This window comes from Melospiza georgiana, chromosome 2 (genome assembly GCF_028018845.1).
Source record: "Melospiza georgiana isolate bMelGeo1 chromosome 2, bMelGeo1.pri, whole genome shotgun sequence".
Taxonomy (NCBI): domain Eukaryota; kingdom Metazoa; phylum Chordata; class Aves; order Passeriformes; family Passerellidae; genus Melospiza; species Melospiza georgiana.
The window spans coordinates 75371552-75515730 of NC_080431.1; positions in this window are offsets into that span (position 1 = coordinate 75371552).

Below are 144179 nucleotides of genomic sequence, written 5' to 3' on the forward strand. Positions count from 1 at the left end.
GAGTAGGAAATGCTGAGTTAACCTGCTGGGATGATACTCCTTGTGAAGTAATAGGGATAAGGGAAAAAAAGGCCCATTTATATACCTTCTTCTGAAAGAAAGAAAAGTGACCAGAGATTGCTTTTGAGTCCCTGGGTCACAGGCAGCTATGATTGCTGCTTTCCTGATCAATTCTCCTAGTTTTATTTGTTATATTTTCTTGGTGTCTGCTGTATCTGGGCCAGCAGGAGCTATCTGTGGCACTAGTGCCTGTTTTGTTGCTTTATCTGCATTATTCATAGTGCCAGATAGTCAGTGAATATAAGTGATGCTCTTGCCTGCTACCACATCACAGATAGTTACAATATTCTTATCAACACTACTCCTACTAGTCAGATGGAAGGCCATTTCTGCACTCCACAGCCTTCTATGGTCTGACAAAAATATTTCACATAGGGAAAAGTGATACTATATAGGAGTTCAGGCTTCAGTCAGCATTTCTCTTCACTTGCTTCTCCTTGTCCTGCTTTCTGTTCATTTTTTTTCAAGTTAAAGGCTCCTGTTGATCTTCTTGTGCCCCATTTCTGATTCTGTCACATGCTCCTTAATCCTTGCTCTCCATATTGTTGTTTTGTATTCTTGCTCCTAACTCCTGACTCTTTTCATTGCCTAAACAGCCCTGTCTCAAATATCCCCATAATTCCTGTACATAGAATCATTTAGGTAGGAAAAGATCTTTAAGATTGTTGAGTCCAAACTTTAACCCGGGAGAGCCAAGTCCACCGCTAAACCACGTCCCCAAGCGCTGTGTCTGCACACTTCCCTGAGCATGCTCTTCATACTTGAAAACCCTTCCTGTTAAGCATTTTTCCCTCATATCCAATATAAGTAACTTGAGACCTTTTTGTGTCATCCCATCACCTTTTACTGTGGAGAAGAAATCAACCTGGCTACAGCCTCCTTTCAGACAGGTGTGTAGAGCAATAAGGTCCCCCCTGAGACTCCCTTTCTCCTGGCTAAACTATCCCAGCTCCCTCTGCCACTCCTCATCAGACTTGTGTTTGGGACCCCTTCTCCTATGCCCTTTTCTGGTCATGCTTCACCACCGCAGCGTCTTTTTTTGTAGCAAAGGGCACAAAACTGAATGCAGGATTTGATATGTGTCTCTATTTGTCTCCTGCTGTCTCTATTTCATCATAGAACATAATTTGTTATTGTTGCATTTATTTTGACCTGTATTTAATTTGCTGTTATCTTGATCTAAATTAACCCCATATCAGAATACAGAACATTGTGGACTGCAATTACCACTCAAGTGTTATGTACAAGTGAATTAAGGAAGCTCCACAGAGGTGTAACCCTGGATCCTGGTTTCCTCCAGGGATAATAACGATAATAAGCAATGATTCAGAGCACATCAGGTTTCTGCCATAAGACTACTCATTCAGAAGCAGCTTTTTGGCCCCAAATCCATCTCCTGCGTAGGTCCACCATAGCAACTCCACTCCTTGTTCATACAGTGGGCTTGGTTGGGCAGGGAAGGCTCAAACTGACTTTTTGCCTATCCTCTTGCTCTCAAGATTTATATTAGCATGAGTTTTAGAGTGTGATCATAGACAAATGTGAGAAGAAGCTGTTACTTATGTGGTTATAAACTTTGAAAACCTGACTCGTTGGGATGTTTGGTTTGTTCAGTTATTCTTTGTGTGTAGTATGTAAGCATCATAACAACTGAAGAATTTGGGCAATTTACACAGCATATACATGAACATATTTTATCAACTGTAGCTGATCCGAAGAAACCATGAACACTCTGGGGTTTGGGGATCCCTTCTCCTTGCTCCATGGAGAGTCCACAGGTCAGTGTGTGCCTACAAACACCCCATTAACTGCATTTCCTGCAGCGTCTGTGTCACCCAACGGTGGGTTGGATCTTATGTGCAAAGGCTGGCACTTTCTAGGGGCTGAAAAAAGCTGACAGCATGATAAAAGAAATTATCTGGCTGCTGGAAGCATAATAGTGTGCAGAATATGCATCTACATATGTTGAATCTTTCTTGGTAATGACAACAGAAACATTTCAAGTTGGAAGAGTATGAAAGGCTGACACAGGGTGAACTCGTGCAGCCAATCCTTGTCAGCATTTCTAGAGGGCAATGTAATAACAGAGGAGAAAAAAACCCAGCATCTACAAATCACTGAATGGAGAACAGTCTTCAGGAAGCATTTAAATTGAAGGACAGTTAAAATTTATGACTGAGGCATTTAGGCTCAGGCTTTTCTGATCTTATGTGTCAGAACAAAGTCAGCTGTAAAGCGATACCACAAAATCACTGCTAATGAACGAGATGCAAGTGTCAGACAACAAAATTTCAAGTGGAGTTCAAGATAAAGAGAGAAATAAATTTATGGGCTGGGTACTTGGAGTTTTCTGGTTTTGTTTGCTAGGGGAAAAAAGGAATGTCATCTTCAGAACTGATGGATTGAAGTGGTTTTAAATGGAAGGGAAAAAAGGAAAGAAAAGCTGCCAAAAATAGTAAAGTGTAAAGCTTCCCATACATATTTTATTGTCTTTTCATAATGAGCATGTCTTTTTCCCTTTTTAATTTTTTTTCCTTGTGACCTCATAGGAATCTAAAACAAAAGAGTATTCTTCATTGTGATATACTGGAAGAAAATAGTTAAAAGCTTGTGAGAATTTTATGGAGGCCATGTATCAACATAACATATCTACCCTGATACTCATGCAACTGTTCTGTCCTAAAGTATTCCAGAAAAATTTTAACAAGCGAGTTGAAGAGAAACAACTTTCATGTAGTTACATATATTGACAATATTGCCATGTAGCCATGTCCAGTGCCTGCAAAATGGAAGATGAAATGAAAGTTCCTCAGTGTGGTAAAGCTGGTGAAAAGGCACATTTAAGGGGATGATGCACTGAAATCATTAAAGGCCAGGTGAGAGCTGCTTTGTTTTGTATTAGGTTGTGATTCAGTCCTTGCATTTCAGTGATCTTTCTGTAAAGTCTGGAAATTTTGGATGATAAATCTTGTGCTTCTAGGGCTCATTCTTGAAAATATGTATTGTTATATTACAAGATGAAAGACTGGATCAGAGGACTCACTGCTTAGGGGGGCGAGACACATTGTGTGGTGGTGGGGAGAACATTTCAGGATTACTAACTAGGGAATGCTTGTGAAATGAACCAGAAGTGGAAAATGAGGGACCAAGGTGTTTGGGAGAGGAACAAACATGGGAAAACAGATATGGGGATAAAGGGTGAGAGTTGTGTAGACAACTGGGCTGGTCATTGTGTGCATGTGGCTATGTCTTGTGCCTGTAAGTATAGTCTGTTCTGTATTCTCATTAAAATCCCTTTCTAACCCCTTTTCTGTGTAAAAAACTGCCTGTGTCACGGGCACAGGAGCAGATGGAGATCAAAGTGCCAGCACTTGGAGAGGGGGCCACAAAGGTGACTTCTCTCAGCTAAGTTCAGAGCAATTCATTTTGTAGTCAATACAGATTTAAAAATTGCCTTCTTTAGAATGTGAAAGTAATTATTTATTTCACACATGGAATATAAAGACTTTTAAGATAAATGTGCCAATTTCTCTACAATGACTGCCAAAGCAGCCCAGGATGATTTTCTCACTGATAGACATTTACAATGGATAATCTGATCCTACCCTGGAAGACAAATATTGTGTCCTATATTAAGGACAGATGATAGAGAAAGTCACAGATCATAATTTACCCTGCTTACAAGCAGGTAATAAAGCACTCATATAAGATTATGCCAGTTAGAAAAATTACTTTTGAACTTAATATTTAGATATTTTCCTTCTTATTCTTGGTATTGGTTCCCTGCTACTCTTCAACATCTTGAAGGTTAGTAATGTCTGGTGATTAACATTACTTTTAGGTCTGAACTTGTACTACATACTGAATTGTGCAAGCTTATCTGAAGGCAATAACAAAGGCAATAATATAAAGAATCTCTGCCTCCAGGGTAAGATATTCCATACCTTTTTCTCCTTGGATTTATATCAGCCTTTGCAATAGGGCATTAGAGAAGATGAGCTGGCTAAACTCCTGTTAATGAAATAGTTTGATGACAATATTACAGCTGAGCAGCCAGTGGAAATATTTTCACTAAGTTAACGTCATCGTCCACTTTTGTATGCTCTTTCTCTCTAACCATTAGATTTTATTTTTAATCAATCACAATGATTGAAAAAAAAGAATTTGTCTTGAGTTTTACTCCTAACCATGTAAAGGATATTCAGAACAGGTTTTTTTTCTTGTGTATGGCTTTGGATAGTGTAAACCCTAGAAGGAAGCAAGTGACCCTCTGGCAAAATGCATGGAAAACATAGTAAGCTACGCTGTCTTGCCTCTGTGTTTCATTAGGGAATAACACAGGGGCAAATCATACTTCTCAATTTAAACACCACATCTATTCACTCCAGAAGCCTGGTTAATTTGCTTTTTTCTCAGGTGCTTTCAGCTTTTTGTGCTTGTTTCCTTTATCAGAGATGCTTTTTAGCTGAACTTTCACATTTAAGATGCTTTCCAATAGCCTGTGCTTATTTGTACAATTGTTTCAAAGCCAATTATTGCTAACTTGTGGAAGAATAAGAAATTTGGTGTTCCAGAAAGAAGCCAAAAAAGGTTTCAGCATTCAGAAATCAACTTCAGGAACAATTAATTAAATAGTACGGTTTGATGGGGAATACTCAGGGTTAAATGAAAAAACTGCTTAATTTAGGGAAAACATATCTTTCTTGATGACCAGCTGGTCTCTGTGAAAAATCTCAGACCTCCACCTAATATTAACCTCCTAATTCCATGTCGTCATGAAAAATTTTCTTTATTTTTGACAGAGAACAACAATTAAGGCTTAGATCAATACGTGGTTCCTGCTTTACTTCTGTTATACTTACTTAATTATTATCCCTATTTACATAGAAAATGACTTAAATATCCATGTTAATTAGTTAACTACATTAAGGTAGACAAGGAATTTTAATTTGGCTTTTTGCTTTTCCTTTCCTCTTTCCTGTGACATTACTTGAAATGTAGATACTGTGCTATATGTGTCTGGTGTAGCAATATTAGAAATATATTGCATGTAGCAGCAATATATGTAGTAATTGTAGCAACAATTTTTAAAATTTGAACAGTGGTGTCCATAAAGCCTTTGCCTGGATTTGTCTATTGAGAATTTCTTAAGACTTTTCTGCAAATTACAAGTCTGCAAGTGAGAATGTGAAATATGAATTTATGCAAATGGCATTGCAAAACCTGCCCTGCTACCAAACAAACACTGTATAATAAAGCAAAAAATGTTGATGATCCTCCTGTAAATCCTTTGGGAAAATATAGGTGTCTGTTGTTAGATGTTAATTCAGCCTGCAAGAACCGGAGTCAGTAGAACTATTTTACTGTCAGTAAAGAAAAAAGGGAGCACTTTGCAGGATATGTTCTCACTTACCCAAACAGAAATGTGCAAAATTGTCCTCATGAACCATGTTTTTAAAACATTTTGATTTTCCTCCTCTGCTGAAGGAGCCCAGAGTGACTATCTCAAAAGTTACTGGGAAAATGTCCCTGAAAGAATGTGGCTTTGAGGCTCAGGTTGCTAGTGTGATAACGTGCTGGTGTGATAATGCACAAGCGTTCACCTTGAGTTTGGAAACATGGTTTAACTCCCTGCTGCCTGAGAGGCACCTTCCCTTATGAAGCAGAACAAACAATTTTGAGTGTAGGAGTACAATGTATTTTCACTTGCTGACCAGGACGTCTCCAAAATGATCATACATTTTATGTTAAGTAGGATAAACTTGAAAATTACTTGGTAATAATTCAGAAATAGATTTCCTTCCTGAGCATGAAAAGCAATTTTGTAGAAACCCTATTAGAAGCTGAGTTGTTTCTTCAGTCTGAAACTTTGCTGTCAAAATATCAATTCTGCTGAAATTTCATGTAAATATTCTTAAAGGGAAGTGTACCATTTGTAAACTTTCTGGGAGCAGAGACTCTTTGTGTCTGTAGGTTTTATATTAACATATCTCCATTGAGACAAAACTGAAAAAACCCCTAATATTTACCTATTGAAAGAATATGTCAGTTGTAAAAAAAAAAAAAAAATCACGTCTTTATCCAAGGGAAGTTTTGATCCTTCAACAGAGTCAGATCACATGCAATTTTTATCATATAATCTGCAAGACTATGCCTTCTCTGATAAAGGACACTCTAACCCTTTCTTAATGGAGGACATTCTTCACGTCAAAAGTTTGGAGAAGCTATTTAATAAACTTAATGATACTCCTAATAGAAGAAAGGATACCCTCAAAGAGATAGAGAGTATTTGATTTCCCTGATGGCTAATAATTTTTTTGGAAAACATCATAGCCTAGTTAGTGATGCCATGCTGATTGATGTATCTTTTTTAGATATGTTTCATAGAAAGCAATAGACCCTCAGGGATTTATAAAAAAAATTGAATTGTGCTACAGGTAAATTAAACACCATAGAACAATTTCTCAGATGTCACAACTAAAATAATCCAACTATGAAAGGCAGGAAGAATTACTTGCTTTTTCAAATTTAAAAAAAAATTAAGTTCCCTGAAAGAAAAATATGAAAATAAGAAATCAAAGAGATCTTGGTGCTTTGCCGTAGTTTAGTTGTCATACTTTTGGTGTTTTCTAGTAAAATCAAAGGTCTACAAAAGAAGTTAAGCAAAAATATAAATGAGGACCTGATGCCAGGTAGATAACTTTGTATTTTTGTACCTCACTACTGCCTGCTGACAAACTTACATATTGCCTTCCTTAAAAAGGGAAAATTCTTGCTTTAATGCTGTTTTAGATTTCAAGTTCAGTCATAGGTAACCAAAGACTTGGCTGAATGTAGACCAAAAAAATGCTGAGATTCCTAGCTAGCATGGTTTTCTCTAATCTGTTGCTTAGAGGGGGAGGAGAAAAGGACTGTTTTTCACTTCTACTTTTCATGTTAAATTTTGACCTTGCCTGGAGGTTTCAACAAAGCAATAATGCTTATCCATTACTCTTAATGACTCCAAGAGTTTTCATTTGGGTTGCAATAATGCCTTTGCATATTCTGTGAAATGCTAGACAAATAGAGGGATATTAGATAGCTTACTCGTTATTTAAGTCTGTCCCTTTAAATCTCTTGTACAAACATTGTCTAAGATTCTTGTTTTTCAGGCTAAATGCTTTTTTTCTTGTACTATAAGCATGATTTAAATTAACTAAACCAATCCAGACAAAAAGCCACCCTGGTAACACTAGGAAAGCTCTTAATCTTCTCTGCTGTATTAAACAATGAATGCCATAGAAGTAAAATAGTGAAAGGATGATCTTTAGTACTGGGGTAGAGGTATTTAGAACCATTGAATAGGAGCAATTGAAATATGGCCTTCCAAATAGCCTGGATGTTATTCTTCAACCCACTGCTGCTATACAGAAAGATAAGAAGGAAATCACTGTCTTTAACATTGCATTATACATTTAAATCTAAGTTCCTTGTGCCATGGTCACTCTCTTGGTGGAAATTGTGCAATGTCCTACAGAACGAGGCTTTTCTTAGAAAATTACTTGGCATTTGAACCTTCACATTTACCTACAGATACATTTCCTAAAATAAGACTCCTCTCCCTGAGAAGGAAGCAGTGGCAGAAGCAACATGAACTTACTGTAACCTGCTTCCCCTCTCTCCCTCCACTGCTGGGAGAGAGAAGGTAGAGAATAGGAAATAACGTTAAGCCTGAGAAAGAGAGAGGAGTGCAGAGAAGGCATCTTAAAGATCTTGTTTTCTTCTCTGATTTTGACTGGTAAAAAATTCCATTAACTTCTCCCAAATAGAGTTTTTATCCAGTATGGTAATCGGTGAGTGATCTCTCCCTTTTCTTATCCCAACCCATGAGCCTTTTGTTATATGCTCTGTTCCCTGTCCAGCTGAGGAGGGGCATACTAAAATGGCTTTTTTAGACACTGACTTCCAGCCAAGACCAAACTGCCATGGTGTGCAATGCTTTTTCCTCAAATATACTTAAAGAAGAATGTGACAAAGGTGGGAGGATGGTGGTATAGGGAGATAAATAGATAACTTAGATATACTAAGAAAGAATTTATCTACCAGATGTCTATTTGGACTTGCAGCAAGTGATTTGCATTCTGACTGTGACAAGTAGATTTAACAATCTGTGAAGTAAAAAGCTGTAATAAATTTCCCCCTTTTTTCTATGAAACGGTGCTTATTTCTTGATTGACTGAGTTCACTAAATCATGCTGAGTCACATACCTGAAAGAGGGTGCAGCCCTGAATTTGAAGTTCATATGAAGCTATTCTGAGAAGATAATTGATTCTAACAAAGGAATAATGTTTGCTCTTAATTTCAATTTGCTTCTAGTAGAGCAAGTTCATGTAAGACGTCCAACCATGGCCATTCTCTATGGAGCCAGAATTGAGCTCTTGTCAATAAAGTTTTGAATTTCTTGCTTTCCTTGTGCTAATGATGGAATGAGGTTATAATGTGATAAATTCATCAAAATTATGAACTGCCAAATCATGAATGCATGGGCAGGCTTAATCTGTATCACATTCATTATTGCAGAGAATTTTCCCAGATTCCCATTCGACACTTAGGCCCCACCTGAAGTCTGTGAGTTACTGAGATTCGTTGGATGTTAAAGTAGGTGCCTTTTATAGAACCTGTCTGGGAACAAGGCTCCAGTGACTGGAACTGGACTATAAAATATTTTTCTGATGATTTGCAAGCTATATGAATAATGTCTGAAGGAATACAAGTTTTTATCTTTGTGTTCATTAAGTTTACTTATTTTACACTTCTAAACTGGTTTTTTTACTTAGAATTATTTTTATTTCAACAGTTTGTTTCATTTTAAACACAACTTTGAGTGCTCATAGAGAGAATTGGGTTTTATTCTCCCCAAATTTAGAGTTTTCTTATGTAAAATAACACTTTGGTTTAGCAAGAAGCTAATGAAGAGCATATTTTTTAATGAGTTCTTGAAGTTCACAAATTATGTGTATTGGCTAAGGAGTCTTCATCCAGTTTCCTCTTTATTCAGCTCAGTTTTAAAAAAGACAGTTCTAGTTAGTGGCTCCACACTTTCTTGTAAATAATTTTTTTCTAATTTTCAAGATACTTTTTTATTCAGTCATTAATTATTAACACTGAAGTATTACATTACCTTTCCACTTTATCTAGAAAATAATTTTTTACCAATTTCTGAAATTAAATTAATTAAATAAATAAAATGAGTTTGCATACTTGAATTTTGAGTCTCAGAGAAATCATAGAAAATACCATATTATTCTCTTGGAAAGAGAGAATGTCCATAATGGGAAAATACATGACATTCTCTTTGGCTTGCTAATAAATACATAACTTCCCAAGATCTCATGAACCTCATAAAATGCATGCTGGTCTGTAACTGTAGAATTAGTACGATTCAGTTGACCAAAAGCGCTTTTATAAATTGATCTTTCACATTAGATCTTTGAAATCCAGGAAAAGATTTTATTGTCAATAGATGCTATTGTTTGAACATGAACCCTTCAGTGTTTACTCCCGTCCAGAGGAACATTTTAGCTCTCTCTCCTTTCTCAAATATGTCACAAGATCTTGTAAAAAGCCATCACTCAGGGTTGCATCAGGTTCCTGAAGTAAGACTTGAAAATCTCAGGGTAGAAATAACATTCTCCTGCAGATGAATCCATCCTGCTGTCTAAGGACAGACAACATGTGAGACAGATGTGGAACACTTATGATATTTGTTATGAAATATGAGAAGATTTTTTTTGGTGCCAAGGCAATGAAGGAGCTCTCTTGGCTGCCTAAGTGATAAAGTTTTGTCCAATATCACTAGACAATAAAACACTGGCAACTGCACAATAAATATCCTCTCCAGGTATCAGTTCTACTGAATTTAACCCTTGCAACTTTTCAACAACCCTATTGCTGCTGAGGAATGACACACAAATTGCATACAACCCAAGTCCCATCAGCAATCAATTGAAGTGAAAGAAAAGCAGTCTGCTATGGAGGGGATATATGTGTACAATTTGTGTGTCTGCACCATGTTCTTGTAGAGTATCTGTAGTTGTGACTGTTTTTCAAAACTGAAAGAGGGTCACTTTTCAAAATTTCTATGATTCTATGCTATGGTTTAATGAGATTTTTTCTGTTTTATAATTTACCCTTCAGTGTTTCAAAAGCCATGTGTTTTTCCTTGCAAAAATGCAGAAAATGCAGTATAAACTCCTCTTAACCAGCTCTCATAAATGATGCAGACATTCTTGGCCATAAATTATCAACATTTCAATGCAAATTTTTCTCCATTCTGATATGTCATTTAGAGTTTTATTATAGCTACCATCTTTCTTGGTATACATATGTTTCAGATTGTCATATTTTGGTAATACAAAAGCTTATGATCAGATTTAGCATCTTGCTTTCATTAGAGAGGACTGTTGAATGCTCCTGAATGAACTGGATGGTCTTGTGCGTCAGCTCTGCTTCTTATTGCCACCTCAATGAGTGAGCAAACCTTACAGATACGTGTCTAAGAGAAACCAGAGGTGCTCATGTACACACACAATGCGAATTCTTTGTCTTTAATCTGAAAACTCTTCAGTCTTACCCTTGGAATCTATAAATTATCAATAATATATTGATAGTTGTGCTTGTATTATATATCCATGGAGAGCCCTAGGGAATAACCAGGTCCTGTCCTGGACAGGTGACTGAAAAGCTCCTTTGCAATCCTGACAGAGAGTCATCAGACACTTGCATACTTGAGAATAGGAAACAAAGATAATCCTTTCACTAGCAGAAATAGTTTAAAATAATCTTTTGAAATTGCTAAAAGTTGTGTTCATAAACATGGCCCAAACATTTGCAACATATGTTAATTAAAATGGAGGTTCCTTTCAAAATATAGCTATCTAATATTTTCACGCATTTATAAAAATCTAATTTCAGTTTCTTAGAACCCTTTTTGGGGTGTGTTACATCAGAATCCTGTTACATCTTATTATTTCTTACTTATACTATGATAGCATGTTGTCAAAAGGTAGATCAGATCATATCGTGCGGTTTGGAAACACAATAACTCAGATAATGTCTTGCCAGACAGATGGTTCAGTTATCCACTGAATCCACTGTTCAACTCTATCTTGTTCATAGTTTTGCTTCCATTTCAAAATATATATGAAACAACTGGGAAAAAGTTAGAAAAGGACAAAGCAGAGATTTAATGAAGGTGCAGTGTCTTCCACTGGTAGGAGAGCGAAACATGTTGGATGGGCGTGCAGAGTTTCTTTCACCGAATAGAAAAGCTAAAAGTATCAGAAAAATATAGATGGAACAGAGATGCCTTTTTGAATATTTGGCCTCTGTGATATTGAGATTTTGATTCCTCACAAGAACTCTATCCCAAGTTACACTTAGGATGCTAATAGATGATGTGGGATCAAGAACTTGCTAGACAGATTCCTGGACGAAAACCCTGTGCAGGGTATAAAAACAAAGATATAAGTCACTGAGCTAGAATGGATTGGAAGGGGTGAGAATATATTTGGGAAATGTTGTTACAAGTAATTTCTATTATGTTGCTCTGTAGTAAGCACTTGTAAAGCTAAGATGCTAAGACAGATGGACTTTTGGTATGACCTGTTATGGGATCTTGTGTGTCTACTGATGATACTCGCAGACTTGTTTAAACAGAATGCCTAACTTAGATAAATAAAATTATTTTTAATGAATCTTTTTGCATTTCCTCACTCAACAAGACCTTAAACACAGCTTGATGTTAAAACTGTGATCAGTTATAAGAAAGAGAGAGATGTTCACCATCCTAGCTTTATTGCAGTGAAAGATGTTGTCTGAAATAAAATCAGTAGAAAAAAATTTAAAAAAAATTAAATTTTTCTTATTGTTTTGAATTATATGGCAATAACCAAGGTGCCATGGAGAAAGCCAGGGGATTTACTCCAGGACAGTGATTCTGAACAGGCTCTTACTTTATCTTCAGGACAAGTGATGATCCAGCTTATTGAAGGATAAAACTGTGCTTGCAGGAAACTGCTACTCACAGAGCAACTGCTGTACATAATAAATCCACACCCTACTTCATCTCATGATAGCACATGTATACAGTTCTAGATGAGAGAGATTTTCCCCAGAACTAGTGAGGAAAACAACGGATTTTTGTTACCCTGAAACCTTTTGAGGGAGCTTTATGAATTTGCTACCTGTTCTACAGTCTGACATATTTCATTCTCTACTAGAATCTATTACATGTATTTCCAAATTTGAAATGGTGAGGAAGCAATCTGAATTTATGTCCTGATCAAATTCACAGGTTGTGGGAAGTACCCTAAATAAACAGTGAGAGTTTTCCATATTACATTTTATGCTTGCCCAGCTACTGTAGTGTTTGATTGCTGTAATCACATTTCAGTTAGTATTCCTTAGAAGCTAAAGAAAGAAGAGCCATAAAAGTCTTTGGACCAGTATAATCTTTTTCCTACTCTGAAATAAAACTGTTAAAGCAATAACTAAACCAGTTAATATACCAGCATTTTTTAATAGGGCAATCAGTGAAACTAAACTACAAAGTGTAATTTTTTGTATCCAAGTAAAATACACTACATCCACTGCATGTCCCATAAAGTATTTTAGTTGACAAATCTCAATTTGACTGTGGGCAAAATAATTGTCTATTATTTTAGCTTGGGGCCCTTTTGCTTTAAAAATCAAATACAGATTCTGAAGAAATAGACCAAGTCATTTTCTCTGAGAACACAGAGTTCCCACTGACAGTGGCTATTAAAAAGATTTAATGAAATCATCAGGAGTTGTTGGAAGCTAGTCTAGGTATATTTTTGTACTCAATCTGCACATCAATATTAATTTTTTAACACAGATGGAGGTTTTATTGGTACCCAAAGAAGGAAGTAGAAAAAATAGTTTACTGGAACTTCAAATTACAAGCAGGTCACAAAGCTGATGGAAGCAAGTGTGAAATTAGACCTATGAAACACTGTGATAAATAGGACGCAGTAAATACAAATGCAAATAAAAAGGGTGCTGGAAAACAATTGTGACCAATTCCATCTTTTGAAAATGTATTTCAGTGACACCTGTCTTCATCATGTTTAAGGTCTGCCAGTTAAATCATTATAGATCTCTTTTTGAAGGTGTAATTATGTCTTGATTAAATCTGATCTCAAAATAAACTGCATAATTTCTGAGATTTGTAGGAAAAAATAGGGAAAAATAAAATCTCAGAAAGAGGCTTCAGGTCTGATCCATCTCCAGCTCAAGTCTTGTCTCTTTATCTTTTTTTTTTTTTCTTTCTCTCACTAGTGAGATTTCACTGTTTATCTTTCTGTTACAGAAAATTTCCCTGAAATCTCAGAGTAAAAAATAACTTTTGAAAATGTATAGTGCCTGTTTTGGTTCCAGGGAAGAGCCTTTTTTTTTGTATAAAGAAAGTAGTCTGAAAAGTACAAATGAGGAGCCAGATAACATACATAACTTGATTAGCAAACTGTAGGTTAGTGGCAATAAACAAGTCTAGGGCTTTGGTGGTAGGGGTACATACTCAAAGTCCATTCATAGGAGATGAAAGCTATTCCCAGGTTCACTTAAATTATCTGAAGCCTATTTAAATACTCCGTGTGAGTTTCACTGCTATTTATTTATTGAATGCTGTACCTGGGCATCTCAAAAACATTTTCTAGCTTAGCATATTATGATGCTGCAATACTATGCCCATTTTATAGATGGGTAAGTTAGAAACAGAGTTTAAACTCCAAGTTTTCAGAGGACTCTTAGCTACTTGTATCCCATTTAGACATCTCCATTCCTCTGGAAGAAGCATTGAAGGTTTTAAGAGTTGGTTAAACTAAAACTTCAAATTATCCTCAGTAGGCACAATTAGGAATAAACATCTTGGAAGATCTACATCTAAAGATCTAGCTATGTGTTTTCAGGAGAAGTGGGAGTATAAAATTTTCATCACATTAAGCTGTCTTCCCATGCTAATTCAAAAATTATTTAAATTAATGCCTTTCCAGAGATGGAAAGGAGGATCAAGAGTGATTGAATTGTTAACATGTGTTGAATCATTGATGTGGGAAGAATGACCTTCTAAATATAAATAAATTGAAGTATGCCTAGGCACCAGAAGACTGTGTCTGAATTGAATCTGGGTGATCTCATTTCCATCAAATTTCATTGGAGGCACCAAACCAAGGGTGGATGGTGTTTTCTCCTATGGACTAAAATTCAGTTGTACAGGTGTTTCAAAAATAAAAGTAAATTTATCCCCTCAAGGACAAGAAATACACAACTTATCACCAAAAGGACATTCTTGAGAATGACAAGAAAGATTGCTGATGGCAGGTATCAGTAGTACCATAGGACACCCTTTCCTCTGTCCTGAAAAAAGGAAAAAACTAAGGAGAAAGAATTCTAAAATAAATTAGAAAAAAGAATACTATGAAAGAAAAAAGCACAGGTGAGTACGAATTTTTATGTTTTGTGCAGTGGAATTTTCAAGCCAAATAAGAATTCATGATCCGAAAGCAATTTCCAAAATATTTTGTAGGAAAGGTATGCTTCCAGTAGTAGACAAACCAAAATAACAAAAGAGGTTTGTAAACTACTCATGAAGGACAGCCACAATACAAATTCTCATCTTCACCACCTACCCACCTCAAGATATCAGAGATATATCTATATCCCTGGAAGTGATCAAGGCCACTTGATTGCATGGGAATCTGAGAAACTTAATCTAAGGGAAGTTATCCCTGCCCATCTCAGGGAAAGTGTCTTGATGATTTTTAAGGTCCGTTCCAAACCAAACCTTTCTATGATTCTATGACCATACATAAACAAGTACTTAAAGCTCACACTTTTAAGATTTTGTCTACTCATGTAAGAAATCAAAGCTACCATCACTGGGAGCAAAAAAATGTCTGTTTGGGAAAAACTGTGAAGCAGCAGGTACCATTGTCCTTTTTTGGAAATGATCTTATATTTACAAAAGCTGAAGATTACAACTGATTACAGATCACAGAAGAATAGGTAATATAGGAAAAGGCAAAAAGGAAAGCAGGAGAAGGAGCTGTAACTAGACGTCATGTAGAGAGCAGGAGCTGACAGAAGCAGGAGCTTGCAGCAGATGGAAAGCCAGGCTGAGGGGCTAGGTGAAGTTATGTGGCATTTTTTTTTTCTCTACATTTCTTGTCTTCCCACTCCTCCAATATTGTATATGTAATTTGAGAAATTGCATTTCTTATTTTAATAAGACCCGGGGAGTAAGTTTTGTCTACAGAATGTTTTTTCTTGGGTTCATTGTGTCAGTGAGATCTGAGAATCTACTGTAGAGTAAAAAACTCTGTCACTTGACATGCAACTTTCAGTGTCTTCTCTCATGAGGGTTCTCAAATTAATATTATCTTTAAAAACAAATCACTTTAAAGTATTTAATTAACACAGAGTACTGACATTTTTAGTTTAAGCTGAACCGGTTTCATCAATAAATGCTTTCATCATTCTTTGTTCTTTCTCCCTTTTTTGCACTTATTCCTTGACAGTAAAATGGTTTACTTTTCCAATTTAACAAATAGGAAATGTAGCAAGTGATGCTTTGGGTGATCCTCTAAATATTTTTCTATTTAAGGGAAGCACATCACATTCTGGGTTCAGGTGTTTTATTTACTTTTCATTTTTCTTTAAGCATCTTTGCAAAACAGAAATAACTCTTCATAGGTTTTCCTGCTTTTTCAAACTTGCTCTTCCACTTATTCTATAGTTTTACAGAAAAAAAGCTTTTGGTCTAGCCTTTTAAATTCAGATACTACGACCCTTACTGATCATTAAGATTGCAAAGTAGAAAGATCAGCTTCTTTGTGTGAAAAGAAGATGAATAGGAATATTTCAATTGTTGTTCTTCAGATAACAATTGCAAATAAGCTTCTTCATCATCTTTTAAAAGAAAAAAGACTTTTTCTTTCTTCGTAGAAAACTTTTCATCAGGTTATTAGCATTGAGTCAGATTTCTCTTAACAAATATTTCTGCATGTCCACCTGTGATGCTGCTCTTGGTTCTAATATCTTCTGTGAGTCAGTCTCAGCATCCATCTCATCCCACCGAAGCAAGCTCTCCATACTGACCTTCCTTCTCTTTCCACAGAAACTTTTTATTTTGAACTGCAACATATTCTGCTTATTTTGTTTGTTCCATTCCATGGCTGCCCTTTTGTGAATACCTTCTTTCTGCCTTTGTATTTCATCCCTCTATACATAAACTGGGCATTGGTCCTCTTGGTCAGTCTGCTTTTGCTCATTACTTTGTCTTTGACCTTTTGTTTAACCGTATTTGTTCTGAACCATTGATTGTCATTGCTGGGAGCTTTTTCCCAGACAGTTTTGCTGTCCTTACTAACATTAAGATGCATTTCTGCAGGGTGAAAGCTTCCTCTCAGCAGTCTCTCCAGTCATGTAGGGTCAGACATCCCACATCCCATCCTGTCAATTAATAGAGAATTTCTAATGTTTTTGAATTTGCATGTAGATGCTGGAGTTTGAATTTCCTTCATTTGCATTGAGTTCTGGATCAGAAGAGACTCACAACTATCTCTTTGAAGTCTCATACTGCTATCCACAAGAGCCACCAGACACCCCCTCATCAGTCTTCTAGGAATTTTACCATTTTTGCAGATGCAACCAACCTATTCACTCCATTTACCTCATGTTCATTGCTATTGAGGATCCATTTTTTAAAAAAAGACTTGGTTGCAATGCTTGGGTTCTCTCTGTGTGAACTGTTTTTGCACTTGTTCATTTTTCTCATTTATTAATTTCGTAATGCTGCCTGGTGCCACTGCACTTTGTGAATTCTATGGCTGGATAATAAGAAGGCACTGTATTTTTGAACACATGCTGGTTATTTATTAAACAATGTATTATGACATTCAGTCTCTGTCCTGTGCATATCAGCAAACTCTCCTTTTACAATCTCTGGTCCAACCTCAGCTTTCATTCAGATGATTGCATTGAGATAAATGAGTGAAAAAATAAAGCATTTCACATAGAGGGTTAGTCCTGCATCCCAATAGTCTCGTTGTTACTAGGAAATTATTCAATTTAGAATTTCATTTTGGTCAGTGTCATCTCATTATAGTTAATCGCATCCCACATTGCTAGTAAATTATTCTGTCACTCTTAATTTCAAGGACATCTCAGTGCTGTTATTTAGGATTCATGTGCAGCAGTGTCACTGCTGTGGAGTTTTCTCAAGCTCGGACCAAGGTGTTGTCCAAATGCCTTAATACAACACTCTGACCCAAGTATCATCCACAATATATTCATGACACTCCCATGCAGGCAAAGCATTACAGAAATGCAACAATCAATATTTAGACTGTAAACCCAGCTGTTTTCATAGACTTTCAATTCTGTGATTTATCTTATTTCTACATAATTTTATCACGGGTGTGGGCTGAGACATTAGGAATAATGTGTAGTGGGAGGCTGATTTGGGGGGTTTGAGACCTTGGTTTCAATTTGAATTGGGAATGAGAAGAAGCTGGAAAGCTGCTGTGATATGTTAAGTCCAACAGTTCTAAAGGTGACAGGGAGAAGAAGTTTGTAGGCTCTGTCATCCCATGGTCTTTCTCAAGGAGTTCTGAATCTGAGTTCTATTTCTAGCTCAAACACTAACCTTTTACATCACTTGAACAACACCTTTCACCTATCACAGGATAATTATTCTCCTTTCCTTGGTCTGCCATATCCACTTAAAATGCTAGCTATCCATGTTATTATGAATATATATATAACCAATGACATTCTTTAAGCTAATAATACATCATCAAATCCAACCTACAAACAAACCAAACAATCAACCAACCAACCAAAACAAAATCCACCAAAACCCTCCCAAAAAATCCCAAACAAACAAAAAACCCTATACAAATCCAAAAAGCTTTCAAAAAACCTAGTCTTGGATTATATCAGAAGAAAAGAGCAGGATGTGAAAACAGCTCTGCTGTTTTTAATTCTTGCAAAAGAAAATTTTGCTAAGAAACGACTCAAGTCTCTATCAAGTTTGTCCCGATAATATAACTTTTCTGCTTTTGTTATTATAAAATTTGAGTCCTGAGAAAAACAAAGAACCAAAAATGGTTTGTGACTAAAGGAAGACAAGAGTGATACCTTTCAAATTATTTTTAAAATTACACCAAATAATAAAATCCATCACAGGGAAGATCACTATATAATGAAAAGAAGCATATAATTATTAACCAAACCATCTTCCAGCTTCGATACCAACTTAATAATATCACCACGTGTTGCAGTATAACTAAAAGAGGAGATGAGCATCTGAATTAATAGCTTCTGCATCTGGAAATGTTACTTTCCCTGTTAGAGCTACCTTGTCCTTATGACTCTGCCCTCTTGATTTCCTATATTTCCATAAGTGATTCATAAATGATTCACATGCAAACTTCTAGTGAGTGCTTATAGCGACTGTAAGTAATCTTTCCTCTGTTGTTTACTCTTTTTTGGCATCAGACTGTGGTATTGGACTGCACTAATCAGTAGTCTTGCCTCCTTCTGGAGCCAACCTGAGGACTCAAAACTTACTTTTTCCTCCATGTGTTAGATTCAGTTTTGGGAAATGAAGTGATTGGGAGAAGACAGCAGCAGTCCCTCAGCTCTGCAGATGGTTCTGTCATTGTCCCCCTGTTCTTTCCCCCTGTTCTGTGGTTGAGTTTATTGTCCCACAAATGTCTTGGTTTCTGTTGCTGGGTGCTGAATCTCCACAGACATTTTGCTTCAGTACCACTGCACTGTGAATAAAAGTGAAATGCCTGCAGCTGTCTTGGCATCCATTCCATGAATACTGATTCCAATACACATTGTCATTCTAGCAAAATGCCCAAGAAGTTACTCCATGATCCCTCTTAAGCCAGAAGTACTGTCCTTCATAGCATGATTCAGAGCACTTCATAGGGACTGTAACCTTCCTTGACAACTCTAGGAACCTGACATGACACAGTGAGAATACTCCCTGTTGTGTCTGCTTTCTGCTTGGCATTAAGGTTTTGAGTGAACTCTGTAGGCTCAGGGGCATTTGTCTGAGCTATAAGTGTGTTTTGGCATAAATATGGCTTTTCTTACTGCCATAAAAATTCTTACTGCATCCTGCCAAAGGGATGCTCTGAGGCTGTGTCCTCTGAAACTGATAACTTTTGTGAGGAAAGAATCTATTCCAGCATTGATCCATAAGTTTTCTTTTGCTGGCCTGTCTAGTTTTCCATCTTGTGGTTAGTTTCAATCTAGTATATTACAAATCTGGTTAGATGCTGATACTTCAGGGTATTGCAAGTCAGTCGGAGCATGCAGCATGAAAAATATATGTGTATGTCCTGGCATAGTATAACCATAAATGTGTGATGAACACTACTCAGCTGTGTTGGAGAAAAATGTTTGTTGCTTAAAACACAAATAGTGCTGAGTGCTCCACTTCTCTATCCAGGTAAAATTTGCAATTTCTCTGATGCTAAATCTTTTGCTCTTCCTCTGTCATTGACACTGGTTGACCTAATTTGATCATGACATGTTTTTGTCTTCCAGTCAATTCAATCCACCCAATGGCAGATCTTTCCAAGCTCACATTTCTTGCATAACTAAGTATCTTTGTTTAACTGCAGTTGGCAAGTAATCCCCATCCAGCTGCTCCCTCACTTCCCCCTCGTGGGACAGGGGAAAGAATTGGAAGAGTAAAAGTGAGAAAACTTGTGGGTTGAGATAGACTGTTTAATAGGGAAAGAAAAACTGTGTATGTAAAAAACTGTATAAAAACAAGGAATAAATCACCACTTCCCATGGGCAGAAAACTCTTCAGCCATTCCCAGGAAATCAGGGCTCCATCACATTATAACGGTGACTTGGGAGGACAAACACCATTACTCCGAATGTCTTCCCTCTCTCCCTTACTTCTTCTCTCCCCAGTTTTGTATACTGAGCATGATGTTGTATAGTCTGGAATAACTTTTGGGTCAGTCAGGGTCAGCTGTCCTGGCTGTGTCCCCTCCCAAGTCCTTGTGCAACCCCAGCCCCATCGCTGGCCGGGTGGGGTGAGGAGCAGAAAAGGCCTTAGCTCTGTTTTCAGTGTGAGCACTGCTCAGCAATAACAAACCCATCCTTGAGTGTATCAACACTGTTTCCAACAAAAATCCAAACTGCATGCCAGCTATTCTGGGGAAAATCAACTCTCTCCTAGGCAAAAATGTCATAAAAAGACACTATAAAAATTCACTACGGAGTTATCTAGTCTGGGAGGAAAAGCCTGGACTTGATTTCCATTAGAAAGAGTCTCTGCTAGTGAACAAAGAAATTAAACACTGCAAAATCATGAGATGCAGCTGTTGAAGGAAGATTTCTCCTTGTGCTGCTGGGAGAAATAGCTTCATTCTGATCATGAAAACAGAAAACAGTGACAAAAGCAGTGAAGGCAAAGGGAGCCAAAAGTGAAAATGCTAACAGTAATTGTCAAGTTTCTTCCACTTTTTATATAATCGTTGCTATCTGCTATGAAGTCTTCTGTGAACAAAATAATTTAATGTTATCTTTACAGACTAAAACAGAGGTGAAATTGAGGAGAAACTGAGGGGGGCTGAAATTACTGAAGGTCACCAAAGAAACTGGAAGCACAGAAGGAAATCTTATGGTTCTTTCAATTGCTGGAATTAAAAAAAAAAATATTAGCAATGTGTTGCACTCATACGTGGAAAGAAGCAGAACAGTCTTTTTCATCTCTCTTTTCATTGCCCTCACATGAGGTTTAGGATATATAATCCAATCTTTTGCATTTCATGGAATAAGAGGTAAGCCTCACGGAATTCCATATGTGACAGCAATACAGATATCTGCATGTATCTTGTATCATACCAATTTAAAGTTTAATTAAGCCTATTGTGTTAAGTCAAATGACCTTGTATTTGGTGTGGTCAAAGTGCTTATACAGTACATATGTAATACTGTGTAGCTCACAGGAAAGTTTCGATTATTTTTCTCAGGGCTACAAACCTGTGCAAAAAGTGATAGAGATAGACTAGGAGTGAACGGAATTGTTTCTGCCCTATGTACTATAGCTCTGGGTAGAATTGACCTAAAAACAGACATAGGAAGATAAGCTGGTTCACATTCAGCTGAGAGACAAGTATATAGGTTAAATGGTATTAATCACTGAACAATTGATTTCGGTTTGGATCCTTCCAGAAATGGCAGTCTCCTTGATGGCTCACTGGGGCTATCATATCTTATAATGGAGACAGTTTTCACACTTGATGGGATGATAATACCTTTTCCCACTGTGAATGGTTCTTTACATTGATGGATTTTGCATTTTATGTAAACTCCATGTGACAAACACAAATGACAGACACTGTAACCTAAAACTATAAACTAGACTTCACACATCCCAGTCCAGTAAGGACTTGAACTTTTTTTTTTATTATTGTTTTTTGGATATTTTTATCCTGTCCTGTAGAATATTTAGAGAAATAAATAAATAAACTGTAAAATTTTTGGAAGTAAAATTCATTATATGGCTTGTTCTCAAATAACCATAAATATACTTATTTTGAAGTCTCATTAGTGTATGAAACTTTGGTGGTTAATAGCTTAAGAGTCTTATGAAGAAAATATGGTTATTTTTATGATCATCCACTAAATTGCTAAATCTGTCAAATTTGATTATCTTTTATATGTATGTGCATTAGTTAGAAGACAGCTTTATTAGCATGTTCCTGATAGAGTCCCCATTTCAGTTCAACTGGACAAGCAAATGAGCACTAAAAACATAAACATATTGCATTAAACAAAACTGGTCCAGGGGAGTATGGCAAAACTAGTAAAGCTCATACTTAATTTCATTGTTTCCTCTAGCACTGTGGATGATTTCTTATTCCAACTAATCTATGTGTCATGTCTCTAATCCCCTTACTGCCAAGAAATCATCCTACAGCTGGTCCTCGAGGAGCAGTTGGCATTTCTTTTGTGAAATTTTCAACTTTATGGAAAGAAATTTTGCCTGTATTTTATACCCACTGACAAGTAATTATGTTTTTTCTTGCCTACAAAGTTGGTACAACAGAAGAGTTATTTCTAGTCTATGTGATTGTGTTTGTCTTTTGAAGGAGGAGGGCTAAAATAGGCATGAATGAAATCCAGCTTTTCCTAATATTTTTTTCCTTAAGGACGTTTTCCAGGGTTTGCATGGGAGCTGTATAACACATAGAGGTGATGAATGTCTCTCAGGGTTTCAGCTCAGCCTATAGCAAATTGCTGATTTGATATAAGAATTAAAAATTACATAGGGGATTAATCATTGTCCTCTCCTGGAAAGCATGCAAAACAATATGGAACTGCCTCAGAGGGGTTGTTATGGTACAGACATCTGCGACCAGGAATTCAGTCAGTCCTTACAAAAATAGTGCTGCTCCAGCTCCTGCTTTTGTCAGTGGTGGATTCCTATTGACATTTTGGTAAAAAATCTTGACCTAATCAAGGTTTTGTGCATTGTTATCTGAAATTATCACCATGTTTTCAGTTCTTCATCGGTTTTCAATTATTTGGTACATGCTTTGGCAGTGTAGGGTAGACACCCTGATGTCAGAAAAGGACTTCAAATTCATGTTTAAAGGCTTGTCCTAGAATGCAGACATAAACTTCCATCTGGACCTTATGAATTGTTTTATGCAAATTGTGCACAAAAATTCCCGTAGATTACTGGAAAGTGCCATTTTGAACCTTGATGGTCTGGACACCAGATCTGTGTCTCAAGACCTGAAAATCCCATTGAATCCCACTGAGAGACTGAGAGATTTTTTTTTTCTTGAATGACAGATGCAATTTCATCAAGAAGGTTTTAAAGGAGTAAGAGGTATTCTTCTACCGAGAAACATAAACCTAAGTAATGTCGATCTCCTTTCTGACTTGCTGAATTTAAGTTGCAGTGTTTCCCTTGTTCATGGGTATTAACTGCAGCCAGAAATGGGGAATATGACAAATATTATTGCACAAAGCTTCCAAGTAGAGTGTATGTGGAGGATAATATTGTCATACAAACTGAATTCATTCCAACCAATGTTATTACTCTGAGTGTCAAAGCAACAAATAGTGGCCGGTATCTTCTATAGCAGTGCCAATATCTTTGACACAAGCTGAATGGAAAGCTGTACTGGTTTTCTAGTTCCTTGATGAATGACAAAGGCAAAAATGATGCCTTGCCAAGACGACTTGGACAAGTTATTTACTATATATTTCTAGGGCAAAGTAATAATAAATAAGAAATACATGTCGTGGACAAGAAAGATTTGCAGGCTGTTTCCTTGCCAACAAATGAAATCTTTTGCAAAGCAATGCGACTATGAAAAAATGCTCTTATTATTTCTAAAATATTCCCAAAGCAAGAAAAGAGGATGACTTGGCTAAAGCAAACGTCTCATTCATACGATATCCAGAGATACTAACTGCGGTGGAAATAGAATTTTGTCCTTTACTGTTAAAAATAAAACTGAGCTCTCTAATTGCTACAAATGTTACAACTGTTACTAAAATGCATTGCAATTAGTTTGTTGGTGTATCAAAGCCTTAATCACTGATCAGGACTTCAGTATGTTAAGTTGATAAAAAAAAGAGATCAAACTTCACAACAAGTGGCTCAGAGTATCAGGCAGGAGAAAACAGACGAGTGTACAGAGATGGGTCTGCATATGAAAAGCATTGCAACTGTTCATTGTCATGGAATCACAGAACGGGTCGGGTTGGAAAGGACCTTAAAGGTCATCTAGTTCTACCCCCTTTCCATGGACTGGGGCACCTTCCACCAGACCAGTGGATCAGGGCCATACCCAACCTGGTCTTGAACTGTTTACAGAGTTGAAAATCATCATCTGGAAGGAGTCTGAAGGCATCAGGATTAAATTGTTCGAAGGATATGGAAGACAGTAAGAGAGGAAAATGGTAAAGACATGAAAAGCAAGTGGAAGAGGTGGGTGTCACCAGGCAGCATTTGATGAGAGACAGCACTGCTCTTAAAGAAATTTTGCCTGTAGGCTCCTATCTCCATTAGATAGGTTTACTGACATAGATCAATTGTGATGTTGGTAGCTTGAGCTAAGTGCCTCAACACGGGGATCCCAAGCAATGAATTCCCTGGGCAATTATACTTTTACAATTTTGCTGACTGATGTTGCTGATATTGCTGACTGATGGGGGAGGAGGCAAATGATGCTTTGTGTACTCTTTATCACTTATGCTGTGCAGAAATAATCTGCAAAACTCACGTATCACTGTCATATATCTACATACATGGATGTAAAGAACAAAGCAAAAAAGATAGAATAAAATGTCCCAGTTTGTAAGCTAGAGACTTATAAAAGGGTAGTAAATTCATTGTAACATTATTTGTTGCTCATGATTGTGGTAATAGGTTTTTACCTGGAATAATGTTTTTTCAAATGTATTTAAAGACTAACTCAAATTAATAATTTTACTGATAATTTGTTGAGTTTTCTTCTTTAAAGCCTTTGAGACCTGACTGAACAATAGAAATGCTATAGTTTTCCGGTATAACTATGTGCAATATAAATATATTAATATAGGTGCTGCAAACTTTAAGTGAAACATTGATGGAGAAGCAATGAGAATTATTTCTCAACACAATTTACACCTTACTGAAGACTGATTAATATATACAGAGCATAATACATATTCTCAAATTTTTTATTTACTTAATTCCTCTTATTACAGAGAAATTAATCTCTGATCTTGCATTTATACATTGTGCAATATTATTCACCAGAGTAACCCCACTTATTCCTATGAAAATGCTCTTTAACATAATAATGTGTATCCATAAAATGATTGAAGGACATATACATGCTAGATAGGGCTCTGATAGCATTGTAATAGATAGTTTTTTTCTCTGAAGTGGATATTCTTCATATCAGGATTATTTATTGGAGTACTTTTTATGATAAAAGTCAGAGAATTTATCTAGCACCCATGGTGGAGCTTATGGGTAGGTCTACTAAGAATCCAGCCTGAATCTCGCTACTTGTAGGTCAGGTTTTATGCTTGTTGATGCTTCTAATTGACAAGTTGCCGTCTGACTAGTTGATCATGCTTTTATTCATTGACAATTAAAAATTATTGTAATTGTAATTCACGTCTTTTCCCTGTGATGAAACTCAAAAGGTTAAATCATATCTTTGATGTGAGGGCTAAACCAGGTCTTTGATCTGTAAACAGGGGCAGTAAAACTGAAAAGGGCCTCACCTGTTTGTAAGTAATTACTGTATATTAATCTGAAGTCAAGTCTGAAATTATATTGCTCTATTAGCATATCAAAAGCTTTCAGAGCAGAATATTATTTGACTAGGAGTTAGCTGTTTAAGATAAGCTTGCAGGATGCCAGCAAAGTCATATTGCAAACACAAAAAAGAAAAGCTAAAAGGAATTCTAATCAAGAGAATAAATATCCAAACTCAAAAATATTTGTATACAAGATATGTGAATATAGAGAATTTTATTAGGCTCCATTTCTCACAGTGTAAGTCAAAAGAAAGTAAGGAATGTTGGAACTACATCTCAGTATTTGATGTATTACTGGAAGTTAGGATGATCTGCTTTTTGTAACATATTTCTAATTTTGGTCAGTCTTTTCAAATTCTGCTCCAGGTGATTACTATAGCTTTAGAAAGTCAAGAAGGATAGAAATTTCATTATCCCAGTAAGCTCTAACTGAGTGTGAATAAAAAACTTGTAACAAGAGAGGGTGTATAGTTCAAACCTCCTCTGGCTGCAGAGGGAACTGAATTTATGTTGCCAGTTGCAGGGTGGACTGAGCTGATGAGGATGACCTGAGTCAGTCATCTGTGCAAAAAGAAATGCCATAGGTTTTTGTGGGGCAATGGAATGATGTGGGTCTTTGTCTGAGCCACCAATTTGGGAGTGTTGTTGAGTGCCATGAAAAGCTTTCCTTTCAGTGCCTCCTGTTGGGCTTTGTGAGTTCAGTGTGTAGGGGGCTGTGAAACTAAGCACTGAACTCTATCTGACTGCTGTGTAATTGGAACTTAGGCCCCTACTTGAGATTATGAATTCCATTTCCAGAGCTGAGGGTGGCAATATGGAGTGTTATGGTACCTGAGTGAGCCTCTTGAAAAATCTGGATCTAAACTATGGCACTGTGAGCTATGAACATTAATCTTACAGTTTCATGAAAATAAATGTTCTGATGACTGAAAGCACAACGTCTACATGAATGCCTTGGATAGAAGAGGACAAACCTAAAAAAATTTTTAATAAAATCAGCTGGAGAAGAGTCTATTTCTTTCTGCCATGTATCTTGTCTTCTTTTGAGAATAAATGACTCCCTGTTATTGAATGTTACAAAGGAGCAGTAATGGACATATATAGTTCCCCAGGGGATGATGACTATATAGGAGACTAAAACACAATTTCCAAAAAAAGAAGAAAATTAAATGAAAAGAAAACAATTTGTACAATGTTTCATAATTCTGTATACCAGCCAAACTTAAATAAAAGTTAAATAATAAAAGCAAGAGAAGAGCCTGATTCATTGCTTAAAATGTAGACCATTGTCTTTGCCCTCTGTGAGTAACTACTTCTTGTGCAGGTTATTTGCACTTCTTTATAAGTCTTTGGATTAGACACTTCAAGCTCATTTTATCAGCTGTCTTCAGAGATTTTACTATGAAGACTCAGAGTTGAAAACCCTCCAGAACCCTGACACCTTTTTCTGGAAGAATAATCAATTTTTCACTAAGACAAAGTATGACTCCTATATACATTTTCCAGATGCCTGTTAAATAAAATTATTTGCCTTGGTTAGATAAAGCTTTGAGTAGTAATATATAGAAAATGTGCATGAAAATCCTATCCAAGCATAAAAACCTGCTTATTTATTATGTATAATAAAGGGAAACGGGCTAATTTTGCATGTTTGGCTCACACAAGTTTCAGTCTAGCAAAACATGTATTATCGGCCACTGCCTGATCTTCAGTTTCTAATTCTCTAGTATGCTACCCCAATTTTGTGTTCATATTTCTTTACAAAATTCAACACATGAGGGAATCTTTAAGAGGAAAGGAGGAAATACCTAATAAAAGTAAAAATTAAAGAAACTGACTTTATAAACGCTACACATAAATTATATATAGAGCCAAGAAAATTTCAAGACGCTCAACTGCACATAAAAGTGAATGATTCTGCCACTTTAGAAGCTCATTAGTTGAGATGCTAGGAGTCATTATGCAAGGCATCAAATTGTAATTTTTTCCCTAGAACTTGACTAAAATGGAGCTATGATGAATAGAGTAGCAGGTCTTTCACCTATTTATTTTTGCTTTTATTGCAGGAGTGATCATTAAATAATACAGAAGTCTGATTGAACATTATCATGGTGGTGTGGGAGACTTTCTCCCTTTGTATGGTTATCACAATTATCTTTATATGTAATGAAACTCGCTTGCAAGGTAAAATATATGAAATTTCTTTACCTCAGCAGCACAGTCTGTGGGAACATGTGCAGTAACAGAAGTTCATATGTCAAATCTAGAGTTAATAAATGATCATTTTTCAATTATTTTCTCCATAGTTTTATGTCTTTAGTTTGAAATATGCAAGAGATTTTTCCTTCTTTCCTTAGACAACATTCCCTATCTCACACCTGAAAAATCATCTAACCTCATTAAGTACAAAGAGGCCAATGTTTCAACATTGGTTCATGGGACAATCTCATAAAATATATCCAAAATCCTATAATTTTAATGATTTTCTTGAATTTTATATGTTATAGTTACAGCCAATATTAATATTTAAAGCAGATAATGTAACTGGATCATGTATGAAAGATGTGAGGGAATACCTTGAATTTTTTAGGGCATTTCCCATAAATTCACTTCTATAAAGTTTACCAGGATGGATAATGGATCTGGAGAGTGTGAGCAATTTGCATCCTTCTTGTCTAGACCAGTCCATGCGAATGCATATTTTTGGGCCAGTATCTTGACTGGCTGAACTCTGATACTCTGGCTCATAGTTGCAAGGATGCTAACGCACAGCTTAGCTTTGATCATGTGTGAAAGCATTCTGGTTTTGAGACTGTACTTTCATACCTTGAAGTGTATTTCAGAGACATGTCTCTAAAATGTTGTGTCAGCATTCTTCATAGAGTCACTGGGTTTTGAAAATGGAAAGTTCTATGTCTGCTTTTCACCTTTTTCATATAAACTTTTCTCGTCTGATTGCTATTGCAGAGAGATCTACTTTTATATGAATGTTCTCCCTCAATTTGTCTCATGCAATATTTGTTCCCACATTTTTTCAGTGCTGTGTATGTTTTTGTCATCATCACCACTCTCTACTGCATCTTTGCTCTTTGGCTTTAAAGACTGGTAGTCATCTACATCATCCCCACCTACTACCCTTTTTATATTAGGCTCAAATTTTATGTCTATAGCCTTTCTTCTATAATCTAGTACACTTTTTGTCCTCATTCCTCTGTTCTTCCTGCTATTTAGAGAGCTGTAGAGAAGAATTTCTAGTAAAAATCACTGAAAATATCTCTTTGTCTTTCAGCTAAACCTTCTTTTTATTTCATTCTCTGCAGCCTCTGTCATATACTATGGCTCCAAAAGTTATTGTAATTTTCCAAAGTTTCTTACCAGAATCACAGGATTGTTAAAGTTGGAAGTGACCTCTGAAAATCATCGAGTCCAACTGTCCTGCTAGGAGAGCAGGTGACACAGGAAGATGTCCAGGTGGGTTTTGAATGTCTCCAGAGAGGAAGACTCCATGATCCCTCTGGGCAGCCTGTTCCAGGGCTCTGCCACCCTCATTATAAAGAACTTCTTCCTCATGTTGGTTTGGATCGTGTATTTTACTTTGTGGTCATTGCTCCTTGTCCTGTTGCTGGGCACCATTATAAACATCCTGACACCCACCTTAGAGACATTTATATGTACTGATGAGATCACCTCTCAGCTTTTTCTTCTCTAGACTAAACATCTCTCCTCATAAGAGAGGTGCTGCAGACCCCTCATCAACCTGCTCCAGTAGTTCCTTGTCTTTCTTGAACTGTGGAGAACCAGAATTGAGCACAATACCCCACATGTGGCCTCCTAGGGCAGAGTAGAGGTCCCCTCTCTTGACCTGCTGGCCACATTCTTCCCAGCCCCAGGATATGATAGGCCCTCCTGGCAGGAGGTCTGGCACATGTTGGCACATGGTCCACTTGCCATCCACAAAAACTCCCCATTCCTTCTCTGCAGAGCTGCTTTCTTTTCTAGGTCAGGCCCAGACCTGCACTGATATTTAGGGTTATTTCTCCTCGGGTGCAGTACCCAACATCTGCCTTTGTTGTACTTTATAAGGTTTCTCTCCACTCAACTCTGCAGCCTATCAAGGTCCTGTTGAATGGCAGCACAGCCTTAGGTGTATCAGCCATTCCCCTCAGGTTTTATCATCAGCTGAACATTTTGCTACAGTTCTTTTCTTCTCTTTTTTTCTCTCTTACAGTTTGCCAAAAGATTATATATACTTGGTTTTGGTTCAGTGTCAATCTGAATTAGAATATATTTCAAATTTCTGATGAATTAAAAACTTCCTGGATCCTGCAACTCTTCAGAAAAACTGATTTTTTCATCACAAATTGCACAGCTTGAGCAACTGACAAGGATATCAACATGAAAGAATTTCAAAGTCAGAAAATGCTGGAACAGAGATACCAGGAAGGCAGAAAGAACTCTGTCCATGCCCTTTTTTGAGCTCAGAGGAAGGCTAAACCTAGACATGTCAACTGAAATTAAATGTTCCATGTTTCTCAAATAGGCATTTTCTTTTTTTAGGCTATTAAATTGAAAAAGTCAGAAAGCTGCACTCCTTAGTCAAAATGAAATTTACTAGTATTTTTATTTCTTGTATTTTTGGTCATCATTTGACATTCTGATTTCATATGATATTCTGATATTCTGGAATTAAAATTTGATAATGATTAACTATTGCGAATAGTGGAGAAATAAAGGATTAAAATTCACTGTTAGTATTATGAGATATCAATAAAGATATAGCCAATACAAACTTATTAAAATGCAGCTCATACATTATTAACTAAATACTTTGAAACATTCATCTACAAGTTTGATGATAAGTTAGGGGGAAAGAAAAACCTCACAACAACTTTCTTCATGATTAAGATACTTTCAGTGACAGGAAAAGAACCTGCATGGAAATGGCACTGTATAACACATATCAGATAAGAGATCTCACTGAAGCTTGGCACTAATGCTTGAAAAATGAATTATCTGTAAAATGCAGTGCTAGTGGAAGCATCTTATTTGTCTAATTACACTTGCAGCAAAATGCTATGTGTAGGAAAACAGCATGAGGTTAGGTTATTTAATCTCATTTAAGTAAACATTATTGCATATTTTTCCTTTTATAAGAGTTCTGATTTATGTGTATACATATTAATTAGCACATTAACTCCAAACTGGTTATGAAAAAGAAAATGGTGCTGTTATATTTAGCGTCATGTACCATTCAGCTTTATATACAAAGAAGTTTTAAAATGTATATGCAATGAGAAAAATGATATAAACTCTTTCAGTTATTTTCATCACTCATGACCTATAGATTTTTTAACTCTACCAACACAATTAATATTGAATTTCTAGCATCAGTTTTAGTGCTTGTGCAGACTTTATGCTAAAATTCTACTTAGTTACTTGCAATTATGCTGATTTTTTTACTAACCTGTGGCAGGGATTTCAGGAGGTGATTTGGGGTTAAGACTTGCAATTGTGTTAAGGCTGGTAATAAACTCCATTAAATTTATAAAGATGATATAATCTTATAGTTTTAGTAATAGTTAAAAATATCAACAACAGAGTTTTTTTTAATAAAAACTTAAAAGACCAGTTTTATAAAAAGACTACTGAACGTCAGCCATGTCTCATAGCTGTGTATTTAAAAAGCCATCTATTTAAAAGGAAAATTATTTAGTTAATACACAATACAACCAGACTGATACATTCACTGATTCACTCAAATATGGGTATTTTCATTGATTTAGCTTTTGAACAGTGTTTTTTCTGCTATCTACATTATTTTAATGCGGTCTCAATCCATGCTAATTTGATGTTAAAAATTGTGGATGGGCCAGGAGAGGGAGAATTTCAGTCTCAGAGCACATCCTCCATGACCAGATAGAACACTTCCAGAAGGTATCCATTTTATCTTATGTTTGAGAAGATTTGTTATCAGATGTTGTAAGTTAATGTCCTAACCCTATAAATAAGGAAATCTGACTAAATCTGCTCACAGCTATTATGCTCTTCACCTTTCCATCCACTATGTTCTTAATCACCCTAATTGTGGAGAGGTACTCTATCAAGATTTTCCTGGTTTTTCCACTCTTTCCAACCCAACTTTGCTATTTCCTGTCCAGTACCATCAACGAAGTCAGCTGTACCTCAGCCCTTCATTCTTAGGGTAGAAAAAGTGACTTTACCTGCCCCTCTTAGAAACTTTGAGCTAGCGGTGGTCCTCAGAAACATTTCTGCAAATGGGAGATGTTCACATCAAAGCACTTGTATTCATGATAGCAGTTATTTTCTGCTTGTAAAATGAGTTTAACCACTAGGAAGTGCCTTACTTCGTGCAGAATGCTGAAGCAGTCAACTTATGATTCAGAGCTCAGCATCATTTGAGCTGATTTCCTCATAACATGAATTCTTTTATTTGAAATTCTTTCAATAAGGCTACAGCGATACACACAAAATATTATTTTTAAATAAGAGAGGCAATATTTGAAGAAACTAACTAAAAAAACAAGTTAATACTGTATTGTGAAAGCAAAGATATGATGATCAAAGTACCTGCAGGACCCAATCCCTCTATCTTTGGGCTTTTATATGCACAAATATACCTGCAACTTCTTTAATTTCAGTCTGTAATCTATTTACTGGGAAAAATTACTGCAAAAGCACAGGCTGCTTTGAAAATATTCCACTGTGAAAACAGCAATGAGAAAGTCCACTGTCAATAATTTACATACCAAACACATTCTGTTCCCAAGTAAACAAATACGTGTTAGATTTCCATACACAGACATTGCCAGAAATCCTAAAAAATATACCACTAATCATCTCTATGGGATTTTTAGTTAGTTTCAAGGTTAGGACTGCTACACCTGACTTCAGCTCTATGTTTGCTACCTATATGTGTCCACAGACTAGTCCTTAGCCAATGGAAGTACTTGCACATCTGAATATCTATGTTAGCAAGGAGTGAAATATCCTTTAGAAGTGCCTCAGCCTTGCTACTGGGTTTTGGAAGCACTTAGCTTATTGTCTTAGTCTCAATACTGAACTTTAAATAGTTGAAATAAAGTGAAATTTCAGTCTTGGATAATTTATGTGCTCTGAGCCCTTCATGTGAATTTATAGAACATATTCCTGATGAATCAAAAGGTACCAGTTTTGAACAGAGACCTGTGGAGAAGAATTCCCTAAAGGGAAAAATGTTAATCATTATCGAGGCTTATTCAAACTGAGCCTCACTGCACAGATAGTCTCTTGCTGTTCTCTCTCAGGCAGTGTTTCATCCATGAGAGTAAATCTAAATTTACTAAAAATACCACACAAACTTTCTCTAGATTGCCAAATGTTGCTATTTAAATTATTGCACCATATTGGACAAAATACTGGTAAAAATACTTCAGATTTGTGAGTGCTAAAAAGGAAATTCTATAAACCACAGGGCCATTATTGATTTAATTGCTGTGCATGTATAACTGGCTAAGTCTAATGATATCAGTTCAAGAAAAATGAATGTAATCAAAAACATCTGACAAAGCACACCAACTAATTTCGTATGTCCAAAGGCTGTATTTATACTTCACAGATTTTATGGGACAATAGTTACGTTTTTTTCCTCAAATGATGTTTTTCCTCTCTCTCCTATTTTCAATAATTAGACATATCTCTGTTTCAGAATGAATTCTCCATTTATGACTGATGCTGTGTTCCTCAGGTGATATTTTTAATTCATTAATTTAATTTCAATATTTAATTAAACCCATGTGCATGTCTTTGGTGAGAAGTGCTGAATAAGCAAGTCAAATGCATGTTTGCCATGAGTTAGGTCAGGACAGACTTAAGCACAAGCATTAATTTCTGTGCAATAACAAGGTCCATATGAAGGATTTTTGAGCAGTTGCTGTCTCTGTGACAATAGAGAGTAGTTATTAATATGTAGAACAATGTATAGCTGCAGAAACAGGTTACTTTTAATTCCCCTTTCCTGCTTTGCTGGAGAGGTGGTTGTTGGTGTTCAGGAGAAGCAGCATGCTAAATTTGTTACCTCTGGCCATGTGAGCTTGGTCCCAGCTGTTCCTGGTGGTCAGGCATTGCCCGTGGGGACATAGTGGATGGGGTTTATGAATTGAAAACATCTTCCACTCAATTTTTTTTTTAATACTTGGCAAATGACTCTGAAAAGCAGCCCATTGATTGTTGCAATGTGTCAATTGGCAAGTGTTCCTGTATCATTTTAGTTTTCATACCTCTGCTATTTATGTGGTTGGGTTTGGGGTGCTTTCAGATTTTTTTTTTTTTTTAGGTTCAATAGGGTTTTTGTTTTCTTTTTGTTTGTTTGGGGTTTTTGTTTGTTTATTAGGTTTTAATAATGCTAACTGTCCTTTATTTAACAATATTTACACCCCTAAAATTACAATATTCTGAAAGTCACACTGCAACAAACCTACTTGTTGGTGTGGTGCTGGATCAGTTGGCCATGATGCCTCTCAAAATCTGTTTTCACATAGACTAACCAATGGTACATAAGCTTAAGCAGAGACAGGAGAAATAGAGATACACATAATTTTTAGGTTGGAAAGGATCTCCAAGACCATTAGGATAATGCATTTCTCAGGCTCAGGATCTAGATTCAGATCTAAGGTCTGGGATTCATCTCCCAGTTCTACCCTACATTCCCTGGATAAAATTAGCCCAATCATTTAGCCTCCTCATAGTTTTGTCTGAGACTTCTAAATATGTTGCTAAGAAACATTTAGTCTCCAAAGTTTTCTATTATCTATGTGCCTTCAGGTGAATCTATCACACTCTCTGGAATAATCACTTTTTGGGAGAACAATGATCACACTGTAATTAACACATAATTTCACATATCAAGACCTGTCTTTCATGGATCCCTGCTGGCTGTGTCTGATCCCCTGGCTGTTCTGCACATTTTTTATGGTGGTACTCAAGATAATCTGCTCCATGTCCCTCTCTAGTATTGAGGTCAGGCTGACAGGGCTGCAGTTCTCTACATCCTCCTTCCAACTCTTCTTGTAGATAGACTTGCTAACTTGCAGTCACCTGGGACCTCCATGGGTACCAGGGCTGCTGGTAAGTGATGGGGAGTGCCTCAGTGAGCATTCTGTTGGCCCCCTCACCCATTGAGTGCATCCCATCCAGTCCCAGAGACTTGTGCAGGTTTAAGTGACATAGCAGACCACTGTCCATTTCTCCTTGGATTATGTTGGCTTTGCTCTTTTCCTTGTCCCTGTCTTTCAGCTTAATGTACTGGGTACCTGGAGACCAACTACTAAAGACTAAAGCAAACAAGGCATTTAGTATCTCAGCCTTTTTCTCATCCTTTTGTCCTTATGTTTCCATCTGCATGCAATGAAGGATTGAGATTCTCCTTTGAACTTCTTTTGTTGTTAATGTATTTTTAGAAATGATTTTTACAGTCTTGTATGGCAGTAGACAGATGAAATTCTAGTTAAGCTCTGGCCCTTCTGATTTTTCACTTGCATGACCACACAACAAACATCCTTGCAGTCTTCCTGAGTTGCCTGCCCCTTCTTCCTTCAAAATTGAGCACAAATGATTCTTCACACAAATGAAATAAGGCATCAGCTGCAGAGGAAGAAGCAGGTTTGCTAGAGGATGTTACCTCAGAATGGGTGTCTATCCATAGCATTTCAGATATGGAGACTTTGTTCAGGATAAGCAAATATAGCAAGCTGGATTTGTACTCTTCTGCAAGAAATTCTATAAAAAATCATATAGTAAAGCTTGCTATAAATAATATACTCCTGTTATCAATCACCTTTCAGCATGACAAGTATGCTGCCAGTCTGCTCCACTGGCTCAATCAATGGCACATTGAGAATACACTTCTCGTTTGTGGCATCCAAGCCTGCATTCCATCATTTCAGCAGTTCATATTGTCCTTGTTATGATATTCTGATGCTTTCATGATGTAGTACTCTAAGGGGAAAAGATGACTTTTAGTTGATAAAAACCTACAGAGACTTATTTGTATCTGGGAGATAGGAAATTATTTGCAAATTTGCTTTCCTATTTTGTAAGTAAAGTATTTATTGTTTTTCTTATTATAAACTTGTTAAAAAGAACTGGAGATGCTGTTTGTGAATGCTAATATTCATTGCTGTCAATCACAGTTAAGGCCCAAATTTCTGAATAACATTTGCCTGCAGGAACTTGCTGCCTGCCTTATCCTTCACTTCCTCTCTCCCTGCCATCTCATATTTTTTCAGGTGCATACTTTTTTCCAGAAGTCCCTATTTCACTCATTTGGCATACAAACTTTAAAACTTCAAGGAAGACCTTAATATTTTTTTGAAGCTTGCTGGGGTCAGTTGAAAAGCTGGTGACACTGTAGGTTTCTTCTTGCTTCCATTATAACTGTGAATGTTTCATGCATATTCTTTCTTATGTCTGTACTACTTTCTTATTTGCTTATTTCTAAGAGTGTCCCTGAATTGCTAGAGTGAATGGTATTATAATGCGTTAGGAGGAAGTCCTTCACTGTGAAGGTCATGAGGCACAGGCACAAAATGCCCAAAGAAGCTGAGGATGCCCTATCCCTGGCAGTGTTCAAAGCCAGTATGGATGGAGCTTTGAGCAAACCAGTCTACTGGAAGATGTTCCTTCCCATGGCAGGAGGGCATCAGAACCAGATGATCTTTAAAGCCTCTTACGACCCAAACCACTCCATAATTATATAATTACATATATATAATATTATATATATATATTTATATATTTTCTTTTTTTTTGTGAGAATGCAGAATTTTTGTTTGCATCATGCCTTTATCCATTGCTGATGGGTCTTCTATGTTCCATGATTAATGAGAAATTGCACATATGCTATGTCGATGTGAAAAACAACCAGAAAGCGGTTACTTATCTCTGCTACTTCAGAATTTATTGCATTATTTCCTGTAATACATCCTCCAGCAGCAGAAAGAAAGAATAAAAAAAGCTTGATTTATTTAGAGATCCTGAAATCCACTCTCTGCATATAGATTCGTGCAGTATTGCGCCTGCTAGAATTATTCCAGACAGACAGCTGTTTCCAACACTTATCAGAAAGGAGCTCTGCATATGAGGTCCATCTAGCTGGGTTCTATAATGATAAAAAGATTTTATCTGGGTTATAACCTCTTCAACAGAAGCTATAACATGATCTTGGCAATAGCCTTGTGACCTCCATTGATTCTTTCCTGTAAAATAAGAGATATGGCTATGTACCACCGATGTTTCACAATCACACCCTAATACTTAAGCCAAAACTCACCTTTTGTGACCATGCACACAAAAAATAGCAAACAAACTCCAGGACAAAAGATGATTGAATCTCCCCGCAATGTGTTTTTGAGACAAAGATTTATTAGTGTTAACATAGTATTTAAGCCCAGTATCATCCCCAATACATAGAAGTAAAGAGGCTGTCTTTTTAAATTGTGAAAAAATTTATTTTCTTTCTGAAGTCCATGGGGAAATTTTAAATTTTCTATTCAGTTCAATATATCTCAATCACTACTTTTTTGACTTTCTTCACAGACTGACTGAGACCTTCCAGAGCTAATAGCTGATCTGCTCTATGCATGATATGTGTCCAGGTGTGAGTACTTCCATGTCCAAACCAGAAAAATACCCAATGTAAGATACCACTGGAGGTGACAGTGCAAATGTCCTGTATGACCAGACAAGACCTCTCCAATTGCAACCATCTGGTCAAATGCAGCCCCAGAACATGACTGTTTCTTTCCTTTCCTTTCCTCCCACCTGTCAGAGGTTAGTCTGCAGGTATTGTTGGTAGAACACAGTAAAAAACTTTGGTTCATTAAATCAATTGGTAACAGATAAACATGAGGAAAAACCTTTATTTTTCCTTTTTAACTGTTTTCAATATCATTATTCAAAACCTTAAGCTAACTTCACATTTGTTGTCATTATCCACGTGAATTTGCAGTGGTTTATGATGACAGATTTCCATTTTAATATCCTGGTCAATTTATTATAAGAATGAGGCATCTTTCTTGAGCCTGTTTCTGTGATGAGTGATTGTCCTTGATGACTAATGGGTTAGTAGGTGGAGGGAGTGGAAGGCAGCCCTTGAAACCCATGATCACACAGAGCAGCTATTAAGGAAACCTTTGCTTCCAGCTTCTGGTTTTACCTTATAAATTGTTGCAGCAACAAAGCTGTGATTATACTCAACAGAAATATTAAACTTAAAACTGAGAGACATTAAGGGAAAAAACATGTAATAGGAAATAATTTTGTGAAGGATATGAGGGTTAGGATTTTCTGTCTCTTTACATTCTTGTAATTTTTTTTTTCCTCTTCCCTTCCCACCCCCCTTGCACTCACTGATGGTGATATGGTACTGAGTTACCTTTGTTTAATCAACAGTCTGATGTGGGAACTCTCACCAGGCTGATTCTTCACATCTCAGACTGTCTGGAGCCTACTTCCATCAAGCAGTGTCTTTGTACTTAACACCTTAATGGTCCTGAGGCGAGAGAGAAATAGCAGTTCTTTGAAAGGAGAATAATTACACCCAGACACACAAATGCATTTGGTGCCAGATTTTGTTACCTCAAATAAGCAAAATTAAAACAAATGTCTTCTCTTCTACACTTACAGCACTTGCCTCCCTTCAGGAAGTTTAAGACAAATGGATTAGGAGACACCAATGACCTAATCCTGTGCCCTTTAAATCCTAGATAATTTTGCCATTGACTTCAGTGGGCAAAAAAAAAATCAGGCAAAATGGAAAGACCTCTTGAAGGAAATTATTCTCTTTGTTTGACATTGCTGATGTTTTACTGGTCAGCAGTTGCAGAGTGAGGTTTTTAGAAGGTGATGAGTCACCAAATTATGTGCCAATATTTAACATTAGTAAGCTCTATTTATTGTCTGACATTTTTGAAAGCAATTGGTGATTTTAGTGACCCAGCTCAGTCACATCCATGGGCATGAGCTTTTCAGGAATGTGCTTAAATGTTCCTGTACTTCTGGTACACACCGAGAAACTAACCCCAATCACTTGTCATAAAATTCTACCATTTCATATGAGCTGAAACAGTATTTTGTAGGCCATGACAGAGGCTGTAGGTTCATCCGTCCTAAATGCAGTTATGTGTATTTCAAAGCATGAAGATTTTCTTTGAAAACATAGACCATGTGTATATTTCACCTCTCAAAAAGAATTTGTGCTAACTAAACAGGTCTGTTCAAGACTATGTAATTATGGTCGCCTGAAGACCTGGGGTTTAAACTTCCTCAGTAAAGAGCTTATGCCCTCCTGCCTTTTCTCACTTCCCCAAACAAAGGAGAATCTGCATCTCCTGTGCTGGGAAGCCACCTGCATTCACATTCAGCTTTGTGCTCTCTTTGGGTCAGGAGTTGCTTGTTCATGTGACTGAAGCTTGTCACTCAGGTTCCTATCCCAACCCCTCTGACTAATTTCTCTATTAATTAATAACACACTGGCTGGGTGTGAGCTCTGGCCTGTGATTGTCCCATACGTTCCTATATTTTCCTGTACTCCCTGGCATGGTTTTAGCTGACCATGGCTAATGGTCTTTCACCACATTCAAGCACAATGGAGGGGCAATAACTTTTCCTGTGAGAGAGAAAAGAGGCCTTCCTGGTTTTAGAAAAATATACCCAAGGAATGCCACACCACATTAGGTCCAAGGATTGTCTGGAGCTTGCTTTATTTACTAGTCTATGTGTTGGCCCTGTGCAGGCATGGACCATTCCAGGGGGCATTTTCATATTAAGGACCATAAATTAAAGAGGGAGCTGAAAATAAAGAATTCAGCAATGGTTTCAGCCTTTACAACCTGTAAACAAACTTAGCTTCATGCTTGCTGGGTCTATGTCAATGAACACCAACAAATCTCTTCAGCTTCTTTTGTTAATTATCCTCTTGCAAGATTCTGATGTAGAAGAAATAAGGCATAGAATTTTACAGGAGGTAGAATCTTTACCCAATTTGAATGAGAGTTTCGGCACAATATGTTTTTGTGAAACCTCCAGTAGATTTAAGCAGCAATAAACAACTTTATGTGCAATTTATCCAAACATATTTTTATTTGCAATAAAAGAGAGAGTAACCAGCAGAAGAAAAATAGAACCATTACACATGAAAACAAGTATATAAAAATAATCTCTAAAGGATAAAAAAATGATGATGCTTATGAAATATTTTTACATACTGGTCTTTTAAAAGGAATAAATATCTCCGAGCACCTCATGTCTTGGTGTGAGATAAAAGACATTTTTCTTAAGAATGTCTCATTAGTTACTCTGTGTCTCTGACACATTGATTAATTATGAAGCTATGTAAAAAATATCTAAGAAGGGAGATTATGCCCTGGCCATTTTTTGTTAATTTATTTTCAAATAAAAAAAATATGATAGTGGTACCACGACAGAAGATGTGCGATACAACCAAAATGTCATGGTAACACAAAAGCAATGTATATATTTTGTGTCTTAGACTGCTGGTGAACCAAAAATAATTTAGGCATCATATCATGATCATTTTAATAATATAAACTAAAGAACAGGTGTTCACCAAGTAGTAAATTGTGTCTTTCAGAAAACTACTATTTTTTAAAATCTGCTGTATGACCAAGGGATAACATAGTCGCTTTTTACAGCTGGATAATGGCCTAATTATTTGCATTTACTTAACTTTATATAAAGGAATAATATTTCGAGAAGTACATTTCCTGGATTTACAGCATTAATAAAAGAAAGTTTCTTACAGCAATAGCTTTATAGCTTTCTCATTAAAGGATATATGAAGTCAGAAGGCAGGTTAGTAACAACTTCACATTTTTGCTCTTTTTTCCTTGCTTTTCTATTTAAGAATAAGGTTTTTAATAAGGACTTTCTTAATACAAAATTACTGTTCCCCCCTTAGAGAGTGATACCAATAATTTTTCTCCTAGTTGACTACTTGCAATTGTACATAAATCCAAAGTAATGAAATGCCTTCCTTTCATTTAAAGGAAGTCGGTTCGAGTGTATAAAGAAGATTGGAGTATCGTACATGTGTATTTTAACTGGAATGTGGAACCTGAATACAGTTTTTGCATACTAAGTAGCTCCAAGAAGAGTTCTCAGCTCCTTACTTCTCTTAAGTTCTGACTTCTGAAAAAAACCTATGAGTTTCCTTTATAAAGGAGTAATTGTACCGAGCTTTCAGCACTTCTTTTGAACAGTAGCTGGCAAGCTCATAAAATAATATTTATACAGCATGTAAATAGGCTGTGCAATTCACATCTATGAGTATTAAGCTTGTATGAATTGAAAAAGTTACTGGAAAAACTCATGGAAGAAAATCTCAGGACTTCATTGAGAAACAGTCTGTTGGGGTTGGAAAACCATTTTAGGGAAGGATTCTCTTTTTTTTTATTGTATCTTCTCCATTTTTATTGCATCTTCTCCATAACAACAGTTTCTTGTTTTGGGTGTTTTTGGAAGGATGCATTTTTGCATACTATGCCTTGTTTGCACAAACTAGAATTATTAACAGCCTGGTGGTCTAGATTGTCATCTGGTACAGAGGAACTTTAGACTATATAGATACTTCTGTAGTTTCAATGCAATAGAACTAAACTCAAACTCATCTATTTTGCAAAAGTTACAACTCTGCTTAACGTTAGAATTGACACATTACTGCTGCTGACGCATTAGTATCTGCTCTTCCTGACCTGTCCTTGAAAATATTTGCTTACCAGTGGAATGAAGTGTGGAGAAGTGTATCCAAGCTGAGAATGTTCCATCTTTTCTATTAAACTTTCAACTATGACTTGAGGTATTGTGTTATATGTTTTATTCATTCCTAACTCCACACTTCAAAATACTGGATTAAATACTTGGTCAGTAAAACTTATGCAGGACCAAGACTTCAAGACTTCCCTTCTATAAATTCTCACAACTAATAGCATCAACTAATTACAGCAGACTCCTACATGACCAAAACTCATGTCCCATAACAGGGGAATCACAGAATGATAGAATTGTTGGGTTGGAAAGGACGTCATCCAGTCCAGCCCCCCTGCAATGAGCAGAGAAATATTCTATTAGACAAGGTTGCTCAGGATCCTTTCCTACCTGATCTTGAATGTTTCCAGGGATGTGACTTCTCTCTGGGTAGCCTGTTCTTTCCAGTGTTTCACCATTGTTGTAAAAACTCTCCTGTATCTAGTCTAAAGCTACATTCTCTTTTTTTTAAAACTATTACCCCATGTCGTATCACTGCAGATCCTGCTAAAAGGTTTGTCCCTATCTTTCTTGGAGCCCACTGTTACATACTGGAACATGCCATAAGGTTCTGCCAGAGCCTTCTCTTCTCCAGGGTGAACGACCCCAACTCTCTCAGCCTGCCTTCACAGCAGAGGAAACAGCCCTCTGAGCATTTTAGTGGCCTTCTCTGGACCGTCTCCAACATGCCCATGTCCTTCTGGGGTTGGGGGCCCCAGAGGTGGACGCAATACTCCAGATAGGGTGTCACCAGTACAAAGGAAAGAGAGAAAGGATCATTTCCCTTGACCTGCTGGTTGTGTTTCTTGTGATGGACATGGTTGACTTTTTTGGCCGTGGGTGAATGTGAACTCACATTCATTCCATGTGACTTATGTGAAGCATTTCATTCACTAGCACCCTTAAGTCTTTCTCCTCAGGGTTACTTGCAATCCTTTTTTCCCCAGCTATTGATACTGGGGATTGCCCTGACCCATGTGCATGCCCTTCCAAGTGGCCTTATTGAACTGCATGAGGTTCTCACTTCTTGAGCTTGCCCAAGTCCATCTGAATGGCATCCAGGCGTGTTGACCACACTTGGCGTCATCTAGCATCCGTATTTAGAAAAAGTCTGTATTTAGAAAAACAAGCCAACACATTTCTCTGTTGTCTCCAGAAGATCTTTAAAACACTTAGTCAACCACAGATGATTTTAAAAAGTAATAGGAGTGATCATCTCATTACTTTCCAGAAAGTGCTGCTTTACATCATTGTTTTGAATATTTTTTGAATTGAAATAGCCAACAAATTTCATTTGGTCTATTAAACTACTTTCTTAAGGAGACAATAGATTAAAAAGTAATAAAACTTCTAATTAATTAGTCATGCCATATTTATAATTTCAAATTGGCAATATGGTAGCAAGGACAATCAATACCAGTGGAAGATTGAGCCATTCTCTCTTCAGACTAAAATGGGATTACTGTTTAACAGGATTGCAGATATAACTCTGCTCCTCTTTTGATCTCAAGCTTTATTGAACCCATATTCAGAGATACAACAAATGAATGTAATGGAAGTGGGTTAAATAAATACTCAGAAAGTGACTCATCATTTAGTCCTTCATGGATAAACAGAGATTTTGCTTGTCTTAAATAACCTTGGAGGAAGATTAGTCTGCATGTCAGGGTGATTGTGTTTGAATCTATATAATTATTAAAAAGATTGGTTTGGCCAGTATTTGGACAGATGGTGTTCACATCCCCAGTCCATGGTGTATTTGCAGGAGAGCTAAAGTTAAACTGCTTCTTTGCATTTACAATCACATTCTGCATTTTACTGACAGCAGCTTTAATTGGAAAAGCTTCAGCTTTTATCCTAGCTGATATTACTTTCCCTCTAAGATGGATACATTTTGCAATTAATTTTTCTCCGTGGACTGTATTATGGTGTAGGTAATAATTAAACAAACCTTAACAGCTCCTTCCCATATGCAAAGGCAGAAATCACCAGTGGTTGACTCTGAACTGAGCATTTGTATAGTTCTGTACAGAATATTTTCATTTCTGCTGTGAGTTCTTTAGTGAACAAAAATATCCCTGTGTATTTTGGCACTATAAGTGGAACAACTATGAACATAATTTTTTTTTTTTCAGCAGTTCTGTATAAGGTTTTTTCTGCACAGGTTTTAGGTATCCAAAGGCAAGAATGTAGCATACATGGAAAAACAATTTTTGGTTTCTGTGTTCTAAATACATCCAAAAATTAATTCTGTTGAAGGCAATGGACAAATGTCATCCCTTCATTTTTATGCACCAGAGGGGAAAGAATATTTCTCAATTTGTACCATGTTTGAATTTTAAACATATACACAAAGAGACCTTCAATTTATCTAAGGGTAGTAGTGACATGGAGCAAATAGAATGAAACAATTGCCTATGGTAGTCCAATTATAACTATCCCATATTAAGAAATGAACCCCTGCACACTAAGGATATCTTTAGCTTTTCTTATTCTAAAACTGTCCCAATGAAGTAATTTTTCTACAGTACCACACTTGTGGGGCAACATATGTTTAAAATACGTTCATCAATATACCATGGTAAAATAAAAAAATTAGTTTGGATAGCTGCGCCTTATGATGTTCTGTCTTTGAATGTGTGCTATTTCCCTGGTGGAGAACTCAGAATTGTGGCGCACATTCAGCAAAATATTTGTGCTTATATCCAACTTTGAGTCAGCAAATATTTGCATTGCTCTTGCATTTGAATTAAATTTGTGCTAAAAAAGTCTTGCTGGCAGGAATCCTACCAAGCTGCAATTCAGAAGAAGTCATAACATATCAAGACCTTTATTTTCAGAATCTCAAACTGGGCATATAAAAACAGAAGCTTAGGATATCACTATTTTCCCTCAAAATAATTTGTATTACACACGTAACAAATATATATATAACATATATTGCATAAGAAGTAATAATATATATTTTAAAAATATTAGATATTCTGTCATATGCTTATGGGCACCATTTAACAGTTACTTCCCAATTGTAGCCAACTAGACTCAAAATTCTGTAAATTTACATTTATGGGATTCTAAATCACTTTTCTTAAAGACCCTCATCATGCAACTAATAAAGGCTAATCAGAAAAGATTTTGAATAATTCCTCAGCACTGTGAAATATTAATAATCAGTGCCATGACAATGAACTGGGTGCCAGAGATGCAACCAATGTTTAATTAGAAGGAAAACAAGGACTTGTTCTGGCTCCACTGTTTCTGTAGACCCGCAAATTCATCATTACAGTGAGACTGAATTTTATGGCTGACTTGAGAGTGAAATTGGTGAATGAATAGGCTGTCTCACATTTCACTTGTCTTTTCAATCTAGGCCAAAAGAAGGAATCCCATTTCCTTTAATGAGCTTTCAGTCTTTGCTTTGCTATAGACATCTGCTCAATACCAAAGCACATAACTTTGAGATGGATGCTAGACCCTAAAATATCATAATTGTTCATTTTCTGTTCTCTGGTTTATCTTCATTTTGTCACGGAGAGGCAGCCATTATAAACGCTCTGCTTTTATGATGCATCCAGACAGTTTTCTGAATTTATTGATTTTGATCACTCTTAACTGTACTACTACCCCCATCTTACAATTATTGTGTTGACACTTACAATTTCATACTCCATAAAACATTTGACAGTGTAGCATTTTTACACACTCTTAGGATATATCCTTCCTGTTATTAATATACACAGAAACGTCAGCACACAGGGTGGGAATACCTTTGGCATGGCTTTCCATTCCCAAATACTGATTTCAAAAATTTATTTTTAGAGATTATTTTAAGCAAACTAGAGCTATCAGTTATGTATGAAAAGATGCATCAAATTTTTCAGCTTGTGCTGCCTTTAACATTGAAAATTCAAGTTACCAATGTGGAACAAATAGGGTGAGTGACTGAAAAATTACTTAAGATCATAAAAGAGTTCCTTGATGACTGGAAGAGAAAAATCATTCTCAAGGTGAAACATCATTCACTTTCTGGCACCCCTAACCACCTGACTCCTTGTTGATATTTTTCTGGACATTTGATGAGAAAAAGATTCAGACCAAACACTTTCTCAGTAACCTTAATATTTTCTCTTTCACTTTAATCCTAATCTTATTTTTTTTAAACCAATTTTCAAAGGCACCTCCCTGCAAACACAACACAGACAGCTAGAAAATATATATTTCCTAGGCAGATCATCATCTGAAATCATTAAACTGCATTGCCTGATGGAGATCCTTTTTTTCTCCACTCCCATAATTCTGGACTCATACCTTCCCAGTTCTCCCCTGAAAAACCTTTTCCAACAACACATCTCCACCAATTTCTAGCAAACCAAATAATATGGTTTAAACAAATGCTTCCAAAAACAACTTTTTATTTTTTAGTGGAGCATTCAGAGCAGTAATTGTCTGTTTCACTCTTCATGAGCCTCAACAGCCATTAGATTTATATTTTATTAACACCCCATTAGCTTCAATTGTAAATTATTTTCTCTTCTTTTTTTTTTAGAAATTATGTGCTTTGAGTACTAAGTGAATTCAAATAACTACCATAGAACAAAATGTAATTATAGAGTGGGATTTGCAGTAGTCAACAAATTGCACTGCTCATTCCCTCTCCCTTGCAACTTGTCTTGCTTTCACCCTTGATTAAAGTAGAGACAACCCAATTCCATTTTCAATAACTCTGTAGGAATAGCAAGGTATAAAGCGCTGCCAGAGTCAGCACATCATGTAGCTAAGCTTGCTCATATGTAGGCAGAGGATGCTGATGTCAAGTCTAAAGTGAGCTGTGAGGTCAAATACCAAATTCAAAATTTGGGATTGGGGTTCAGGTCCATCCTGTGGCCTAAGTGAAAATCAAATCCAGAAAAGCATTTCTGGCTTTTGGGTCATATGTTTAACTGGAGTTGACACGTGAACTTAATTAAATTGCATGCTGACATGCAAAATAGAATAAAAATAAGATGACAATGCTGCTGCTGCTGCTGCTGCTACTATTACTATTATTGCTTTTGTTATTATTATTACTTTGGTATCAATATTTAATGACTGACCTTTGCTTGTAGACTTTATGATGAGCTGAGGTTTACACACATAGGATTGATACTTTTATAGTCAGAGATTTTTATGCTTGACAGCTCCAAAATCCACTGAATACTTTTATTCTTGATTGGGTAGTTTCAGGAAATGTACAAAGTGATTTGATTAAAAAAAAACAAAAAGAGGTTATTTACTGACTTTTTCTCAGCACAAAATTGATTACTAGCCAAAGAATATTCAAACTGAATTAAAGTTATTTTGTTTATACAGTCATTACTTAGAAGTTACAGATTATGTGGGGCAATACAGCAGTAGGATCTTTTGAATCTCACTAGTCTACTTAGAGCATATCTTCTCTATATGAAGAATGAGATTGCACAGAGATTAGACACCTGAAAGTCTGAAAAAGAGTAAGAGGAGAAAAGTAAATAACAGATCAGTCTAAAGGCCAAATCTTCATCTTTCTTAGGTACCCAGTATTCCATTTCTATCTAACACCTCGGCATTCTTCAGCCAAATTTTAAAGAACATATATTTCTACCAAAGTCCATGATCCTCCGTGGGGGAAAAAAAAAAAAAAAAAAGGAGCAAAAAGAACAAAAGATGTTCCCACATAATTTTGTATTTCTTTTTGGCAGGCACCTTCCTGTTGTGACCTTGGGATATCCATTTGGCAAATCGATGAAAATCCAGCAAGAGATGACCACTGAAACATGGTTTTGCATTTAGACTAAAGAAACCTCGGGTTATTGTAGTTTGTTCCTTTTCCCAGCAGATTACGAAGACTATGCACATTATTGATGACTGGTATACTCATGGGTGTAATTAATTTGTATTTTATGTTTTGAACTAATATTTTCTGATTTTGTCTATCACCTACAAGTTTCCACTCTCTTTTTATCTCCATTTCTCTTATACAAAATGGCCATCAGAGTGATGCATAATATATGCAGCATATGGGTATTTGCAGCACATATTATGCTGTTCTGGAGGAACTTGTAAATGTTTCAGTTAGGAGAGCTATCAGTAGTTGCCTTCAGCAAGTAGCAGGAATGTGAAAATATGGATTGTTTTAATGACAAAAAAAGAAAAAATTAGACTTCCTACAGAGTTTAGTGTATCCTGGAATTGAGTAATTTCCACCCGACTTGCTGTCTTCTCCTAATAAGCTCCTTCGCAATCCTTTCCTGAGTCTGGTCTTTGGAAGGCCACTATAGCGTGAGGAATTTTTTCATTCTGATTGTTCAGAATAGCGTCCTTGGGAAGTATGTAGCCACCTGAGCAGGGAAGAGAAATATGTTGTCAAAAGTTTTATACTTAGGGCTCAGCTCATAAATAGGATTTTTATTTTGTGTGCATGTGGTGGCTGAAATAACTTGAAGTTTGTTTTCCCAGTATGGTATCTATTAATCTGAATGCAGGTGTATCTAGATGCAATCTGGAGGTGAAAAAGCTTTGCTTTCTTAGCATAGGTTTGCTTATTGACCAGAAACCAGAAAAAGTAAATGTCTCTGCCAGCCCATCAATTTTATTCCAAAGAGGTTTCCTTTACTTTTAGCTTGGTATTATATAGGGGAAGAGCATGAGTATGCACATTTTATAGAAAGATCAAGCTTTCCCTTACCAGTAACCCCACATACTTTGCATGAAATATTTCCTTTATCTAGGGAAAGTCTATTTTAAAATAATATTTCCATCTCCAGATATTTCATCTATTATTCTAAAGCTTCATAGCACACATAATATACCAAATAGCTATACTGGTACACTCTCAGTACACACTTAAGAATAATACACAATGCACACTTGAGCACCTCCATTGAATTTTTATGTATTATTTTTATATGGATTTCCAGTATAGCAAATTCAAGCCTGAAGCACGTTTCTATTGTTGATTGCAAGCATATTCTGTAAGTGGAAAAAATAATTCAAAATAAAATGTCATAGCTTTCTCATTACTGATAACCAAAACATCCTTGGGTCAAAGACAAATCTTGGATGTGTTTTCACCACTAACAATTGCTCTTTAGCACCAGAAGCAGTTGAACATATTGAATTTATAGTGCAACATTCACACTGTCTGCCTTCTTATCCCAGGCTCTTGTAATTTAAGGGGAAGTCATTATTCTCCAGTGAGTCCTCTGTCAGAGCACTGTGAAAGCTTTCAAAGGCGTCACTTAAACAGGGCATCCATCACACCCCGTCAGACTCCTTAGCCTGGTGAGGATTTTTACACTGTTGTGCCTAGGATGCAAACAAAGATAATGCATTTGATTTTTTTCTATTGATCCTCTTTGCCGTGAGAGCAGCTTTCCAAAGAGGGCCTTACAAATCTGAGCAGCCTGCCAGATTACTTCTGCATCTGTCAGGCAAGGGAGTCTCTTTCCTTCCAGACTTTTCTATCTGATTGCTAATATTTTTTTTGTGTATGTCTGGCTCTGTGATGATTAATGATAGGTCAGGGTTAGGCAGTAACTTGGTATTACTCAGCTCCAATACAGGAGAAAAGTTCTCTGGCTGGTGTGACTGTCAGGGAGTCACAGGAGTCTCCCTGAAAGGTCATTTATAACATTTATCCAAGCGGAGATGGAGTGATCTGAAAATTGTTAGCTTCATGAATCCTATGCTTTGACTTTTAATGAGTAATTCTATGCACAAAGGTGGCTTTCTCTTAGTTAAAATCTTCCCACCATATCAGACAGTTCATATGAGCACAGTTTAGTGAGCAGTAAAGATATTTGGTTTTTTTGGAAATGAGTTCTCTTGAGTTTTCTTTCATTGCTCTTGCAATGGCAATAGGAGTAGAAAACCTGAGCTGAATCCTCAGCAACTTGTAACTCAAACATATTGCATATCGTTTCAAACTCATGCTACTTAACAAATAAAGCTTGCTGAATTATTCTAAGCTTGTATGACTGTGAAATCAAATGAGAGCTGCATATTTATACACTGAAGTACAAGCACTGTTGTAGTATGGGGTGATAGTTTGACCACATATATATTTAGTGCTATTTTTTGGACTTATCATGTTGGTCCAGTTCCTCAGCTGATATAAGGCAGTCCAGTTGCACTTGTGTCAGTGAAGCTAGGCTGACTTACCATTCTTGAAAATATTTTCTATCAGCACATTAAAACAAGTTTCCTAATTGAGTGTATTTTAATGTATTTTCATTCATTTAATATGTATATTCTTATGATGAAAAGATGCTGATGTTCACTACCTTTCAACTTTGGAGAAAAAATTGAGCAAATATCTTAGATAAACATATCACAATTACAGCGCTGCTCCTCTTTCCCCTTCAAGTAGTGTTATTATAATCATTAGATGGGAGTAAAACTGGGCAAGGTTTTGGGCAGAATTTAGTGGGGAAAATGCAAAGCTTCTCCTAGTGACTCAGATGCCATGCAAACAGTGTTTCCAGACACAGGGAGAGGTTTTTTTTTCAAGCATATCAGTGTATCTGAAAGGCTAAAATTTATTTTTGCAACTCACAGCAAGAATGAAAACAAAGTAAAAAAATGGCAGAATACTTCACAAGTTAGAGAAACAGAGAAATAAAAGATATAAAAAATTGAAAAAAGAAAATGAATTTTTAATTATCTTACTGAGCTTCCTGTGAGTTGCAGCCAGGGTGTTTCACCCTACTCTCTGCAGGCCTTATTCTCAGATGGTATGTAGGCAATGACATTCTGCCTTCCCTTCCACTATTGACAGCTGAGCATTCTTTCTGTGTGGGAGTCTGGCCCTGGAGCTTCCTGAGAGGTTGTTTTAGGATAGAAGATATGAAAGAGAGCACCTGAAGCATAACACAAAGGTGTTCCAGCCTCTCCAGCCAGTGAGTGGGTTTCATCTGGGGCCCAACTTACATGCCTCTATGGAGATGCATTGCAGGGGGAATCAACAAGAAACTGTTTGGAATTGTGTGCACGTCTGCAGGGCTGTGATCTTATTGGCATCACAGAGATGTCTTGGAATTGTGCCTATGACTGGAGTTTTGGAATGGAAGGATACAGGCTCTTTAGGAAGAGCAGGAAGGGAAGATGAGGGAGAAGAGGGGGCGTCACCCTATGTCAGTGACCAGCTGTGATGCATGGAGCTCTTCCATGGATCTCTTGGGTGGTGAGCCAATTGAGAGTTTATAGGTCAGGATTGTAGGGAGAGCAGGGATAGGCCATATTACAGTGGGAGTCTGCTACAGGCTGCCTGAACAGGAAGAATGAGGAGATGACTCTTCCTATAGAGAGAGGAGCAGCCTCACGTTCACAAGTCCCGGTTCTCATGGGGGACTTCAGCAAACTAAAATCTGCTGGAGGGACAACACAGGGCACAAGCGAACCAGAAAAGTCCTGGAATGTGTTGTTGATGACTCCCTTCTCCAAATGATAGAGAACCCAATGATGAGAGGTGCTATGCCGTATGTTCTTGTTCTCACCAACAAGGAGGGTCTGGTGGGGAATGTGGAACTCAAGGGCAGCCTGGGCTGTAGTGGTCAGGAAATGGCCAAGTTTAAAACCCTTATGGCAGTGAGGAGGGTGCAGAGCATGAACTTCAGGAGAGCAGAATTGGACCTCTTCAGGGATCTGCTTGGTAGAGTATGCGGAATAAAGCCCTCGATGGAAAGCGCCAGAGCGATCTGGTTAATGTTCAAGGACAGCCTCCTCCCAGCTCAGGAGCAATGCCTATCAACAAAGAGGAAGTTGGACAAAAAATCTCTTAAAGACCTCTTCCAAATTTAATGATTCTATTCTATGATTCTAATGCCTGTTGATGCTAAGTCTAAAAGTACATGCAGGATTGTTCAACAAAAATTTGGGTGTCAGCTCGAGTTGCTTACATGACAAACTTTCACCACTCAACTCACTTTGTATAGTTACTGTGTATGGATAGGTATCTTTAGCAGGCAGTCATTATCCTAACAGATTTCATTGCCCTCTAGAGAAACTTGTTTTTATCAACTGCTAATGAATGGAACCCATAGCAATTAACCTCCTTAAATATGTAACTTAAAGCTAAGTAGATTGAATCTGTGCAAGCAAAAACTTTTGGAACTTTCAGGTACTGACTTTGCATAAATTAGATCAAGATACGTGTCCTCTTAGACTTGAGACTTATGTGGTAGCCCTCAAAGTCTGCTCCTACTTTTCCAGCTGAAAGAGGTCAGCCAAAATAATTTAGATGTGTTTCTAAATAGAAAGAAAACTGTTTGCATTGATACAGGTGAAATATATTTTTGTCTACATCTGCATTTTCACAGGGTTAAATTCTGAATTCAAAGGAACTTGGGATAGGGAAAAGCAGTGAAATAGATCTTTGAATAGGTGCTATCAAAGCCAAGGGAGGCTGAATTGGAACTTCAGAGAGCTTTGAATCAAGGTCTTTTGGTTACAGTGGCATCTTGTGTGTGATTGACTTGAGATGGAATCTTCTTTGCTTCACCACCTGATGGCCCGGCAGACAATTAAGATGGCTCCTCAGGAAGGTGCAAATAGAGAAGAGCTCCTTTTTCCAGGCTGTAAACCATCTCCAGTGCAAAAGCTATATGTTAGTATATTTCTGGGTCTGCATTAATAAGCCCTACTTCCACAGAGGAGTCTAAGCAGCTTGAACTCCAAACAATTTCAAAATACAAGAGGTAATACCGAGTGTGATGTCCGTGCAACTGACATTTATCTGGGATCTTCACCCTGGAGAAAGAGGGTGAAACCAATCTGTGGAAAGAGTTTGGTTTTTTTTTAACCAGGCTAAGAGAATAACTTGATTTATTTTAAATTTTATAGCAAGTACTCATGTAAAATATTTTGTTTACAGTTCCGCCCCATAAGGAGCAAGGTGACGAGATGTATGTTATCTCCAAACATTCATAAAGAAGTTATTATTACCCAGCAGTAAAAGGTTCACACATGACCAGCATCGAAATGCAGCTATTAACAGTCATATATTGTACTTACTGCTTTGTTCCTCCCTTGCCATAGGCATCAGTAAATAAATCTTAGAAATTATAGGTGGAAAAGATCTGCTGCAGGTTCAGAGATGGCTCAAGTTGATGTGGTGTGAAAGAGGGTGAAGAAATAGATTCTGTTATTAAAAAATGGTTTGATAGGAAAGAAGATGTACGGTCCACTCCCTCCTTACCATAAAAGTTAATCACATGTACAACACAAGCAGACACTTGCATGTCTTTGTTGCATCTAAACTTGTGGGCAATATCACTGGTTCAGTCTTAAAGATCAATGAAGAGGACTTCTGCTGTAAAAGTTAATATGAATATGGGTAAAAAGCCAGAGGGACTGGGGATTTAGCTGCTTTTGCTGAAAGGAAACAAGCAAATCTTAATGCTAGAGAGGTGATCTATAACATTTCATGCTACAGTATAGGATACTTTGCATGCTGCAGCCATCCAGAGCTAGGAAGGAGCTACATGCTCCCATTTAGTGGCATGATACACAACTAATATTTAATAAGGTATTCTTCATATGTGTTAATACTTTTTTCATTTGGGAATAATGCTTGACCTTTAATAAAGACTTGGGAAAGTGAAAGCAAGTGCAACAAAGGGAGGCAGGGGTAGCTGAGAAGTTGAGTAACACAGTATCTTTCCTGCAGCAGAAAATTGGAGCTGATGAGTATGCTGGAAAGGGGAGCAAGGGGAAAATGCACTCACCCTGTGAGGTTACCCACTTCACAGCTGGTAGAAAATTTGGGGTGGAGCTCAGCAGCAGAATTCCAGGATGGAAATAGAGCAAAGAGGAACAAGCCCAATGTAACTGAATCCTGAAGAAAAGCAACATAATTATAGGACCATAGTAGGTTTAGAGGAAAGCCTAAAATCTACCCATAGCTACATCCATGTGACACAACTGCAGAAACTGTGGAATGTCCTTTGCATAAAGAAATAACACTTCCACTGAATCTCTCTGCTGCCACTTCAAAGCATGAAGTACATAAGTACTGTCTCTCTAATATTCAATGAGACAAATTTTCTCTGCAGCTAAATATATTCTTGTCTGGAACAGCTGAATGTCTGAGCACAGGCAAGAATAAAAGAGAAATAAAAAGGTGGAGAACTACCCTGAGTAGGATTTATACATGCAGAATATGGATGTCTAAACTTAAGCTGCTTGTCTAGAAAATCTTCATAGTCATTAGAGAGAATTAGGCACCTTGGAGATATGACTCAGCTCTTTCTAAGATAAATGTAAAAAATAGCTCGAATGAACAATGATCCAAAAAATCCTGCTTTTCCGCTGCCAATATAAAGAATCTAGGGAAATAAATTTATGAAGACAAACACAGACATCTGCAGACATTTAAGTCTGTAATATACTGATTCTTGCTCAGTACAACTTTCCATCCAAGGATCTTTCCAGCTGTCATCATTCTCATTTATGCTTCCATTAAATATTATTATTCTAGGTTATGTAAAGTAAAAATGTAGAGAGGCAAAAAATGTTTAAATAATGATTTTAGACTGATGGACATGTAAAGGAAATTCAATTGAGAATTTTTTCATTTATATTTTTACCAATCTATGTTATTACTGGAACATTTTGCTCTATCAGACTTGGAAAATGGATTTTCTTTCTGACAAAGATGGAATATTTTCTAGGCTTTGGTACAAAATGAGTTGACCTCTGAATAACACTTTTTGTATTCATGTAACTCTGATCAATCTGGAAAAAGAAACCTAGAATAAAATTAATTTTTCTATCCTTTCCACCACTTCAGTACATTTCAGTACCAATTTAATTTATACTAATAAGGAGCCTATTTACTGCTTACAGAAATTAGCAATGGCTTCCTGGGCCTTTCATTGTAATTTGGATCCACTCTGTGGGTCCAATCCATCTTCTGTTAAACCAATTGGAATGACTCCTTTTGAGTGAGAATTGGATCAGACATAGAAGAGGAAGAATTAACACCTGTGTCATTATGTGCATTACTCTTCTGACACATCTTCTGGTGGTTCAATTAAACTCATGTTAATCTTGTGAAATATGATGAACTATGTTTCCTAGGCAAGATGTGCAACCTCCCAGAAAGATTCTGGTACATTTAATCCTTGAAATCTGGGACCCAGCACTGCAGTGCTTCAACTCCCCAAAATAAGAAGTATATGATCCTGAGCGGATGAAGTAATATTTTGATAAGAATGGAGAGGAGAATGAGGTAAATTCCAAAACCATTTTGTATGCTCATTTTTCCTTTATCCTACATTTGTTACTCAGTAACAAACCCATAGCCAGGGATGCAGTACAAGTTTCTGGAGAAACTTCAAGTTCCTGATTAGAAGTAGCACCTCTACTCATGCCAGAAGTTATTAATTATTTGCTGCCAATTCAACCTTGAAATATCCACAAGGGAGGTAGCCAAAATGTGTTGTGTTTTGTGGCTTCTGTTACAACAAGGGAAAGGCTGCAATTAAGGTTTTGTTGTTTTGTCTTTATTTTCTTTTTTTTTTTTCCTTATTTATGTTGATATTGGCCAAATCAAAAAAGGTAAGGAAAAACACCTAGTAAGTCAGACTTTAAAGGTTCTTGTGGGTGGAAAGTACTTCTTTCCACTCTGAAGTGGAGATCTGGGACATAAACTTTGATAATATTTATTAAAAGAAATGAATTATTTGACAGCACTTCTGCATTGTCTCAAAGGGGAATACCTCAATAATCCCACTGCAGACATATCTGGCTGTGCCATGCGTGGTTCTCTGCTCTTGCTCTGCCTCTACCCTTATTTGCTCTTCATTCTGTCACACAATGACAGGTCCAAGCTCCTCTTGGTGTCTGGAGAACCACGTTTTATCTCCAGGTCAGTACCAACTATGGAGGTCTTATAGGTCTGAGGATTCTAGACATATTTTTAAAGCAAATATGAGCCCTTTCTGCTTTTAGAGAAAAGCCTGTGACATATTTAACTCTCAGAAAACACTTTAAATATCAGTTCTTTAGTGACAAATAAATTATCTGCCTGGAACAAGCCTTAAACAGAGTGTCATAACTTCTCTGGTTTGAAGTGCACTTGAACTTCACTCAGCACTCGCAAAACACCTTTAAAGTGTTCTGTGGTTTCTCTGCTTATTTCTTGCCAGGGTATGCTGAAATTATCCAAATACCTAGTGGGCCATTTGCCTCTCACATTCTGCCAATGCTCCTAGACTCTTTTCTAGGAAGACGAAGGTGTGGGCCCTTCACAGTGAGGAGGATTTGGATGCAGAGCTCCAAAGAGAGTTTCCTAATCATAAGGTTTTATTTTAGAGAACTTTTATAACATTCTGCATTGCAGAAAAACAGCTAGGAGTGAGATACATTGGGATACAGAAAGACAGGAGATAACTCCAGTCTTAGAGTCTGAACGATTCTTTATGCAGGAACCAAAGTGTTCTGCTTCTGGCTTAGGTTTCTTCAGATCCAATCTTATGAATAATAAAAATGCATAGAGATTTGTAAATGAAAAGTGTGGAAAATGCTTTGAAAGTCTGTATTGCCCCATCTGTTCCCTCCTTAGGCCTTTCCAGGGGATGTTGGAAGGTTCAGGGCCAGACTCCCCTCCTTTCAGGGGTGGAGTGGCTAGCCTGCCACAAAAACTTCAAATTGATGCACTTAGGTGACCTGTGGTACCACTGAAGAGAGCAGTTCCTGAATTAAACCTTTAGAGGTGCTATGAAATCTGCCAGCAGAGGAATGAAGCTTAAAATATGGCTCAGAAACAATCTGAGGGCAAAAGTAGAGAATTATCAAGTACTAAGACAGACTGCCAGATCCCATTCTGCAACTGAGGTTTCAAACTAATCCTTCTAATTCTTTAGATCCTCTGCAGAGAGAATGGAGGACTGTACCTTGCTTAAGTCAGTTCTGCAAGTGCAATTCAATATCACAGCAGGAAAGATGCTCTGCTGCTCTTGCATGAGGGGTCAGCTAAGGTCCAGGAAGAGTGGTTGTTCTAACAATACCAACAAACTGCAGTAGTTGGAAGGTAATGTTTAGGTTTGTGATTCAGACCCCAGCTGGAACTTCATAACCAAAATTTATTGGAACTCAGAGCATACTGCAAAGACAATTTTTTCTCCCCTCATCTTTTCTTGAGGAAGGAGGGAAGCAGAGACTAGTGTATTTATGGTAAGCCCTTTGCTTATGTTGTGATTTATGGGATGAGTATTTGGACCCCAATAGTTGTCAATAGCATTATTTTGGAGTTTCCAAATATTCAAGGATATTCAGAATGTTCCAGAATATTCTAAATATTCTGAGGATACTCAGAATACTCATCTAAGATGAGTTAAAATTTGGGTGACAGGTCTTATTCAAATGCATAGTGAGAGCTAACCTGTTCTTGCAGGAGCATATTCTTTGTTGAAAAAAGGGAAATTGAGGGAGGAAGGAATAATGGGTTTTTTTCTGCCTTGGATAGAGCCAGGAGTAGATCTCGGTGTGCCTACAACCAGCCTAAAAGCTTTATTTAATATAATGCAATGTCTCCATGCCTTGATAAAAATAATTCTGGTATAAAATGTGGGCAGGTGTGAATGTAGTATGTCAATAGAGTGCAAAGGGCATCCAATTTCTCAATTGGTTGCTTAAATTAGTTTAAAGTGTCGCTTCAACACAAACACGGAGAGTGCCAAAGCAAAATGTTTCATTTAGAAGCTGGAAAAATAGCTTTTTTTTCTAGCAGCTACCCATTTCCACCAATAGTCCTATCCACCAATAGATAGGAGTACAAATAGACAACAATTGACAAAGAAATGTCAGCACACAGCAGATCAGAGCCATAATGCTCATTTATTTACATGTACATATACAACTATATGTGTCTACCTAAAGTGTTTTGCACGGGCCTAGGTTTGAGTCTGTTGGCATTTGTCCTGCTCAGTTTCTTTTGCTTTGATGCTGAAAGACCATGAGGAGATTAACTGGCTTTCTTGTTCCTTGCCTCTTCCCATAAGCTTCTGATACTCCAGAAAAGCAGGTGAAAATGGAGTGAAAAAGCCTTAACACAAATGCTAAGTGAGTTCCTTTGAGGGTAAGCAGTTAATTAGATTAAGCATTTCAACTCTGAAATTTATATGAGAATATATACATAAAAAGGCACATAATTTTATCATCTCTAAAATGCAAAGGGCCAGAAGCTGAGCTTTACAGTATTATTACCACTGTCATCCTCACTAACTTTCATGTTTTCTTTTAATGGGAAGACCTGTCTCTTTCTGTCAGTCAGGATCTGTCAGCACTATCTTACTATTCAGAAACTTCTTTTACAGTGTGAACTGCTTTTTACCAACCTCAGTTACTTAATGTAATTGTACTATAGCAGTGATGCAGTGCTTGAAGAGGGATGGTGTGGATGACTTATTTTTTCCTGCTATCTAGTCTTGTTTGCTCTGAGAGTTTAATAAAATTGGACTGTGGCATTGCTTAATTTCTCTTCACACATTAAAAACCCCAGAAAGAATGTGTGTGAGGAGACAGAAAAAGTAGGGAAAGGCATAAATCTGGAAGACATGTAGGAAAATAAGGAAAATAAAAAAGGGGGAGAGAACCTGGTGCTACACTTATATCAATACAAAATAAAATTTATTTTATTTTGCATTGATAAACACTGTCTTTTGTGTTTATTAGAAACAGAGACGGAAAACATATCAAAAATACTCAAACTGATTTTTAGTTGATCCCAAATGATTTTGTTTCCAGTTTGACTCATCAAAACACAAAGAATCTGTATTATTTTTTTACACTCTTTGCATCATTTAGAGTGAATATATTCAGTCTAAAAATAACATTTTCCCTTAAAAAAAGAAAAAATTCAAGTGTTCCATTTGCAAAATTTCACATTGCATCACTAAAATTTGTGATTTGTGACAAGTCTATTCAATCTTAAACTGCATTTTTTGAGGATGACAATACAGAAGATTTTTTTTTTGCTTTTACAGCATGACTTATTCTAGTCCATATTCAGGGATTTATAAAATGCTCCCTACTGCAAATCAGAGATCAAGGCGGGTATGGTTTTCAAAAGACCACTATTTCCTCAGCAGTGAAGTCTGCATCTTGAGATGCCTGAAGCTTTGATGATATTCTCCAATGCAGTGACTGCCAAAGTTGAGTTGGAGCTTAGGCAGGTGGATGAAATAATTTGTCACTACAATAAGTCATTAAAAGAGCCCTTATCCCTTTGTATATATGCATTATGATACATCCTTAAACCTCTTTTCCATGCATTGACCGAGTTTGAGTTTGCTGGCTGAGAAAGAGGTTACTGAGGTCTCTTTCAAAGAACAGACCAGTAACTTCTTTCCTTATTGCCTTGTGCTTCCCTTTTGAAGACATTCGCTAAATGCTACTGGCTGTGCTTGCATTTCTCAGATTCTCAGACTTCTTAGACTGCCAGTTCTTTCATTTAACAACATTTAAAAATGGGATTTTTCTTGTTCAACATGGTGCTTGAGAAGAAATGAATAAATTGAAACCAGAACCACATGAATAAGCAAGAAAGTCTGTAAGAAGATTTTACTTCAGAACTTGCCTGAATGCTCTTGTGGAAATTACCTTAAAGCACTGAAAATTCATATCATAAATAAAAATGCATTTTACAGACAAGTAGCCAACTTTTGGTAAAGTCATTGTAACAGAAAGAAGAAATAGTTAAATAAAAAACCAAAAGCAAGTACTTAAAAAGAAAACCCCATGAGTATGGCTGTGTTTTCAGAAAAGCCAGCTGCATAACAGTGTACATGCACTTAGTATGGTACGCCCATTGCTGTGTTCCTGCATCCTGGAGAAATTCAGAGAGCTCTTCTCTGGTGCCACAGCAGACAATGTGAAACAAAAATACATCAGGCACTGCACTTCAGGGTGTCTCCATTCAAAGTCTGCACTGGATTTGTTTTGCTGCAGCTTATCCCCAATGCTGTGGTACCAGTTATGTGAGCAATAACAGCAGCAGGAGCTGTAGAAAAGCCAGTGATGGCCATGAGCTTTTGAAGACCTGCTGGGAGATACCACGTGGGAACATGGAAACCAAAAGGCTCAAGGATGATCAGGACCCTTTATTAGACTTGCAGCATTGAAGAATAACAGGAAATGAGAGCATAACAGAACAAGTGCTGTTCTATTTGATGACTGAAATAGTTATTTTCTAGACAAGGAAAATAATTTTAAAAATATATTTACAAATAAATACGTAAAGCTTTTTCACTATAATCCCTCTCAGTTACACTTTTAGTTTATTTTAAAAGTTTTAAGTTTTTACCAAGCCAACACTTAGAAGCAAAATCAGGTCTAACATGACATTAAATATAAGTTGAACCTGAAAACACATTTTATTTTTAAAACAGCAAGAGCTTGAAGAGCAAAGTGTGTGCTCTGCCTTTGAACAATTCATTGAATTCTGTGTTCAGTCTAACAGCATGACACTCTGAATATTTATTTTTTTCCTTAGGAAAAAATAGAAATATGATGGTTAGGTTAACTGCTGTGATAGAGATTGATGATAGCAGAGCCCTGCCTGTGAGGCTGAGATTGCCACTTTCTTCAGCTTTGGCACAATACATCCTTTATAGACTTTAGTCAGGGCAGCTCTGGGACTGGTCCACAGTAGGCTGCCACATGAAAGAGCAATCACAGCATCTAGGTGCTGGGCAAGGCAGCATCTACTGTGCATTGTGGAAAAAATGCCATGTTTGCTGTGATGAGTAGACAGCGTGAGGCTGGGATTTAAGGGATAAAATATGTGCTGTACCAGAAGCTTCGTGTGTAATGCTAGGGGAGTGGTTTGCTTTTCAGGAGCCGTGTTTTCAGTAAACCAAAGACAATTCTGCTCTTCAGGAGCATGTGAAGAAAAATTAAAAGATAACTTAGATATGGTACCATGGCTCTTAGTGTTATTTTCCTGTAATTACAGTGAATGATATTGATGACAATTTTCTGCACAAAGAACAATGGATGCAAAATCAAGTGAAATCAGAATATTTTACTCTTCTTATGTATAGAAATGAGTCTTCTTTGTAAAACCAGGGCTCAGAAAACATTAATCTCTGAAGTTTTCTAGAAGATAGAGTAGAAGGATTGAGAGTTTGGAACAATTACAGTAGTGTTTTCAAAAACTTGAAAACAAGGCTCTGATTCTTCCAAAGACAGGTAGAAACATATAGATACAATTCATAGGGTAAAAGAGAGAGTTACATAAGAGTTACATAAAACTTATAAAATCAGGATAAAATAATTTATGTTCTAGAGGGAGATGAAATTGTTTCAAATCCTCTGGAATGTGATGGCATTTTTAATGGAAGTCATGTGATGTTCTCAGTAAAGAAGAAATCAACAGAGTATTGGAAAGTTTTGCCAAAATTTGGATATTCCAGGCCTGCTTGTGACTGGAGAAATTAACTCTGTCAAGGAAACCAGAGGGAACAAGAGGTTTTTGTAAGATCTTCTAGATATTCTTGTGTCCTTGTTTGACAGGCATGCCCAGCATCCTTACTTGCTTACTGCTTCCCTGAAATGAGGATAAAACAAAATATGACCAAAGTCCTGACTCTAGCTGGTTTGACAAAAGAGGTAAGAACTATAATAAAACTAGACCATCATTTTCTGAAAATTCAAGAAAAATCAAGTAAATTCAAGAAAATTCAAGAATAAATTATTATTGCCTTGTGGAACTAGGAAATAAAATTGAGGTGTAATAATTATAGGTTGTTTGTGATTCAAACCTCTGAAGATCTAGGCTGAGGTCTTTGCAGCACTGAACCAGCACCTGACCTCACTAAAATCTGTGTAAATGGAAGTGTGAAGAGGAGATTTTGGGTCTTGCAACTGGTAAGCACTTATAATTCCTGCTGGAACCACAGAAAGTACAATCTGTCCATGACTGGCACCTACGGTTGCCTCAATATTTTCAGTTTGTGGCCTAGACTCTGGAGGTAAAACTTGGCTTCAAATTTTCTCTGTAAGGTTTTTCATTTAGTACATCAATGAACTGAGAAAAAAATTTACATGCTCTCTATAGAGCAGATGCAATGCTCATTTCATTCAGTGATCAAACTCAGAGAAACAAAACAATACAAAATTTAAGGCTGAAACAAGAAACTCCCACTATGTTTAGGAAGTTGGAACTTCTAACAAGATAAAGGGTCAATAAACTACATGACTTGAAGCTGGAAAAATGGGCAGTGTCAGCTGGGAGATAGTGATTCACAGAAGATATTCCCAGTTTATTATTTGAGTTTAAGTAGAGGTGAAGGTAGTCAAAATAGTAGAATTCCCTACAAAATCTAGTTATTAGTGGGGGAAAAAATTCCCAATAGATACTATTCTGTGCAAGTTCACATTCTCCTCCTCAGTTTCTGCCTCTCATCAAGTAACAGTTTTAAGGTTATAAATAATTTAGCTAAAAAAAAAGAACTATAGGTTTGAAAAAAAATCATCATAGATTCATAGAATTGTGGAATAGTTTGATTTGAAAGGGACCTTAAAGACCATCTAGCTCCAGCACTCTTGCCATGGGCAGGGACATCTTCCACTGAACCAGACTGCTCAAAGCCCCATCCAACCAGACCTTGGACACTTCCAGGGATGGAACATCAATGGCCTTTATGGACAACCTGTGCCAGTGGAGAAACATCCTCACATTAAAGAAATTCTTCCTAATATCCAATCTAAACCTGCTTTATTTCAGTTTACAGCCATCTTTTTTAAAAAATATTTACCATATATACTTGAGATAAAGGGGCAAACGTGTTATTTCCCCTTGACTCCTCAAGTCTTTCTTACCGTCAGGGCCTCATGTCCAACAATGTAAATACTGCTGTCGATGAGTGTTCACTTATCCTCTCTGGAAAAAGTGTTTGAAGGACAGAAAAAACTAAATAGTGACATGGTGAGTCAGAAACTGAATGTGTCCTTCAGAAAGAGTTCCCTGTTCTATACTATATTTTGATTGCATAAAAAGAAAGCAAAAGTTCAAAGAAAATATTTTCTTTTTAGTTGTTTTGTCATAACACATTGCTGAATTTTCATGAAAGCATATTATTGTAAAGCCTTATCACCTCTTTTATTTTAAGAAAAGAATATTTTTTCAGAAGTTATTCTTTTGGTCTTTTCAAAAGTATTTTCTTTTTTACTAAGCTATAACAGGACAGAGCTGGTGTCAGAAGTCTAATGTATTAAAATTGCATTCAGGATTCAATTTTTTATGGTTCCTGCTTTCATACTCTAACAACATCTATACCCAGCTCTCTACTGGTAAATATATTTTCTTTGATCATTGTAACATTACTGATTTGGGTGATAAATATTACATCAACAGATACTTTTGCTTTTGTTTGCTCAGTATGAGGTTTTCAAAGAGAAGACATTTCCTTTAAGGCCAAACCATTTTTTTTTTTAGTCTGTATTTTGCTTTTTTTATTTTTTGGCTATGTTTTCACCACTAAAATGGGGTTTACAAATAGAGTATCAGGAAGAGATGGAATTGGAGCCTGTTATACTTTTCTGAAAGGGAATGCATCTGGAGCATAAATTATTTTGGCATACCACAAGGGGAAATAATAATATTTAACGACATGTTTTAATAACATTTGTTTCTCTTTTGTTCAAGTGAATTCTATTACCCAGAAGTTTTGGGGGAGATACAGATTTTATGAAGTCAAGATTTTCCTAGAGTAAAAATTGACTTATGTTATGTATGAGTCTTTTTCTGAAGAAAGATGGAAAGTAAAAATGTATATTCCAAGGAAGGTAGCTCTCCCAAAAAACATTTGAGGCCTCTATCTCAGGAGATCCACATCTCTGGCTCCCTCTAGGAGTATTTTTTCTATTACTCTAGTGCCTGCTGACATCAGTCATGAGCTGGATCCTCATAATAAAAGTACACATTTTAAAATATTTTTTAAAAATTTAAAATACCAATCTCTGATTAAAGGATTGATAAGCTATAGATAAGACAGAAAACTGATATATATTGTTCAAAAGTGAGGACTCAGCATGCAGAGAAATAGGTTGTTTCTCTGTGGCTAAGATAAGACTGAATGAAGAAAGGGTGATTTCTGTGGGGCAGCAGATATCTCAGGGGCAGAGCAGGACTCTTTCATCTCTTTTTTACAAACAATAATCACATAATAATTTTGCTTCCAGGATTGATATTTGAGGGGTAGAAGTCCTGTTCCAGAGCCATTCTCTGGTCAGCAGAGTTTTGCACAAATCCATCTGCTCTTGCCTTTGTCTGCTGTGTGTACTTTTGTATTTTTTAGCCCTCCTCCATTTTTCCCCTTCTCTGGTTAGATTGCTGGGGTCTGTCCTTGTCAATGCAGAGGTCCCCTTGATGTGGGTGCAATTAGCACTGACTCCATGATGCAGAAGGCTGAACCATTGCTTTATTCTTCCATACTATATTCATACTTTATTCTTAAGAAACCTGTAATCCCTTCCAGCCTGTCTGATACAGCTTCGGCCTCATTGGTCAACCAACCAAAACACCACCACCCTTTGGTAAACAAATCTCCATAACACATTCCACATTTTCCTAGCAACAGGTGCAGCAAGTGGAGATAAGAAATGTTTTAATTCTTTCTCTGATCTTTCTCATAGCCTTCCCCAGGGAAAATGCCTGGGAAGGCCTGTGCCTGCTCTCCGGGGCCAGAGAGCGGCTGCCACATATCCTTACCACTACTATCCAGTTATCAGAGAATGTCCAAAGCAGGGCAACAAAGATGGTGGAGGGTCTTGAGGGGAAGCTGTATGAAGAGCAGCTGGCGTCACTTGGTCTTTTCAGGCTGGAGAAGAGGAGACTGAAGGGAGACCTCATTGCAGGCTACAGCATCCTCATGAGGGAAGCAGGAGGGGAAGACACTGATCTCCTCTCTGTGGTGACCAGTGACAGGACTTGAGGGAATGGCCTGGTGCTGTGTCAGGGGAGGCTGATGTTGGATATTGGAAAAGGGTTATTAGCCCAGAGCGTTGCCCACAAGATTAGGCTCCCCAGGGAAGTGGTCACAGCACCTGACAAGGTTCTAGCAGGGTTTGGGCAATGCTCTCCGGCACACAGTGGGACTCCTTGGGTATGCCCTGTGCAGGGCCAGGAGCTGGGCTTGATGATCCTTATGGGTCCTTTCCAACTTGGAATATTCTGTTTACTGTGATCTGAAACCTTTCAGACAGATGATTAAAACTCCTCTTTTGCTTTCTGTTACAAGACAAATATTTTTGAAACAAATGCTGAAAATATATGTCACAGCATTTAGAACTCCCCAAATACACAACACAGGTCAAAATAAAACAAACAAGAAAAGTTACTACAGTTGTGCTAGATTTAAATAAAAAGATCTATAAAAAATGAGAATTTTTTTTTTTAAAGAAGCTGAGAAAAAGGTCAGTAAGACAATTTAAACTTCTCAGGTAACGCAGAGACTTTTGAGAGACTGCATGGGAAGTGCAGTCCCCATGCACATAACCAGTTGTGATGAACTTGAGAAAAAATAGGAATGACAGCATCAAAATTAAAGGAGATATTTTTAGAATTGATCAGGTATTAATAAAAACCCCTGAAAGTTGCATCCAAATGAAGAAAATAGAAAGTATCCTAAGCTCTGGAAGACTAGATAAGGGCAAGTAAGGATCTGACTTTTCCATGGAGGGAGGTCAGCAGCGCAGGCACACAGGGTGCTGTTCTCAGAGTTGCTGTTTAACAGAAACATAGACAAGCAGAATAGGAGATGTGTTGTGACAGTTTGCTGATGACACAGACTTCTTCAAGGTGGAAAGGATGAAATCCATTGCAGCAAATTGCAGAAGGTCCTTACCAGTGTTTGGGTAAAAAAATGGCAGATGGAAGTAGATACACATAAAAAACACATCTGTGAAACAATTGTAGCTTCACCTACAAAAAGATGTATGTGAGGCTCCATACACACTCACTCCAGCCTCTGGAGAATGAAATCTTGGGGCTGAGATGAATAGTTCCTTGAATACACCCACTCAACATCAGTAAAAATAAAGAAAAAAAAAATACTTAGAGAGTATATAATAGAGAACAAAACAGAAACTATTTGCATAAACCCATTGTTTGCCCAACACTGAACACTGCCTAGATGTTACGGTTCCTTCATGTCCAAAAATTATGTATTAGAACTGAAAAAGGTTCAGAGTACATAAGCAAGGATGACCAAAGGGTTTGTGGTCTTTCAAGACATGCCTGAGCTACCTGACACACTTTATCTTGAAATGGACATGATTTGGGGAGCTCCACTAAGCTTCGCAATGTCATGAATGGCACAGAGATCAAATGTTAGGAGCATGTCTTTGCTCTGTCCTCCTGCACAGTCACTAGGGCCCATGAGAATCCAGTAAGATACAGTTATTCAGACAATTCACAAAATTCAGGAAAGGAAATTCTCAAAAGTGATTCCCAGGTGAAAATAGTCTTTCTCATCTTAGATTTTTATGGAGTTTGGGGGAAAATCCATGTTTATGTAGTATCAATCAGCTCAGAAATATTTTTTTCTAATGATGATTGAAACCAAAAACTAAACTTTGAAGCCAAACAGTCAAAGCACAGATTTTTCAAGGTGGCAAGTCTCCTCTGGGTTTGATTTGCTACTCAGTCCTGCAGTAGGAGACGTCTTTAGCTGCAGGCAAAGTAGCTGAAATGAAATGCAGTGCTTTCAAATTTTGTACCAACTTGATTTTTGCTTTGCAGTGACATTTAAGATGTATCAGCATTGGGATCCTTCTGTGTTGAGGGACAGAGAAATAAGATCTCTGCATTACCTCCAGAAGTAAGTTGTTTCTATCAGCCAAACCCACTACTTAAGGCTGCTTTGACACTCTTCTTAATTTGTCTGATTTGACTTTATATTTTTTTAATATGATATTAGTTTCGTTTTTTAATGGAGAGCTAAATTTTTAAAACATGCAGTAGCTGAGGTACTAGCACTCCAATCTGACAGCGATTTCATGATTAAAGTAATGGCTCGGGCTGTTTAAAACCTCAAATTCCACTTCTGTATGCAGGAATCTATATCCCCAGCATCCCAAAAGGTGGGTCTGGAGGAACAGGCTAGTATTTGAATAAAGAGGAATGTGACAGATTTTAGCCTCTGGTTGATGCAGTTCTTTGCACAAATTACCATCAAGCAGGCGTGAGAATCCAGGCATTTCTCTCACTGGCTGAGAGACTTGATGTCTGAGCTGGTGAATCATCTTAATTGTTGTCTCTGGTAATTTAACATCTTCCACATAAACTGTAAATGATCCAAAAGAAGAGATTAAGTGAAACCATTATGGAAAGATTTACAGTGAAGAGAATTGCGGGCAGGTGGGGAGGTGTGTGAAAAAACACAGATGTGGTAATAGTGGTTAGCCTTTCACACTCTGAATAATGTTTAGCACTGGGTTTTTACACAGAAAGAGTTATCTCCAGTTCCCTTTTACTCCCTTACATCCAAGTACTAAAAATATTTATTGAATTTCTTAAAATTCAGTTTTATTTGATCCTGTTTTGTTGTTAAAATTTTAATTTGACTGCTAAACTGGAAACAAAGGATTCAGACAGCCCACTGCTTAACTAGCACTTAAATACAAAGAAATTTTGCAGGTCTCAGCATCTACAAACTATCTTGAGTGACAATTTTGCATGTCTATTTGCCTAAATGGTCTAAAAAATTGGACCCTTTTGCTTGTGCAATATATTTCACAGATTTCAAAGCACTGTAGCTAATTGCTCAAATTATTTGCAATAGTAGGGCATGTGCATCTTTGGCAAAGTATCCCCTTTTCATTAATTAATTGACAAATTAAATAAGAAAGGCATAAAACAAAAAATGGAAAGTAGTTTATAAAGGCTGATATAAGAAATCTCTTTCTGTCTTAGCTGTTCATGATTTCTCCTTCTGTTTTTAAGATCACAACTTCAAGTTTTAGCGATTCAAAAAAAAAGGGGCAAACTTTTTTCAGGTCATTTGCAACCATGATTATACAAAAGGGAAATTGCTTAACAGCCAACATGCCAGGCTCTACAGCAGTGACTCAAGATTGAGCTTGTGGGCGACTAATGTGACATGACATACCATAAGCTGCCTATGAATGCAGATTTTGAGTGCCAGTGGATGATCTGAGCTGATGGCTAAATTCTCCTTGAGAAACTGGGAATAACTAAAATGGAAAGAAAAAATGGTTATCCAGGGAAGTTATAGGAAATACAGGAACTAAGAGGACAAGAAGAAAGAAAGTGCTACACTGCTTTGGCTCTGCATTGTACAGGTCAGCAACTGATGAACACCAACCAGTGAGTAGGTTTGTGTTACAGTAAATCTGTTGAAGTTCTAAGTCAGGCTTCTTCTAACCTTTCCAATGCCAAAGTCAGGCTCTTCCAATGCCTTGCTCCTATGTGCATGTATTAGCTCCTTTTCTGGAACAGTATTTAGCAATCATGGAATGGATTGGGTTGGAAGGTCATCTAGTCCTACTCCCCTTCAGTGAATAAGGATCTTCAACCAGACCAGATTGTTCAGAGCCCCATCCAACCTGACCTTGAATGCTTCCAAGGATGGGACATCCACTACTTCTTTGGAAACCCGTGCCAGTGTTTCACCACTCTCACTGTAAAAATTCTTCTTCCTTATATCTAGTCTAAATCCACTCTCTTCTAGTTTAAAAGGTGACATTGTTTAAAAGAAGACAAGATAAAACATTGTCTTTTGTCCTATAATAACAGGCCCTGCTAAAAAGTTTATTCCCTTCTTTCTTATAGGCTCTCTTTATGCTTTGAAAGGACAATCATGCAATGAATTTCTTCAGCTCATTGAAGTGATGAAAAAACCCCAACCAAAAATAGGTTTTGTGTTTGAGCATCAAGCTCAACTAATGCACCTGGAGGCTGTACAGCTATTAAATCCCACACACCTGGAGCTGGGGACAGAACAGAGCAAGGCTGTGCTTTGTGATGGAGCTGAAACTTACACTGAATTATGTGGGACATAAGCAGCACTACTTAGTTTTGTTTTGCTCTTGTTTGGGTTGTGAGCCCTCACTGTTTGGCTCTGGGGACACACTGAGGCAATATTAGCTGTATCTGCCAAACACACCAGCTACAAGACTAACTTTTAGTGCAAGTGTGGTTTTGCATGTCCCAAGTTTTCACAAGGTAATACACAGCATTAGACCTCATAGTTGCTGTATGCAGACCCCTAATGATTAGGTGTTACTCAGGTACAAAAGCAGAATACATATTTTTTATTAATTAGAAAAAAAACCCTTGGGTATAGTACTGGAAATAATAATTCTAAATATAAATGCAGAACTCAGTTACATAAATAAGATGCTTAGGATTTTACCTGTAATTTGATTGTTGTTCCTGTTAGACAGAACCCTGACCATTGTTCCTGTGGGTTGTAAAATGGTAATGGCTTATCTTGAATGGAAATATTGAGGTAATTATAGAAAAGCAGGAGGGAGAGGGAGGACATTGCTGCAACCCAAGTCTACGGCCACATGGTGAAGAAAAAGAATGGTGATTCAAACAGTACAATGGGAAATGAAATGGACAAGACTGGGATATTTGGATAGTTGTATGAGTCCTCTAGTTAATGCAGATTATTGGCAACTTTGAGACATGACCTTGAATCTCCAATAAGACTTTTGTACAACAAGTGGGTTAACAAGAATTAAAGGACTGAGGAGAACGAAGGAAATAGAGAGGTGAATAGTCTGGTTTTCATATGTATCAGAAGAAACTCTACTTATGTTAATGCTCACAGATAATACAGAATGAATGTATTCCTGGCAGGTAATAACTGGATGAATCTCTGATGAGATGATATACACATCTGAGGATTTGTATTATTGAAGACTGGTGTGAGAGAATTTCTGTTCTATTCATTTTGGGTCGTGGAGGATGAGAGAATTAATTGCTACTATATAATATGTATCTTTTCAATATCCTTATGCATGGATTGTACCTTACTGAACTGGGAATAACTATTGGTTTTTATAAGCCATCATGATGCCATTGGAGTAAGGAAAAAAATGTGTTTTCTCAGTCCAGTCTGACAGACCTTAATCAGGAAATATGCTAGAATTAATAAGTGGTGGTCTGCTAAGTGCAGCCTTCCTATATTTTGTAGTAGATGCTATTGTATCAATAAAAATCTTGATAATAACTAATTTTTATTTCAATTTCAAAGTCAAGAGGAACAACAATGATTTTGATCTGAATAAAGGCAGAGAAACTAAAGAAAGCCTGAACTTCTTACATGAGCTCTTTTGGGAAGATGGGAGTAGTTGAGACAGCATGAATTGCTACTACTTTCAGAAATTTTCTTTCCCAGATTACTGTATTTCTACCAATCCCCATTTGTTCTGACAAAAGCTGTCTGTGATACCCTGTGCACAAAAATATACACATACATCTCCTTATTATATTTCATCATATATCCATTCCTATATTAAATGCTTTGTCATTTAAATGACATAGTTTTAATTAGTGAGCACCGTTGCAACAGTGGTTATCAATTTTGCTGTGATAATTCTGTATCTCTAATGTTTTTCATGTTTCATTTTTTTCTCCTCCAACTTCTTAATACTCAAATTTACGTTTGGAAGATTTATTAAAAAGGTTTATTTGCTTAACTGTCCTTTGACGTGTTGGCTGTCCCTAATTTGTACAAAAATGTTCTGAGCTGAAGACTGCAATGACAGTTACAAGAAAGTCTTCACTAATAAATGTGCACAGTGCTACTAGTTTTTTTAAACTGAGATACAGCAATTTGTGTTCTGGTAGCTCTCAGTTCACATAAAGCAAATAAACTGCTCAGAGAACAAAAAGTGTTGGGACAAAATCAGCAAAATTATCCTGGATTTACATATACATGTCATATGATTTTATTTCAAATGTGGATTTTTATCAATCCTATCATTCATTGACAACTTTCTATCAAAACTTATCTTCACTGCTCTTTTGTCAGTAGCAGAAAATATTTCAGTATATTATACTTGCAACTTGGCAAATGAAGGTGAAACTAGACTGTATAGAAATACCCTAAATAGAAATTATTGGTTCATTAACACTAACAGATCAATTTTATTAAAATTTTATTTTAAATAGATTACTAGTGTCAAATAAGTAAAAAGGTTTCATTCTGATTATTTTAAAATGTTATTTTCTTGTGGTATGTGTTTAATTATGCTCAGCATAAGGAACCACTTCATTCTTAAACCAGTGAAAGATGGCCACATCACTAATTCATCCACTATAATGTGAATTTCTAAATGAATTACCAATTAAAGTAGCAAAATAGATATGATACATCATATTCAATTATGAGGAACATACAGTGATAGAGTAGTAAAAACATTACATTTTTATGTCTTTCATAGATTAAAAAGAAGGTAAAATTTGTAGTAAGAATCAAATCAAGTTATTTTGTTTCTTGGTATTTTCTCTTTAAGGTTTTCTGAATTAGTTATCACTCAAAAGAAGTATTCTTGAGGAATACTCTCTTATTTCTTGTGTATTCTTGTAGTGTTTATTGGAAAATACAGCCTCTTTTGGGATGTGTTAAGGTCTTGACCTCAGCAATGTCATGCAGAAAAAATTTCTGCAGTTTAAGACCATGTTGAGTAGATATTTCTTTCAGATATTATAATCATATATCCTCTTATTCTTGTTTTGATCTCAGAAAACAGAAACCTTTTTAAGTAATTAATTTCTTATATTTTTATTTTCTTCCCTCCTTTTATCTCAAGAAAGCTGAAATAGAAGCAATATCCATAAATATGTTTTGTAAATTTTTGTATGCATATATATACATATATATGTATATGTTCTGATGCAGTTTTAATTTCCTGATCACATATTGTCCTCTTCAACAGGTCCTTTTTATTTTTTTCATGAAAAAGTGGGAAAGATTGAGGATTCCTGGGCGTAACTCCAAGTTTTTTGGGTAATATGCACCAAGAGGATTGTAGACCTTCTGTTCATCTCATAATGTCTTCTTCTAAAATTCCACCCAGTTACCCTTTACCCTCTAAATGTTCTTCTACTCCGTTCCTTCCTCTTTGGATTCTATCCTTTTCTTGTGAGGTTGCCATCAAATCCCTGTTTAATATATATCTTCTAATAAGAAGTCTCTTCACTTATTGTTTAACATGGTGGAAAAAAATCCACATAACTCTAAAGATTCTAGAGGGTTTAGGGCTAATCCATATTCATGAGCTGTCAAAAAGTCAATCAAGTCCTACCAAACTGCAGTAGATCCTCTTTATAAATCTGTATCAGTCAGGAGTGATTTCATAATCCAGTTACAGTGCGCTGAAACCAGGCGTGATTGACAAAGTTACACCTCTAAAGAGATCCGAAGAGATTTTTTCACCATTTTTAATCAAAGCGTGAGAATAACATATGTTATCTTGCCTCTAAGTTATTTTAATTTCTAATTCACTTCTCTGAGTTTGGAATTCTTATCCAAACGTATCTGCACCCCAGTTTGAACCATGGGCAATTTCTCTTTACAATGAAACAGAAAAAAGAACCCAAAGAATATATTTCGCTCTTGCATTATTAGATGGACAGTAACATAAAAACACTCATAACCTAAAAAGATACATATATATTAGTTACCCTGTTTATTGGAATAGTGGGAGAATGTTAAAATAGATGAGTTGTTTTTATTTTCTTCACAATAGAGAGTGTTCTCTTTTCTTGTTAAGGTCTTTCTTCTGTGAGAGAACACAGTAGATGTGGATCATCTGGGTAAGATAGAGGGACTACAGTCAAAATTTCACAGTGATGGTTAATCCAGAATTAGATAAAATTGGAAAAGGAGAGAGTTGAGGACTTTCTGGCTTTAGTATTCTGAATCTAGCTCCAGAAAATGCTGCACCTTTTTCTGTCACTGTAAAACCAATACACCTTCAAGGGTACTCGTATTTATTTTATGTTTATTGCAGTTAAATTTACTGATTGCTGTCTTGTACATTCTGCATTTGCAAAACCAATGAAATTTGTAAATATTAGATCTGAAATAAAATTTGTTGATCAATACAATCACAGGTGTCTGTCACAGGAGTACACACTGCAGAACCCTGATTTTCCCATAGTACTGAAACATATTTATTTAATTTTTTAGCATTCCCGAGGCGAGTCAGAGCTACACTGTGCTTTATCTTGCCCTTGTAATGTAATCTCAGTCTTGTAAGAAAAAGAAGGAACTCACAGCCAGGTAGATGTCCTGGTGGGTGCCATGAGGCTGGTGCCATCTTCCTTCCTGGCTGCCAGTGATGAGGAGCCAGATAACCCAAAGATCATATGGGCAGACCAGGGTGGCATGATGAGGACCTATCCTAGCAGATGTGTCAGCCTCTTGCTCAAAAGTCTTTACTGTGGTACCTGAAGATGAAAATCTCAGCAGCATTGCGTTGAAAATATTGAGTTTTCCCCTTTCTATTCCTGCTTTCAGTTCCTAGGACCAGGAACCTCATATTTTATGCTTGCAAGCACAGTGCTCTGCCAATCCTACTGGGCAAAATCAGAGCTGGGGCTGATTTCACTTAAGGTAAGCTTTAGTCAAGCTCTTAAGCTTATGAATTCTACATAATTGCTGTAATTTATGAATGCTCTAGAAAGAAAAGAAAGACTTTTTTGTGAGTATCTGTTCAGGATCAGGACCTTTGTTAGGAATTATTTCATAGAAATAGTTCTTCTGTCTTCCTGAACATAAACAAAATTGCAAGGCACTAGTAAACACTAAGTGTTCTCACTGCACAGTGTGCTATGATTGCTTAATCCATGTATGCAGTAGCAGTGAGATCAGTATCCGGTAGAATACTAATTTTTTGTAGTTCTGCACATCTTCTAAACCCTGCTGATGGGCTTAATATACAATAGTGACCCTCTGATGCTTAGATGGGTTTCCAGAAGTCCTGACAACAGCATCCCTTACCAAAGGTATTCAGTGACACTAAGCAGAGAGAAGACATTTAAATTACTAAAGAAAGTCTCAAAATTATAGAAAAGATAGATTGCATGTTTGTATGACCAAAAGAAGCTGTGCAGAGACTGTTCAACAGATTAGTGAGGATTTGGGAAAATGTAAAGAGTGCGGAGACAAGGTTGCTGACAGTCCTAAATTATTCAGGGCCAAGTATTAAGTGTTGCAAGAGTAGTGGAATTGCAGTGTAGTGTGCTGACCCTGGCCAGACCTCGTGTGCCCACCAAAGCTTCTCTATTCTTCCTCTTCTCAACTGGATGGGGAAGAGAAATTATGGCGTAAGGTTTATGAGTCAAGGTAAAGACAGGCAGGGATGGAAATCTATGATGCATCTGTGTGTTTTAGCACCAAAAGGTTATTCTCACTTTCCTCCACCTAATTTTCAAAAAAGTGATCTATTTTTTCTTTTTCCAAGGATGTCTTAAAGCTGGAAAATTATTTTAAGAAAGGGTTTCCTTCTCAGGTTACCAAAGTGAAGCAACTTCTATATATGAGAGATGATGACCAAATATGCTTGGCCTCTCCAGCCTGAGACAGGGATGTTTGACAAGAAGGTGTGACAGATATCTACAAAATCAAGTTGAGCTATCAGGAAAATGACTGCTCATTGTCTGATACTCTTAAAGAGCTTGAGTCACTAAATAAAGTATCAAGTGACGGGTTTACAATTAATAAAAGCAGCTCTTTGCATAGTTTGGAATCAAGCTATGGAAATCCTTGTTACAGCATGTTGCTTAAGCTTGCAGGGTTGTAAAACTATCACATAAAATTTTGAATACAGAATCCACAGAGATACAAATAGAGGGATACATTTAGAGAAAGCACCTTTGGTAAGGACTCTAAGAAGAAACTGGAGCCTGTGATTGCCCTCGGATTCTGGAGAGCTTTGCTGTTGCAGAGCACCGTATCTGTAAGCGACATAAGCTGTTAAGCATTGGCACACTCTGATAACCAGTAACTATTAACCATTAACTCCAAGCTCCACCTGGAGTCATGAGTCAGGCCAAATGAAATATTAGATAGGGTGCAGGTTCCCCACATTGCTTGGTTCTTTATTAAACCATCCCATTAAGCCACAAAGGATGGATTGAAATCCAGCAGTTGAAATTCTTTTCTATTAATCCACTTGCTTTGTTCATGTATAGCCAAGTAAAATCTCCTTGCTTTCTCCTCAATTCTTGTTAGTGAGGCTCTGCATGGACCTGCCATACAAAGTATGCACTCTTAACAGAAATCTTTAGACATAGCTGCCTGATAAACTACTACAGCAACAAATTACTGCTTAGCTAACAGACTGTGTTCTTGGGGGGAATAAAATTCTAATAAATGTGTAGCATGAAGGGGCTAATAAAATTATTGAATTAAATACCTTGGAGAGAAAAGACTTTACCAAATAAACATCTGACCCAATTTTCATCTACTGGCCCATGGTTGCAAGGAAATTCACAGAAGCATGCACTTAAGGGATGAGATGTACATAACACTGAGCACAATTTCTTGTATATATAACAAAGGCAGCAGAAGCAATGTGAAACAGGTACCGAATTTACCTGAGTAAAATGAGGTGCAGACAAATGGCTGAAGGCCCAGTAGTGAGATTGTGGTTGGAGAATTCTGATCTGACATGTAAAAAAGTGTTAACAATGTTGATCAGCCTTATCAGAGGATGTTAACAATTTGGTGCAGTCTTCATTTGAGAAAAAAATACAGTCATATTTTGTACACCAAGCCCATTGGAGGTGTTAAATCAGACAGTGTCTGCCTCAGTATCTTGTCTCACACAACTGCCAGCACCATATGGTTTTGGGGAAATTGGAAGCTATTTCCTCATGAATTTACTGTCCTGCAAGTGAAATCTCTTTCACTCTCCATCACCAAAATCACAAGATGATTATTAACCTTAATTTTTCACTTGAGCTAATGCTATTGTTGTCGGTTGGCATTTTCAATAGACATGTATGCATTCTGAAAATGTTTTTTGGGCCTTTGCTGCACCCCAAACACTCCTGTTATGAGTGCATACTGTCAACACAATGCCATACTGAAGTGCAGCCTTGAGACCAGTTTGGCAGTAATTTAGCAGAAAGTGTCTGGATCTGTACAAAAGCAGAGTGAGGACTCACATCACAGCAGCAAGGACAGGTCAGACATGGCATGACCAGCCCTGCAGCGGTGGAATAACCCATCTGTCCCTGTACTATCCCATCAGGTCACCAGCAGCAGGCAGAGATACCCGCTGGGGAACACTTCTGAGTTGTGCTGGCCTTGACCCAACTTCCTACAGGGGGAAATGAAATCAGTGGGTAGCAGGAAAGCCCTTCAGTTGTGTGGAGTCTTACAGTGAGATGTCCTGGGTCAATCAGTACATTCACAACAGCCTTGCCCAGATGGGATTTTGAACCATGGAGAAAAGCATTTGCTCACTCCTATTCTGTTCCCTGTTCCTTATCCAATTAATGGCTTTTGTCATTAAGACCTGGATCTACAGCAGCAATAGAATCATTGCACATTTTGGCTGTTTAGTACTAGGTTTGATTTTTCTTGCCTTAAGAGTGCAGACTATTACAAACTGACTAGTATAAACCAGTTTATAATTGAAAAATAAGACCAGTGAATTCCAACTTGTACAAAAACAAAAGAATTATTTGTTTAAAAATTTAAAAATTATTTCTTTTGGAAGTGTAAGTACAGATAAAATTCTTATCTATCTAGAACAGAAAATATTTACTACTATGCAATATTTTAGTGGAACCCTAGCAGTTCTATAGAATTTCCCCCTGTATTTAGTTTTATCTGAAATTACTAATTTGAACATTTTAAGACTTTTGAAGAAATTTTAATATCATGGGCGATAGAGGAGGATACTGGCTGTGCTATCTTCCTTCCTATACTGTAAAAAACCCCTATGGGTTAAAGTCAGATATAAATAACAAGACTGCAGACTTGTTTTCTACTTTGACTGTAGAGGCTTTAGAAAAAATTTCTTTAGATTCATTGCAGATACACTTGGGTTGGAGGCCATATTTGTACAAATGCATAAGCTGCTGTAGATTCCCAATGTAGCTCATGGAAGATCTCTAAGTTGCTTTTTCTCTGTCCTAAAACCGGCACCCAGTGACATTTCATTTTGCCTGTTTTGTTTCTCTGGATGCCAAGGGTGATAAGACTCACTCACATCTGGTTGTCAACACTGCACAAATCTCATATTTAGGTGTTATAGACCCCCCCGTCTGTTCTCCCCTCTTCAAATGCTCAAATGAATATAGCTACTAAGAAAAAAATCATCATATTTTGTAACAGTTGCTTTATTTTTATGTCATCATCTAGACCAAGAATTTTTAAATTTCTTTTGAGGCAATAGACAGCTACTCCTAAGTTTAACCTGAGCCAAAGCACACAGTTTGAGGTCTTCTACAGTCCAGCAGAGAATCTAGCTGGTATGAAGAAGGTCATTGTATTACAACATTGTTGGCGTATGAATGACCTAGGAAACCAAGATGGTCCTAAACAAAACTGTATAAACTACTGAGATTTTGAAAAATTTCAACAATCTGGAAATCATTACTTCAAAATACCAAAGAAATTTTTATTAAAATAAAAAATATTTTTTCTTTAAAGGTTTTGTTTTCTTTTGTACTCTGTATGTTACTACTCTCTTGTTTAGTTATTAATACAATCTTCAGTGTGTGTTAATAATTCCTTGGACTGTAGCATGTCTTAAAAGCCACATTAATCCTGAAGCAACTGTACATTCATCTTACCTCCTCAGAGGCAGTTTCAATGCACTATAGTTTAACTTTTTTTTCTGCATAAAGGATGTTTAAGGGGTTCCCAGAATAGAAGTAATTTGTTACTATAAGATTCTAGTAAAATCAAGTACATGTTCTGGCAAAAAATATTTACTCATTCTCCACATAATGTCAACATATAGCCCCAAACATTCCTTTATAAACATGTTTTTTCTTCCCCCTTTCTATACAAGATCTAGTACTAGTTTAGATGTAAAATAAGCATGATGAATAAAAGGTGACATTTAAACAGCATACACAGCTATGAAGCTTCACTTTCATTTTAAATTTCATGGTTCAGATGACACTTAAGTCTCAATGTGACTTAGAGGAGTCATTGCTTATAAAAATAGGCAAGTCTCTGAGGAGACCTCCTTCAAAAATTTCACTTGCAAACAATTTGTATTCCTGGGTGTTTTATTTGATATTTGGCTAAATGTCATCCCTGTCACAGCACAATTAAAAAAAAAAGACAGTAGTAACAAAGAACTTCTTTTCTTATTGTCCCTCTCTCTCAAATTAAGCATCCTGAGCTTCACATAGAAGGGCTGATGTTCAGAGGAGTTGATCAGAGATGTAAATGTGTAAGACAGGAGCTGTGATATAGGACAGACAGATTTAGTGGATCAACAGATTTGATTTTTATATCTGAAAATAAAAAAGACTTTATGGGGATTTTCTCCAGGAGAAAAAAAATTAGTTTATGAAGTATATACTCTCCCAGAAAGATGTGGGCAAGCTTTTTTAGTGAAGATATTAATAGGCCAGTGAAGGACCTTGATTTGATATTCTATTCTATTCTATTCTATTCTATTCTATTCTATTCTATTCTATTCTATTCTATTCTATTCTATTCTATTCTATTCTATTCTATTCTATTCTATTCTATTCTATTCTATTCTTTTTGGGAAGTGCAGGCCATGAGCAGCCTCCCTAGAGTGCAGATCCCTTCTCCCTGCAGGCTCCAGCCAAGGTGCTGTGCAGTGCACAAGTGTGGGATGGTGGCTGCTCCCTGTGTCCTCTGTTCACAGGTCTGGTCATGGAATTTGCCAACGTGCCAGCCAAGGTCAGGTCAAGCAAACCTGCAGCTCTGCTGATCTACACACTCAGGGCTACAGAGACAAGTTATTTTTTTCTTGATAATTACACACTCCAGATAGGGACTGGCACACTTGGCCATAAAATTTATCCAACATTAAATTCACATGTGGAGATCTGGAATCCTGCCTTCTGCAGTTTAGAGAAGTTCACAGAAGCTGGCAGACATGGTGGGTCACTTGGACAATACTTACAGGGACAATTATAATGGGAAGAAATAGTTTGCTTCTTCGCTTCTGTACAGAGGCACATTATGACTTGCCTGAACATCCTAAAGTTTATTTTCAGTCACTCAGTGCCAGGCAGGATCAGTCCCATGGAAGTATTGTTTTTTGCAACAGACACATGCACTTAGTGTATTTGCCTTTGAAAGTCTCCTTGAAGTGCTTCCTGAAATGTTAAAAATACGGTATTCAGCCAGGCTGGGAGCAGGAATGCCTCCTGCTACCTGAAGTGATCTGGAGGGCTAAAGATAGTGTTTAACAAAACTCATGATGATATAGTAACCAGAACCCTTCAAAGCAAAATAACCCAAGGTGAGACATCTTGCAGAGTGTGTGCAGAGAATAAAGGTTGAGAACCAACATGCTGAGACAATAAGGCCTGTACAATGGCTAATTTAATATGATAGCTCAGTTTGATTCATAATTTTCAATCAAATTCTATAGTCTATTAAAAGCACCAGAATCTGCAAACTTTCATTCATTATCTGCTTACTGGAGAGCTATAAGAACAATAGGTTCCTTTCCTTGATTTAATTGAAATTAGGCTCAAATTGTACTGTAATTAATGTTCGGATAAGGTCAATGGGACACCACAGAACGACACAATGCCAATATCAATTCTGCAAAGGCTGCATGGCAGAAATAAGAGTTGCAGAACCTCCCCCTATATTTATATTTAGATGTCATACAAAAGAGCTGGTTGAATACCAGAGAAAACTAACCAACAAATTTTGCTATTATATATATCTCAAGTAATATGTCCTTTCAGGTAGAAAACTAGTAAGACCAGTTTTCTGTTGGATGCTTTATCTAGGAATAGAATTAACATTCATAAAGTTGTCATCTTATACAAGAAAACCTCCTACTGTATTTCAAATTCTCACAATGAAAACAAATTCTGAAAGAAAATTCTGTATGTAACTCTAAATATATTTCCCATTGGTGGGAAGGCATTAGATATTTGCACAATGCCCTGATGTGTATTGATTGCAGTTAATCTTAAGAATAAGTCTTGGAGATTCTTGGCTGGAAAAAGATACCTATAAAGCAGCTCTGTTGCACACATAGGTATAGGATTTAGAAATCTTGAAACATAATGCCATGACACAGTGATTTTGAGGAGAGGGAAAGATCAGTAAATATCAACCTGTGTAGCCTGAATAACTTTTCATGGTTTTATTGTATTTCCTATTACACATAAAAAAAGCTGCTTCAGCCCTGAAGCTACAGATCTGCACCAAAATATCTGGGTTCATATTCTTAGAGAATACTCTAAAAGAGAGTTTAGTTCTGAAGAAAGAACATCATTAGTATCACTAAACAGTAGATTTTTGGGAAATATAAGTCAAAAGTGCAGAAATACGAGAGTCAAGTCTATTTTTCACTGTTTTAATCTGCTTTGTTCAGTTCCTTAGCTCTCAACAGCCTTGTTCCTGCTTCTGAAGGGGCTCAAAAGAAATGACTAATTTTAGTTTGATGACCGCAAACTACAAGGGAAATTACTAAATTCTTCAATCTTCATTATCTTTGAATAAGTCTTCATAATCTTCTGAAAAATGTGCTTTAAACAACACAAGTTACTGGGGTCTTTCCAGGAAATGGTGTCATAGAATCATAGAATATCTTCAGCTGAATGGGGTCCATTAGGATCACTAAGCTTAATTCCTTGATCTTCTCAGGAGTTTTTTACCCAGGTTTACCTAGAACTAAATCATATAATGTTGTTCAGCCTCTTTTTGAACTCTGCCTGTTCCAGTGAGTGAGCAACCTCTCAGTGAAGAACTTTATACTGATGTTAAATCTCAATCTCCCCTGATGCAGCTTTATTCCACTTCTTTGTGTCCTATTGCTTGTGTCCTATTGTTTGTGTCTTGTTGCTTGTGTCCTATTGCCCACCAGAGAGAAAATGCATAATATCTTTTGTGTTTAATGCATACAAGATCCTAAAAAAGAATATGATTTAATGACCCTTATGGTCTTTAAATTGGGAAAAATTGCAAATGCTCAAAAATGTTGAAAATGTCTATTGTTTTCTCTTCAGCTTTCATGGCAATCCCATAAGAATTTGATTATATAACTGTTGCCTTTGTACACAAGACAGGACAAGAGCTCCCTGAACCATATTTTTGGATCTAGTAGAGAGAAAGGATTGAGGATCCCCATCCAGATGGACAGATGGACAAATGCATAAGACTCAAATGATTGCTGTTGATGACCATCTTTTTTGAGCCAAAACTGAAATGGGATGATTTCTTTTGGAATACTCTGTATCAGGAAATGGATACTGCCATATTCAAATCACGGTGAAGGTCATCTTTTTATGCTTTGGGAAGTTTAAAAACAATGAGTTGAACTCCATTGCATATCCACTGTTTTTTTTTTCTTGTTATGGAATTTTTATACCCTCAATCATGTGAGTGCACAATCCAATCAAACTTGCTGGGTGTTTCAGAAGTACCTCTTGCTTCATAAATATTTATGTATTTGTGGGTGTTTCAGTTGTTACATTGGATGTTTTATGGTTTTCTTTTTGTTTACATCCATATTTTGATGTATTTATTGCTTCATAGGTTCCAGTGACTCTAGCAGAGTCCAAAAATATCTGATAAAAGAGGATACTTTACAGTGTAGTATGATCCTGAAATGGTGCTGCAAGAACCCGTTATTTATCACTTCTGCTTATTTAGCTAATGATGAAGCATTTAATTTTCAACATTTTCATTGGTTTGTTTGTACAATATGATGAAGTGCTTAGAAGAAAGGAGGCCATGTACCTGCTTTGCCTTTTCATCTTCATTCACCCTGGGGCAATTTAAACAAGTTTTTATTTCTTTATAGTTTACTAAAATGAAAACAATTCAAATTATTTATTAGGAGGAAATGGATTTAGTGATTAGGGTACAGGACAAGAAATCAATAATACTGCTTTTTATTTCCATTTTGACATAAGTGATGCTCTGAGTGGTACAGTGAGTTCTGTACCTCAGTTTCCCATTTATAAAGACATATTGTAATTTCTAATGAATTAATTAATTGTTGTTTATAAACACCTTGCAAGTTTTTTTAATTAACGGTTTTGTACAAGCCCTGCAAGGCAGTGGTTGTCTTCCATGTTGAAAACAATTCTGGATCTTTTAATAGGAATAATGAATATGACAATCAGTGAATGCAAAGTAGTATTTATCAGCTTTCATCTCATATGACTAAATAAACTTCATTCCTGGTTGTGTGACCATGCATACACATTTTCAAGATATTCTTCTTTAACACAGTAGGATAAATCTCTTGAGTAATTATTATTTTTACCATCAAAGACTTGCAGAAGAGAAAACAAATATCCCAATTGACCAGACTTATGAGTCAGGGTCAATTTTCTATTCTGCTGCAGAACTTAGACAAGTCCCTTAGACTGAAATAGTCAGAGTGTTCATGTGACTAATGCCCTCCAAGCTCACAGAGATTTAGAGCTTCAAACGTCTTTGAAAATCTGTGTCTTCATCCCTCTCTGCCCCAGCTGTTTTCATCAGAGGGGGGATAGCAGCACCTCCGTACGTAGTGGAAACAAGCCACCACAAGGGCTAATTGCGTGCGCCGGGGCAAGGACAGCAGTTTCTGCTGCTAACCTCCCACAGGGGAGTGATGTGGCTAATATCCATCCAGATGCCTTTGATTTCCTCAGCCCCAGTGCTGTAGTACTCATTTATAGCCGAGCTGACTGGGAGTGATGCTTGGAACGGGTCCAGAGAGAGGTATGAACTCACACCTCTGGATCCATACCAAGATGCCTTCACCACTCTATCATCACTCTCCTCTGAGGGATGTAATGAGGATACATTAATTAATGTTTATGAACTGCTTCACTGCTGCCATATTTAGACTGTTAGAGTTGCATCTGTAGGAAGAAAACAGCAATCAGGAATTCCACCTGAAACAGAAAGCAGAAATGGGAAGATGAAACAGGGGACCCTAGAGTGGTTTCCCCCTAGGGGATGTTTTTGCACACTACAAAATACTCTCTGCAGTTGATAGCCCTTCAAAGGCAATCTCAGTTCCAGAGAAATCCAGGCTAATGAAACTTTGAAGTACGTGATAGAAGGTCTGCAAATAATTTAGCCAACTTTAACCAAAGTTTTGAGTAATGATTTTTCATGTGAAAAGAAATAAGTTTAAGATGGGAGAGAGATTTATCAAATATTCCAAAATATTTCAAGGTTACTCTGGTTGGTCGTGGGAGTTCTTTAAGTGATTGGATGCTTTCTGGAGCGTGTATTTGTGAAGCTTCATCTATCACTCTGTGGATTTTCTCCAGAGAAAAATACCTTGCCTCCTTACTTTGCTCATAAGGTAATGCAGAAACTCAGAACTTGATGGATGGATATCAAAGCGTGGCCTTGCATTCACCCTGAGATGAGAATGGGGAGCAGGGAATGGCTCTGGGACATTGGCTTTATGAGATAGTTTCTGAGCAAGTGCAGCTGTGAGCTCCAGGGCAGGATCCATCCTGACATGAATCATGGGATGGAATTTCTCTATAGGTAGCCATGCATTACCTGCTACAGTCACTTGTTTCAGGGCCACTGTAACTATCCCCGGGCCATTATTTCAAGTGCATCCCTTGAACCTTTTGAGTACTGCAACTTACACAGAGTCAAAGAGCAGCGATTGCAGCAATACTGTTGTGACTAATTTTTTGCCTTTTGGACAAATCCCCACACTGAAACTGGGTTTAGGCAGGTTTCAGTGAAAAAATATTATTAAGCAAAAAAACGTTTTCTTCCTACTTTAGGCTCTCAAAACAGGGAATTCAGCAACAACTACTGTGCATGTTCCACTCTCTGCTCTCCTTCCCATGCTCATAAGGGGAGATGGCAAAACAAGTATTTCATCAAAATGAATGTTAATTTTCTTGGAGACTTGAGCATGCCAAGTGAAGCTGATCCAGTCTGACTGTAACTTAAAAAGAAATTCACCTTTTATTTTTTCAAAATTTCCATGAAAACTCTACATATTTTTAATTGTCTGTATTTTTAAAAAGTGAATAGATGAATAGAACATTCTTCCTTCCAAACATGAGGGTAATTTGGTTTGGTGTGTAATTTAGTGAAGATTTTTAGGCTTTTTGATTTTTCATAAATTTCAATATGACTTATGCTACTGTATTTGTCTCAAGACAAGAGAACTGGAGAGGGACTTTTCACAAGGGTATGTAACAGGACAAGGATATGAAAGGCATTTAAACTGAAAGAAGGCAGGTTTAGATTGGGTTTTAGGAAGAAATTCTTCCCTGTGAGGGTGGTGAGGCACTGGCACAAGTTGCCCAGCGAAACTGGGTGGATGCCCCATCTCTGGAACTGTTCAAGACCAGGTTGGATGTGGCTCTGAGCACTTGATCTACAGGAAGATGCCCCTGCATATGGCAGGGGGCTTGGAACTAGAAGATCTTTCAAGTCCCTTTCAGCTCAAACCATTCTGTGGTTCTGTGATTTGTTCTCTAACTGATCTTACCAGATTATATAGACAATATGTTTCCTCAACCTGAGTACTTTCATCTGAAAAATTAACAGATCCTTTCAATATTTGTAAAATGCATTTGTAAAGATTGCGGTCATTGGTTATAAAAAACAATGACAACTTACAATAATTAAGAGAGCAAGAAAATTATATAAATATTCTGTTTTTCTGTTTCCTAATATAAAGAGGGTAGAACATAAATTCAGAAAGGAAAAAAATTAAAATTATATGCCACTTAAGGGATTTGCAAAACTGTAAAAAAGTACAGCGTAGGATATATATATATATATATATATATATATATAGTTACATAACTTAATGTTTTTCCAAAGACTTCTGAATATCCTAAGAGCTCTAAATAGAACTTAAAATGTTTCAGGTTTTGTTCTATTCATCTCTAAGTATGGGATTTTTGTCACTGTTGAATACAGGAAATGGAAGGTAAAAATGTTTGGTCAGTTATTGAGAACTAGGTATCTAAATCATGGTTTGCATTAAATATGATAACACCATATCACTAAATATTTCCCTTTCTCAGTGGACATGAGAAGGAAAGACAGATTTTAAAATGATGTTACACAAGGAAAGAACTAGAGCCTTAGTGAGAGGTTTAATCTGATTCATGTAGTAAGCAGGACCCATAAAACTTTCTTTGACACACTCAGATTTTCAGAAAAGGAATGTAATCTGAAGGTTGAAACTATGATAATATTCTTGGTGGTATAATGGCATGGATGATGTGCCTACACCCTTCAGTTCATCCTGGCCCTCTATGATCCAATGAGCATGTGCCAGTGTTTCTTTTTCAGTGGAATTTAAAGAGATATTATCCAGGCTGTAGCAGAAATAGAGAAAAAAAATAATACTATTACAAAGTAATGTATTTCTTGGCAAGAAATGCAAAGATTTTTGGCACCTTGCAATGTTTTAGTGCCATCTGGTGACTCCCCAAAATGTTACAAGAACATTTGCCAAAATGCCTGGACAAAATAAATGTATTGGCAATAAGAAAGTTTTGCACTGATAGTTATGCACAACAAATCTAACTATCAGAAATTCATTGCTTCAGTGACAGGATACAGTCTTGTACCTCACCATCAGAAGGTGAATTTTAAGCCTATTGTGCATGATAAAGATGGTAAACAGACAAAATATCTTCCCAAGAACTTCCCATGAAAACTGAGAAAATAAAGTTTTGTGTATAACTGCAAAGGGAAGAAGTTATTGTGGTTCTATAAATGACCCATAATGAATCTTTCTTTACCTTCTTTCAGGACAGTAGTGTCAACCCAAAGAACAGATGAGAATTACAGAAAAAGGAAACCTACTGGAGAAAAAGAGGAGTCAAACCCCCCCAAAAACAACTCCATACAGAACATATTCTTTTTGAAGTAAGAGGTGTTGAATTATGCATTTGTTCTTAGAATGGGGGTTAGATTTCTACAGTAATAAATACGTCAAATAAGACCAGTTAGCTTTTGCTTTGATTTTTTTAATGGGAAGATGCCAAGCAGAAAATATTGCTTATGTACTTCAAACCTTTGTTCAAGAGCTGTAACTTATGATTCTAGAGTGAGGTAAAAAGACTGTAAAAATAGTTTCTTCTTACTCAGCAGTCCCTTTTCTGGGTTCAGAATCAAATTAACTGACTTTGGAAACACTTTCCTCTACTTTTCAACTGTGCAACATGGATATACCTAAGAGAGATTAATTTTTTCTCTCTCCTGTCTTTTACATCCTGAGTTTTGCAATTATTTACTAAATTTCAATCAATAAATGCAGTGTAAATGTCTTCCTTTTCCAGGTTTCTCACCTGTCACTTGGGTCATGAAAGGAATATAATTAGACTCATAGAAGTGGTCATAAGCATCTCCTTTTCCGTTTCATATAGGTTAAATATTTTACTTTAGGTTTTAAAGGAACCAATTCTATTAGCTCTCATGTTTTTTTCTCTTCATCGAAGAGATACTGGTCTCTTGCATTTTGTTCTGACATTTACAGGCAGAGATTGATCCAGTAAGGAAAGACAGCATGGGATGAGATATCAGAAATAATGTGTGACTGGACTTGATGACCTAAGAGATCCTTTTTAGCCTTATCTTCATTACAGAGATCATAAATCTTCAAATATGTCCAGCAGAAACCATACATTGAGGGCTTTGACCTCAGAGCTTTCAAGTCACTGAAGACATTTGCATTGACTTCAAACCAGTTTGGATGTGACAGGTAGTTTCTTAATTTTGTGAGATTCTCTTGGACTGCTGTGTTCTTTGAACACCTTTTACACTGTGCTGTGTTTATGCAGTCCTGGCTAAATGCTGCTTTATTGCCCCTGGTGTTTCTCCTGTCTTTAGGAAGGAGCTGTGGAAGGTTTGCTGTCTCCTGTGAGTTGGGCATCTGCTTTGGTATCATAACAGCCTATTGTGAGGAACAAATCTGTGAGTGGTCTGTTTTCCTGTATGGCACTTGTTATCCAGCAGACTGGAGTATCTGCCATTTTTCCAACAGCAAAATTCAACTCCAGTAGTTTTTTGTTGTTGTTGTTGTTTTTATGTAATATTTTATGTCATTATTTTATGTCATTTTATGTCATATTATGTCATTTTTGTCATTATGTCATATTCCTTACCACTCTTTCTGTGTGAATAGTGTTGCTTCGATTTTTTTTTCTTTAATTTGAAGATCTGACTGGAAGGCAAATACTTTAGAACAATTGTCAAGATTCAGAATTTTTCTTTATTACACCCTTGGCGTTTCTGTGTGTTTTTCCTTGGGGAGGAAGAAAAGAAAAACCAAAAAGGCCTTTGAGGAGAAAGGAGATGAGGGATAAGAAGGAAAGAGAAAAAAGACATCCCAGTTTATTTTTTGTCACAGCATAACCATGTCTCCTGGTGAAATACTCACCAGTAAGTAGCTTTGCCTTAGTGTGGCACATTTGCACCACTCCAGCCTGTCTGTCACTTGACACAGAATCTGTTTCACTCTCGCGTGACATCCAAATTTAGAGTATTGTTTTCCCCTTCTGGCAGTTCTCAATATAATCTATTAAAACTCCCAGTTATTCCTGACCTCCTCTGCTCCTAAAAACTGTGTGGAAGTGCTCTGGGTTTCTGGTATAGGAATTTTTTACCTTGCTAACAGTATTTGTAGATCTACATGACATCCACCTAGCAGACCAGTGTCAGCCAAAGCAATTTATCCCAATGTAAAGGAGAGAACAGTCCTGGATGTCTGAAGCCACTGATGATCCTGTGGAAAATACAGCTTCAATTTTTAGCACCAAAAAAGAGTTCCTGTGCAGCTACTTCTGGATCTCAAGGCACAATGGCAAATATTTATTGAGCCCTGTTAGCTCTGTGGGTTGAAAATATACTGACTGATGCCAATGAAGTGCACTCTTGGAGATAACATGGAGGGTTGCTTCTTCCCTTTTAGGGCACTTTCAGTCTTTTGTAACATATGAAAGATTATGTTCTGATTTTCTTTCTCTGGCAGTAATACCCTTTCAGTATTTTCGTAGTTCTCAGATGGGCTGTCAAAAAAGAGAGGTCATTTTTTTTTTTTGCCTGAAACAAGGCGCATGCTTGAAAAAGGTGTTATCAATGGTAGCCTAATTCAGAAAAACAGTGATCTTAATGACAGGAAAAAACATATTTAAAAATTTCTGTGTGGGAAGACAATTTTAGTAAAAAATCAAGTAGTTGCATGACAAAACAAAAACTCATGGAGATCTCTGTGCATTAAGATATACTAATAAAGAGAGCAGGAGACACTTGAAGGCACAAACCCCATCTTTGGTACACAGCATTTGGTGAATCAACAACATCAGATAAGATGTCTGATGGAACATGACAGGCACAAATAATACATGAACACTTAGAAAAGCTTGCACAAGTTCCCTGGCTGGCAGCTGCAGCTGTTGCAGTGCGGTCTTCAAGTCAATAATTAAAAAGCATTGCTCTGTCAACACGTTTTCCATACCCATGTTGTGCAAATCTGCCAGACCCCTTGTTATTCATGGTACCTAAATGTTGTCTGTCAAAAGCACCTGGGTAACTCTTTCAGTCTGCGATAAAATTGAAAGAAGGTGTATTTTTCTGGCTTTTTTGAGACACATATTCAGCAGATGTAAGATTTAAGTGACCCTTCTAAGAAAATTCACTCTTTGGGAAAATATTCTATGATTTCAGCTCTAAATTTGTTGTTATAAAAGCATGAATCAAGTTCTATTTTACAATAAGAATAATTTGGACTTAACAAAAGAGCAAGGAAATACTGATAATTACACCCATTTTAGCCAGATCTTACATCTTAATGAGGAAAATGTAGAGAGAATGTGTTATAGTTGCCAAACACATTAGACCAGTATAAAAGCTCCTAGTTTCCAAACTAATTTAATATTCTGACAAGAACATAAAGTAAAAATTGTTCAGAAACACCATACATTCTCCTGCAAATGACTATTTAACAAAGAATTACATGAATAGCACTTATTAATTACAGATTATGATAATAGCTTGTAAAAGGGAAGGTAAAAGCAAAGGTTTTTAGGCGTAAGCTTCTGGGGTTTACACCAGTACTCTTTAGACAAAGTGAAGTTAATGTTGTTTTGACAAGCAGATTTGGGTTAATATCAGCTGGGAAGATAATGGCTAGGAGAAGAATATACTATTTAGAAGCTAATGTTTTATTTAAACTGAGATTTAAATGTCAGAGGGCAGGTTTAGATTATATATTAAGAAATTCTTTATGTGAGGGTAATGAGGCACTGGTACAAGTTGTCCAGAGAAGCTGTGGCTGCCCCATCCCTGGCAGTGTTTGAGGCCGGGCTGGATGAGGCTTTGAGCAACCTGCTCTAGTGGAAGCTGTCCCTGTCCATGGCAGGGGCATTGGAACTGGATGGTCCTGAAGGTCCATTCCAGCCAGTACTGGAATGGGATCTATGGTAGTGTTTGTCTCAGTTGTAGCTACTAAGTCTAACCTAGCTTCTTCATCCTCAAATAAAATCTGTTCTTCAAGTACTAGGAGAGCTGGTGTTTACATACTACATTTTTTAGTGGAAAAAACTATTTTTGCCTGTTGTTATGAGAACTGGATGAATTATGAATACATTTATTCAAGAACATATTCACTGCATTCATTTCCCAAGTCTTGTTTGCATTTTTTTTTTCTTTTTCTTTTGTTTTATTTTGTTTGCCTCTTCTGCCTTAGCAAATCATTTTAGCCTGACATAATTTAGGGCATAAGCTGTATTTTAAATCACAAGAGTAAGAAACATTATTCTAATCTTCAACACCATATAAGAGACTTTGGAAGTCCAAAGTGTGTGAAATAATTTTTGATTAGAGCAGGCCTATTTGATCCTTAGAAACCTGTGGGTCACTGCCAATATGTTTGGGTAATGGTACATGCTCCTGGCAGAAGTTGCAGGTCAACGGTTTGTCAAGTCCTGACAAGGTAAAATCACTACAGTAAGAGAGTTGGAAGATCTTGAAAAAGAAATTGAAGTCCAATGGCTGGGACGGTAAAGTGGCAAGACTAAAGTGAACAGCCTCAGTTAGGCAGATCATTCCCACGCGATGATAATTCAATTGTCAAGTGTTGAAAATATGGAAGTAGAAGTTAGTAGAAGTAGGGTAGGTTGTCAGCAGTGGAATGGAAGGTATTTTTTAATTTTTGATTTTTTCATATAATCCCCTTGAAATGTTGTATTATTGAGTTTGGTCCTTTTTCATGTGTGTTACACAAAACAGTCTGCAAAAATTTGTAATGATTTATGTATATATATATGTGTATATATATATATATATATATATATATATATATACATATGCATATATATGTGTATATATATTCATATAGATATGTATACACATACACACAAATCTATGTCCCTGTGTGTATATGTATTCTTGCCCCAAACCTGTCTGTATCCGAGTTCTCCATTCTAAACATTCTTTGAAAGGTTTTCTTTCTCTGACATCTGTGGACCTTTTCATGCCTATTTTTCCTCCAGTGCTCAGGCACAGTGAATTTGTCAGATTAGTTTTGACCCTTCCTCAGGGGGCAAGAAAATGTCTGTCCTATCTGGATGCTCATTAGCACTCAGAACCATCCCTGTTACACATGCAGTGTTTGAAGCCTTTTCCTGATAATGATCTTGATGGTTTCAGTTCGCAGTTCTTGTTTTGCTATCAATTTTTTGTAGTCCCATACTCCCTGGCGTTCCCTGAAAAGACCTGTTTTAATGAGATATTCCTGGGCTTAGACATTGGGGAAATAGGAGGAGGAGAACAATGACATCAATAAAGCCTCTAGTATTCTTTGGGTATCCTGCCAATGATACCTTTAAGATGTGCAGTTCAGTGTTAATTCTGCCACTGACATATGCTATAAGCTGTGTTACACACATTTCCCATGTCCTCCTCTCTAAGAACAGCGTGAGGGCAGAATTTTTCTGACATCTGTATAATACCCACTGTTTTTGAACTTGGTTTCTTTTTTTTTCCCAGCTGAGCCCTGCTCAATGCACTCATACAAGGCTGTATCAATGCACATATTTTACCCCACCACCTACAGCAATGTGATAATGAAATGAGTAACCCTTAAGCACTTTCCTCTCCCCTGGTTTTTCAGAGCACCACACAAGGCAGCTCTTCAACCTCATGCCTCACATAATAAGGATTCTGACCTCCAACTGCTAATCCATAGTCAATAACCCTGATAACCCTGAGGGGCACGCCAGAATAGAAGGAGAATAAAGCGGAGGTATCTCTGATATAGTTGAAGGACAAGGCTGCTGCATGGAACAAGTGTCTTGCCAGACACAGCAGCTAGGACCAGAGTCCAAATGAGTCCTTCATCTCACACTGTCTAGAGTAGTTTTCAAGTACTTTGTAATTAGGAATCCATTTAGTCCTAGACTGTGAGGAAAAACTGAAGGAGATATGTCCTTTCTCTCTGGAGAAGAGTGGGCTCAGGGGGACCTCATGATAGCATTCCAGTACTAAAAGTGCAGCTACAGAGAGGATGGAATCACTCCACAAAGAACAACACAGAGAAGATGAGAGGCAAAGAGTACAAATTCCACCAGGGAAAGTTTCACATGGACATAAGAAAGGCTCTTTATACAGTAGAAACAATCATTCACTTGCATAATCTCCACAGGGATGTGATGAAGTTCCCATAACTGAAGGGTTTACAAGATGTGGTTGGAAAGGGTGGTAATCTCATCTTAAACCTCATTTTTTCACCCTTCACCATGAAAGTTTGGGCCAAATGAGCATTCAAGGTCTCTTCCATTCTGGGCTATTTTATGATTTTATCATCAATGATTATTTATTTAACCAGTAAACAGTTTGCTCTGGCTCCTTCTCTGAGTCTGACAGTCTCACAAATGAAGTTCTGGTCATGGCACAAGACTGAATCCAAGTCAGAAATCCTAATAACATTATCTCCTCTGTATTCTTGGGTCTCACTTGTTCAGATTTATAACTTGAAGAATTTATATTATCGCTACCAGAGTTTCAAAGGTAGGACCTTTGGCAATGAAAGAGGGAAGCTGAGTCACAGTAATCAGATTGCTGACATTTACTCCGTCTTCTATATAATGTTGTATATAACATAAAGTAAGAGAATTTCAGTATTTTTCCTCTGGTAACTGGAAAAAAGAATTAACTGGAATATAAGACTCAGTATACTCATGAAGTAAAGTTCAGGAAAGGGGAATGCATGTCTCTCATCCACTGATAACAGACAAGGTTCAATTAAAAAGAAGAGGAGGGAAAGTTAAATAAAGCCTTTTCAACACAGAATCTCCAAAACTCTCAAGAGGATTGTAAGACACCATCCAGGAAAATAGAGACTACTGAGAAAAACCAGGATAAGATTTGTGTATACATTGATCATGCAATGTTTTGGTTGTGGGTCTGGCTGAGAGGGAGTTCATTTCCCCATTGCACCCTCACAAGTCTGTGCTTTGCATAGAAATGTGCTGATAACGCCCTGGTGCTTTGGCTGCTGCTGAGCAGCACTGGCACAGCATCACCGCTGTCTCTCAACATTCCCCCCCACCATCAAGGGGCTGATCAGAATCTTGGGAGGGGATACAACTCATAGCTGACCCAAATCGACCCAAGAGATATTCCATACCATATGATGTCAGCTCAGATGTAAATGCTAAGGGAAGGGGGAGGAAGGAGGCATTCATTATTTACAGTGTTTACCTTCCAGAGTAACCACTACGTGTGCTGAGCTCTGCTTCCAGGGAAGTGTCTGAACATTGTTTGCTGATTGGAAATAGAAAATAATTTTTTTTCTCTTTGCTTGTGCATGCACAAACCTTTGCTTTTGCTTTAATAAACTGCATTGTCTCAACCAAGTCATTTTCCATCTTATTTTCTGTCTACTGCCCAGCTGGAAAGGGAGCAATAGAGTGACTTCATGGGCACCTGGCATCCAGCTAGGGTCAACCCACCACAGCTGGAAGAAGATGTCAAGCAACTTCTACATATATCAAGAGTTCTCCCATGGACAAATGAGCCACAAGTATATAGATGGACAATATAATCAATTACAGAGCAGTTTAGATATATTTTCTTAGCATTCTTTACAGCCCTTTAAAATATAGTTTTAGAAAGAAATGGAAACAGAAAATAATAAAGATTTACCATACAGCAGTTATTAAAAACTTGAATAATGAATTGTGCCTCATTATGAAAAATTCAAAGTTTACACTCAAAGTATAAAGATAAAAAAAACTCAAAAAGGGTAGATTTAAATCATATATAAGGAAGAAATTCTTTACTCTGAGGGTGGTGAGGCACAGGCTGCCCAGAGAAGCTGTGGATGCCCCATCCCTGGAAATGTTCCAGGCCAGGTTGGATGGGGCTTTGAGCAGTCTGGTCTGGTGGAAGCTGTCCCTGCCCCCTGCAGGGAGTTTGGAACTGGATGATTTTTAAGATCACTCCAATCCAAACCATTACATGGTTCTATGATGTTTCTATGAAACTGCTTATGTGGAGGAGCTTACAGTCCAAAACACACGATGAAGACAGAGTAGAAGAGGGAAAAAGGGTGAGAGAAGAACAGTAATTATTTATGCGCCAGCACAGAGCTGAGAAGACAACCCAAGCTGGCAGTTTCCTCTCAACCTTTTCTATTTGTTTTACAATATTCCTTTGTCTGTAACATAAGAAGTGCTTCTCTAATATTCCACTCTGACCAAATCTTTTGTCAAGGAGCCTTCTTAGGCTTCTTACAATATTAAGTTGCCCTCACTTCAGTGGATTAAACTCTAAATCTTGTAAGTAAATGGAGATACTTTTGAGAAATACATTTTCAGGTGACAATGTGATAAAAAAGTTTTAATGACAACATTTTCCAGTGCCACTTTTCAACTTGTTTTAAATTTTTCAGTCTCATATAGACCAAGTGAAGTTTTCAGAGGGTTTCTACTCAAATCCAGAATATTTTTGTTAAAAATTTTCATGCTGACACAAAAACTGGAATAAAGTAGGGTTTTTTCCATCACAATCTCTTTTAAAGATGGCTTTGGGGTTTGTTCTGCATTTCTGTTTTGTTTTGTTTTTTCTTTCATCCTGCATTTCTGGCTGAAGGTGCACCTGTGAAAGACACAGCCTGAATTCTAGATTCCAGATTAAAATCTGCCCCAAAAGAACCTAGAAAAATAATGACTGTTCTTGTAAATGGTGTAAATCTGACCAGGAATAGTTGTGAAGGAATAAATATGGAACCATGCAATCTCATTTGTACAGTCAGTTTTCATTTGTATATCCATCCTTTAGGAAGTCACTGGGGAAATGAGTGCAGACACAACCACCTTCTAGTCAGAAAATTAAGGGTGATTATGAAATTCTGATTAAAACCTAGTTTAATTAGTGGACTGTGTGAAGTCACAGTCAAGCAAGTTCCAAGGTATTTCCTTGTGTGCATATAGTGAATGCCAAATAAGATCAAAAGAGATTTTAATTACAAAAATGATGAGAAAAGTCAACTGGCAAGGTAAGAAGTAGCTCTATAAAGAAGACTACGTACTAATACAAGCAACACTGCATGCTAAGAGTTCCCAGAGAATCAGACATAATCATAATAAATGATTATGGGCTGCACAATGTGTACAGTTACATTTTCAGTTCAAAGAATTAAAGAACTGCATGCACTACATAAACCTGTGGTTGATTTTCATGTAGCAGCAAGCACTGTAATTGAATCAAGGGTGCAGTCACTGAACCTGCAAATCTGAAAAAAAGTGACTCTGGTTCCTCAAAAATGCTCATGTTCTTCCTCCTGTATTGTAGAATCACAGAATCCTAGAACACTGAGTTGGAAGGGATGCACAATGATCATTAAATCCGACTCTTATCCTTGCACAGTACCTTATCGAGAGTCCCACCATGTGCCTGAGAGAGTTGTCCAAATGTTTCTTGAACTCTGTCAGACTTGGGGCTGTGACCATGTCCCTGGGAACTATGTCTCATTATCCTCATGAAATCAATTTTATTATGGTCCTTTAGTACTTATTTCAGAGTGATATCTATATCTATAACCTAAGATCTTTTAAAGAAGAAATTAAGAGAGCCCACAGACTTATGTATTGCTTAAATTTGTTTGACCACTTCCTTGTGACTGCCATACTTAGAGATATAAAAACATTTCTATCTGAGCTCCTTATTTTTTTGTCTTTCTATTTTTCATAGTTCATATATTTCCTAAAACACTGGAATTCTGAGTTCCTCCTGCATACAAATGCATAAATAATATAAATTTTTGTTCTGAAGCTCAGCTTATCTCCTACACACATGCATACAGTTCATTACCAAAGCAGAAATAAAGTTTAAGGGCATGAATCAGCAGCATACTACCTTTAACCTGCCACTCTGCAGGTGCACTGAATATTTTTGAGCTCTGGAAAGAGGAAGATGCCTTCACAGCTGGTTGTGTCGTATCCTAAGCCTGCAGGATTAATACAGTGCTACAATAGCTGTAGCCACCACAGTCTTTTCAATTATTCACTGCAAGTATTCTACAAAGTGTTTTGCAGTAACTAGATCAACATGTCCAAAGAAATCTCCTAGTAAAGATTAATGAAAGAAAGCAGATAAAAGAGTTCAAGACTCGACTAGACTTGCTTTATGTGTGACTGTGAACAAATGATGGAAGGAAAATAACAAACCTCATCGAAAGAAAGCAAACTCCATGGAGAGGTTCTTTCAAGTCCCTGTGGTGATAAAAATGATTGCACAGATGGAAGACATAGATATTTGATAACAGCTATATCGACTGATTTCAGGTTGGGAAAATCATTTTAATATAGCAGAAGAATAAGGACAAAGGAAAGCAAAATGATTTAAGACCAAGGTCCCAATATTGGTCTGAAACATTAACAGATAGAGATAGCCTGACATGAAACACAGCCGTTAGAACCTGAAACACTTCCTAAAGTGGTCAAAACCTAAATAGTTTTATGTCTCATCTTAACAGCTCACTGAAAGGTTTGTACAGACTCTTCCCTACAATATCAGGATGCTGAATTTAATGACTGGGATGTTGCTTCCAGTTCCATGCCCTTCCCTCCTAGATAGTATGTCAGAGAGATTATGGGCAATACCAGCCTCATTACGGGTAATTATAGGAACTTAATGCTCTCTCTGAGATACAGAAGGATAGAGTTTATCTAGTGATTTACATGCAAGAGGCCATCCAGAGCTGAAGGATCATTTTAATTGAGGTTGTAATTAAAATATGTGCTTTATAACGGCTTTTCCTGTTCTTAATGAATGTGTTCCTCTATGCGTATTGATTTATATATTAATAAGGAAAAGTCTAGCGTCAGGTTTGTTTACTGATTCTTTCAGGATTTGTTTAGTGCTTTAAAGCAAAATCAATGTTTGGAAAAAAAACAACTGCAGAGGCAGAGAGGTTCGGTGTCATGGGATGTTTGTCTGAGGACTGAAAATCAGATCAGTTTAAATGTGACTATATGAATTTATAATTATTTTAAAAAGGAAACTACATCTGATACCAAAGGTTGAGGGGACTCACAGCTTGTCACGCCAGTTCCTGAGATAATTTTGCCTTCTACTAATTTTCACCACATGTTGGAATGCTAAAATTCTTTAGGGAACTCTAAAAGTCTTAGGGGAAGATGCAATAATAGAGTGTATTTGCCCCAATGCAGAAGAGATTCATTTTCCCTGAAAATGGCCGGGGTTTCTGAAATTAGATAAATTTAGATGTAAGAAATTGTAAAATATGTAGGATAGAGGCCTCTTCTCTTAAAATGCAATGAACATCTCTATGGAACTTGTTTCATTTAAATTTGAATAACCTGAAGGTTTAAGAGAATGTTTAATATGGAGAATTTAAAATTTGATTATTTCTGATAAAAAATGGCACTAAATCAGCAGAAATTTTGCTTTGGGTCAGTATTATGATATAGGAAACATTTTCTTACAAAAACCAGGGTCTTCCTTCAAATATCAAATACATCTAAAATCTATACAATAAATATTGCTAGATTTATCTTCAAATTTGCCTTCAAACAGCTAGTTCTCTTCAGACACACCATAGTAAAAATGAATGGTGGATTTAAGTTCTCTTTATGACTTGTCAAGTATCTGCCCACCCAGAAATTAGGGAAATTAGAGAACAACCATGTAGAGATGGTTACCTATATGATGCAAAAGAATATTTCTAATTTTCTTTTCCATAGTTTAGGGATAAACAGGTGTAAAGTGAACTGCCAAACCACCAGCGCAGATCAGATAGTTCAGTCCTATTGCAAGAATATTTGACACATTATGCAATATTATTAAAGTTTATCTGTAAAATTACAAAATAAATAGACTTTCATTTATCTCTTGATTGTAATGTACAGTCTGGAAAGAAAACTGCATGACTCATATCCAAGAACGTGCTTGCATGCTTGGTAGTTAGAGAGGGAGAAAAAAACACCTCATGTCTTGTACTTATCTAAAACTAGGGAATAGGGCTCGCTGTAAATTTTGCTAAAACTTTGTGATGGAAAAGTTGATCTTTGATGAGATATCTTCTTAATGAAAAAATGTTATTTTTAGAGAAAGTTTTTGTCTTTCCTTTACAAAATTACTCCCAAATAAAAAATTCTGAAAAAGAAACAAAAGTATTTCCCTGTGAATTTTGTCCCAGTGAATGAAAATCTCTTAATCTAATTATATTCCTGCCTTTAGGGATGTAGCCATTTCATGCAGGAATTTAGTCCACCCTTGCCTTTCCCTAGAATCAATAAAAATCAGAGGAATCACCCGACCAGTTGTTGATATCTACAGTGAAATGGAGCTCATTTCTGTCCCTTTAGTTACAAATAAAGGCAAGGTGCCAAGTTCCAATGTGTCCATCTACACTGCAGATTTCTCAAAAGGGGTTAAATGAACTCAGCCCTAGCTGTTATAGCAGCATTAGTTCCTGTGACTTTTATTGTCTTTCTATTAAACAGTGAGCTGGGGTAGAGCTAACTTTCTTCACAGGGGCTAGTAGGAGGCTGTTTTGGATTTGTGCAGAGCACAGGGTGGATAATAAAGAGATGTTTTTGTTATTGCTGAGTGGGGCTTACACAGGGCCAAGGCCTTCTCTCTTTTTCGTATTTCCACACTGGTGAGGAAGTTGGGGGTTCACGGGTGTCTGGGAGGAAATATACACAGGACAGGGGACCCAGACTGACCAAAGGGATATTCCAAACCATCTGATATCATGCTCAGTATATAAAGCAGGGAAAAGAAGGAGGAAGAAGAAGGATATTTGGAGTGATGGTGTATGTCTTCCCAAATAACTTTTACTTGTGATGGGACCCTGCTTTCCTGGAGATGCCTGGTCACGAGAAGCTGTGAATTAAACCTTTGTTTCCCTTTTGTGTTCAGCTTTATCTCAACCCACTTTTTCTATCTTTTACCCTTCCAATTCTGTCCTTGATCCTTCTGGCAGGAGAGTGAGTGAGTGGCCTGGTGCTTGGTTGATGGCTGCAGTGAGACCATGACAAACAGCAAGGAAGATCTCCAGGAGTTCATCTCCCCTAATGTATGACAGATGTTCAGCTCATACTTGATGCATTACCTCCTCCTATCAAGACTGAGAACTATGATGCATTATGTCAGGGAATTAATCCCAAAAATGAAATTAGGACTGTGAATTGCCAGAACCATAGATTCTGCAAGATTTTTCAAATATATATTTTGGAACTGAATAGGTCTGTTTGGAGTGAAAACACTTATGGGGTTGAGAAGAAATCACAAGATTTGCCATTGAAATTCCATACTTGTGAAAAGTGTTTTTTGGGGGCAGGTTTTTGTTAATTATTTTGTTCTTTTATTTTTATGTATTTTTGGGAGGTTTTTTTCATCCAACCATCTCAGTCAGGCAGTGGCATCTTGAGTCCTTCCCCACATCTTCTGACAGGACTGCAAATTTTCCAGAAGTTGCTTTTCTCTCAGGGAAGAATTCAGAGCATTCCACTTAAGGTCCTGATGAACGTGTGGGTTATACACTCTGAATGGTTGTTCAGCCAGTGATGGCAGCATTCCCATTTGAAGTAAGTCCTGGGAGAGTTTTAGCTCAGGCTGTACAGGGCTTCCCATACCCAGCAGCATCAGTCAGGGTGGTGTGAGCGTGCAGGTTTGCATGGTAGGTCAAGCTCACACAGGCAGGGTGAACACAAAGGTGCAGTCTCCCTCCCATCAGCTTAAGAGGAAAGCTCAGGAATGGTTTCCACTCAGCAGGGTGCCAAGTCCCCAGTGTGTGTGTCAGAAAGGATGTGGCAACACAAAGAGAATTGCCATGGAAACGTACAGGGGTCCAGGTAAGAGGCTGTAGGGAGTGCCAGATCCTGGCACTGGCCTCAGAGTGTAACAAATCCTGTGAAGGAAAGAAATAGTGCTACAATGCATGATATATATGAACAATCATGAACAAAATTGTCATGACTTCTAAGATGCTTTCCATAAACCTATTTTCAAGGTCTTCTATAGTAAATAGTCCACCTGCACAGGCAGGCAAACCTGAGATTGAGGGACTCAGAGTCATAGAATCATGAAGATTCAAGTCTAACCTTCAGTTGAATGCTATCAAGCCCACTAAATCGTATCAAGAAGTGCAATATCAGCTCCTTTTTTGAGCACTTCCATGGATGGTGACTTCACTGCTTCCCTGGGCAGCCTGTTCCAATGATTATTCAGAATCCTCAGCCTGGCACATAGCTGCAGACAGGCAGGACACTGTGGTATGTAGCATTTGCTGTGCATTCTTCTGAGAATAAAGCAGTCAAAAATGTAACTTCAAACAATCTGAATGTAAAATATCTCCTTCTTGCCTGATGTTGTTTTTATTACATAATCTCCAGACCCAAGAAGGGCTTCTGCCTTCCCCAGTGTGGAAATGCTTACGTTACTCCACATTCCTTCCCACGCTTGCAGTCCACCAAGGCAAACACTACTTTTTGGATTTATACTTCTGCCTAGGAGATTGCCTGTTTCCCCCTTTTCTCCAATGCTTTTGGCTCAGAGAGAACCAGCAATTAGCAGTGACCCAGAATTCAGTCCTTGGAGTGCATGGCTGTATAGTTTTCTCTGCTCTGACTGGTATCCTGTGTGATAAGTTTCCACTGACTCAAGTATATGTGGGATTTTCACTAATTAGAGGCTGTTTTCTAGGAGAAAAATTAAAATAAACTTTGAAATTATCAAACACATACTTTGTTATAAGACAAATAGCTGTGTCTACATCTCCTGAAGGTAGATATTATGAAATTTCTCTGTCTGTTTGAAATATTTACTTTTTTTTTTAGATTATGGACTCCTACACCTCATATCTAAGACAGGGTCATGTTGTCTTGTTTGATGGAAACTTGTGCTTTTATAGCATAGCATTACAGAATATGAATCTTAGAAGCACAGAATCAGATAAACATAGAATCATATAAGGACAAAATCATAGAAGCATATGATCATATAATCATTTCCACCACTGTTTCTGAAATTAGTATGTTCTGTTGTGCATAGTCTGATGAATCTTCAGCCTCTCATATGATCAGTCTCAGGTCTAATCTTCAGTTTCATGGGTAAATGGGGACATGCAGTCCTTGTCATTTCCTCCTCCTTCTCTAATGTTCCTTTAAGATTTAGTTTTTCTGTACCTAGTGTATTTGTGCAATGTACAGATATCTGTGATTTTTAAATTTTTTGACTAATTTTTAGCCAGATTTGATAATAATTTAGAATAGATAAATGATTCAAACATTACAAGTTTAGTAAAAATGGGTATGTGAATAGGGAAGAGAAATTTTACAAATGCTTCCAATACACACCTATGTGAGGGAAAGACTTCAATATCAGCTCATATGTTAAACAGCAGATATAAAAATGAGCAAGAACCTCTGTAAATGACCAGCTCTGGAAAATACCATCCAACCTCTAGATCTAGGTCTAGAAATTAACCACTTGTTTCTACAAGTTGTGGAAAACCAGAAGTCATTAGTTCCCATTCTTACAGAAAAAGCAATCCAAACCAAAACTTTTTCTCTTTCTTGATGACAGTTTTTAGGGATGCAAATGCTGCTATTTGTCATCACTGACCTAAGAGTTTTCTGGCATCTTCCAACCATGCTGGCAGTAATAGGAAATTTAGGGGGTTATTTTATTTCTTCTGAAACTCCCCTTGTTTTCATACTGCTGTGGTTTTTTTTCTTTTCTTGGATAAATACAGTGAGCTGTTGTTGGTACTTTTTATTGTTAGCAGAAGACCTTTAAAAACCTTTCTGAAGGCAGTTTTATGAAATGCCATGCAGGGAATGAATCCTGATGACATAGAGGTGAATTTGGAGTGAGTCACAAATACTTACTTGCTGGGGCATGCTTGGGCTTCTTTACAATATTTCTTAGGAAAAGACAAGAACAAAATAGAAGCAGAAGGATGCATCTTTTGGCCATGCCTCTGGAAAATACGACAAAGCACTGTATATTTTCCATGTAGTTTTTGAGTAAAATCTTGAAACTTTACTTTGGAGAAGCAGTTTTGGTCTGAGGTGGAATGTTAAGGACCTGAGACATGAGAGCCTGGTGATGGATTCTATTGGGGAGAGCTGGCATTTATTTTATCCTTGCTGTGGAAATGGGATAGGACCCTGGCTGCTCCTTCTACCTCCTTTCCAGAAAGAATTTTTCTACATTACACTGCCCATGCTCCTACTACACAGTGTATCTCACAGCAGACCTCTTCCAATGCAGAAGCTTTTAACAGCTTTTAACAGCATCTTACAGTTTACAGGGGAAAAAAATAATCTGAGGGACAGACACTGTGACATTCTTAAGAATAAGAACCCTCCTCTGTCAACGTCTCTAATTTGCTTTTCCTTCCTTTCTCCAGAGCTCTGTTTGCCAAGTAGAAACAAATAGGAACAAGTGTCTGATTTCATGAATGTGCTTGTAACTTTGAGTATTGTAAAGCTATACCTAGGGCAGCTCAGAAAGCTAATTGATCTCTGGAGTTCCTGGATGGCAAACAAGACATCCCTCTGGTCCTTTCTAAGACCAGAGCAAATCAGGAATGCACAGATTTGCTGCTTAGCAACAGGACATAAATCTCTGTGAACAGAGATATTTTCTATTAAAATTACAGAACCTAGAGATTAGCAGTACCTACTTATTCATCCTGTCCTTGTTCTGGGGCTAAGGGAACACTCTTGGTGATGCCTTACCAGCTCTGTTTGAAGTGTCTCAGACCAGTAAAGTCTCCATGTTTGGTCTCTTGACACAATCCCGTTTTAAAATCACAGAATCATAAATATTGGAAAAGATCACTAAGATCATTGTGTCCCAAAGTTCTTACTTAACTCCCAGTAAATAAGAGAAAGCAAGCATTTACAAAATACTATTTTTTTTTTTAAGTCTTTTGAATGTGATTTGGATTTCTGCATTAGGTTAAAAGAAAGAAATAACTATCTGCATGTCAGGGAGTTTGAGCCACACCATGAGCTACTTCTGAAAATTTTACCAAGCCTGCCTCCCACCTGCTGTGCTGTTGCAAGGAATGGCTTTATGCTGTGCATGGTAGCACTCTGACTGCCCAGTTTCCTGATCGAGGGGAACCTGAAGCCCAGCCAGCTAAGGATCTTGTATAAATAGCAGGGACTGAAATGGCTCTGCCACCTTTATAGCACCAATCATTGGTATCAGTGACCTCATAAAAGGGCATCAGTTAGGAAGATGTGTCAAAAAGTTCATTAGAAGTCACGTACATTTAGGCAACAAAAACCTTACCATTGGCTTTCTTGGCTTGCTTTCTGAAAGAACAACATAGTTGGTTTTCTCTCTGTTTTAGCAAAGGAGTTTCATCAGCCAGGTCCAGCCTGGGAGTTTCAGTACTAGTTCCAGCAGCACTCAGTCTTTTGTGTTTCCTTTGATTCTCCCAGTGTAATGATTTGCTACATCAAACTAAGTTTGGGTCCATTTTTTCCCCTTCTTATATCTGTTCCTTGAGTTCCAGCACTCACATTTGTTCCAGTTATCTAAGCCTCTTACCCTTCCTCTGTACTTAGCTCTGTTTCTCACCACATTATCCAATTAGCACCTCACTAACGATCCTGTGGCTTCCTCTTTCCTCTGACCCGGCACTATTTACACCAGCTCAGTTATGCTCTCTATTGATACTCCTCTCACCCGTTGAAGACAACGGGAATGCTGTCTTGTTTAAACAAATGAAAATCCACAAAAATACTTTGCTGTATAAAGATCTAAAATGCCCCGCAATAAAATAGCACACTGTGGGTACCCTTTGGTGCTGGGCATATTTGATGCTCTTTGAGTGCATAAAGTATGTCGAATATGAAATGACCTTTTGTTTTCATTGCAGTGATTCAGCCCAGTTTACAACAGTATGCCATGCTAACACTTCAGCAATTCTCAATATATTGAATATTCTACTGCTGGTTTTTGGACTGCAGTAATAGGTTTGATTGGTTCCATATTATGAGTTTCAAAGCCAGGACTTCGATATTTCTGCTCCAAGAACAAGCTTTTGTAAATGTGGTTACTGCTTTTTTAAGAGGAGTCTCTAGTTAAATGCTTTTGGGGTTTTTTTGGAGATGAAAATGTCTATTAGATTAAGAAGTATGGAACAAAACCGAGAAACAAAGTCAGAAAAACAGTATGGTCAACCTTTTATTTATAGTTCAAGGCAGACACAGATCAAGCGATTTTAACTCTGTAGCATATTGAATTACTTAAAGCCTGGGGTTGTGATCTCGTCCAACTTTTAGAAATTATGTTGGGTCAGGAGAATCTATCCCATCTAAACACATACATACACCTCCAGTGAAAAGTTAGAATTGTCAGTAAAGGCCGTTGTTCACAAAAATCTGCTTGCTTTTATGTGAATTAGTGTGGCTGGAGACAGCTGTGCTTTCTGGCTTATGGATTAGGAGGTAAGCGTTTACTTATGCTTTCTTACTCTCACAGGTATTTGGGAGAAAGACTTTAAAATTTGATATTTGAATGATTTGCATGGAGGAAAGTTTTTTTGAAGGATGAAGTACTTTGGTCAACATTCAGATTTAATCTCCATTTAGTAATTAGTTGAAGCATGGGTAATTAGACGTGCATATTACAGAGCACACATGACTTAGAAGCACATCTCCTTACGCATCTGTGGGATCTCTGCTCCCAAACCAATGGTATTTTTGAAAGGCTTTTCTGAAAGTTTTCACACACACCAAAATTCTTCATACCATTTCTGTGCATACATTTTTCATTAAATGTGTAGACATATGGAATTTCATAGCCCAGTACAGGAGTGCTTCAATAGCAAAGCAGTCCAGTTTCCCTCTCAAAAGCACAGAACTAGGTTCACAGAGAGATTTAAGGGACAGATGGGTGCACACGTTGCTGTTAAAGAGAATGCATGACCTAGCACCTTCCTCATGTCTGACATTTATGCCTCCAATGGCTGCCCTACTAAGGAAAACATATGCTGATGCACATGTTATCTAGGACAAATGGGAAAAACTAGTTCTCTTGCGCCTGGTATGACAGAAACATGACTTGAAATTAGAAAGAGAATAAATTTGTACAGGGACAACTACTTAAGACTATGGCTGACCTTCATTAGGGATCAATGGGACCTCAACTTTTGCCAGTTCTCCTTGGAGAAGACACAGTGTTGTATGGAAAAGCTGGAGAATTATCCCTCTGTGAAGCTGGTCACACAGGAGATCAGAATCAGATCTCTGAATTATTGCCTTTTTGTCTTCATGACTTCAGTCTGAATTGACTTTCATCTTGACTTTTAAATGGAGACTGCAGAATAGATCATAAACGCAGAGAAAAAAAATTAAAGGCAATCAAGCAGTCACATCACATTGCCTCAACATCTCTTATTTTTTTAATGTTTGACTTTTGGTGTGAATTCCCATTCAGAGGTCTTTGTCAGGCATTAATTTTCATAAATAAAAATTTTACTGGAAACTCAAATATAGTACTAAAATCACTTATTAATAATAACTTAAGAAAGTACAGTTTTCTATGTATAGAACACATTCAAAGAACTTTGCTCACAAAAAGAACCTGGAAGACTAGATGTCACATACAAATCTTGTAAAAATGTAAGTAGAATTTGATGCTATTCCAATATCTTAGAGGGTAAATTATTAATGTTCAGCATTAAAGAAAAAAATGTGTCTTCTGGGTAAATACACAGCCCTGCTTGAATGACATTCATATACCCTCGCTCTGAAACTATGAGGAGGAAGAAGTCAATATCTTTAGAATGGAAAATGTGGAAGGCTAAAAGAAATACAGTACCAAGATATGAGCTTTAAGTTTCTAAATACTATCTATCCTATCTATACTATCTATCTATTCTCAGGCAAGAATTTTTCCATGTTGCTTTCAGAGAAGTTAACAGGGATCAAAAAGTCAGTACAGCATTTAATTTAAATATGTACACTCGCAGTCTATTTACATGCAATACATACATAAGCACACACGTACCTATGTGAATTATTTATATATAGATTAAATTAATGTAATAGATACACACACACATATATATGTACATACATTTGTAGATACTCTGATCTCCCAGACCATTTGTAATGGATAATTAATATTATGCATATATATATATATATATATAATTAATATTATGCATATATATATATCTTAACACAAAGATACTACTTTATAGAACAATGTACTATATAGAAAAATTTTTCTCTTGCTATTAAAGGAAATGTGATTTCCAGGTGTTTTCCCACCTGAAGTAACTGGGTTCTGGGCTCTGTAAATGGAGTTTTTGGAAATCATTGCATCTTTGCAGAACAACTGTCTATGACCTAGGGAAGGAATCAGAGCTTCTCTGATTTGAGTTTATATTTGATAAATATTATAAAATTTGTTTGTGTAGACATTAGCTAATTTGTTCTTCAAGGACAGGGAGAAGTTCCTGTCTTGGGGGCTTCAATCTTTTTTGAGGTATTTTTGGTTGAATATGCGTTGTTCCACTGATAGGTACAAGCTAAACATTATGTCTGTCATTTCCAATGGAACTGGAAAACAGTTCCTAATTTCTCGATTTTCTTTTTTAATTTCTTCCCTAAATGTTATTTTCTAGAATCTGTTCCCTGGGAATACACTGACACCTTGGTAGCTGCTGGGACACGGATATGGGCAGTGTCCTGGTGATTTCTGTCTGTCCATATGCAGCCTCTGGGCTCTGAGCATGTGAAAGGCTCATTATGTGCAGACATAATGAAGTCCTTAGGAATAGAAATGGTCACTGATGCCTGTCATACAGAATTTTTTTATTAGTTTCTAAATTTGGGGAAATAATAGATTGCAGATTTTAGGAGTCTTACAATATTTTACATGAACCCTTCCTCCACTTATATTGTTTCAAGGTGTTGTCTTATTCCTTTTTCAGCCTTTAGAAATTGTTTTGTTGATATACAATCTTCCAAGTCTATCTCAGCCTTCAATCTTCCAAAATAAGACCTGAATTACTATTAAGCAACCATTTCTAGTCTTTTCTTGTGTTGCCTGTAGACCAGCCTATATATAGGTTGACATTCAAGAGTACTAGCCACTTTTAATCCATTCTTTTTAGAGTTAATAATTTATTTAGGCACAAGTACATTTCCTAACATTGATTTAAGGATTGGTTTAGCCTGAAGTTAGAGAAAAATCAGGAGTGGATATACCTTGTTATATTGTGTCCTATGTAAATTCTAGACCTTATTTATTATGAAGGTTTGATAAAAGTTTTAGGAAGAAAAATATCATTCTATTGTAAATCAGTGGGTTAGGAATGGGATAAAAAGGTGTTTGTCTTCTTAAATAGTTAGAAATAAGTATAAAATTAAGATTTTCAGCATTGGTGTTGGTTTTGGGCATCCTATTTGCCCAGTTTTGAAAGAGTCTGATTTCCAGGCCACACGCTGATTGTGTAAAATCATGTTTCAAAAATTTGCTTAAAATCAAGTATCTAAAGGAAATTAGTTTTGAAAAGGAAGCCCAGACAAATTATTTGGCCTTTTGACGTGCCTACTTTTTTTCATCTAAAAATTATGAGGAAAAAATTTGTTTGTTTTTTTTTTTTTCATCTCACTCAGATAATAATGTATTTGAATGAAAAATGCAACATCCTGTGAAGAAAGATTGTAGGAAGTTACTACTGTCACTGCTTTGAGCATTTCTTAACACAGCTCACTACGCATATTTCTTGATTTTGTTCTAGACTAGGACGATATTTGATTATTTTCATATAAAGTGGCTATCTTGCAGAAAAAAAAATTAATGGGTTTGCTCATTCTATAGAGATATTGATTCAAGGCATGTTCAGATATTTTTGGAGATTTTTTTTTTACCCAAATCACTTTATTTACTGTTTAATATAACTTTTGAGTACTGTCAAATTCTTAGAGATTTGACAACAATCCCAGAACTCCTAGAATCCTTTCTGAAACCCAAGTTAACATGCAATAAAACCAATGATCTGATTTTCCATTTTTTTATTTTTTAATTGTTTTTAAGCTGCAACAGTAAAGGTATAGCAGTAACCAGATGGACAAAGACCCACGATGTGATAAGCCTGGCACTGAGCCTGGGTGACTCTACAGCACTGAGGAAGCATTAGCTGCCCTGAGCGTGGGGCCATGCTGCCAAAGCCCACACCAATTCGAGCCCTGCTCAGACAGGACTGGCAGCACTAATTAGGAATGGATTTTCCTGGAGACGTCAGTCAGCTCAGAGGAAGAGCAGGACTTCCACTCTTCATGTGAATTATGGACAGTTTGGAGGATGGAGGCATCCAAGAGCAGGTTTCATGGAGACATCACAGCAACCTTCCAATATCTGAAGGCAGCCTGCAGGGGAGCCAGAGAGGGATCCTCCACCAGGAACTGCAGGGATGGGATCAAAAGTAAGATGTACAAATTGAAAGAGGAGATATTTTGATTAGCCGTATGGAAGAAATTTGTGTTTGGGTGGTGAGATACCGAAACAGGTTCCCCAGGGAGGCTGTAGATATCCAAAACCTATTCTTTCCAAAGCTGTTTTCAGGGATAAAATTCTTCTGCACAAGCAAAAACTTTCATTGTCACTGTAAAGCTGAACTGAGCTAATACTGCATGATTTTATTGAGATAATAAAGTTTCATATTTAGAAAAATGCATTTATAAACAGAGATGTAGGATTTTAATGTGTTTTACGTGTGACTGTTTTTTTCTCCACTTGTGTTACAGCGTGTCTGTCTTGTTTGTTCATTAAGGTTGCTACACATTGGATTTAAGGTTGTTTGTTCTCCCCACTCATCTGCAAATAACAATACACAAAAAAGAAACTTTCTTCTAACTCAGAAAAATATTCTCTGTAGATGTTCTGCTACTCTGGAGGCTGCACATCTCCATAAAGATTTTTCATGTCCTACTGTTTGTGTCCTGCAGCCACACCTCCTTTGAACTGTGATCTTATCACACCTCCCAAATAAAGCAGTATACAGTCAGTCCCAGGGAGAATGATCTCCAGAGCCATATCAGGGCTCCCAGACCCTTGTGCTGATTACTCATTATAGGTTTTGAGATTTTTCCCCTCCATCAACCCATGAAGACAAATACCGCAGTGGGGCCAAGAAGAGGATCTTTCAATATTGAGGGAGTAGAGCTTGGCCAGCCAAAGGAATTTTAATCCTACAGTTTTGTGGAAAAGGTGTGCAAGCTAATGTGACAGCTCAGTTTCCCAGGAGAAGGTTGGAGAACATTCCAGAAGAGTTAGCTGCTAAGCTTGTATGATCAAATTCATGTGAAAACAGTGCATTTAAAAAGAAGGCATGAAGATGCCATTTTGGCTCATAATGAATTTTTTGGTTAGCAGCAGCCTGAGCTGCTTTGTATTTTGATAATTTTTATCTACAGAAGCAGTTTAGTTTTATTTGCAAGAAACTGGAATTGGGTGCAGGAGGTTTGGGTTCAAATTCCACGTGTGACCTTGGACATACCTCTTCCCCATTGAAGCTCATTTTCTCCCTTGAAAAGTAAAGATGTTGATATTTCTTTCATTTGTCCTTTCCTACCTGACTGTGAGCTCTAGATTGCAGAGTGAGCCGGTACCACCTTGCTCTGTGGGGCCATCTTCACAGCTGGCTACTGCACTCCTATAACCCCTGGAACAATGATAGTTCTCATTAGGAACTCCTCTTTAAAATGTGCTTTATCATGGCTAGAGAAATCCTCTTTCAGATTATTAATTAAAATGAAATTCATTTCCTTTCAACTATGGACCATGACATTTGCAGTGGGAACATTAAGGGCAGAGAAATTTAAACAAGCTATCTTGAAAGTTTCGTGTTTGAAGGCTGGAGATGCATTTGCCCTCTCCTCTCCCCTCCCTGTAGGCACAGTTTCAGATCCATTGCTTATTGACTGATAGACTTATTGGTGAATGCTACAGCAGTGATCCAGCCCAGGGAGGTCAGCAGGGTGCAATTACCAGCAGAACAGGCTTGGGTGTGCTTCTGAACTACTCCTCCCTGCACAGCTCTTTCAGTATGCATATCACATCTCCCTGCTTGTAGCAGGCTGATGAGTGTGTGCAGTTAGTGCAGGCACACACATACTTCTGCGCTTTCCCTGAAAGTGGAGCATTAGCAACTGCAGTCAAAACGCACCGTTGCTTCCTCAGCTCTGATCCGAGCAGCAACTGTCTGATTCTGTCTGGGGGAGCTAGGAGACGGCACTGGAGGCAAGTTTAAAAAGGACCTAGTGACACCCTGCTGTCACATCTGGTTTCAGGGACCTACTTATTAGTAGTCCATTTAAAATCACTTTCCTAGTCCCATCTGTAGTACACGTTCTTGAGAAGTGGCTGGCTGGCGAGGAAGGAGCACGCTGCTGAAGGTATGTTGCAATCCTCTTCCCCTTACATCTTGTGCTGAATGTTTTTGTCTGTGCATCTCACTTGCAGACATTCCTGGTATATGCAGTTTTGCACTGAGAGCTGATGGAGAAGGGCTTTAACAAATCATAGCATTAGGAACAAACAGGCAGGTAATCTGTTTTGGTTTTTCTCTCCCCTTCAATTAGCCATTGCTGATTGTCTGTTAAGGGGTAAATTTAAATTTCTGGAATAAACTTTCTGAAAAGATGACAACTCTGACAGCATGTAGCATCACAAGCAAATAGACTGCTGTTATTTCTATCAGGGGAAAATGTCCATTCATTGGTTGTTTAACTGTGGGCATGGAACATTGCTTTCAAAAGGATGTGTTTATTAAATATGGGCTGTGTATGCATTTACAGCTGAAATTTGCATTCATGGTTTGAGATTTGAAAAAAAGACTCCAACTTTCAAAATGCTCTGGACTGCAGCACACTTCTTTAAAAAACAGAACTGAGCCAGGCTTTTCATTTCACTTAAATTCTTTTACTGGCATATATTCATCTGGTAAAAAGTCTTTGCCAAATACAAGAAGTTTGCTGTTATTTCCATAAATGTAACAGCTGTGAAGAGCATGAATATTCATAGTGTTTAGATTTTTGCTCCAAAGATTTTTATGATAATTCTGACTTTTCAAAGGGGGTGGGATTTTAGAACAAAGAATTATGCAGGTTGAGATATTGTGATAAGCCATGTATAAGGATTTCCTCAAAAAAACCCCCATTATAGATAAGCATATACTGCAGTACATAGCTGACTGTACCAGTTACTTACTTGCAGCCAACTTGATCTGTTGCTTTTACTTGTGGATTCTTTTGCTAACAGGTCTTCAGCAGTCAAAATCAAATACAGTTCTGATGCTGGTCTGTGATGGGATAGTACTCCCCTAATGCTATACAGCTTTAAAACATTTCCAAGGCATTGTTAATTTTATGATGCTTAAGTTTTAACTTGGTGCATCCTGCATTTTCCCTTACTGAAAACTTATTTTGGGATGTTTCTAGGGTCAGAGGAGCCCACTACTATCTCACTGTATTTTAAGGATGTAAAGTGATTTGAGTAATCTTTCCTTAGCAAAATTCTCCTGTCAGTAGTTTATCAAAATTGTATGAGCAGCAGAGATGGTCCTCCCCTGCAGGTAGAAGTAGAATGGTCTTGAAACTACAGAGGCAACATATGTTCATGTGTGTCTAGAGATAATTCATCTAAAAAAGTTAAGTAATCCTAGCTGCCTGTAGATCTCAGTGACTTCTCTATTACTAAAAATATTCTATTAATGGGTCATACCACAGATTTCTGTAACTTCAAAGTGAAGAAAACAACCAGACAGGAATTGTGTTATATAAAACCATCTCAGAAATCCTCTTAAGGCATGTTGTAATTATTTCTTTAAAAATCCTCTCAGTACTTGGGAAGTGCCGGGAGCTGTGGGGTACCTGCCTCTCCAAAATGTGACAAGTGGAGCTATCCATGCGTGCTCAAAGTGAATTTAGCATTCCTAATGTCCAGGGGCACCTCTTTGGCAGCCTGTCCTCACTCAGGCTGGACTGTGCCGCTCACCACTGGCAAGGTCAGCCTGGCTGGAGACCTGTGCCTCCCAGCTGCTCCAGTCCTCAGCCCAAGCTGAGCTGTCACTTAGTGTCTCCTCCTCAGGGGACGGGGAAAACTCTTTGTCCCTTTCATCTGTCATTTTTAATGACAGCTGAATCAGTCTGGGGCTTAGGTGGAAAGTTTCTGGTCATCCCCTCCTAGCCACCCACCTCCACACAGCAGATATGCAGGGACTGCAGACATGAAATACATTTAAATATATATGAGAAAAAGAACAATTTAATGGGTCAGAACCTGTTTCCAAGGAGAGAAAATCAGACTACTCTCCCAAAATCAGTAGGAAATTGTTTACATCAACAGAAGTTGTTTACAGAGGTGCAAACTGGTGCAAAATCTCACTTTCCCTTGGTGCTGTTTGAATTTCTGCGACCTGAGGACCTGGCTCTGTTCCTTTAAAGTTTGGCTTTATTCCAGGAAAAGTAGCCAAAATGGGGAATTTGTCTTTTCACTCACTAGGAAAAAACCCTGTCTGTTTACGGTGACAACAACAGATATCTGAGAACAAACACCTTTTTCCTTTCCCCTCACCAAAGCCTAGGAGAAAAAAAAAAAAAAAACAACATACAAAAAATATCCAATGAAAAACATCCTCCCAAACATCTCTGTTTAATTCCCTTGAAGACATATAAGGTCTCCTCTTCTGCATTAATGTGCATCAGGCTCCTTCCTGACCTGCACCGCTGCGCTGGAGGATGCGAGAGTTAATTCACTTTGACCCCTTGGCTGCCTCAGCCGTGCGTGCTCTTCTTCGGAGCAGATTTGTTGATCGTATCAAATGCAGCCGCTGGTGCGTTTCTCCTCCGCCCTGCGAGTCAGAGCCTCGGGTGCCTTTGGTTAGGTTACAGTCCCAGCCCCAGCACTGCGACTCCCGAGCCCACCAGCCCCCTAGTGTCTCCAGGCATTGGATGCAAAGAGGTCTCTGCAGCTGTTGCCTGCCTTTAGCAGGCGGAAAGAGGGAGATTTGAAACAGCTCATTTGAAAAGCTTAATGGATTTATTGGAATAGAGAGTGATTGGTAAAGCCGTGCAGCATCCAAACCTTCTGTCTGGAAAAGGCAAGAGCTGGGTTTTTGTCTACTTTTAGAGTGCCAAAACCTCTAAGACTGCCTCTGCTGCATGGCTGTGAGCCTATCAGAGGCTGCTGACACACAAACTGCTGCAGAGTTGTTGTAGAAGACAGTTAGGTGTTTGCACACTGTAACTGGGATTTCTGAGAGCATCCTGTATCACACAAACACGCTGCAGCACTGGAGTACTGCTCAGGTTCCTCAGCTCTCCCATGGCTGATAGCTGAAAATGAAGATAAAGGGGAGGAAATGCCACGAAGACTCAATATTGTAGCAAACAGGGATCCAGATGGCAAACCTTTTTACAGCAATATGGTGGATTAACTTTAAAAACTCCCATGGCTACTACTCTCCTGCTTAATTTGTCTTTCCTTAATGCCATTTTGGTGTGATGATTTTGCAGGGTAATTCCACAAAAATGCATGGTTTCAGGTATAGTCCTCAATCAGGAGAACTTTCTTACTTCTCTCTTAACCCCTTCAGAGCTAATTAACTAATTGCATCATCAGTAGCAACAATTTGAACTATATATGGAAAAAAATGCATTCACAGTACAGGCAAAGCAGGAAACCAAGGGGATTTGCACATAAAGGAAGAAAAATAGCCTTTTGGAGGGGGGAAAGGTTTTCACTCTTCTGGGCTCTATCTCTATTCAGAAATAATTTTTGGTGGTGCAGCTGCAATAATGGCTGAATTTCTTCACAAGGGAGATGTAAACATCAGGTTGGTATTGCACACATGCCAACATTTTTGAAGCTAGATGTTCAGGTAGGTTTGTTTGCCCCTGTAACTTACAGATCCAGCTTACTGTCTTCTTGTAAGCTGCTACTGGTATTTGAATATGTTCTTCCTTCGTGCAGTCACTGCAGGGATCATCAGTGCCCACATCTTCTTCAAAAAGCTGGTTGGTGAGACACCCAGTGGTGACAGTGAGCACCCGAGAGCTGGACAGTGGGACCTCCTGGGTGCCTTCCTGCAAGGTATCCTTTAGCAGAAATCTTGTCAGAACGTCACCCTCAGACAAGATGATGCTCAGGATTCCTTCCCTTTACTCTCTAAGTCTGTCACTACCTGATGCAGATTGAGCGTAAATTATTAAAAAGAAATATTATTTAAATAAAGTGTCTCTGGAATACCTCTTGATAATTTTGGTCTAATGCCACTAAGGAAGTGGGTTTATATGTGCACATGTGGGAATGAACAGCAAATTCTACTCCAATTCTGTATCTCACATGATAGGCATATTAAAAACCTGATTAAATGGGAATTAAAAATCCACATCCAGGTCTCACACTGTGACAGAGTTCCTCTGCAATCACTGCCATCCCTGCCCCAACTGATGACTAAATTCATTATAAGTTTCCCTACATAGCCTGAAAATTCCTCTGAGCTACTTCTATGAGAGCACAACTAGTAATCAGAAGCCAAAAATTAGATTAAATTCCAAATTAATCCCAGAAATAAACTTCTGTCTATTAAGTCATACATTTTTTAAGGCTCTACAGATGATATTGACCAGTTTACTCTAAACTAAAATGGGAGCTTAGCCTTCTATCACCTGATAATCTGTCACTGGTTTACTGAGTAATTTCTTCTTTGTCTCCTGTGCTCTGGACTATCAACCCTTGCAAACCAATAATTAACTGTTGTGGAACTTCCTGAGGGTAAGGAGGAACAATTCACTACAATGAAACAGTGGTTTTTTGCCATAAAGTTACTAAACAGAGCTACAGGAGAGTGAATAATGCAGGAGGTGATTTGCTTTCAGGAAGGTTACTAATAAATATTACCACTAGCTGGACATTTGGACTTGGCCAGAGAGTGGTGTTTACATTATTTTGGTGATATAGAAAGCAGTTAGGGGAAAAAATTATGAGATTGTCTCATAATACAAGACTCTGGAGAAATTCATTATCCAATTTAAAAAAATGAATTAAATAAATAACAAGTAAATGTAAAACTAATCCAGTCTCAGATGTGTAAGTTAGCACATAAATTTAAAAGACCTACTATAAAATGTTGGTAAGTTTTATTTTGCAAGAGATATTCTGCTGTGCTTTCTGTAAATCCCGGGGATAAAAAATAATTTATAAATGCTTTTAATTAAATATTTTAACTAACTATTTATAAATAAAACTATAGTGCTTACTAGTTTTCTTTTTAATAAATCCCAAATTCTGATATCTCTAAAAGGTGATGGAAGATATAGCTGGGCTTATTAAAGATGAATAAAGCTCTATTTTTTTTTCCATTGCACTAGATTTTTTTCCAAACAAAATCTCTTATCTCAGAAAGCCATCAAGTTCTCACAAGGAACATAAATCACAGCAGAATAGGCAGCCTCCTGCTTCATTCACTGAGCTCCATATGCTTATCTACCTCGTGTTTCTGCATCCCAGGCTCCTAAAATGCTTCAGTCAACATTCCTTCTGAATTGTGATACGTCATGTTAATCAGCTTCTACAGTGTCCCAAAAATGTATGTAAATTAGACTTTTGATGAAGCAGAATATTTTGACAGGAATTTTTGCATAAATCACGCACACAAGCATACTCACACACAGAACCTTTTTAGAGAGGGAGACATTTTTGGACCTCATATTTTTCTGGAGTACTTTGTGACCAGGGTGCTGGTGCTGCTTGTGAGCAGGAACACGTATGTGGCAGTATGCCAGCTCCCATAGCAGGAAGCAAATCAAGTTTAAGTCCACTCTTGGCAAGAAAAACTGCACCAAGGAGAAAGAAACAGAACAGTTTCCTCTTCCTTTGTCCTCCTTTCCCCTCACTCCCTTTTTGGCACTTGGTTTGTTCTCTGGATTGTTTGTTGTCAGTGGTAATATCAGCATTTTTAGTGTTATCATAAGATAACATTGTCCTGTTATAGTAGATTAATGTTTTAACTTGATCTGTACTTCCAGAATAATCAGAACTCAAAAAATCAAAATAATTTATTTGAATTTAAATAAAATTTAATTAAATTTGCTGATTTTAATAGTGTTTATAAATTACCTAGGTTCACTGAATATATAGAAAGCCATACTGAGGCTTGTTCAGATGAGTCTTGTTAAGTATTAGCATTGCCTGGCTGCAAATCTCTCAATTTTTATTCTCTTCTGACCTCCTTTGCTATAGTTTTATGTTCCACCTTGTCCTTCAGGCCTGTATTCAAACTGCTTACAGGTCTGAATATGTCTGTCTCATCTGTCCCTCTCACTGAAGTGTTGAGGCTGAGTGAGCAACACGAGAATGATGCAGGCAGTTCTTTCTGTCTCCTTTGGGCAACCCTCCGTTTTTAGCAGTGTATGCAAGGACCTCCAGCTGCCTGTGCAGCTCTGGCCCCAACTGACATGTTCTGAGCTGTCCCCGTGAATCCACTCCATCTTCTACATCTCAGTCCAAATGGGAGGCAAAGCTATTGATGTGACTATTTTTTGCATACTTCGAGTATACTTTTTGACATAGAAGGCATAGAATACAGAATCATAGAATGGTGTGGATTGGAAAGGACCACAGAAATTACCTGCCCATGGGCGAGGTTGACATCCCTTAGGTCAGGTTGCTCAGGGCCCCATTCAACCTGGCCTTGAACATTTCCAGGGATGGGGTGTGTATCTCACCTTGAAGTGCCATACACCTGAAAAACTGCCAGAAATCACCAAGAAAGTATGGAATCATGTCTACTTATCTTTCCCAGTCTAATAACCCTGTTGCTCTAGTTTCTTTACAGAGCTTTCCCATTTCAAAAAGTTATTGTGCTTTCATGAGGCTTATATGGGCTACATCTTTGGCAAGTTTTGTACAGTTGGGGCTTAAAAAACTCTCCTCTGATAATTATGCAGTGTAGGCTTATGCATCCTTATGTATCTTAAATAGTAACACCCTGTTTATCATACACATTGTGTACCAACTAAAAGAATCACAGAATATGCTGAGATAGAGGGGACCCGCAAGGATCCAACCCAAGCTGAGTCCATCTCTTAGCCCTGCACAAGACATCCCCAAAAGTCACACCCTGTACCTGAGAGCACAATACTTTAACTCTGTTTTCCATTTATAGATACCACAAAACAGTGTATGCCCAATACGTACGCTGTGCATGAGGTAATACAGACAAAATAAAACACATTTGCAACCATATATACAATTAATGTTTCTCAAAACACACAATATCCACAGAGAAATGTCACTGATTTGTCATCTAGGGCAAATCCAACAGAGTTTTGAGGATCAGGTTAAAGGATCCCATAGCTCCAAAAACATACAGGTTACTGCTACCTTTTTAAAGAGGCAAAAGAGCATATAAGTATGTGCAATTTAATGGCTAAATATAAGCAGAAGAATGCTTCAATAATCATAAATACAGCTGTAGAGCCAAATTCTCTTAATGATGCAATAGTCATATATATAGATACAGATATATATTCTATTTCACAGTTTGAAGTTCTTAATTCTCAACACCCAAGTCTTAGTTTCCTGCCAATTTTATAATTTTTCCTGTTGTCAATTGCTTTCTAAAATAAGTTTGAATAAGGTGGAATTAAGTTTAAAGTTAAAAAAATGATAAACAGGTGCTGTGCCTATACCTGCTGCCATATCCCTTTCTTTATGCCTTGTATCTGTGCTGCTTTCTGGAACAAGCTGTTTGATCCTGTCTCTTGCTGCTAATTTTACACTGTCTGGGTTGGAAGCTGGGGGAGGGGACAAAGTCGATGAATATTAGAACAGTGAGAGAGTTGAGGATGTTCAAAAACAGGGAAGCTTTGCAAACTGGGTAGAAATAGGGTAGTATTACTCTTTGCAAGCTGAGTAGAAATGAAGCAGTGTTACTTGTGAGAGCTTTAATAGCAGCCACACAGTCACTGGCTTAAATGTGTTTTGGTTTTGGGTGCTTTTAATGGCAATAATTAGGTAATCAATATTGTTTCAGAATGGAAAAATATCCTGCTTAACAACAGAATAACATTGATTAACTAAGCTAACACCATTTTAAGGAACATTAAGTAATCAAGACTGTTTCCATGATGACATCCCAAAGTGAGAGAAAATCAGGCAACTCTAGTATTGGATGTAGCAGGGAGTACATTTGCACTGTTGCTGAGGAGACAACGGCTGCTGCATTTGCCTGTGCAGTATTGTAGTGCAAATGTGTGAGGGAGGCACTGGGCTCATTTCAGTGAACTTGGATCTTATCCAAGATATAAACTTGATGTTTTTTGAAGATACATATTTCACTCCACTCTTTTCATAACTCTTTATACATCTGTTAATTCAAACTGATGTGTTTAATTTGAATATCTCAAATAATTAATGATTATATGTAACTTGCACTTTGAAATTTACTGAGAGTCCTTAGGAACTTTTCAGGAGATGCCAGTCTCAATAACCAGAGCAAAATTATGATGGGGTGGGAGATTTTAAAAAGAAACCCTGTCCACTGGTGGCACAAGTAGGAGTAGGGTCCACAAGTGCTAATTTGCTGCTATATCTTACTCTAGCATATTGAATTTTTAAAATTAAGTATCCAGATTATTCCAGAATTAACCAAGTTTTCATATATATATATATTCAAGCATCTACAGTTACAGTTGCAGGTTTTCAGACACTGCAAAGAAAGTTGTATGTAGATACCCAGATTTAGTCATTCTGATCAGGATTCACTGAGAACAATGTTTCTCAGAGATATAATGCTGATTTCTTTTTTGTCTGATATTGCAGGAAATGACACTGCACTGCTTTTGCTAAATCTGGGGGTGGCACAAAGAGCAAGGCCAGACTGAACAGGGCTCTGAGCAACCTGATTTGACTGAAGAGGTCCCTGCTCATTGCAGGGGCATTGGACTACATGACCTTTAAAGGTCCTTTTCAATCCCAACTGTTCTATGATTCCATATTTCTATTATTTGACCTATAAATGACTTTGCATGAGTGGAAGGCAGTGAGCATTTGATAAAGCATATAAAATCTTCAAGGACTGATCCAGGGTGCCAAAAAATAACAATGGTTCTCAGAACTAAAAAGTGTAAGTGGTGAGACGCTGGTGGTTGAGTATCCTTGAATCAACTTGAAACCAAGTGGGGATACCATTAGCTCTTTTCTAGGCATAAAAACAGTCAACATCCTGTCTCCCAAGGGTTAACTAAGCAGACAGTCAGTGTTTCTTGATACGTGATCATGTCCTTAAAGCATTCACTCCTGGATGCAGGTCATTACGTATGAGTCACAAATTTCAATAGGGAAAAATACTTGCAACATTGAAAGCACTGAGAGCAAGCTTGAAAATATGATCCTTTATATTATGAAAACTCAAAAAAATAAAAATCAGATTTAAAATCTTCTTCAGGACTGACAGCCAATAAAAAATGGAGTGTTGCAACAATCAGGTAAAATAGTGTACACAGTTTTTAATGTTCAGGTTTAACTTCAGCATAATTAAAGCAGAAATGTTGGATGAGTGGGAATGTTTATTATTCTTGAGGGTGTCAGGAAAGCTGTTGCCCCAAAGCTGAGTTTGAAAACCACTTTCCATACAGAGGATTGGGCTCATTTCATGGTAGTCAGATTTAGTCGAGAGGTGTGACACAGATTTTATCCATTAGGGCTTTGGATTAGTCTATGAAATGAAGTCTACCATTGTTGCATTACAGCCTGGAGAGGACTGAAAGGAAGAAGTTCTGCTTGTCACGTATAAAAAAATGGAGCAGACACAATCTCTGTCTCAGCTTTCAAACTCTGATGCAGATGATTCTCCCAATGGTTTTGTTCTCTATCATATGCCATGCTTGTTGTATATAATCATATGGGAGGCCATCTTTCTACCTGATATCTTCTCAGTCAATGTGTTTTGTGCGGGCTGGTGGTATGTAGAGTTTCACATTCACAAAGGGGGTAATCTCTGTAGATGATTACAAGAAGTAGTTCAAGCGGATAGATCTGACTGGTAGGACAGTGTGTGAGGTGCTTTGGCCTGTACATGCTCTCACATTTTGTCTTGATAGTATTTTGTCTGGAGTGAACTTACTATATTCAGTACTCAAAAAGACTGAGCTCTGATCTTGCCTATCAGAGCTCTTCTGGTAGGTGCTATACTCATCTTCCTTCTTTTGTAGATCAGGAAACAAGAATTTATTAAAAATGACTTTCTAATCTGTAGTTCTGCAGATTATTTGCCAGAAGACTAAAAGCAAATAAGGGCTGGAATAAACTTTACTTTTTACTGACATGCAAATTTAGTTTATTTCGAGTAAACACTAGAAAACAGGCTTTATTATCCAAGTAGAAATGTTCAATATAGTCCTTCTGACACTGTCCGGTCACCTTGAGAGCGTTAAATATTCTGGTAAATTAGATAAAGCATGAATTCAAATAGAATATTTCTAATTTTTTAATATACGTAATTTATTATGTTTCTTGGTATGCCAAAAGGTCTTATTTAGGACTATCATTGCATCTTGTAATGCTGTCAGAGTCAGGGATTTCTGAATGCTATGTTTGTCCTCAGAATGACTTTACTTTGATCATAACCTGAAGTTCTGACACAATCATAAGGGCAACAGACAGGAACCTATATCCTTGTCCAGGACAGGTAAACATAGCCAGATAACTTTGTGCATTCATGACAAGACAGACTGTGTGCACACTGAGGAGTACAAAAAGGATAAAATAGGGATCTGTGTTTAAAATTTCTCTGGTAAATAATGGAAGGTATGGTTCCAAGAGACTTTGTGGAACCAGAAGCCTGCAAATTGCTTCCACTCAGTGCAGAAATTCATACCCCTGGTGGAGACATTGATTTTCAAAGTACAGGGTGCTGTTAATGGTAACAGACTCTATATTTCTAGATGCAATGCCAGCAATGATTTGTGTTAAATTAGAACTGAATAAGCAATTGTAATTGGTTTTAATAAAAATGGATATACATCATCTACAGCAATTTTGGCCTTGTTCATTTTTTAAACTTAGTTTCTATTCTATCTCTTTTACAAGTGACATTTTAAATTTTTTTTACCTTCTAGAGTGAAGATTTTTCTATTGCCTGAGTTTTGTTTCTCTAATAGGTGCATATGACACATGATTGACTCTCTCCCTTGTGGTTTGTATGATAAGTTAATTGGATTGATCTCATTGCTTTTTACACAACTTTGTGTATTTTCTAGTCCATCCATGATAAAGTGGTTCTTTTTTGAATCTTTTCCAAGGGTAGAAGCCTGCAGTCAGTGGTGCTCTCGAGGGCTTAATAATAGGTCCATTATTATTAAACTATTTCAGTGGTGCCCAGCAAAAGATCAAGGAGTAATGGTCAAAAATTAAAACACAAGAACATGAGGAGGAACTTCATTACATTAAGGGGAGCAGAGCACTGAAAAAGGTTACCTGGGAAGGTCATGGATTCTCCCTCTCCAGAGACATTCAAAACTCACCTGGACATGTTCCTGTTTAATCTGCTCTAGGTGACCCTGCCTGGGCAGTGAAGTTGGACATCCAGTTGGCATTTGGATGATTTCCAGAGGTCCCTCCCAATCCTAACAAACCTGTGATTCTATGACAATTCTGTGATTCTGTACTAGTATTCTTAACATATGGAAAGCAGAACTGTGGCCAGACTTACAGTAGGAATTATAACTTCCACAAACATATGTTCTGTTGGGGTTTTTCATCATGAAGAATATTTCCATGTTTATAATCCTAGTATAATATTAACCCTTTTGATTGCATAGTTGTACTGTCTCAGTACAACTGCTCTCAGTTTATCACACATTGTCATCTGAAGACCATTGCAGAATCACAGCTTTCAAGGCAGAATCTGCCATTGAACTACCATGGCGTATACCGCTGGTTTGTGGCTTAAGATTTGAAACACATATGGTCTGTTTAAAGCCTAAAAGGACAGCCTTTCCTCCTTCTTCATTTACTGCTCCCTAGGGATTTGGTCATCAGCAAAATCTATGTCATCTTTAGATGTGGTTTTGTTTAGTATTTATCTATTCCTAATCCACTGATAAAAAGATTAAGACATGCAGAGTCAAAAAGAACTCAAAACCATAAGTAAGTTTCAACTTGAAACACAGCTGATTTGCGCTGATTCAGATGTGGCATTGTGTTCTGAATCTTATTATTTAACTACTTCTTAATTAATGCATTGTGTGAATGTTAAATTGTTCAAGCTTTGTCACTCAAGATTTTATGTGGTCCCAATTCAAGTGCATTACAGAAATCTGTTGCAGCATCATTATTTTCATCACACAAAGTTGTAAACAGCAAAATGTTGCAAATTCACTTAAATTTTCTACAAATGTGGAGTAACATCGACATTGCTGCATTCTTTTATTTCTTATTAGTTCCATTTTATATTAGCCATTCTATGATTTGGTCTGGGATGCTGTTGTATCTACAGATCTATAGCTTTCCATACAAAAGAAAAAAAAACCAGCTTCTTACATATTTTTTTAAGGCATGTCTATATTCTAGAACATCTCCAGATCTCCAGAATATATTGGAAAATGAGCATTTGTGATCCACAGAATTTTTTGGTTTTTATGATCTGAGTATTACCCGGATCTGCTTATCTTAGAATTCTCATTTTTAATAACTGCTGCTAAATATTGGTATTAGTTACAGTTGTAGTCAGTAGTATTTTTCTCACCTTACATTTTATAACTGCATTATTAACTCCCTTTTCCAATATATCAATATTTACTGAGAAAAATGTCTGTCCTCCTTTATTGTTAGTGATTTTTCTGTTTCATCCTCCTAGAAATTTATCAATGCGGTTTGTTACATGAGTGATCTGGAAGGAACTTGTGTTTCAAACTTTGAATGAAGTATATTTCTTGACAGCCAACATTGTACCTTTTGTGGTGATACCAACTACAACAGAAGCAAATATTTTCTCTCTGATAGCATCCGTTATAACTTCTAAGGAAGATGATTTTTATTAAGTAGTGAAATATTGTCTGATCCTTCCTTAGTCGAGCCAGAAATTGCAGTAAAACTTTGAACTGACACTAGTCTGTCAATAACTGGATTGGAAAGACAGTAAAGATTTTTTTAAAAATAAGCAAATGTTACTAGTTATAAAGTTACTATTATTATTTTTTTTTTTAATTGGGAAATGTTTTCTGAATAGAGGCAGAACTGAAATGCTACATCTTCTTACTTTGCCAGTTATTTGATGTTGATGTCAAACTCTTTTTTTATGCAGGATCAAACTGAATTCTTATAATGTTTAATTGTCAGAAAAAGCTCTTTAAAATTCAGCATGAATATTTGAAGGTAAGGAATTATTAAAGAAATCAATGCTTGCTCACATTTTAATCTGCATGAGAAAGCAGAAAACAGAAAATAAGAAGCAGGAATACATGGGCCCTCTTGTAAATCAGTTGAATCTCAGAGTATAGACTAGACTGCTGTAGACTCTAGCTATTTATGTTATTCTTCTCATGCCTGGATTAAATTTAAATGAATTTTAGAAGGAATTCCATCTTAATGAATGCTGTTATAAAACTTTGCTTGCTTTTTTATTTTTCATGCCTTAGTCCCTTGTTTGTATATGTAGAAATTATTGCTATCACAGGAATAGAGTGTCAGTGAAATGTAGGTGTTTATTTCTATTTTTTTAATATTTTAATAAGATTTAATAGCATTGTAAGACTGATTATTTTCCATTTTTTTAATGCTAAATAAAGACATTTTTTCAGACTAAATATTTTTATTCCTGAAACTTCCTGAAATCACTTTCTCTCATCTTGTCTTCAGAACATTTGCTTGGAGTCATCTTTAACATCCTGTTCCATTTTTCATGGGGTGGGGAGAAAAGAAATGTAGTAATTTATGGTGCAGAACAGCTCATTAGACAATTAAAGATTGAAACTAAACCTTTAAATCCACTCCAGATCTTTAAAAGTCCACTTTGGATCTGGACAATAAAGATCCACTGATTTTAATTTTAAACTTTGTGTAAACTCAAGAAAATACCTTAAAACTTGAACAATAAATGCTTAAACACTTAAACATGGATCAAGTGAACAACTAAAAGTTTTTGTAGCAAAAAATATCCAGCCTTTTACTGAGATTGACATCTGATATATCTTCATGTAATTTATATAATTTCCATAGTAAAAGGTGAGGAGCAATAATTAATGAGGTTTTACTCCTGAATTTTATTGCAGTTATGATAACTCGATCTAGCAAAGGGTTGAAGCTTAGTATCAAAGAGCAGAGGGATTTTTCTGGTAAAGATCACAAACCAGGCAAAGCAGAGACACACAGCAGAGGAAACAAAGGCACTCTCTTGTTGAAGGAATCCTTCTACTGTGCTGTAACTCTCTATTCATGATGGGAAGAGTTGGGCATGCAGAAAGGCTTTGTGGATGGGACCCCATTGACCTAAACTTTGATACCTCCATTTGCCAGGCAAGATCTCCCAGTGCAGATTTTCAGTTCCTGTACAGTCAGTGCTTGTTTGAATAATGTAAGCACTTAGACCTCTTTTTTAGATATCTCAAATTTAGGAGAAAGATGTGCATCTAAAATTGTTATGAACCCTATATAAAGATTTCTGTGACTTCTGTGAGCATTATATCAATGCTAGAACAATGCTGAAGTTATGTTAAGTAATAGAGAAATGTGGTTATACATAGAGAGGTCTAACAGTGTATCTGGAAGCATCTAGGGCCTTCATCTTTCCCTCCTTTATACTTACATATCTTACGCACAATCTTGGCTTCTTTGGTGGTATTTTTTCTTCCTAGATAAAGGGTATACCATGCCTCAAACTAGTGAAAAAAGAACACTAATCAATAAAAACTGTTGCTAAGAGTTACTTATTTTTACTTTATACTTTGTCCAAAGAGGGTGATTTTGTAAAGAATGGCTATACTATGCCGTCACCTGCCAAAATCAAGCAGACCCTGGGGCAAATGTTATGAAACTAAATTTTTTCATGCTTTTCCTTTTTAATCTGCTATTTTAAAAACTTCAGTGACATCTGCCTCTAGATTAGATAGATGTGTCTTATTTTTATCTGAATGAGCTGTTCTCCACCAACTTTCCAAGAGAAATTCAGTCAGCCAGGGACCGAAGGGAAGCAATCCTTGTGTATGAATCCAGGTCAGCTTGGGATGGGAAGTTCCTTGAGGAGAGCACTCAGAGACTCCCATAGGCACACTGGCTAGGGGGCAAGCTAAAAGGTTTTAGATTAAGACATGGGATTATTCCAGGACATCACTCCTTTTCTTGATCCTCAATTCATAGATCATCCATACAGATCTACAAATAGCCAAATAAGATAAAATTTATTTTAAGGCTTGGCATCAGCTTTTGTGTGCAAGTCCTTCTGCTCTTATCATAAGTTCTTCTAGTTTTACCAAATTACTCAAACAAATCAACCACTGCCTTGACTTTCTATAGACACATTGTTCTTTAACGTCTCTATTTTTGAAACTGCTGATATTGCCTACCTCACAGTCTACTGTGGAAACATTCCAGAAGTTCACTAAGTCCTGTGGAAAAAAGGGATACTTTTATCTATTTTAAGCAAGTTTCCCAAAGTGCCCCCTGAGCGTTCGCAGTAATGTGTGGGTGAGGATTCATGGTTCTGCATTCATTTTGTACAACACCTTCACAATGTAGAGCTCGAACACATTTCCCTCAGCTTTCTTCTTCTTAAAATGAAGAAGAAAAAAGAAGAAAGTAAAGATGAAGACTGAGAACAAAACTCTTTAGTCCCTTCTCACAGAGCCATGGATTTTTCCTCTTTGTCATTTAAGTAGCTCTGCTCCATACCTTTAATACGTCGCTCTTGCTCTGCAGAGATGAACTATGCATGGTAACCAAGGTTTTATGCTTTTATTACCTTCTTTTCTGTTTTCAATGCCCTTCAAATGAGTTGCTTTTTTTAGCTGTTGCTTCACAGGGAGCCATGATACTTTGAAAGCAGCTACATTTTCCTTAGGAACAATACTTTCACACCTTGAGGAAGGTTATGGTATGAAAGCAGCAGAGGCTGCCAGCTTTCACTCTTTTAGCAATAGGCAGTAAAAAGAGGACTTCTGAACTTGATCAAAAATCACCACTTTAGCACCTGAAGGTGGCCTACAAGAAGGCTGGAGAAGGACTTTTTACAAGGGCATGCAGTGATGGGTTAAGAGGGAATGGCTTTAAACTGAAGAAGGGTAGAATTAGATTAGATATTAGGAAGAAATTCTTTGCTGTGAGGGCGGTGAGATATCAGCATAGGTTGCCAGAGAAGCTGTGACTATTCCAGCCCTGGAAGTGTTCAAGGCAAGGTTGGATGGATTTTGAGCAACCTAGTGTAATGGAAGGTGTTCCTGCCCATGGCAAGGAAGTATAAACTAGATGGTCTTTAGGTCCCTTCCAACCTAAATCATTCTGCTATTCTATGGCTCTATAATTAAGAAGTAAAGCTCTTCTATGTTTCATATACTTTATTGGACATAAAAGAAAAAAAAATCTTGTTTTAAATATGAAGCATACAAAATTATTTTGCCTCTGTTTTTCCAAGAGTTTTGATGCACTCCAAATTTTTATTGTTGCAAGTTCTAAAAGGCCATTTAAAAACCCTTTTTACCTCATAAACTTAATTTTTTTTGAGAGGGAGATAATTTTCCCTTGTAACTCAGATACTCTGTAACCTAAACCCTCTGCTGTACTCTAAAATTTCTTTCAACTACAGTAACTCTCAGAACCCACTGCCAGGGGCTAAAACCATATATTATATAGTGCTGAAGTTGATCTTTTTCCCACTGAAAAGGCTTTATTTTATTTTATTTGACAAAGTAATATTTATTAACTTTAAAGTCACTCACAGCATATATAATACTTGAAAAATTGCACCTAAAGCATGGGCAAAGGGGCTTTGTTTCGAAGGAGGTTGAGCCAAATCCTATAGTAATCATTAGAAATCTGGATTGTATGCTTTGATATCTGTAGCAAAACTATCTGCTGTCTAAATATCAATCATGACACAATAAAAAATGGCTGTTAAGTCATGCAGAGAGATAAAACTGACTGCAAAAAATATTTCCAGGATATATTACTCCTAGTTGCCACATATACGCTGCAATTTGTTTTCATATGGCTAAATGGTTTAATGATCTTTAGAAACATTTCTAGACTTCTGAAACAAACATTTCTCTTAGTTACAGCCTGGATTTCAGTTCAGTTTTGCAATCTAACATAACAAAGGGCTCTGTGGATGGCAGTTATGAGAAAGAGTATATTGATAGTCCTTTGTGGGCAGGTGCCTAGCAATAGATAAAAGAAAAAGCTATTGTGATGGAAGCATCTGGATCTAAGCTGGATCTTGACTTTAAGTGGAAATAATGAGGATACTTCCCCAAATGGAAGAGAAAGTGCGCTTACTGCTGGGTGTTCTTGCTCCTCTTACCCTTCTAACTCATTAAGGTTTTGCACTAGTAATTCCTGCAGTAATTATTCCTGGGGCAAGAATGTTTGGGGGTGTCATTTTACTGTGAATGATTACTGAATAAAAAAACTAACAATCCAGGGACATTCTGAAAGTTCCAAATGTGACCACTGAGTGGCAATCAGGCAATACTCTTGAAAAGTCTGGGATTCTTTCTCTTGGGCTGAGCACCATGCAGACAGCCAGGCTTCCTGTGTCCTTCTCAAGCACTCCCTGTGGCTCCTGAATTACATGTGGTTTGTAAGAGGTCCATGAGCCTCTGTACAGGTAGAGGAACTGTGCTGGGATGAAGGTGGTGGTTAGCCCAAAACTGCTGCCAAAAATGAAACAGGACAGCAAGGTATAAGGAAACTGGAGGATCCAGCACATTTTGAGACTGTCCTGTATATGGAGCCTTATCCAGCAATGGAGAACTACGACAATGAGGAGATTCTCTGTTTTCTACCCTGGATCCCCTATAAGGCTGCCTCCTGTTTTGCATGTTCATGGTGTCTGTCTTGGGGCTGATTATCAGCACATAAGGTCAAGAAAATTTGTGTTTAGTTTTCAAAAATTATATGGCTCATCTATATTGCACCTAGCTCTGAGGAAAACCTAAAGCTGACCAAGTCAATCATGTCTGTTCAGAAACCACCTATCACAGGCTTTGTTTTGATGTACCTCCTTGCTCATTTCAAAATTGCAGGTGTGCCCAGGTGCCTAAATTCTATCAACTTCATGACGTCTGGGGCTCCTTATACCAAGGAACTTATGTTTGCATAGGCAGTTATGGAACACTGTAGTTTCAAATAGAGGCAATTGATTAATTTTAGGCTTCTCTAGAGATTAGGTGATACATGAAAACATGTTTATTCACAGTCAGTTCCTGAAATTTTGGCCCCTGAACTGTTTAACTGATTGGATATCCAGCTAATGACAGGCTGAACATGATTTGGTAATTAGTTTTGTGTGATATTCAGTTCTTCATAAAGACTAGGACATGATTATTATTATGCTTATGATATTATATTCCTATTTTTAAAACAGTATTATTTTTAAATTTATTTGCTTCATAAATTGCTTATAGCCACTGCTCTGCTGAAATGAAGAAAACTGAATGATTGAGAAACTGAAGGTATGGCTTTCACATTTTAAGGTTTTGGATTAAATACCTTATTGGCAAGAGACTTGTCACATGACTTTCACTTCACTGATCTACCTGGATTTCCATCCTCTTTGTGTAAAATAGACATGACTGCTTTCCTCTTCTTTATGGAATCACTATAAATTTTGTGGTGAATGGAATAAAGTACTTTCAATAAGGAAGATATAGAAAAGTTTGGGCTGGATAGGAAAGGGGTTTTAGCTGTCCTAGAAGCTGTGTAAATGTAATTTTGTCAAATGTTTCTTCAACTTTAATGTTTTCCCAGCAACATGTTCATGATCAATATTTCAAAGGTGGAACGGACTTTCTCTTACAAATCACAATACTCTGAGTCATCAAGCACTTTGTTTACTCAGAATTTATTGGAGCCAATTCCATGACATAGTCTCATTCAAAATGCAGCATTACAATCTAAAAGAAGCATCTAGAAACAGCTTCACCATGTTCTGTACTTTCACACACACACACACACACACACACACACACACACATTAAAAAATACAAAACCTCCTTTTAACTCAAAAATATTTACAGGGTTTTTTCTCCATAAATTTGTTTGTAAAATATTTTCTACGTCTTTTTCTTTCCTGTAATTAGTATTTATTAAAGTGACTGGGTTAAAAAGGCATTTAATAAGATTTCAACTAATTAAATTGCTTTATGACTTCCAGCTAAGCAACTATTTTCCCTAGAGAGAAAATGAAAACAAAACTTCTCAATCAAATCCATACTGATTTTTTCAAAACTTGACAAATATCTGCTGCCATGTTTGGAAGCTTCTTGTGTGTTGCTATTCTAACATGGGGTTGAGCATTTCTGCTTGGAAAAGATACCTTTAAAATTTCATCACTTTCCTCAAGAAAAATTAAAGCAAACCATTGTATAAGGAACATAAAGAATTTAGGAAAGTATTTCAGTTATGAGTTAACATCCTTACATAGCTAAAGGGGAGAAATTAGGTTGCTTGAAATGAAATGTGTTTTTATAGGTAATATTTTACAATAGATACTATTTTAAGCAAAGGATATGCTGAACTGAAAGGTAGGACTTCAAAATCCCAGACTCTAGCTTGGTAATTCCTAGCAGATATAACTCTCTCTAAGGTGAGTGATAATGTTTAAATTCGACCTGTTCCCAAAACTGAGCTGGGCTAAAAAGACTTTCAAGCTCTCAAAAAGTCTTTCCAGAGGCTGAGTTTGAGCAACATTTTTGAGCTTAGAGATCACTCCAGAGCCCACATGAGCTAAAAGACAGTGATATTAGTTCTGTGGTCAAAGTCAATTTCATGGGGAGCAGGATTAACTGGTGCAGTCCACTGTTTCTAATAGGATTATCACAATTTTTTTGCTCATTAAGAACAAAAAACTCTTTCAGAAGGACATGCAATTCTCCAGGGAAATCACTGTGATTATCTGTAATAATGGGTCTTGAACACTTGTGGTGATGGGGCAGCCACAGAGCAGCCTGCTTCTCTGGGCAACCTGTACAAGTACCTCACCACCCTCATAGTGAAGAATTTCTTCCTTATATCAAATCTAACCCTGTCATCTCTCAGTTTGAAATCATTACCTCTTTTCCTATTACCCCACGCCCTTGTCAGAAGTTCCTCTCCATCTTTCTTGGAGCCCTTTTAGGTACCTCATAGTGCTAGAAGGTCACTGGGATTTTCTCTCCTCCAGACAAAACAAACTTGACTCTGTCAGCCTGTCTTCATAGCAGAGGTGCTCCAGCCCTCTGACCTTCTCTGTGGCCTCATCTGTATGTGTTCCAACATATCCATATCCTTCTTATGTAGGGATTGCAGGGCAGACTGCAGTACTCCAGGTGAGGTCTCATGATTGTAGAGATGAAGGGAGAATCACCTCCCTAGATTAAGTTATGTGCTGCACAGATGGGAGTTTGGGGAGCCTGGAAAACCTGTGAGAATTAATTGGGGAACTTTACATTATATGCTCAGTATAAACATTGCTTATAAATATCTCTCATTTTTACTTAATAAATATATATATATACACAAAAAATGTATGAATGTACACCTTATATAGAAACCAATCTGCTTTGTGAAACCACAATGCACAAAGCAAGATAGAATAATGACATTTCTCTCTCTTTAACTAAAGATGTGTGTCTCTCATACATTTTAGCAACACAATTAGCATGAATCCAAATGCCAGTTAGTTCTCAGAACTCTGCAAGTTGTGGGCCATTGACACCTCTCAGGACTTGTCCCATGAACAAAGCCAAATTCATATTTTAAGTGTATTACAGTGAATGATGCGTACTTTTCATACAGAAATGTGGCCTTTAGGAATGAGTTTTGATTTATAGAAAGTGCTAGATAATGCCCTAAAAATTTTGTAGTCACTGAGAGAATACTTCGTACAACTACTGCACTGTATAAGAGCCTATTTTAAAACTAAGTTTAAGCTTTGGTCTTTTCTGCAGAAGAGTTAATTTAATGCAATCCTTGGTGGTACTATATCAGAAATATTTATGTGGAGTTATTCTGCTTTTTATTTGATCACAGGCATATTTTTATGTGTCAGGACAAGACAGGATAAAGTTAAGCCAAACTCAAGGCAGTAGAAGGCACTCTCAGGACTCATACCCTGCTACCACTCTAAGTACCATTTTGGTACTACTGGATTTTGCTTTCTGGTGAAATTGAAAGTGGATTCAGAGGAGAACATCAGTAGTGTATATTTGTCTCACTAGCAGGACACATTAAACTTCTGTTTTGTATTCAAGTAATACCAAAGTAGAAAGACAGCAAAACCTGTCTTTGATTTACTCCTACGACTGTAATCCAAACAACAGTGAGGGTGGAAGGAATCTTGTAGTGAAGTTCCTTCCCAGGTACTCAGGGTGATACTACACACCCATCTTCAGAAGGTGTTTCTTGAATGTACAATGCCTTTCAGAAGTACTTGTATTCTTACTCCCACACTAGCCCTCAGCCCAAAAAACACCACACTGTGACATAGACATCTACAGCACCTTCAGTCCCACTTAACCTATTCTCAAATGCCAGATCCTCCTGTAAATATAGTAACATAGCAAACACAGCAAATACTCCTACTATTCATGCCACCTGTCTATTCTCTAAGTAGTGCTTTTAATAGTTTAACTTGTCAAAACATGCACTTTCTGTTCAATCTTACTTCTGTTACCTGCATTTTACTTCTCCCTGATATTTGTTCCTGCCTGCACACTATCTTGATCTCAACTGCAAACTCCTTAGGGCGGGACATATCCTGCGTATGATACATGGATCCTCAGTCCTATTTCAGGCTATACAGGAATAGCAGAATCCGTGTTCTTTGGTTAATTATGACAATTCTGTAGAACTGAATAAAAGATACTGGCAGATGCAGGAAATGTTTTTCATTTTGATTAGTTGTGTTTCAAATCTCTGGAGAAAACAGAAAAATTAACTGGAAATTGCTTACAAAAATCTGCCTGGATATAACAGCACCTACATCCCATGTGGCTTCTCAGGAAAATGAAAAAGCTGTCTGTTCCAAGGGAGAAGTAAACCACAGTGGTTGGTCCAGAATGATCATGAAAAAGAAACAGCAGCACATGACAGGTCTCTAGTGACACTGAATGACACTTCACCTCAATGAAATATACATGAAAAGCTTATATATTAACTTCATAAAAACATGCAGCCATGGGGAAATACGGCATATTTTTCTTACCAGTACCTCCTCCCCCTCAAAAAATATAAAACCCAATTTGCCTCAAAGCATCATTGTCTCATTTCTGGTATGAATTTCAGTTTACAATGTTAACACTGAAGGAAAATGTTTAACATGTGCCTTGTGATAGCAACAGAAACCATTATCTTTGTTTCTGGGTATGAACATACACTATGAGATTAGTTCCTTCCTCACAGACTTTTCAGTGTAGGTTTAAAATAATGGTAACAGGTGGATTCAAACAGATGGGAAGACCATGAGTTATTAGTATTGGAACAGTACACTAGAGAAAATGTGTTTTTGTTTAAGCACTGACTAATTAACAACTCATTTAAATAGTCTTGGTGCATATGTTTCAAACTTAATAATATCCCGCTAAAGCCAGAGTACCTGTGGCTAAATTTAGCAGATAGAGAAAAGATTATGTCCAATGTAGAATTTGGAGCAGGTTTTTGGAAAGATATTTACCTTGAGAAAACAGGACTAAACACATTGTTAAGAAAATGAAATGCTACTTAGTACATATAAACTGCTCTTCCACATGAGGCTTGTAATAACAGTTCTTCCCTGTATGTCTGAAAATTCCCAAGAGTTTGTATATTAGATTATATTAATTTTCAATTCCTTTCTAGTAGTACTTAAGTGAACTCAGATTCACCTCATTCACTTAGGCATGTAGACATCTTAGTTTAGGAGCCTGGTCACCAAAGACAATGCACATATTCATAGCTCTCCCTTTTTCTTAAATTTGTGGTAGCGCTTATGAAGATTTTAAGGCAGCTTCTTACTCAGGAAGAAATTTAAACAACACTGTGAACTGAAAGACCCTTTCATAATAGAAGCATTAGTCATGAGGATTAAGCAAGCACAATGGGAGCAAGTTACAAGAAAATATTTCCAGGTGTGATGACAAACTCTCTCCTATTATACAAATTAGCCATCACTGCTAAGTATCATCCATGAACGAAATCAATTGCTATCCCCTCAATAATAATGACAGATAGTCTAGGAGTAATGTAAGAGTTAATACAGTAAAAAAGATTGACTTTTTAATAATATCTTTGGAAGCTGCTGCTCTTTGCTCAGAGAAAATAAGTGCAGCTTGACATGAATGCGTGCTACAAGATCACATGTTCCTAACTTTCAACAGTCTCACGTATCATAGACTCCTGGAAGGGTTTAGGATGGAAAGGACCTTAAACATCACCTATTTAGTATCCTCCTGTCTGCTTTGACTCGCCCCAGAAGGTGAGAGTAGCTGAGGTTCTTTCAAATATATGCCTTGGGGTCGATTAGAGTAAAATGACACTGAATGACTAATGCATATATAGATGTATATTTTAGAAAAAAATAGTTGTAATGGAAAGGAGGTATGTAACAATTTTAGTTATTGTCTATAGTAGTATAGCAATATAAACATCTGAGGAAAATATGGAAAAGAAAGAAAGAAAAAGAAAGAAAGAAAGAAAGAAAGAAAGAAAGAAAGAAAGAAAGAAAGAAAGAAAGAAAGAAAGAAAGAAAGAAAGAAAGAAAGAAAGAAAGAAAGAAAGAAAGAAAGAAAGAAAGAAAGAAAGAAAGAAAGAAAGAAAGAATAAGAGTAGATAGCAGAGAGAAAATATGTAACCACCCATAGATCCAGCAACAAGACTTGGTTGTTGGTGGTTGCAGTCTTGATCCATTGAGGAAACAAAGAGTTCAGTAAGTTAATATGGTTTCAGGTTCACGGGGGAATGCTCTGGTACCTCCCGTGTAGGGGGGAGTTTTAACATGGTGAATCATACACAGTGTGATTTCTGGTGGAAGTAATTTTCTGGTGGAAGACACCAGAAATTAATCTGGAGCTTTGATGGTTGTTGGTGGTTGCAGATACTCTCTGTCCCAAAACTCAGGGTGATATTTGTATAAGCAGTTGCTTATTTTCCCACAGTTTGTTACAGTTTTTCAGAATTTTTGTTCAGATGTGCTAACCAGACCTCACCCGGCATTGTTAGGTGAGTGTCTTCCTGCTGCAAATTTCTTCTTATGCTTATCTCAAGTTCCTGCTTTTTTATGGCAAGTTCCTTCTGGCCTTCTGTGTTTAAGACAAACAAGAGCGATCTTCAAATCCTTACACTGAGGTTGACCAGGTTCCTTGAAGCCAGTCCAGCCTGGGCTTGAACCCTTCCAGGAGTGGGACATCCACAGCTTCTCTGGGCAATCCGTGCCAGTGCCTCACCACCCTCATAGTGAAGACTTTCTTCCTAATACCTAAAGTAAATCTTTCTATTTCAGTTTAAAATCATTCACTCTTGTCCCATCATGTCATGCTTTTATAGAATGTACCTCTCCAGCTTTCTTGCAGCCCTTTTAAGTACTTGAAGGTGCTCTAAGGTCTCCCCACAGTCTTCTCTCCTCCAGACTGAATAACTTCAATGCTCTCAGCCTGTTAGCTGATCATATTCCTGATGTTTTCCAAAAGGTGAACCTAAATGAGATGTAACTTGTTCTTCAATCCTATTCTGGCCATGCTGAAAAATATCTGATTCATTCCGGGTTGTGTTTAACTCCATAAAACTTAAGAGAAGTTTTAAGGACAAAACAGAAATTGTAGTGTCTGTCTGTAGACATCCCAAATTTTTTGTTGGAAGATTCAGACCTTAACATAAGAAGGGTATACACACTTACATAGTAAAATTATACATAAGCTGGGACATAAAGCAAAGCAAACTATAATTATAGGAATGTTGGATTGTCCCTATGTAATTTTTATTAATTTATTTATACAGAGGCGTGTTCTTCCTTTACTAATTGCTTTTGGCAAATAGGAGTTCTGGCTCTTATCTTGGAAATAGCTTTTGTCAGCAGGCAGAAGGGCAGAGGTTTTACTGAGAGGCAGAACATGATCTGATGTTCCCCCAAAGAGCAATGATGAGGTTATGTTGCAATGCTTCTTGCATTGATGGCATCATTACCTTACTATGATGGTAGTATTTGTACAAGAAATTGATAACAAATGATGCTGACTTATTGGACAATGCTATCAGACAAATAGAATGCTAGAGTAGCATCACTCCTGTGAAATATAATCATTCTAGTAATGCTAACACAACCCTCACTTGCTTAGTTTTTCAAAGACAAGATTAATTGCTGCTGGAGAAAATCTTGATTGAATTGCTTATAGTTAAGTTTATCTATCACATTTTAATTTGCATGCATGTTTTTATTGTTTATATGCAGCCTTTTAGTTGCAGCTGAAATTGTGAGAAATCAGTTCAGATTACTTTTTGTGTCTTTTCAAAAATTGCAGAACCATTTCTCTAAGCAAATTTTGAAGCAATACCGGTATTTGTAAGATATTTGATGAGACAGGAATAGTAGTTGCTAGTTTGTAAGAGTAATTTCTAAAAATTTAGTCTTATGGCTCCTTTTTACCGCACACAGTTGTTCACATCTGCCTCTCTTCCCTTGCTGACAATCTATAAAATGAAAGAATTGTATTTACTCCTAGGCTTCTGAAGATCTAAAGATAAAGAGTTCTATGGAAGACTTGTTTTCTAGCATTATCTAAGTTAATGGATAATGAAAGGAGCTGTGACATAGGACAGCCCAGAGCAATGGGTTTAGCTTACTCAAACACAAAGTGTTTCTTTCTGAGATGTGTGATAAAAGCTTCATTTCTCCTTTCATAGATGAGGAAAGATCATATTGTCAGCATATCTTGCACATCAACACAAAGAAAAAAATCAAATCAGCACAAAAATAAACAGTATATTTCCCTGTCTGGTTCACTTGCAGCCTTGTCAAGTTCTCTCTCAGCACTAAAGACAGTTGAAAATCACAGAAAGGTTTGTATCAATCTCTTAAATGAATGGCTTTAGGCTGAAAATTGGTCTTTACAGAACTCTGTCTTTCCCTCTGACACTTCAGTAGTTATTGAATCAGTTTGGCTCTATCCCTCTGATCTAATTACTAATATGGTTCCCTACCATAAAGCAAAAAATAGTAAGTCTTAATGAACTCATTTCATGGGAGAAGTCGTACCTATTTTCTTACAACCCCAGAAGAAGGAATTATGTCCATTCTTTGCAATTATATTTGTTGTCCTGTTGGCTGACTTCTCCAGCAATGAACTCTGGAGAGTAAATAGATGCCCAACCCATCTTTGGAGATAGTATGGATGTCCTGCCCATTTCTAATATTGAGAAATTCCTCATGTTTCAGAAAAGCATAAAGCAAGGCTAAATAGAAAATTAGAATAGGTATTCTCTGTCTTTACCACATTCTGTCTACAGACATGCACTATGTAAGCCATCTAATTCTATAAATGAAGTGGGGTCAGTACTCACGATGATCTGGGCAAAGTTTTGGCTCTTAAAGCTGGATATATTTAGGCTGCCATATTATGTTCATTACAAAAGATTTGCTTTCACACTTACTTGTGGGGATAGTAATACTATAGGCACTTAAAGATGTCAAAGGTCCTTACAGTAATTACTTTGAAGTCTGAAATTAAGAGAGGACAACGTGAATGAGGAATTGCCTTAGTGGCTGAAAGGGAATTGCCTATCCAAAGAAAGCCTTGGAAAACTACCTTTGAAGTACAGTCTGTGAAGGATATCATACTAAAATCTATGTATTGAAAAAACTCCACTCTGAAATTTTTATTGATGGTTTCCGTCTAGTGGCTTGAGAATATCAGCCATTGCCTGGCCTGAGCAGTGTCTTTCTCTACAGGAGATGGCTGTACAAGTAAATGCATGCTCAGAGAAGTATAGTTAGCTGAACAGAAGAGAAAGCCAAAAACAGGCAGCAATTTAATTAAAAAGGAGCTCCTGATTGATGATGTGCTGGAGAGTGCATGGAATTGAGTCTCAATGACTTCATACCAGTGAATTCAAGGTGAGGGAAGTGGGTTTAGCAAATTGTACTAAAGTGAGAATGAGGTTAGCTCTAGGAAATAGGCACAGCAAATAAGAAGCTGTTAAAGAAGGCAGAAGGAACAAGGAGATGGCTATTATTTTTGTGGACAAATGAGCTAAACCACGCTGGTCCTGGCTCTGGAGTCCCAGTATTAATTCCATTCAGTTACCCCATTCAGTGCTCCCTTGGATTGTAGTGGCCAATGCCGAATGGACTTTTCCCATAAAATCATCAGGACAAGTATTTGGGAGTTAGCAAAGGCCAGGAAAATTTTCCAAACAGGCATTTTTCCTACAGTCCTTCTGTTTGAGTGAGAGGATTAAATATCATGGCTGTTCCCTCTAAGAGGAACTTCTTCCCAGCAACTGGCCCTGAGCACACTGGATGAGCTTTAGCTCAACTGATATTTCCTCCACACAGAGGAATGCAGAAGAGCCTGACAGCTGGTATCAAATCACACAGATTATTCTTTACAAGCTCTCTAGCCCTTCTCTCAACTCAATGTTTCACACAACTGCTAAGGACAGAATGGCTACTTGTATTTTTCTGTATGCATTTGCTGAGAGAGTTCCAGCTAAAGGCATACAGGCAGTCCTGTATATGTGGTTCCTAAGGGAAATCTGACATTCATTTTTTATACTTCGTCTGAAATGATGATGCCACATCCTTGGAATTGTTCCAGGCCAGGATAGATGGGGGTCTTAGCAACCTGCTCTAATGGAAAGTGTCTCTGCCCACAGCAGGGGAGTGATGATCTTTGAGGCCCCTTCTAGCCCAAACTATTCTATGATTCTATAAAATTTTTAAGTACTCTGTATTTCTTAATTTTTAAGCGCATATGGCAGACTCTAAGGGCAGTTCAGTCATATTGGTCCTAGGCATAAATGCATATTTACTGTGCTTCAGCAGACCTTTCTAAATTTCTTCTCTCTCCCTTTCACCTTTTTCTCCCCTTTCTTCATGACCTTGCCTATAAAGACTTTGTGAAGCTCTTGGAGCTAACTCTGAAAGCAGAAGAGAATAAAATATCATGGTACATCTTCACTAATGCAGAGGATGGCCTCCTCTTTGCTGCAGAATTTTCTTTTTGCTGTTCAGATGCCTAAAGTACATAAAAAAGATGCTATAGAAAATCTACCAAGGCTAGAAAAAACCTCACAGAACTACTCAATTTTTATAAAAGAGAAAGAGAAACATTATTCTCTCTCAATATTTTTAGTATCATATAGTTTATCTCTCTCTCTTCATGAAAGCTTTCCTAGAGTCCCTTGGAAAAAATGAGTCACTCTCTCACACATATCAACTTTCAGATACTTTTAGATTTTTTATTTTTTTCTTAACTGAGAACTTCTTCAAATAAATAGTTCCCCCTTGAAGGATTTTAAATGCTTGATAATCCCAAGATGTTTCTAAATACTAGAGACATCTAATTAAAAAAAAAAAAAAACAAAAACAAAACACCTCTTTTCCTTTTTACAAGGATTATGAAACACATCCATTAATGATGCACTGGGTTGAAAAAGTGCATCACAGGTAGAAAGAGGGATTTCAATAGAAAAGAGGAAGTCCATGTTTTTTTCTACTTTAAAAATTTCTTATAGACAGTCTGGTCATCCTCTGAAGCTGCTGTTTATCGAGGAATAAAACCTCACTTGACACAAGGAACTCTATATGAAAGAATAGTGAAAACCTTAAGTACTGACATAGTTACAGTAAGAACAAAATTTCTGGAATCTGAAGTTCAAATATCTTCACCCTAAATCTTGTTTAGCTTAAAGATGTCACAGAACATTGCAGCACATTGGATCCTCCTGGATGGCTGTATTTTTACCTGTGCCATTAATTCAGCGCCATGATATCATTAGTGCCATGTGTTTTTGGCAAAATACGGGGGGGGTTAATCCTGTGATTGTTTATGCCCTGCTATTTAACTCCAAAAATGCCAGTTCTTGCTTCTTCTTACTTTAGTTCAGCGTTAATTTCTGGTGTATGCTTTGGTTACTTTGGGGGTACTGTGGGCACTGCCCAGGACAGATCAGAAAACTACAAACTGCATATTGTGTCTGTGAAGCAGAGCTGATGAAACAGTCAGGAAAGTGATATGAAACAGGAGATCATAGCTTGAAAGGCCCACAGAGTAATTCAATGTACTGGGGAGACATCTCCAGAGATTGCTGGTGTCAAATATGGAAATCCCTGCATTCTTTTTCTTCCCCTTTCAAGCTAAATCATCCTTCAAGATGTTTGACTTCAACATGCTTCTAGCTTGAAACTGTCTATAATTTTTGCATATGATGAAAGGTTCAAGAGTTGCCTAAAAATGTTAAAACTTCTACTTAGTCTGTTCTAAAACTTGCATAATATTCAGAAATCATCTAACCCTTTTTTTCCCATGGAGAGTTTGAAATGTTTTGAGAAAAAGGAAGAAACACAAGGAGGGAGGGAGGGAGGGAGGGAGGGAGGGAGGGAGGGAGGGAGGGAGGAAGGAAGGAAGGAAGGAAGGAAGGAAGGAAGGAAGGAAGGAAGGAAGGAAGGAAGGAAGGAAGGAAGGAAGGAAGGAAGGAAGGAAGGAAGGAAGGAAGGAAGGAAGGAAGGAAGGAAGGAAGGAAGGAAGGAAGGAAGGAAGGAAGGAAGGAAGGAAGGAAGGAAGGAAGGAAGGAAGGAAGGAAGGAAGGAAGGAAGGAAGGAAGGAAGGAAGGAAGGAAGTGGCGGAAGGAAGGAAGGAAGGAAGTGGCGGAAGTGGCGGAAGTGGCGGAAGTGGCGGAAGTGGCGGAAGTGGCGGAAGGAAGGAAGGAAGGAAGGAAGGAAGGAAGGAAGGAAGGAAGGAAGGAAGGAAGTGGCGGAAGTGGCGGAAGTGGCGGAAGTGGCGGAAGTGGCGGAAGGAAGGAAGGAAGGAAGGAAGGAAGGAAGGAAGGAAGGAAGGAAGGAAGGAAGGAAGGAAGGGAAAGAGAAAGAGAGAAAGATAGCTCTTAAGGCTTTGCTCATACAAGCTAAATTTAGTCTCCAAGGCACTTTTTGTAGCAAAAAAGCCCGAGATCTTTCTCATGCTCTTAACAGGATCAGTCCTTTGTTAATAATGATCTGCCAACAAGCTTTGTTTATCCCAGCTGCATTCTACTGGATCCAGCCCACAGGCGACAGTGCTGGGAAAAATAAATGTCTTTTGTCAGAATGGCCAATATGTTTTCATATGCTTCCTAGGGAACAAATTCTGCAATTTATAACCCAGTTTTGCATAGCAAAGATAAATAGTTAACTATGCAGCAATATGTCTAGACTCAACACATCAGCCCTGAAAACACTCCCAGAATTGCAGAATTATTTTGACTATTGAATTATGTGGGTCAGAGTTACTCAAGCTTTTGAAAATATAAAATTATTCTGAATATTATAAAAGCACAGGCTAGTACAGGTTTCATACTCGACTTCAACTGGTTCATCTTTACAGATGGGCAATAGTATGATAACAGTCTTCCTTTTAAGACACTGAATTGCTTATCCAGTACATAAGAGAATATAGATGCAAATGTATACCAGACTGACCTGTTTATGTTTATATTGGATTTTGCAGTGTGTCTCATGTAAAATTTGGAAAAGGTTTGAACTATTTTCTAATTCTTGCTAATGTTTGGAGTTAATCTTGAGTTTTTATGGATTAGGTCACTTACTGAAATAAATAAAATTACTAAATATGTGAGAATAATTTGCAATTAAGTTACCATCATGACAATTTTCATTAAATCAATGCATTGGAATGAATAACAACTTGAGAAGTACAGTAGAGAAATGGCAAATATACTTCACATCTGTAGGTCATTGAACATTCAACTTTAGCCTTCAGTGCATTGATGAAGGGCTTTAAAGTTTTGTAGAGGAAAAGTTTGGTTTAGCATAGGAGATAGGGGGAAAAAGATGCCGATAAATCTGTATCACACAAACCATCATGGCAACCTCAGGGAAGAGGAGAGAAATGTTGGAAATGACAGATGTGTCTGTAAGCACTGTCAGAGCAAACAAAGGGGGAAAAAATACTATGTTCTCTGCAATGAAGAGATGAGTAAGGTAGTTCCCTATTTTCTCTCTAAGGACTAATAATCAGATAGGGACAAAAGAAAGGAAGTTGCTACAAGGGTGATTGATCAGTATTTAGGGGCTGTAAGTTAAGGAATCAACTGTGACTTTTGTCTAGGTAATTCTGAGGATACTATCCAAAGGGATGAAATGGATTTATTTTCCCTAGAGGAAACTAGCTAAAATAGAAGTAACAACAGAATCAGTTAGTGGGAACTTTATTGTTTTGCAACAACACTGAAAAGTAATATTCCCTGATTTTGCATACAAAGAAATTGAGATTGACAATATCTACTTATTCAACCACTGCCCTTCCACTTCCCTCTGCCCTCCCCAATAGCTGGACTAGTCGTAAATGTCAAAAGTGTCCAGTTCTCAAAATTTGTCCTGATGGCTTAAAATAGCAGTTAACTTCATCATTCACACTGCATGCTAATGAGAAGAATTATTATTTTCTACCTTTACAATTGTTTAATCATTATTAGGCTGTCCAATCCTTTTTGTATTTAGTGCTGTAATGACAAGTATATATCTTATTTTCTTTAATGAATAATAGGGTATTTCTAAATAGTCTAAATGGTGGTGGCAGAAATGCAAATTTATGAATTCTGTTGAAAATAGTTCAATGACACTGAATTCCTTGCATGTGATAGATCTACTATTTCAGGCTACCGAACTTGTTGATGGAAAAGTGTGTATTTCTGGATATGTGTGTTAAAGAATTTTGGGGGTACCTTTATTCAATAGCATATTGAGGAGTCACCTTCACTTGCCAACCCATTTTCTGTTGAATTGAGTCAGAACTTTCATACTCAGTTTTGCTTCTAATGAGTTGACAAAGATCAGCTATAAATTGCAACCTGCATTCAAGTTAGCTTTTCAAATAGTTTTGGGGGCGTAAAATTGGCATTTTTTATGTGGTTCACTTAACATAAATAATGCATCAGTTTATCTTATGCTGAATAATTCAAATCAAATGTTGGTAAACTATGAAAGCCTTTTTATATGGAGATTCAGAAAGAATCATATCTCCTCTGAGATTTATGCTGAATGTGCTCACTATGGACCTTTTAACATTTTTTTAAAAGATCCTTGTTGATATTATGCATGTCTTTTTCATTCTTTTGGGGGAAAAAATCACTTTTGTTGGTGCATGACAGATGGCAACCACAAAAGAAACCACATTAGATGTGTTTGAAACGCATCATATGAATTCAAATTTTGTACACAGATGTTTCACAACAAGTAGTGTTTTGCAGAGAAATGTAGGAAGCAGAGAGAAGAAAGTATTTGTTAGCACATACACACGCATAAGTGTGTATATATATATATCTATGTATGTATGTATATTATGATGTGTTACGCTTTCCACAAGAGTAGCAATAGCAGATTATAAAATATTGTAGCTGGGAAACAAAAACTCTTTATTTCATGTTTTAAAGTGTTTTCTGTACACACAGAAGACCAAGAGGACAGGAAGAATGCATTTAATAGGAAGCTATTGATTTAGAACTTGAATTTGACTTAGTTTTCATCAGTATGCATGTGAATCATACCAGTGTGTCTGCAAGTAAAATGAATATTGAAATGCAGCTTGTTAAACGTTTTTCTTTCTTCATTGGAGACCTTTCTAATGAAAAGAAACAAAAAATCAATATCTAATAAATAGGGAGTACATTGGGCAATTACTTCAAAATTTTTGACTGGGTAATATTACCCCAGAATCAAGATCTCGTTAACTTTCTTCACATTCCAAGGTCCTATAATATAAGATGATCTATTCTTTTGTAATGGGTATTTTACAGATATAATTCAATGGTCAAAATCAACTGTAGACCAAGCTAAGCCACTAAAACCACTTCAACTACTTTAAAAAGCCCCAAACCAAACAAAACCAACATTTCTTTTTCTTTTTTTTTACTCTTTTTCTTTTTGGTTACTTTTTACAATAATCAGTTCCTCTGGTGTTTCCTGTGGCAAGCTTTTCAGCACAAATAGAGAAGAAAGCAGCACATGGAAGAGAAGGAGCAACCAGGGATTGGGACAAGTAGGAATTGTCTTCAGTAGACATGATCACAGCACATTCATTGATATAAACTAAAGGAGCTCCAATATTAAGGTGAATTAAGAACCTAAACACAAAAACCCGAAGAAATATGAAGGAACAGTGGTAGCATGCAGAATGCACTGTAACTTTTTCATTTTTCATATTGGACTATGACAGTATTCAATAATTGCATTTTTTTAAACGTAGAATTTCTAAGGTAGAGGCAGAAAACATGAGTCCTAGCCAGTAACTGTAGTAGAGCTTTTGATACAATAAAATATGAAATTATATAACATGCTAAGAAAATCTACTCTAAATTGTCTATGGCCCAAAAGTTCAGAAGAAAACTTTTCACACTTATCATTTTTTCCCCCAAAAGAATGAAAAAGACATACATAATATTAATTCATTTGGTCTGTCTGAGATATTTTTTGAACAATATTAGTTTTTCTGGCAAGATCATGGAGCTGGTTCTCCTGGAAACTCTGCTAAAGCACATGGGAAATAATAAGGTGATTTGTGAGGGTCAGCATGGCTGCACTACAGGCCAGTTTTACCTCACAAATTTGGTGTGACCTGTGATGGGGTTATAGCTTTGTGGGGACGGCATCTACCCAGAATTATGCAAAATATTTAGCAATGTCCCTGGGCAGGGCTTTGAGCCACTAGATCTAGTGGGTGACATCCCTACTCATGGCAAAGGGGGCTGGAATCAAATGATTTTTAAGGTCATTCCAACCCAAACCATTGTCTGAGTCTATGATGTTTCCATTAAAAAAAGCTTATTTAAATTTAATTCTGTTTTATTGGCTTTAAATGCTGTCAGCATAACAATTGTGTGTGATGAGTCTTGAACCATGGAAAAGTCATATTGATCATAAGATAGAGAAAATTAAGAGAAAAAACATTAGAATAAACTCCTTTTTCTCCTAAATAACACCCTTCTGAAAGATAAAAATGAATAATGCTCTCTGCCACAGGTGTAATGATATTCCCAGAATTGTTTCACATATCAACAGATAAAAAAGAACATTTAATTAACAACTGTCCTTTCTCTTTTGAATGAAACAAGAGGCATACTTACACATTTAGGGAAAACAGAACCAAATGATCTGTTTAGATTTGTTAGGGTTCAGCAAGACCTATTTTGAAGCTCAGTTTCTAATTAATGTGAGAGTTGAATATCACACTTGAAGACTCTTTCTCACTGCGTTTCAATGCTCTGAGGATCATGGGTAAAGAAAAAAAGATTGATATTTTGATGTTGAAAAGTGTTATAAATTCTTTCAACTGACTTATGTCTGCTCAGATCTCCTGAGGTTTTAATAAAATTTAAAACAGAGCTCATTAAATTATCAAGGATATAGACAAGGAGGGTTATACAACCTTACAACATAATTAGAGATATAGAGAGACACTTTTTGAGAAAACAAAGAATATATGTGACCTGTCTATACAGAAAGATGGAGGTGGTTTCTTATCCCAAGTGGCAAGTGATAGGGCAGCAGGATATAGCCTCAAGTTACACCAGGCAGGTTTTAGGTTCACTGTTAGGAAAACTTTCTTCACTAAAAGGGTTGTCAGGCATGGGTTCAGGGTGGTCAGGGAAATGCTTGGGTGACCATCCCTAGGAGTATTCAAAAGAAGAGCAGACATGGTTTAGTCATGAAAAGTGCAGTGCTGGGTTAATGGTCAGACTTGACGGTCTTCAAGGACTTTCTTAATCTTAGTGATTCTATGTTTCTAAGTTTTTCTTTCGGAGAGGGTGTGTTTGTGATGGGTCATATATGCAAGAACTTT